Source organism: Cinclus cinclus, chromosome 4 (genome assembly GCF_963662255.1).
Source record: "Cinclus cinclus chromosome 4, bCinCin1.1, whole genome shotgun sequence".
Classification (NCBI taxonomy): Eukaryota; Metazoa; Chordata; class Aves; order Passeriformes; family Cinclidae; genus Cinclus; species Cinclus cinclus.
Window position 1 is genome coordinate 14,930,067 of NC_085049.1, and position 144,179 is coordinate 15,074,245.

Genomic DNA, 144,179 nt, shown 5'->3' on the forward strand with positions numbered 1-144,179 from the left:
GCTTTCTACACAAGGCAAAACAAAGGAGTGGCCAGCACAGCTTTCAGCTGTGTAGAGTTTCCCCACCACCTTTCCCTCCCTGCCTGGTTTGCTCTGTGCAGAGCAATAAAATAAAACAAAACATTCTCAGCAAATATGTGGTCATAGATTGAAAGGGGACCTGTGTTTATTATGGGTACACCGAGACAGCAAGTGAGACATCAGAGTTGGAAAAGGACCCTGGAAAGAGCTGCCTGTTCATCTATTTATGGTGCTTAAAATTTTCTGGGCAAGTGAATTAATTGCTTGGTAATATCCAGTGCTGGGACATATGTGTGCTGTAGCCTGAATTCTCTGTTTATTTATGATAATAAAAGCCCTGGTGCAAATGGTTGTCACCAGCTGCAGATGCTGAGATTTAGGATGCTGGGACTGGAGAGGGGAAAACAAAGCAACAACTGAGCAGCTCCTGGTCAGGGCAGTGCATCAGGGCAAACCTGCTGAGGCATTCGAGCTGATAGAGATGTAGAAAAAATGAAGGGGGGAAAAAAGCCTTAAACCCAAGCTGTGCCATCCTCCTCACTCATGTCAGCTCTGAACCAGACTGGCATGGACACACAGGGCTTGTGTGCAGTGTCTGTGCCACGTCCTGACAGCAACATTGCAATGATGCAGCAGTGAAATGAAACATTTGTACAGATGTAGCTTTTACCCTTCATCAGTTGTAATCAGTCACAAGGTTGCTTTTATTTTTTGTGGCAGAGAAATGAAAGAGAACCTCCTGGAACTGGCATTTATAATCCAACAGGCAAATTACTGAACAGAGATGCTCTGAGAAGTGCACAGCTCTGGGACTGGTGTTTCAAGAGTCAAATGGAGATCAATATTGAGACCTCTGAACCACAGTTTATCTAAACTCCACCGAAGAGAGAACATGAGCAAGGCTTATGTAATTTTCCAAGCAGATGAATAACAAATATTTTCCATGTAAAGTCTGAAAAGCTCAGACATAATTTTGTTATTGTTTTTTAATATTACTCAGAGGAATGTGTCTTTTATAAAAATAAAAAACCCACATATTTTCCTGACTTAAAAACAGAATAGTGCCATCAGAAAGGCAAGTTTGTGAAGAAAATACTCTTAAAAAAAACAAAAAAGGATTGCTTTTATAAATCATAAAATAATAGAATAAACTGACAGAATGGTTTGGATTGCAAGGGACCTTAAAGACTATCCAGCCCAACTCTCCTGCCATGGACAGGGACACCTCTCACCTAGATCAGGTTGCTCAAAATCCCATCCAACCTGGCCTTGAATACTTCCAATGATGAATATCTGAACAAAACTCAGTCAGGACCAGCAAGATGCCAAGAGGAACTGGGAGGAGAGAGAAAAGCTCTGGGAACCACTTTGATGGCCAACTGCTGTCTGCATGTGACTCTGCAGCACAGAACAGCCTTTCCCAGTCCAGACCTCTGTGAGGCTGGACATGGAAGCTGGCAGGAGTTGTGTTGGGTGGCAGTGAAGCTGCTTTGCATGGTGAGGCTGAGGCACTTCTCCCCTCCTTAGGTGTCCCTCCAGATAGGCGCTGGATCATATCTTCCTGTCCTGTGATTGCCCAGGCTTGTTACTGTAAAAAGGGGTTAACTCTGACCACAGGCAGCACCCATGTGTTGCTGAGGACCTTCCTGGTGAGTTTGTAGGTTCCAACAAGCTGCAAAGAGTGGAAGAAGGAGCAGCACACCTGGCAGGAGGAAGAGGTGAGGGCATTTGGCTGCCTGGGGAGTGAAAGAGTAGGGGGAGCTCTGCCGCAGATTCCTCATCTTAGCATCTGCTAACCTTGCTGCAAGAAGCCAGCTCCACCTTCACTCTCTGGGCTGGAGCAGGCTGTCACACTGCTCCTCCCCGTGCTCTTTGGTGACAGCTCCCTCCATAGCTCTGGGCCATTACCAAAATATCTGCAGCAGGGATGGATCTCTTCTAAGGGCTTTAGTGTGAGCCCTGTGCAATGCAAAGAGCAAGTTTTGTCAGCCTTCTCAGCACTGCTTTGCAACTGCAACCTCACCAGCCCCATCCATCACTTCTCCCAGCACAGACACCACGAGCAATGCTGGCACGAGCTGTGAGCTCCACAGGGACACAGCATCCAGGGAAAGGTCAGCTCCATAGACCAGCCAAAAACCACCCATCCCTCCTCCACAAACCTTGAAAGCAAAGCCAAAGTAGGAAACCAAGGGAAACGAAGGAAAAACAACATTCTGGCTCCTTGCTAAAGAAAACCCTCAGGGTGGCTCCTCTCTTCTTGCTGCTGTGGTGTGGTTACAGCTGCACCTCAAGCCAACTGGCCATGGTCCAAGCAAAGCAGAAAGCACATTTCTGAGCAGAAGTCAGGGGCTTTGCAGGTAACAGGCAAGTGGATGTAGCTGCAGTAATTTAATATATTATGGACTCTGACTGGATGTGCTGCTCATCTGCTTCTGCACCAGGGAGGATGATTAAATCTTCTAGTGATAAAGAATATGGAAATGCCAGCTCTGGATGGTGAGCTGCCCAGTGAGACAAGGGTGTTATGTTCATTCTTGCAGCCTTTCAGGTCAGCCTGTGCTGTTGGTGACACCGAAGCAAACATCTGCACTGTTGCAAAATGAGCTTTTTTTAAAATGCCTTTCTTAATCTAGGGCAGACTTCCTTCAATTCTGGTAGGATCAAGCCACAGGTATTTTTAACCAGTGCTGAAGCAACTGCATTTTTGCTCAGCTGCAAAACAGAGTTTTCCGGGTTCAGCAGGTCTCTCCTCTGCTCATGGCTCTCTGCTGCTCACAGGGCTTCTCCAGTGAGCCACAACTTCCTTCTATCAGAGAATGAAATACTTTGTGATCTGTTACTTTATCCTTTTCTAAGATATCAGCTACCGTGATAAAAGCCTCAACTGCACAAGATATTTCTATCCTTGGAAAAAAAAAATCTGCAAAAATAGAGCTGCAGGTTAAGAAATGGCAAATGAAGCAGGTCCTAAGAAAGTTATGTTGCTTAGAAGTAACCCACTAGGGCATAGTGGAGTTCAACCTCTGATTTGGGTCTTGCAAAGCAGCAAATACCTCATGATCCAGATTAACCTTCCTCAAGCACACTGCATTTTTTACTGTACGTGACTGCTGGTCAAGTCAGTCATGACCTTGCAGCAAGAGTGTGAGTGTGTGGGTAGAAAGATCTAGATTCTGTGTCCATCCCTGTTACACAGCACCTATTGCAGTGTTCATGTGTGCTTCCCTCTGCAATGCCACGTATAAACAGAAAGCTGAAAATCCCAGGCAGGACTGGCAATAAAAGAGAAGGAAGGGCCCAAGGCAGGTGGGTGTTTTATTACATGCAGCTCCCTCAACGTGGCTTACTCTCCATTGACAAAAATTCTTTTCTTGCTCAAAGGATCACCAGAATCACAGATGCTCTTTCAAATTATAGTCTGTTTGTTAACATTGAGACAAAAATAAGAACTTAAAAAAAAATCCCTTCCTGCAGCCCAGGATGCAAATATCCAGCACACACCTTGAATATAATTTAAAATAACAACCCATGGCACATGTGACTTGATCCAAAATACAAATACCATATAACATGTCAGAGAGCAGAGCCTTTCATGTTTGGTGAGCTAGCCCTGACCTGTCTTTCCTGAGAGCAGGAGCATTTGTCACAGCCCATCTGGAGGGGGACAGACAAAGGGAGGGTTCCTTGGCAGTTCCCCCAAAAGCCAAGGAGATTGGGGTGCCCCTCTGCAGGGTCCCTTCCCTGCCCTCAGTCACTGACATGGAGAGGTGCAGGGCCTGAAGCACCAGCCAGCTCAGGAACAAACTGCTTTGGGTATTGCTTTCCAAGAAGCAAATGGTTTGCAGTTTGCCTTTTGGTGTGGTTGATAGGCTAGCACATGTTGGGGATTTATCTGTGTTTCTTGATACGGCCACGTGGAATTGGCAATCTGGAGGGATTTGTGGTATTCCCTACTTTCAATCAGACTAAATATACTTAGGGACCTTTATCTTGATACCTTACCCCTACCTCTTCTAATCCTGAGGTGAAAATCAAAGCAAAGAGATTCCTGGAAATGTGAGGTTGAAGAAAAAAAAGATTCTGGTCCTCCTCTTTTTCCATCTCTGGAAAGGGAATGTTGTCATTAAGGGGTTTGGCAGGTCAACCTGGTTATTATTTTATTCCATATAAATCCAGAGTTCTTTCATTGTGCTCAGTGAAACTTTTCTCATCTTCTGCTTCTTTTTATACAAAATGTAAATCACTTATATTTAAACTACTTTTGGGCCACCATAGATCCCTAGCCATTAAAAACTTCTTACTGGAGGAATTAATGCTCTCAGTTAAAACATCAATATCCTTGAAACAGAGTCAGCAAAACTTCTGACCAATTAAAGCTTTTGCTTTTAATCATAAAAATTTGTTTCCCAAAGCAAATTACAGGAGAACAATCTGTTGTCAGCATTGTTTTAGGGAGCACTGAACCTCTGGCAGACCTGCTAGATAGAAATCCTCTTCTGGAAGCTTCTGCAAGGAGTTTTCCTCCAGCCTTTTGTATCCCATGGATTCTTTCCCTCCAGAATGAGGTCTTCCTCTGTGCTCAGTGAGAGATCAGCCACTTTGGCACAACAGACTTGGTCCAGGTTTTTATTTCTCACTTGGGATTCTTCATCAGGTCCAAGCTAACAGTTCTTAGAAAAAGACTTTGGAAAAGAAAACAAAAATTAAGTTTTTATATTAAAAATATTGCATGCCATGCCATATTTCAGGAAAGTCTGTGTGCAAGGATCCAGATGAGGGATCCAGATGAGCTGTCCTCCACATCTGCTTGTGTGAGGAGGGGCATTCCCTCTCCTGTCCTCCTGGAGAGTAAGACTTTGGGCATAATCTTTGTGTGCCCTGAAAGGCCTCTAGCAGACAGGCCTTTCAATGAAGAAATATTCCTAATATTTCCTAATATCCTAATATTAGGTTGTTAATATCCAACCTAAACCTCTTATTTCTTCTTCCTATAGCCTCCTTTCTTTAACTCAAGGCAATGAAGTACTATGTATGGAAGAGGTAAATGAAAGCTCACATTATGTTCAAATCCTTTAAATTCTTCAGTCTTGAGACCCTTTTAATGGGAGAGTTTGGGAGATACATAACTTGTAATGGGATAGTTAGGGCAGGAGAGATATAAAAAGACTAAATGTAAGGGTTTTTAAGCTATTAGCACTTCTAGAAGGAAAATATAATCTTCATAGCTGAAGGGATATGCTTATCTGCTCCTGAAGTCACTGGTTTCAGACTTATTTGGAGGTTAGATACTCATCTAGCTGGCCTTCAGGTCAGACCCAGTGTAGTGATCCTCATGTTGCTCCTATACATTTGCACACTCCCTGCAGCTAAACTCTTCCTGATGAGTCAGTTTTGTATCTAGGTTGGATCTGTCCCTAATTCTCTCCTCTTAAAATCTCAACCAACCTCTCAAACTGGGTGCAAAAGAAGCAGAAAACACCTTAGGGTGCTGCTAGAAATCAGATTTCAGTAGCAAGGAGCTGTTTGCACACACTTCAAGGATTTGGCAGCTCCTCTTATCCAAGTCAGTAGAAAAACCCCCAATTATCTTCCAATCTTTGAGTGCTGCTCTGTACATTTAGTGGCACTGTGTTTACTAGTTAGCACTGTTTTGTTTTGTTTATTTTTAAGGGGAGTTGCAAACAAAGGTCCAGCTCTCAAAGGTCTCTAGGAGCGGGGGAGGCTGGATTTCCTGTGGAGAGGAAGCTGGGCAGGTGGTGAAAACTTTGTGGAAAGATTTGTTTTGCCAGCTGTGGTGTGGTGGGATACATCCCAAGCACCCCATACCTGTGGGTCCTGCTGCTTGTCATGCAGCAAGAATAAAACCTCAAGTCTCTCGGGGTTTGCTCAGGCAGGAAAGTGCATCATTAGAGCCAAAAAGATCAGCAGAGTATTTCCTGCCTCCAGCCTGCAGAAAGTGGGATGCCAGTGAGCAGCAGCACATCTCCAAGGGCCAAGAGGAGACAGGGAAAGCCACTGAGGAGTTACACAAAGCCAAGTATTGCTGGAAACTACAAAGAGCTGGAGGCTGTGTAGCATCTGTGATGTAAGGGCTGACTAGAGCAGAGAGAGATTAATTTCTCTTCTCTCTGCTACAGACAGGACAAAAGCACCCACACTCCTCAGCACCAAGTCATGCCCTGAGCATAAGACCAGTTAATTACCCAAGAAGGACAGAAAGGTCCTGGTGCTCTGGGGTCAGAACAGGCAGCACACCACCAAGCAGGGCTCACAAGCAGGGCTCACAGATTGAACAGTGCTGCAAAAGATTCACATTCCTCCCCTCCCAGCCTTCTTTCCTATTTCAGTGTGGAGAGTGGAAGGGTACAGGACTGGTGACAAGAGGTACCTGAAGATCCTCCAACAGCACTGAGGGAGGAGTAAATAAAGAAGCAGATTAATTTAGGTGCTTGGTTTTCCAGATCATGCAATGAAAAATTCCTCAACTGGTTTCTGGAGAAAGGGTTCTCCCTCTTAATGGCTGGAACTGCATGAAGCATCTCAGTCCATTCCTGGAGCATGGTAATTGATGTGCTCTGTAAAATATGGCCAGGTTTCTGTATCAGATTTGCTAAATATGCTTCTGAGACAGCAGGGTCTTCTCCATGCTAGACTTTGCTGATGTGTTTAAAATAGCTCTCATGCTTCAGCAAATGCAGATTCCTGCTTTCTCTGAGGTTCCTCAGATCCGTCTGCTCAGGCTGGCAGAGCCCAACTGCAAGAAGCAACAAGCTGCAGGACCATCTGGCTTCAAAACACCAGTGCCAGGCAAAGCATGGCCCAGTGCACAGAAGCAAGGGCAGGGGCCACCCACCCAGGGTGGTCTGTGCCCACCACATCCCAACAGGGCCATGCAGTGTCCCAAAGCACACCTACACCTGCTTCCTATGGGAAAAGCAATTTTTGTGCCATGAGCTTGAGGCTGAGGAGGGACAAGTCACCTCCCCTGTGCATCTCTTCAATACTCAGCACTGGTGCAGGAGTAGATTTGGGCCCCATTGCCTGTAGAGAATATCAAGAGGAATTAAATAGGACATTTTTATTTTCAGCATGAAAAGTACTTGCTGTGGCATGTCAAATAGATCATGGCTTTGATTTCTTAGCCTGGTTACAAGGTGAACATTCCAGGTGACTGGAAGGGAAGAACCATGGATGTGAGTATGGTCCAAGGATTAGAAGAACATCCTGGGGACCTGGGTTCAGGTTTTGTTCTGCCACAATCCCTCTGTATGAACCAAGAGCAATCACCATCCCTAGAATGATTGAAAAGACATATGGATGTGGCACTTAGGGACATGGTTTAATGGTGGACCTGACAGTTCTGGCTTAATGGTTGGAGCTGATGATCTTAAGGGTCTTTTCCAACCTGAAAAACTATGATTCTGTGATCATTGTCCAATTTGTGTTTGACCCAGTGTTAATGAAAATCAATGCCATTTTCCATGCTAACAGTGATCTGGAGGAGGAAAGATGTGCACAACTGCAAAGGGCTGAGCTGTTGCAGGAGAGCATGGGGAGCTGCCAGTGCAAGGAAGCTGAGGATGTACAAAATACATCTGGCCCTGTGGCAATTTATTCTGTGCTTTCTTACATTTCCACTTGGCTTATTCTCCTGCCCCAACTCAGCTGCTCACCTTCTCACTGAATATCTGATTTCCCAACTGGTAATCCTCACCCCATCCTCATCCCTGCTGAATGTGGTCTAGACAGTCTAATTGTGCATAATCCTAGAGCTGTATCCACACCCCACACTAAACCCTGCAGTTCTGTGCATGCCAGGGATGCATTTGCACACGTATCTGCTGAACATTCAGAGCACGTCTCATTAAGGAGAATGCTGGGGATTAAAAGGTGAGGGTGAGGTGAAGACAAAGGCACATCCTTCCCAGTGTGGGATGGACAACACTGCCTCAGACTGATTTTTATTTTATGACATGACAAATGTTGAAGGGAGTCACAATGTCATCTCAGAGCACCTTGTGTTTTCCTTGCTCTGCTTCTGCTCCTTGCATTTCTCACTCTCCTCCTTGCACAGGCTCTCCTGTGACCCAGCCATGAGTACCTGTGCACATCTGAGAGGGGCAAAACTCTCTGCAGCCTCTGCCTGCCTCACAGAAGAATCCATTGTATTCTTCATGGGTACAGTTCAGTGCTGCCTTCTCGTTTCTGCTGCAGGGCCTAAAAATCTCTTAAAATTATTACTTCTTTTCCCCTTTGTCTCCCTTCCCTTGCTAATGAGGGAGTCAGCCTCAGTAGGGCGCCCCATAAGTGATGCTGGGAGACTCAAGCTGAAGAGCTGACCTCTGAAATGACATCCTGGCCTCTGCTGAACTACATAAGGTGCTGTGGGAAATTCCGGGAAAAGCTGTTGCACAGTGAAGACCTGGCTGGCGTTTTTGCTTAACACAGGCTATTCTCTATCAGTCTCAAAGGCTTGTCAGTGTGCAAGCTTCATGTTTTGGAAAGTGCAAAAATGAGCTGGATGAAATCAGGAAAGGAACTTATCTGGATTTTGAGTAGAGACTGGGGCCAGATGCCAAGAGGTTACTGGGATAAGAGATGACAAGTTTTTTATGAACAAGTGTTCATCTTCAATTGCTCACAAACATTCTTTGTCAGGAGAGGATGGGTGGGGAAGAACATCTTTTTCCATGCTTTGAAACCTTAGGAAGAGACACGTTCTTGCTATAGCAAACATCCCTGCAAGTTCCAACAGCCACATGCCCCAAGGAAGCACTGGAGCAAGTGGGAGAGTTGTTTGGCAGATCATGTGGTATCACACAGCTGCCAGTATCCTGAAGCTTGTAAAGGCTGAAGGGGAACTTCATGGGAGTCAGGGGAAGAGCAGAGAGGGACCAACCTTGCCTTGGGACTGTGGTCTTTGGGGTGTGACAGGGGAGGGCTTGGAGTCAGGTAATGGACTTTTAGGGACCTGCTCACAGCAGGGAAGACTCAAATATGGCTCCTCTCACACAGAGGACATCCTGAAGGAGATTTATGAAGCAGAGAGAAGTGGGAAATAAGGGGACTCTTGGTAGAACTGATCTTCAGGTCAGTGGGAAAGGACAGCCAGGGCATATCCGTGCAGAAGCCAGCTCCACACACTGACATGCACAGCTATTGAAACACCGCTGGTGAGACCAGGTTTCATTGTTTTTCCTTCCCTTCACTGACTTCTTTTCTGCCCTTTCCTTTTTTTCTTTGCTACACCCAAAGTAAACACGCTCTGCTCAGACTGCTGCCCTGATACAGCAAGTCAGGCTGGTTTTAATAGCAATCCATGTTTTCAAATCTCCACCAGATGAAGTGTGAAGGACTTCCAGCCCTACTCACAGGCTGGCTCCCAGAGGGGTCGGGGCTGGTGCACGGAGCAATGTGTTTCCTGCCCTGCAGCAGCAAATGAGAGGTGGATGGAGGAAACAGATGTGGAAAATACACCCCCCACCCCTGCAGCCCATCTCTCAGAAGCTGCAAAAAGCAGATTTGGGCTCTTTTTCAGTGTGGTGGTAATGACTGCTTAGTTTTGCTAATGGAAAAGAGCTGCTGATTCTGGCAGTGGGGTTATCGTGCTGCCGTGCAAACACACATGGCAGGAGGAAAACAGATTTTGTTTTTGTCTCTTGCTATTTTTCTTACCATTAGTTAGGGCACCTTGGTGGGTTTCTCAGATGCAGCCAATAACAACAGCCTTGAACCACTGACTGCAGTGGATGTGATGACTTTGGTCATCTCCCAACTCCTTGCAATGACAGCTGGAAGGCTACCAGTCAGGTTCGGCCATACCAGGTGAGCAGAGGCAAGTTTCATCTCCAGCAGAGGTGAGTGTTCATTAGAGTTTGCATTGTTAACAGCTCAGCTCCCTGAAAGGAAATAAATACACCACCCTCAGATGCAGCGAGTGCCAAAAGCCTGGGAGCATAAACCCTGAAACAATCACTGGGTTTCCTCTGAAAAGAGAATTTGACAGGACTAAACTTATTTGCATGGAAAATTGCTTAAAGATGGGGACTGGGATCTGTACTGTTCTATACAGAGGCTTGCTATTGCCCACTAAATATTATCTTGTACATTATAACTGATGCACATGCAAATTCTCTCATTCTAATTAGAATATCTAACTGAGAAAAGCCATTATGGAAATTCCTGCAATTATTAGCTATAGACTTGATTTAGTCTTGCATTGCATTCAATCAGGAAGAGAAGTCTGATAAGGGTTTGGAACAGGGTTTGAATAAATCAAAATATTCCATAGACAATAAACACGAGTGGTATGGTGAATCTCTTAGTTAAATAGATACAAGCAGTACTAAAATACCTATGCAGATCTTATTTTTGGTAAATTTCCCAGAGTAACCCCTATTAGTTGATGCCATCTCCCCCAAACACCTGGGAACCCAGAAGGCTCCCCAGAAGGCTCCCAGTGCATCACTGGTGCATCTGCCTTCCTCTTTTCTTTGGAAGAGAACGGACATGGCCATGGACAAGAGAAGTTTTATAAGCCAAACACAGAGCCAACAGAGCTGGGACTGCTGCCTGGGACTCTGCCATCAATCAAATAAATAATCACTAAATGAAGAAAGCACTGCTGTTGCTGTCAAAAGGAGAGGAATTTTTATCTTCAGTTTCATAAGAAACTGGATGGGCCCCTTAATCTTCCTCACTTAGGGAGGGGCAGGAGTGGGAAAATACAAATTTTCCTAAGGAAGAAAAAAATTATGCAGATAATGTGCAGTGTTTTTGTCAGGCTTTTAATTGCTGTTGCCAAGGAAATGTATACGCTTGGGTCAGGGATAGTGTAATGACAAAATGCAAACAGCTTGTTTCATGTTTGTAGAGAGACAGAGCCAAATTCATCCCTGGTGCAATTGGGCCAAAATGTAGAGATGGATTTGGCTTGTTATCTAGCTAGCAGTTCTGTGTTAACATGTTCTCCCAAGCTATTTTACAAACAATGCCTAATTTATTATAAGGGAAAGTTTAGGAAATGTTTTTTTCATGATTTACTGCTACTTGCCTTCCAGTTGTTTGAACAAGACTCCACCAGTCTGCTCCTCCTTGCATTTTTATTTGCTAAAAGAAATGCTCTGGCTTTGGGATTTCAAATCTGCCTCAGCAAGCTTTTAAATCAACAGCAGTAATCTCTTCACCCTTGATTATCACTTATTCCTATGCCTTTTTTACAAGACAACATTTCTAAAATAATCAGCTGTTATTAAATTCCCATTTGCAACATCACACTGACTGCACAATACTTTTACTAGCAATCTGCTGCATAAATAATCACCGTAGATCACAGTTACAACTTTAAAGCAAATGGTTGGAATTATAATACTTATAAAGGTCTCTAGTTCTTCCTCAGCACAATCTCACTCATATCCTCACCCTGCATAACAAAGATCAGTGGGAGCTTTGCCACACTGTGGGATCACGTACATCAATCCAGGCTGTGATCATGGAATAAGCTCCAGGTGCCTGGGTCTGCACAGGACCCTCTTTGACTTCAGCAGAGTCCTGAGCATGACTCAGTCCTTATTTGTGATTTCAGTGCCTCAGTGATGCACCTCTTCTGGGTGTCAGCACTCAATTTCTCTTCCTTTGCTCCACCAAGTGGGAAAATGGGAGCACCTTACTTGCAAAGGTTTGGGAATGCTCAGCTTTCAGATCAGGGCAGGTCCATGCCCAGCTATGTTAGAGAGAGCTCAGATCCCTGTGTACCTCCCTGGGTATACATGCAGCTCCTCCTCCTCTAGCAGAGTTTCCAATAGATTTTTTCCAGCAAAGCAAAGGTGACATTGGTTTCTCCTGAATTTCCAGCAGAATTTGAGAGAAAAGATGAGCTTCTCCAAAACCAAAATGTGTTTTCAGAGGAAATACATTCTCCAAGAGACTTCTGATGTAAATCTCATGAAGAAAATGAAAATGTTCCAAGGATTGCAATGCAAAACTGAAAATTTTATGATTCTAATCCAACACTTTATGATTTTGGGGGTTGACAAAAAGCCCCCAGAGATGCCTACAGTTAACTGTTACCAGACTGGGTTCTTGCAACTCACTGATGCTGAGTATTGATGTGGAAACTGTCAGGGTGGCTAAATCTTGTTCTAAAATACTGAAGAGGAAGCAAGCTGAGGAAGAAGAGAGGAAGGGGTACGAAGAGATCTTTGATAAGGAGAGCTTTTAGCTCTGGAATGAACTTGCAGTGCAGTTAGGGGACAGCTTGGATGCTATCTTTAGGAGCCAGGAAGCAGGAAAAATTAATCCTAATCTTCCAAAGGACCTTGCTATCCCAGCAGAAAATGACAGAGGCTTTTGGAAACTCTACATTCTTCACTCTAATTGTCACCAAAAATGCTCACAATGTTCTTATGAAAGTTGCAACTGGAAGCAAAACTAAAAAAACTCCATAAAATTAATCAATATAAAAAATTAACTGAAGATGCTAAGAAGTTCATCTGCACCATATTTTATGTGATAAATGCCTCTGCAGGACAGAACCTGATGAAAAATCCTGAAAGATGGCTGCAATTCCCCACCAGCACACTGCAGAATTGCAGCACAGTTGATGTTTTACAAAGTTTAAAGAACTGGAATGTCATAGTAACCTAAGAGTCACAGAACACCAGGCTGGAAAAGACCTCAAGGATCATCTCATCCAACTTCTCTTGGCAAAAGCATGGTCTAGATGGCCCAGGACCCTGTCCAGTTTAATCTTATAAGTGTCTAATGTTGAGGAATCCACTACTTCCCTCAGGAGATAATTTCAGTGGCTGATTGTTTTCATTATGAAAAGTTTTCCTCTTGTGTCCAGCTGGAATCTCCCCATGAATAACTTGTCTAACTCATCTTTTCTATGTGACTCCCTGTAAAAAGGGAGTCTCCATCTTCTTTGTAGTCTTTGAATTTTGGAACACGGTGATAAGGTCTTCCCTAGCCTTTTCCTCAAGGCTGAACAAACCCAGCTCTCTCAGCCTTTCCTCACACAGCAGCTTCCCAGTCCTTGGATCATCTCTGTAGCCCCTCTCTGCACCCTCTCTAGCCTGCCCACACCTCTTTTTGACGTAGGGACCAAAACAGAGCACAGAATTTCAGGTGTGGCCTGACAAGTGCTGGGTAGAGTTGGGATGATGGCTTTTTCCTCTCTGCCCTTGTTGATCCAGCTCAGCATCCTGTCCTTTCTTTGCAGCAGCAGCACAGAACTCACTCATCCTGAGCTTGCTGCTGACCAGGACCCCCAGGTCCCTTCCCACAGAGCTGCTCCCTGGCTGGGCTGGTCCCAGCCTTTGCTGCACTCCTGGATTGTGCTTTCCCAGGTTCAAGACCTTATATTTATCCTTGCTGAACTTCACAAGGCCCTTGTTAGCACATCCTTTCAGACTGTCCATGTCTTCCTGCAGAGTGGTTCACCCTTCCAAAGTGCCCAACTCCCCAGTCAGTTTGGTGTCATTGGCAAATTTTATCAGGGTACACTTGATCCCATCATCCAGGACAGGGATTTGTTGCTAATCTGTCCTTCACAAATATCTGCTGTTATTTTTTGCCTGTAAAACCCTAATGCTGTATATTTTTAACCTACTGTTTACTGTTATCTGTTGCAAAGGAATGCTGAAAAAGCTCAGGTTTAAATAATTTGGAATGCCCTGGAGATATCTTATTTTGTTGGCTTTGTTTTCAGTTTTAAGTAGCTGTTACATTTTGTAGACATGTAAAACCACATTAAAAAAAACAACAACAACAAAAAAACAAAAACCAAAAAAAAAAAAAAAAAACCTCCAAGATCAAATTAGGCTGGTTCTGGGCAAACTTAACAAAGTTTGTCTATTTCCTGTCAGACACACAGACTGTTCTGCTCAGGAATTTGTGCCTTTCAGTCCACATTTAATTCCATTTGCTGCCCGATTTCTATTTATAATGCACAAAGCAATATTATTTGCCAGTAACACTCTAAACAATGCCAGCAATACACTGCAATGTGAGCAGCAGGGGAAAGAGGAGAAGGCCTTCCTAAGTAAGTTACCTGACTAAATTTCTGTCTTGTTTGAATGTTCAGAGAACCACAGAAATGAACTATAGGTGTTCAAGGTTCAGTTAACCATGTTAACGTGGCTCTGCTAACCATGTGGTGGCCAGAGGGGGAGGCCCCTTCTGAAGGGACTTTATTCTGTGCACACATTCAACCCAATGTATTGCAAGCTAAGCACAGTACTAAATCCCAGGCAGAAACCAAATCACTGAACTTAATGCTTCTTTTTCCTCCCTCCATCCCACTGACATCTCCACCTGCATCACAGACATCTCCAACTCTGTGTATATGTCTTTGCCAGATCTTTTCAGAGCCACTCATTTTCCTCTCAGTTTTCCTTTCCTTTTTGCAGTATGTCAATCTACCTGCTTTCATGTTTCCCCTCACTGTTTGGGCATTCAAACCTTTGTTGAGTGTCTCACTGGCTTACACAGATAAAAGCAAAGTTCTGGAGCCCTTGACCTGATAAGTGGATGTCTGTGTCTTCAGGTGATCTCACCTCAAGCAGATCTTTCAAATACATTGGTGCCTTCCCCATGGGGAGCTCAACTTCAGGTGTGGTGGTCAGCAGTCCAAGATGAACAAAATGTGGAACAGTTGCATCTCTGATGCTGGTCTCAAGTATATAATTCTGTCAATTAAACTACTCTACACACCACAACACCTAAATACTGTGTAGGAGGTGTAGTATTGCCAAACAGCAGCTACAAATCAAAGGAAAGAGACAGAGAGAGAGTTCACTCTAGTGTTTTGTTGAGCTCAGCACACCCCACACCTTGTTGAGGACTGGGAAACCACTATAGTTTTATTCTGTTCCTACATACCTTCACTGCTGGGCTTTGTGGAAGACATAAAATAGAAAACAGCCATAATGAGGCCAGTCTCATCTTTTAATGACACTTAAATGACAGCTAAATGCAAACTTCATCAACAAAGACAATTCTTGCTCCACACCCTCAGAAATGTGAGGTTAAACCAGCAGGATCTTACACAGGACAAACATCCATCTCCAGTGCTACTGCTCCCTCAGGTTTACTGTTTAATAAAGTCACATTAATTCAGAGCAGAGACACAGTCCAAAGCAATGAGCTCCTAGCCAGGAAATCCCCCCAATGTCAAGAGCATAAATCTCCCAGCCCACGCAGAGCTTTGCATTCCTGCAGCACATGGGGTCCATTAACCCTCAAGAATGGCAGTGCTGGAGCAGCTGTGCTCCAGTGTCCTTCAGCTGCTACATCCACTCTGTTTGTCCTTGATTCCTTTGGGGATGTTGAGGATTTCTTTAGTATTCCAGAAAAAGCTTGAGTGGATCTTCTGCACTGACCCAGATCCACAGGAGGAGCTGGTAGCTCTCTTACTTGGCTGGCTTTGAGGACAGTCACGGTGCTGAATTCCTGAGCAGTGCCAGCAAACCCTGTAATTTTGCCTCATTATGTTCTAATGAAGCAGAATGAGCCAGAGCTTCAGTTTAGTGGTGTTCTTTTCTGTCAAGGTTGAGAAATGTCATCTGTCACTGAGCAATGAAGCTCAGAGGACTCAGCTAAATTAAGATTCTTCTTGTTCAGATCATTTCTTTAGAAGCAAGAGGCTCCTACCACACACACACCAAAAAACAACAACAACAACAAAAGGTCCTTCCAAGTTCCTCATGCCTTTTACCAAAGCTTTTCACTGCCATATTTACAAGTATGTCAGGATTAATTTGCAGCATCAGTGGGGGAAAGTGCTCTGATACCTGGTCCTGGATGTGGACTAGAACTTTTAAATCTAAGAGAGGCATTCATGATGAAGGACCTGCAACAACAGCTCTATGAAAGGCAGGTGTGACTGCCTGCCTTGGCCTCAGCCGTCTTGCAGCATGGAAAGGGAAGTGGGAGCCCAGCACAGAGCCACAGACACCTCTTCATGTGGCTTCACTACCAGGTTTCCTTCTACTACAGCTGGCCAGGGCTATCTGTTGGGGGATAGACCAGCTGGTTTCTTCTCATGTGATTACAGCCTTAAAGAGGGAAATGGGTTGTAAAATACATGCACTGTTTTCTCACATGGAGATAAATAATGCTTGTGTGTATACTCTTGTTGGAAAAAAAGGCCCACAGCATACTCATGTAGCACCTCAATCCATCTGAACTAACCCTGCCTGAATTTCAAAGTTATTTATAGTTATGAACAGACATTTGAAAAAGAAACAACACCAGCAAAGCTTTTTTTTTTTGGCTTTGCCTCAATAAGATGGGATGAACAGGGTGATGCATAATGTTTCTGGAACTTGGAAAGTTTTATACCACTTTCAGTCTAAAGGGAAGTCTGACTTTGCCCTGTTTAAATGAAAGCTCAGCTGTGAAACTCAGACTTACTAAGTCCTGTGAGTGCTGAGGCAGTCAGTCAAAATTCCTAAAGCTGAGTGAGAAAATTTAAAATTAAGACATCGGGAAGGAGGCATTGGTAGCCTTGCAAACTGGACATGCACTGGAGATGTGAGAACTCAGAGTCAATTAGGCACAGCAGGATTTGACCTTGGCTCCCTCATCTTAAGAAAATGCCCTAAATTCTGAATTCCTGCTATTCTGGGGTAGGGCAAGCTGATTATTGTGTTGTGTAGATTTTCCCAGGAATGCCATTGTTGCTGAAACTGGGAGACAAATTCCCACAGAAACCCTTTACCTCAGGTGTATCAGTTTTCCTTGTTTTCTAGTAAAAATCCATCTCACTGGAAAATTCCCAGTCTTGTCTTAGCATTATCCTTATAATTTGCACCTATGGGCATACAACTGCAGGTGCATTTTGTTTTCCAGAACTGGGCACAAAGGAACCAATGTCTGTAGTTTTGCTAAGCCCCATGGGAGGCACAAATTATCCTCCCCTATAACTGAGGACAGAAAACCACGCCCACAGTAAACTGTAGATACAAAAGAAAAAAAAATATTTTTTAAAATTAAGAAAAAAGTCAAGGCCCTGTCACAGAGCAGAGATCTGTGTCTGTCAGGTTCAAATGCATATTCAGAGTGTGAAAGGGCACAGAGGAGTGAAAGGAGAAGGCAAGGCTGAGAAAAAGAAGTACCTTCAAGCAATTTAAAGCTGCGTCAGGAAAGCAAGCTGAGGAGGTAAAAGATACTGTGGAGGGCTGTATGATATTTAATGAACTCCTTGCCCTTGACATCTGCTACTGACCAACCTGTACTGGGCACAGGAATGTCCTGTAGCTGAGCCTGCAGAAATTAAATCAGATTTACTGCTTTTGTGAGGTTCTTTCATTCTAATAATAAAAGTAGCAGAATTCTACTCATCTTACCACTTTTAATTCATGGCACTTTTGATGTTGGAAAGCCCAGCTCCTGTGTGAGTGCCAAAGAATCCATATAGTAGTCCAAGCCCATGAGCAGGGGTGTGAGATCTGACATGGATTTTTCAAACCAAAACCAAGGTGAGCCAATCTGTGATGGTGCCATAGAATCATAGAATGGCATGGGAGGTCTGGTTGCCTCCTTGGTGCTGTCATGTCCTCAGGCAGAGCACCCTTGGCAGCAGTGCTTCAGCTCATGGATCCCCCCCAAGAAGCAGCTCTTGTGTTGCTGTACTTGTTATAGTATCGAGGATAACTTTGTCCTTTAATCCATCACCTTTGTGAACACGCAGAGCTCAGTCATGTCCCTGCTCAGCTGCCTTTTCTCCAAACTGCAGTTGAGTTCCAGCCTTTTCTGCCTCTCTTGGTGAGGCAGCTGCTCCATCCCCTTGACTTCAGCTGTCTTCCTCTGCACCTTCTCTGGCTCCACCAGGTCCCCACTCTGATACATTAAAGCTAAGATCAGCTGTGCTGGGTTTGTCCTGCAGAACCTTCTGACTTGTGTGACAAAGGGACACTGTACAAATATTATGAGTCACACAACCCTGGATGATACAATTTGGAGACCAAGAATTATCTCTAACTCATAACACATTGTATATCAATTATTCTATAATTAATAAATGCTTCCTAATTTGTTTTAATTTCTGCAGTCTGTTCATGAATAGATTGTGAATATAAATAGTACAAAATCCAGGGAACAAATTGTGCATGGAATTTTCTGCTGAGCTCCCTTTGCCATGCGTTTCTTGCCCTTGTTTTAGTTAAACTGTCACTCTAACTTCTTGCACATTCCTTGTTTTTAATCAAAGACTTGTGAGAACCCTCTGGAAATACCTTGCTTGCCTGTTCCTAACAAAACAGACCAACTTGCAGCTGGATTTAAGTGCAGTTGATGAGAAAAGCATTTCATTGTTTCGTCCAACTACCCCCCTCTCCTCGTTTCCTTCCACTGTAAACTCTCTAGTTAGCAGATTATTTCCTACAGCAGGAAAAAAAAAAAAAGCCATCAGGCCTTTGGTAAGACTCCAGCTTTGCTAGGAAACCTGCTGTGCTGATGGACTGAATGCTTCCAGCTCCACCCTTTTCCCCTGTCCTTTCTTGCCATCACCTCAGCACATCCCCATGATCCCAGGCACCCAAGTGGATTTTCAGACCCAGGTACTGTATCCTGTAGTCAGATGTAGAGCTGTACCAGGGGATTACAGTATCAATTTAGAAATTGGCTGGAACTGCTGTTTCATATATGAAGCATGACAATCTCCTAACCCGTATGTACAGTTTATTAATGATGGTCGAGATGGGAGAAGATAGACTGATGATATAGGTATTCATGCTCTAGAGGCCTGAATGATCTAAAATGTCAGAAGCACTGAAATTTAGTCTAATTCCATAGATCTAAATAGCTCAGGATAGTTTTAATTGGGTTATGTGTTTAGTTTAAATGAGCATGAGACGGCTCTAAGTAGTCTCAGAATAATAAGATTAACAAAGGAGATAGATTGAAACCAGAACCAGAACCGTTTGTCTAACACTTCCCAGTCAGGGACTTTTGATTATATCCCTGTCATTCCCACTCTGGACTTTGCAAACAGAAATCTGGCATGTGCTGTCACATGCAAACAGGGCCTCAGGTTCAGTGCTTGGACTGGTGAAATCATGTTTGTTTGCAAATGTGGCAGGTCCTAGGAGGGCTAGTGACGCATGCTAAGCTTCAGCTTGCTCCTTCTGATCCCTTGATCGCAGCGGTCTCTGAAATGAAATGTGTGCCACATTGTGCCACTTTCGCCAGCCTTTTCCCATTCACTTAATTGTTAACAAAATGTGTGTCTCCACTCTGGATGCTGTGAGATCAGGACAATGACACCAGTGGACAAAAACAAGAGGCCATGAGTAAGTACCACTGAGCTTCCCTCTCCAAAATGCATTCTGTGAACACATACATAAATTAGAAAAAAAACATTGATTTTCCATTCTGTCTCTTTCTGGGAATGAACATATGGAAAAATACCACTCATCATAGGAGATTAATTAAATATCCCTCCACTGCCATTAAGTCCAGGGAATACAGACAATGAGAGACACACAAGGGAGGACTTGGTGTTACAGGCAATGGCAATGTCATTTATCCAGGTTTTAATGCATAGGAAGCTCCCATAAGGAAGAACAAACAGAATCACCCACATTACAGGATCTGCCCAGGATCACCCAAAATCTAATATCAGTTTTGCTAGGAGAATTGGCATTTCCCGAGGAAGATTTCTTTTCCCCCAGAAATAGGTTTTTAGGCTAAATGGAAATATTTGTTGAAAGTTTTAGGAAGGCACATGGATTTTGGTTAATACGTGAAAAAAATCCCTGAAAAAAAGAGTTTGATTTTAAACTGCAACAAAATTGTTTTCAAATTTTCATTCAAATATTTTGCAAGAAAGCCAGAAATTATGTCTGAACAGCTGTTTTTATCAGATCAGAGTCAGCCTGAGTATTGCATGTGTATCAATAAAGACAAATTTGCAACTCAGTATAACTCCTCTCAGAGGAGTTTATATAAACTCCTGCCAAAACCCACCCTGGAACTATGTCCATCCAAGTGGTGCACTTTCCTCTTATGATTTCCACAGTTCAAGGACATTTAGTCTAACAAAAGACTAAATGCTCTCTGCAGGGCCATGATGGTGAGAATACACTGAGAAAACTCCACTCTTCTCTACAGCCAAGTTGTTCATTCTCTCATTTCTAGGGCTGTATTTTTCTAAAGATTGATTTCTGATGTTTTCTAACCATCCTTTATTTCACCAGGACACTGAAGTGAATTATTTCACTTCTATGCTTCCAGGAAAAGCCAGCAGGAAGCCTTTTGTTTCCCTTTCTTCCTCCTTTGTGCTAAGGGGATTTATTTAATACAGCTGGGAGGTCAAGCCCCCAGAGGTCTATTTGTATGTAATTCTACAACTGCCTTGCATTATAAAAGAATGCAAATGCAATATGTATTGACTCTGTGGGTCACAGTGGCACAACTTGTTTGGAGAAATATTGAAGTTATCTGTAAATACATAAATAAGGGAGCGTACTGAAGTATGCTGTATTTACAGGGTGCGTCTGCCTTAGTTAATAACACAGAAGAAACAGCTGATCAAAACCAGAATACAAATGGCATAAATTTGAGGGAATTACAAGGAGATAATTCATCTTAAATTCCTCTGATAAAAGGGGGCACACTTTAAGCAAGATGAGTCCTGTAGCCATGAAAATGAGAGCAGAGCTTTTTACTGGACTTATTTGTTTTGGTAATTGTTTGTCATGAGGCAGCTCCACTTGCCATTCAGCCTTTCATCTCTCCTTCAAAAACACTCTGTAGCCTTTTTTTTTGAAGTGAAATTATTGTTTTGATGAATCCTGCTAGAAACTAAGGCAGGATTACAAAGCCAGAACTTCAATAAGGGATACTGGGTACTTACGGAGAGGTAAAACCTCACTTTGACTAAATTGTAATTAGGACTATATTTTCCAGGACTGTGGACCTAACTAAAATTAAGAATCTCTTGCTGATTTTGAGGGGGCTTGGGTTAAAAAATACTGCTGAGGTCTACCACCAGAGAAGCCTATAGAAGTTTGCCTCCATTGACCATAGGATAATGTTTCTTTTAAGAAGAATTATACTAAGCGATAGTGACGTAAAACCTTACTCATCAGTGCGGAAGGAGAAGATTATTGAGCTTTGAAATTCCTTGCCAAAAGATACTGCCAGAATCTCACATGAATTTACAGGTAGGCTGGACAGGTCCAAGGGAAAAAAGATTGATGGAGGTTTCTATCTAGAAATCTTCAACTATTTGTAGAAATTAGTAGAAATCTGCAGTCACTTAGGAGGCTGTGAGTATCTAGAGCCTGTGAGTGGAGTACCATGTATGTTTGCCCTTTCTTCTAGTACTCCTTGGGAATTTACTTTTGTTAATGGGTTGTGTCAGATTTTTGACCTGAACACTACAGCCACTCTTTATGGATTTTTATGTCTTGGTACTATGATTAATCAGGAGGAGGCACATGAAAGGTTCCCAAGAGGATCCTGCCCCAGGACAGGCAGTGTTTCCTTGGGCTGGCAGTGTAGGCTGAGGAAGGATGATCTGGGTGTAGTTCCAACCATGCCCTCGGATGAGACTGCCATCCCAATCTATCTTGGCACAAATTAATGATCTAGCAAACAGCTCACAAAGATGACAGCAGCAATGAGACAGATTGTTGATTTCCCACCAGAGATGTCAAAATTTACTCTGAATTTGGAGATGGGTGAACAATAGATTTCTCTTAGATGAAAGGAAATGCTGTGGAATAAACATAATCCAGGATGTTAATGCATAATTAAATTAAGTCATTAATGTTGAGTTAAACTGCCATGTAACCTTGTTGTGGGTTTACAGATTCCATGAATTCAATTCCTAAATGCACATTTTCCCCTGAATGATATAAATCCTGTTTCTTCCCATTTATCCTGGTGAAAATACAAAGCTGTAAACAAGTCACCCATCTAATAGTGATCGAACATTGTTTTTATATTTGCATAAAGTCAACATGCAATGTAAGGCTTTTTCCAGAGAAAGGGTTCTCACAAAAGGTGAGGTTCAAGACAGGCCAGAGCTCAGGGAGGACCTGCAAAGCTGGACTTGGGTGCTGTGGTGTGTGTGTAAGACCATGGAAAGTGACAGCAGTTGTCTCAGTTACTGGAACTTGGAGCAGGTACTGATCTAACAGGAGCACTAACAGGTTCCTTTACTCACACTTTATTCAGTATAATAGGATGCCTCCACAAATAAGGTACTTTTGTTCACGGACTTATAAGATGGACTAACTCATCTCCATCAGCACTGATGTGTTGAAACTCATCCAGCAGACCAGAATATAATTTATCTGCCTAACACAGAAAGATGCTAAGATAAGCTTGTCCCTTTTCTATTTGCTCTCTCACATCCATTGATCTCATAAATTAAATGTCTTTCCTGTATTTTGGCATGACCATGAAGCATCTCCCAAGGGTTTCTGTGTGGCAGGCTGAGGACTCTAAAGTGACTTACCCAATACCTTTCCAAAGGTTGTCACCTGAGTTGTCATACATGTTGTTCTTGCAGATAGAAATACTTACAAGTAGCTCTACTGACAGATAGAACTTTCAAACTGATTTTTAGAACTGACTGTGGTGAAATAAGTCAACATTAGCTGGAGTGGTGATACGTTTTTCTTTTGGAAAGCACATGAATATCAGAAGGAGAGTGGCCTGAAAATGCTTAGCTGCACTCCTAAGTAGTCATGCTTACCTTATGTAGGAATAGTTTATCTCATTTCATGTTCACTGGGGAAGCCACTTCTTGAATTGTACTCTCCAATAATTGAGGAGACGTGCAGGATTAGATCAGGATTTATAATGAGGGGAGAACAGCCCTTAGGCAGATGCTCTTAAGCAGAGCTATAATTTACTGGCAACCTTATCTAAGATATGGTCAGTCAATAAGAAAGCCTCAGAGGACATCAGGGTAGCTACAGTGCCAATCAACCTGCTGATTTCTTCATAAGGAATACCAGCTGGTTACTAAACCACAGGGGGCAGACAATAAAAATTAAGAGTTAGGGACAGAGTAATGATTTCAAGTGGGAAACCAGGAAAAAAATAGTTTGAAACCTATTTCAGTTAATTGCTTGCTTTGCTGTCATTGCTCCATTATTATTTGTAGCAGAATTGGTGACAAGAGACTCAGCTGAAGTTCTAAACTGATTAAGCTGAAATGGACCTATTGTGCTCACGCTGTGCCTTCACTACCCATTGCTGAAGGCTCTGATACAGCATTCCCCATATTTTTCTTTCTTGATTTACACAATACACTAATATACAACCCAGCTTCTCAGCCACGGCTGGAAATGCAGGCTATGGCTCTGCTTTCCCCTGGGATTCTATCCCATTTACTCTCTCTCTTCAGCTTCTTCCCACAGTTCTCACCATGTGTCTAGAGGACCAAGACAAGCACTCCCATGATGAATGACTCACTGAGAAAGAATCAGAGAGACTTTGAACTTATTTTAGCACAACTTCCCCAGGAAGAACGACCCAAGAAGTCCCAAGTGCAGGACTAGAGATAATCCAGGCAGAATTTTATGGTGTGACTGCCTAAGATGGGCCTGAACCAGTTGGAGATGCCATGTGGTGATCACAGACCCAGTTCTGGGATGGGCACACACTCCAGTGTGCAACCTGCCTGTTTCTGGGATAGTGAGAACCTGGAGCTCTGACTTCTGCTCTCAGAACTGCTGCTGGCCCAGTGTGTTGGCTTGCAAGTCTCTGTCACCCCTACCACTTCTCTAAATTATCTGCCATGCTGTATTTTTTTTTTTTTTTTGGTATTTATGAAAATTCTGGAAAACCAGAGCATCTTGGCTATATTAAGGATTTCTAGGTGCTCAGCAACTGTTGTGGTATGATAAATTGGGCTAACCTGCCCATGCAAGCGGATTTGCATACATTCAAAACTCTTTCAGCACGGAGCCACCAGTTCTGCAGAGCCTGCACAGAAGGTCTGAGATGCTGAGCTTGCTCAAGACTCTGCTTGGCACAGCATAACCCATGTTCATGGACTTCTGCAGAGGAAGTCCCACATAGAAATATAGGGAACTCAACACCTAGAGATTCATCTTCTTGCTTTAGATATCAAAGGCCAGCAGGTGTTTTTGTTTTTATTTTAATTTTATTTTTAGGCATGGTGATCTATAATTCTCCTATTAACTTCATCTAGGGTTGGAAGTTGAAAATCTAGTTTTTCATTTCTAAATTAGACATGCTTATGTATTTTGGTGATGGGCATGCTGCAAACACCATGGATATTGATATAATACGGTATCAGCTACTAGGAGGAAGATTAACTCTATCCCAGCCAAAACCAGGACAAGTTGTTAGGTTTAACCAGGACTTTGAGATCCTGTGATGGAAGATGCTGTAGAGTCTTGATCCATGTGCATAATCCTCTGCAAGTGTGTACATGGCCCATTGAAAGTACCCAGAGTGCAATCATTACTGCACAAAAGACAGCAATAATGCTACTTGTCCCTTGCAATTTGCATGTACTTTATGGCAAGCACAGAGAATATCTATCCATCTTTCCTTCCAAGGAGGAAAGAGCAGTTGGTTACTTCTTGCAGTGGGAAATGATATGAGATTGTTCCAATTGCTGTAGGGCCACCCCAAGTACAGTCTGCTTAACAGCCTGTCATCCTGGGTAAATAAACCAGCTTGGAAATGGAAAAATTTGCCCAGCCTGCACAACAGTCCAGATGTGTCCTGGCAGGAGGCAAGGACAGACCTCCTCAGAGGCTTTGTCTCATGTTTTTCTGGGTCTGCACCTATTACAGCTGTATTTCCACAGACTTTCTTGTGTCATCCTTGGGAAGACAGCTGGGCATATCTTTTAGGCCCAGTAAAAGCAAAATTCCTTGTGATATCCACAGGAGCAGGATCAATTTCCAAGCCTTCATCATGAAGCTTTGTTGCTTCATCTCATCTAAGAGGGAGGCAAAAATACAGGCTCAGTCTAAACTAACTTGAGGACTGTGGCAATTATAGCAATGACTTAATTAGCTGAATGAGACTTTCTGTGTCAGACATAACTCTGGAGTAGTCAAATGAAGAGGAACTCTGGTATCGTTACTTGCAGCACCTCAAGCTCTGTAGCACCTTTGGCCCTATGGAGAATGCCAGTGATGTGCTGTTGAGTCTGTTAAAATGTTCTGCATTACAACCCTGAGCCCACCTGTAAATATATGTTCAAGGATCTTTTTCCCAGAAAAGTGCCATAGCATGCTAGGCACTGAGTATCTGTATTTTTCATAGGATGTGCATCCTTTCCACAGATCCTGTGTCCTTCAGGATCAAACTGACACGCAGGCTCAGAGATCTTGGTGCCTGCTTACCTGTGCCAGTGCCAGGGGTACAGTTTGTAGTACTGGAATGATGTAAGATCACTATAACGACACGAAAAGGCAAGCAAAGGCACATGAAAATGGCAAGATTAGTGGAGAGAAAACCACAATCCAAGTATATCTATAGTTTTCTGACCTAATCTTATGAGACCTTGAGGTTCTAGAAGTCAATATCTAATTTTATCTGAAGATGAACCTCACTTAGTGTCTTCTATCTGCAAGTTCAAATGTCATCAAGTAAGGGAGGCAGAGTTATTTTTTCTGTTCTAGTAGACCAGAACCTGAGGCAAAATTACTTATTTCAGGTGACCCAGAGAGTCAGTAGTGCAGGCAATATGAGAAGCTGGGACTTAAGTTCTAGCAGAGGGAGTACAGAACAGCTTTTTAGAGCCCAGACTACAGCCAGGGATAAAATCAGCCTTGAAAAAGTGATCAAATGAAATTCTGATTTTGGAAGGTAAATTAAATCCCCCCCTCCCCTTTTTTTTTTTCCCCTGCAGCCTGGGGAATGAGCATGTTTTGGAACCAACTGTGTGACATTAATCACAGTATGGAATATTTGAGCCAAAGGTCATCCACAGGGGGCCGACTATTAACATATGGGATTTATCTGTCTACTTCTTCCATAAAGATGCAGTGTGCTGGATAATTAAACTTCTGAGTGCCAGCGTAGAGTGTAGTCTGTTTTTCTTCCACTGCTCTTTGTGATTCGATCCAGAACCATTTCCTTACACTGTATCCTCAAAAGGGGAGGAAGCAAAGGTGGCATCCTGATCTTCATTATTAATACACAGGAAAACTTGGAGGAAATCCCTTTTATGCCCCTGGCTTTGTGTAAGGAAAACCCTGCAAACTCTGAAGTCATATTGTTCAGCTCCTATATATATATGCTCATCTATGTGCATAGCAGATGTTTCTTCAAATACTTAACTGATGTTTCTGTGGAATTATGGTATGGAAAAACATTCATTGCATCCTGCATTCCTGTTGATTTACTTCTATTAAATTAAAAATCTAGAAAAAATTATATTTAAAGTGGCTACAGGGGAATAAAGAAAACCACAATCTCCTGTGATTCAAGTCAGTGCTACCCCACATTATATGGAATAAAAATCCTGGTGTACAGGGAGCACTCAACTCCTGTTTGCAAAGGGGAGCAGGCAACAGGGAGGCATTTTGCCACTCTGGGTGAAGGAATTGCACAAAACTAAAAAAATCCTGAGGGAGACAACCAGCAGAAGCACTTTCAAAGTAATTAGTCCAGTTCTAACACAGACATTTAGGACAGGAGGCACAAATCTCCCTCTGAGGGTACCTACCTCTTCCCAGCCTTCATGACCTGCTTAGACAAGACATCTGCTTTCAGACAGCTGAAACTAAGCAAGGGGAAACCCACAGCAGCTGACTCCACTTGTGTCTGTCCCTGTAAAATACTCCACTTTGCTACAGTAGAACTGTTATTACTATTATTTAAAGTTGTAATGTGGTAACACTCAAAGGCCAAGTATGGTGCAGGCACCACGTAAAATGCACTTCCCTGCCTTACAAAGAGGGATTTAATTTAAAGGATGATTTTGCTTTTAATTCTGCAGCTTGACAAAAAAAAAATACAAACAGCAACAGGCAATTAAAATACATAATACTTGGTTCATGAGATATAAAAATGCCAAAGTACATATTACAAATGTCCCATGATAATCATATGATAGAATGTCTATGCACTTTTGGCTATAATATTAACAAGAATGGAATTTTTTCATATTAAGTATTTCCAGTGAATCATTCTGTCTAAAGTGCAGCCGGTTTATTAATTTTTTTATTACAGTACACTGCTTTTCATTTAAAATAAAATGGTAATGTTTTACATTTATATATTGCTTTTCATCTAGAAATATCCCCAAGGTTGTTTTGAGCTCTTTCTAGAGTTTCAGTACTCACAGTGCTGGGGGCAAAAGGCTTGTCATGAGTAAAATGCAGTTGTGGCCAAATTTCTTCATCATGTGAACCATGGACTGTAATTTTCATGTGGTCAAAAGGCACCTATGACGTGCCTTAAAGAAGGAATAGGAATTCAAGGAATCTGAGTGGCTCACAGATGGGAGAAATGCTGACCACTGATGTGTTCTTCTCTTAGGGGCTGCAGGTGAGCTGGACCAACTCATTTTCCTGCCACGGGTCTGAGGCACCAGGCAGCTCTTGCATCAAAACCAGGCAATGTGATGACTCAAGTTGTCCCTTAAATTGCTCCTGAGATGTTTGACTCAGAGCTATCATTTGACCACTGTCTTTTATGAGGCACTGAGTGAGGAATTGAGGTAACAGGATCACAGGTTAGTCTCAGCTATCACTGATCTTCAGGTGTGTCCTTGTTGAGTCCTTTCAACTTTCTGCCCCTCACAAATCTTCCCCTTTCTTGTTTCTGTCCAGAAATATTTTTCAGCCGTGGTATCTTAGGGGCTGCACAGCATTACAGTAATTTCACAAAGCACAAGATAATTCCGTATATGTGCTAAATATGTACCCGCAAAACACCATTAAAAATGTCTGTGCTCCTTTGACAAGCCATGGCAAGAGACCCAGAGTTTTTTTGTAATTTTGCTTGAGAAAAGTGTTACATTCCACTTAAAGGCGTGGATGTGCAGGATCTGCTGAGAAGACCATATATATCAAAACAAAATAGCTGTCTGAGCCGAGGAAGGGTTGGAAAACACTGAATGTAACATGTCAGATTTCAGAGCAGGGACAACTGTCTGTGCAGTGTCTAAGGTTACAGAGATAAAAAACTTGATCAGGGCTACTACAAAGTGTCTTTGGAATACAAATTGTTAATGCTTGCATACAGAAATGATATGGAGAGGTCTTTAAGGTCAAGAATGCAAAAGATAGGGAGATCCAGCGTTCTGCTGGCCTTGTAGTTTATTTTGTTTCCTTGCTGTTCGCAATTTTCTGGCCATAAACTATTTCCCCCCATGCTTCAGATGGAGGGTTGCTCACAGACCAGGGAACTGATCAATATTTATACTGCCTCATTCATCCATGCACATCATTTTACCACATTTATTTAAAAAGAATCAATTTTTATGAGGTATTTCTCCCTACAGTGTCCATGAGCACCACATACAGAACAACTGCATCTCACAACACTCCTGTAAAGGAAAGTGCGGGGGAATGAGGCTGCCCATTGCCAGGGCTGACACTGTGAACATGGACAACACAAATGGTTGTCCAGACTGGCATGTCAAAAGGCATTTTTGGAGGAGCATTTAGTATCTTTTTAACATTTCATTTCTTCACAGGACAGCTCTGATTGTGTATGCAGGTGCTTGGCAGCAAGCTTGAATTGAACCAGAATGTGATAATGGCCACTGGTGCCCTGGATTTCCTATATTTCCTAGGTTTCAACCCGGCTGCCGTTTATTCCTAGTGGAAGAACAGCTACACACAAAGACCTGAACAATCTTTCAGTACATACCAGCAGGATGTACATACCTCAGGATTTCAGCCCTGCCTCACAGTAAGCGTGTTTCTCCAACCCACTCGCTGCCCTTCCCATCCTGGGGCAGAGCGTTATTTAGGATAAATTCGGTGAAAATAGCACCATCTACTGAGCACCCAACACTCTTCCTGCCGGGACCTCTGGGGCTGGGGGTTTTGCAGGGGAAGGGTCCGTCTCCACAGCCCAAGGGATGCTGAATGCCCAAATTACTGAGCTCCTCAGATCAGGCTGAAGCTTTCCATCGCTGAGATGACTCCAGTCGCTGTGCTGTGATTCAAGTCATCCGTTCTGAAGAAACGCAAAATAATCCCAGTGTTAAACATACAAAATAAATCTATTTAATACCAGTGTGTACCCCAGCGTGTAAACACACATTTCATCCCTAAATGTTTGGGTTAATTCCCAAATCTGTGCACGCTAAACCGCGTCTCAGGTTCTCTCATGTCCCCATGGCACATGAGATTTTGGGCACACGAGATTTTGGGCACACCGAACACGTGGTAGGCCGGCCAGCCGTAACCTCTTGGCATCTAAATTGGATGGGGACCTTAATTCCTACAGAATGAACGGCGAGAACATCCACAGGGACAGGGCTCCGGGATACGGGAAGGAACCCCAGGTAAAGTTACAGGCAGGCACAGCTGGGAAATTCTTTTCCATGGAGGGAGAGGTGCCTCCCGCAGGTGAGCGGGGCGGCTCAGCGCACCCACGGCCCCGGCAGGAGTTTGAGAACTACCCGTGGCTGCCGCACTCGCTTTATCCGTCCCGGGGCAAGGAGGCGCTCAGCTCCTGGAACCCGGCCCAGGCCGCCACACAGGCCCAGTTTTTTTCCCCGTTTCCCTCGGGATTTCCCCCCAGCCATCCCGGCCACCCCGGATTTCTCCACGCCTGACAACAAAGGAGGCGGCGGGGCGGCCGCGGCGGTGACTCAGCGCCGGGCCCGCCCCCGGCCCGCCCCGCCGCTCCCCTCAGGCGCGGCCGGGCCGGCTCCGCGCGTGTGGCGGGGCCGAGCGGACACTCCGGCGGCACCGGGCGGGTGAACGAGCGGGCAGCGGCCGCTCCTGTCCGTCCCTCCTCGGCTCCCCCTGCCCTCGTCCCCCGCTCTGCCGGGCGGGCAGAGCCGCCCCGCCGAGGTAGGTTCTGTGTTTGCTCCGCACACAAAGGCGTTGGCGCGGAGGGACGGGATATCCCAGCCCGGGGGGGGGGGGGTGGTGGGCTGAGGGACGGCGGCTCCCGGGGACGGCAGCCGGGAGCGGCGGGTCCCGGCTGGGGGGTGGCCGCACCTTCCTTCGTGAGGGGCTTCGTAGTGGCTCTGCATAAATTAAAGGGGGAACAAGCGGGAGGGTGGCCGGGGGTGTGCGGGGCTCCGGTGGTGCTGCAGTCCCGCCGCACCTCGTGGGTGTCCCCGGCGAGCCGGGGCCATGGAGCTGGAGGGTGTTCGGCGGGTTTCGTGGGCAGCTTTGGTCTTTGGGTAACTCTTGCAGCCGTGGGAGCACCCCTATAGTGCCGCGGGGTGCAGGCTGGCAGGACTGGGAGAATGGGTGGTGGTGGACAGGAAGAGTTGAGAAAGCAAATAAAAATGATAAATATTTTATTTTCTATACGTGGTGCTGTGTGAAATGAGCATTCAGAGCAGCTGGACTTCTGGTGTGGGCAGTGGATGTCTTCTTACAGGTCTTTAAAACAAGTAGAAGCTGGGAGCGGGACAAGCCCTGAGGAGCTGCTTCTCCTGTGTTCCCACTGCTCCCACCTGGGTCTGTCAAAGTTTCCCTCAAGGACCCTGGAAATTCAAATGTCCAGGTGTTCTGTGCACTGGGTTGAAAGGTTGCCAAGTTGGCCAAGGAAACTGCACCAAGAAACGCGTTGTGAGGTGCAAAAGGGCAACTGGTGCAGTACAGGAGTTCTGTGTGCCTAAACTGTTTGCTTCAGCCATTGAATTTTTCATAGCTTAATGAATTCTGGCATAAATCTATGCTATGCAAACGTGGTGTATGGCCATGGCTGGCATTGGAGCAGAGTCTGGCCCTGTAAGCCCAGGGCGTACTTGTGCCAAACTCAAGAAAATGGCAGAAACGTGTGAACTTGGTGGATTTCGTTGAGAATTCACATGGTCAAACAAAAATGTAACAAAAGGAGGAAAAGATGCTTCTGTGTGAGCATAGTGTGGTCGCAGTATGTAGTTTGTGGTGGAGTATTGTTGAATTACTCTGGCAGTGGAGCTGCTCAGCATTGTGGTTTGTCTGTGTGTGCACCGAGTCCTGTAGCACCAGTTAGGACATTAACTTTCATTGACTTGGCAGAGGAGTGTGGAAGGATGTTGCTGAAAATGAGAATGATTGCTTGTGGATCTGGTAGGCAATTTGGGAGGCATTTAAACTGACTTTCATTTCCTTGTGATATGAACAGGAATCTGTTGCTTTGTTGATGGATGTTTTCCTATGGACAGTGTGTGCTATGAATGTGATGGCTGCTTGTTTGTTGTCAGCGATATTTGCTTAGGGACAATAAACAATAGTTTGCTGAGCTTTGTTATAAAGAACCAGAAATGCCCCTTATCTCCCAAAACAAAGTCTTTTTTGTCTTAGTGCAACTGTGGGCCAATTTCATGCTTGGTGTATTTCCACTGATGATGGTGGAGTTTTGCCAGGGATGAATTTGGCAGGTGAAATGTCAGTTCTGTGTCCATAATATTCAAGAGCAGTGTCACTATATGGTCTTAAGCACTTGAGTATTGTTAATTAAAATGGCATGCTGATGCTTCCTAAAAGTTAGAAGTGGGAGAATCATCTCATCAGTGGGGAATCATCTCATCAGTGGGGAATCATCTCATCAGTGGGAGAATCATCATCACCTCCTGATACTTTTCTGCTTGCTTTCTCCTTTCTGCTTCAGATCTCTTATCCCTTAATTTATTCTCTTCCTTCTTTTTCTGTCTTAGCATCTTTTTTCTCTCTTCAGAATTAAGAAGTTTCTCTGAAGTCCAGTTCACCTTCAAGCATTTAAAGGTTTTGAGACTGTGTTGAGCTGTGCCCTACCCCTGCACGACTGGGTAAGTGAGGAGCTGTGTGGCAGCTGCAGTTGGGAGATCTTTCTTGCACGCTCTCCTTCACAATCTGATTTGTGTGGTGGCTCTGGTCAGTGTGTTTGCTGAAGTGGCAGATTGTTCCACTGTGTGACTCTGACAAACAGCCTGGTTTGAGAGTGTGATAGACTGGGCTGGGGGTGGGGGAGTCTCTCAATTTTTACACAATTGCCCATACTCAGGGCATTGAGAAACTGGTTTTGAGAACACTCCTTTGTGACTTCCGTAAGGACAGGGAAATTACCTAAAAATTGGGGCAGAAGGGAAAATGGGGAAAGACAGAAGGAAATAATCATGTTTGCTAGCTGTGGGAAGAAGAGTGGAACTGTTTAACCAGTAATTGGCTCTAACAGAACTTTGGCTCTATCAAAGTTTCAAAGAAAATATTTTATTGAATAAAGCTATGTTATCTTTGTATGCGGTTAAGAGTATTAAATACATGTGGCCAACTCTTAATCTGTTCTGGGACTGTGGTAGTTGTAAATGGAGCCAGTTTCAGTGTTCAGCTTCTGCTGAGCCGTTTTGTATCTGACATCTCTGCACTGTATAACTTTGGATCTATTTGCATCTCATAAGAACACAAAGAGAGCATGTCTGACACTGCTCAGGGCTGATACCGTTCTGACACGCTATCTAAGAGCAACATACATGTAGGGTCTCACTATGAAGGGGAAGAAAATGCTTAATGCTTATTCAACTCAAACTCTAAAATTTGTTCTGGTTTGGCCAGACCTGATGTGTTTTTGACTGGCAATGAAGTATGATTTGCAGGGCAACATAATGTTTCAAAGAGCCTGCAACTCTTCTGTGTTTACTTAAAAGGCTTGTAAGTCAGGGTTTTGATGTTTCGTTTTGGTGTAAGACCGTGGAAGGATTCAGATGGGGTAAGAGAATTGTTCACATGCTAATGTGAACATTAAGCTGAAAATTTGATAGGAAAAACATATATTTTGGAGACAGATAAATTATCTGTTTAGAACCACATTTATCAGTGATACTTCTACTTCCCATGTCTTGCATGCTCTTGCCAGGCTTATCTTTTTGAGTGCTTCATTTATATTAATCCTTCTAAAACCATGCTGAAGTGGAATACCATGTGTTCCCATTGTGGGGAAGACTCCTTCCCTTTGCAGATGGGGAATAAAAGCACAACACAGGAACTGTGAGTGGTGGAAGAACTGGAACTTGTGTGTCCTGAACTGTTGGCTAGTGTTGAAATGAAAGTACTGCCCCTGGCAGAAGGAGTGGGAGAAGAAGCACAGCCCAAAAGGCACAGTGTGAAAACTGGTTGGGTTACCTGGCTGTGATGTACTCAGTGGTCGGTCGACTGCTCTTCCATCACAAACGTGCTGGTCTTTGTTAGACTGTGGAAAACAGAAGGGTTTTGTAGTGATAAATACTTAAACAAAGAGACTCAGCATACACAGGAGAGAAGAGAAAAAAGAAAGGGACATTTTCCTTTTCCTGTCTATACCTACTTTCAGATAGTGAGTGCTGGTTTTACAGATGAGTCTCTGGCTGGGTCTTTGGGGAGGTCTTTTATTGGTCCCACTGTACAGTTGTGTGTGAGCAGGTGCCAGCAGAAGGGCAGAGGAGACTTTGCAGAGCCAGGTGGGTTATGGCAAGACCAGGACTGCCTTTCTTTGACCCAAGCAGCTGGGTGAGGTGGTTTGAGTGCAACCCTGAGAGACCAGGCTTGTGGATTTTTTTAAAAAAAAGTGTTTTCTAAAGGGGTGGCTGCTCTTTGCTGTGATATGACAGACACTCACGTAGCTGCTCTTCTCACCTGGCTGCTTTTCCGCTTTGGGTTGTTGATGTGAGGGGCTGTGGGTGTTGCATGACAGCAAGGAGTGGCTTGTGGCAGTTCTCCTGTGGCAGAAATCTTGCAGGCTGTACGAGCAGGGAGCACTGGTGTCTGTAAAAAAAAGGAAGGATGTGGTCTTTTCTTCCCTTTTCTGTGTAACTCAAAGCACTGGAGCTTACCTGCTACCTCTGTGCTCTTTCACTTTGGGAAAACTAAAGTAATGCTTTTCCTTACAGTGCTGTGTTTGGTGCTTGATGGTTATAAGTGTGAAGTCAGTCCTGTTTGTCACTTTAGTTTCTAAACAACTTTTTTGCTGACAGCCTACTTCTTGTGCTTAAGTTTTGTGCAATGAAGGGTGGGACTCTCACAGGTGGGAGAACAGTGTGTCCAAGCTGTGTCTATAAAAGGGTAAGTTGCAAAGATTTTGGAGCATTTGTGGGTAGTGCTGTCTGCTGGTCTGTGTCACATTTTAAAATAACTTTTGAAATCAGTATTTCCTCCACTGGTATAGCCTGGGCGTGTAGCTGAAAGGGCAGTTTTTGTGGTGACTTGTTGCAGTTTGCTTGTAGCATAGACCTAGTTTTCAATGGAGTTTACTGAGTCTTTAGCAGGTCTTCAGCTTGCTTAGCTGGGACAAGGATCCTGGTTTTATGATGTCAGTAGGGAGCACAAATACAATAACCTTTGCCTTGTTTAGCTTTATTTATCCCAGAACTCCTGGCTTTGCTTACATTTTTAAAATGTCTTCAACAACATGAAGGCAGAAGGTTGCCTTTTGTGCACATACATGATCCTCATCAGGAAAGAAATAGTGCAGTCATTTAGGAACAGTGGGACAAATCCCTTTCATTTAGATGAGCTCAATTTCTTTATTTTTTACAATTATACTGCAATTTTTGGCAGCATATGTGCTTTCAGGATGAACTGTAAAACCTCTATGCTGTCCTTTAGCAAATCTCAGCCATTTATGTTTACAGCCTCTCTGTGTGTGCTGCATTAGAGTCCTTGTGATGACAAAGCATGGAAAGCACTGCTGCTATAAGGGGTATTTTGATATCTTGGAGAACAACCTTGTTGCTTGCTGTGGTGGGATAGATCTTGTGTTTTACCTTGTACTGGGGAATTACTTGACTTTCTTGTAAGCTACAGAGCTGAAATGCAGGAATGCGTCTGAAGGAGAAACTGCCCTCATGTTTGGCTTCATTTGAAGCAGTCCCTGTGCTTTGTAGTATAGCATATTTTAGGCAGGAGAAACTCTGTCTTGAAGGTGTTATTCTGTAGAGAGGAACTCACTTTGAGCTTCTTTTCCTTACTTGATTGTTGAGAGTTCTCCTGTGCCTGTTGAAGGATGTCCAGTTTACCATGCTTGTGCCCACTGGTGCTTGCTACATCACCAAGTCAGCAGTGTCTGCCCTGAAGGGGGGGCCCATCAAAGGTATTTCAATAGTCGTGGTATTCAGTGGGTTGGTGAGAGGAGGATGATGATGGCAAATAATAGAGCAATTCCTTTCATTCCTTGCCTGTGCAGTGAGTGGGCATTTGTCCGACCTCATGTACATACACAGGCTTCTTTTTGTTCTGGTGCTAATAATAAATAAAGTTCACAGCTCTTAGTAGCCAGGATGATGTGACAAAAACTGGGTCAAGACCAGTCGTGTGTGCATAACTGCATTCCTAATCTAATTCCACAGGCCAGTGCCTGTGCTGGATACTTCTAAACAAGCTGAAAAGATTTCAGGGAAGCTGGAGTTTATGCTGTCAGCTGGGTGAAGTGCACCTTTAGCTGACTGGAGCACTTAAGGACAGGGCTCAGAGTGAATGGTGTGGAGTAGCTTTGAATGTTAGAGGGACCACAGAGGTACAGCTTTACTGTTCAGTACCTCTGAAGAGCCAGGAGCTTAAGTCAGAGTAAACTTTCTTCTTCCAGGCAGGATGACTTGCTGAGCAGCCCTTCGAACATGTGCACTGCTCTGAAATATGTCTCTGCTATTTCAGTTTCTTCTGAAGTGTCACTGGGGACAAAGATGACTTGCTGAATGTCGAATTGCATTGCTGCCATGTCCTTCAGACCTCTTGCTGTGGTTGAGCTCCTTGGTGCCCTTCAAGGAAGAGTGGGTGCCTGGCCTCACCCTGAGATGCAGTTTGGGGCTTGGTTGCTGGTAGAAGGAGAAAGCCAGTCTGAAGCCACTGGGATTTGTTGAGTTTGGTTTTGGAGAGAATAGGGAGGAGGAATTTGATTGGGTTATGATTTCTTTTATGGTTCTATGCTTAGGGTTTTTTTTTCATCCTAGAGCTTTTTGAGATTACTCATCCTTGAAGAAGATATATGACATATTGTGCAAGCTCTAATACACTTGTTTAGCTCTAATAATACCTGGCACATCACTGCTGCTCCCTGAAAACAGTCTGTCAGAAATTTATACACAAGTTTGGATGGGAATGGAGGAAGGGGTAGGGAAAGAGTCATGGTAGTTTTGCTATTTTCATTGTCTGGGAGGTGGTGCTTTGGTATCTAAAAGGAAACCAATCTTTTCTTCCAAGCCTCAAGTACATTTGAGGCCATTCTGTCTAGCATGCAGAAGCAAACAAGTGCTGAGGGCTGTGACCAGTGTGTTGAGGGTATGGGCAGTGGGCTTTGCCACACCCTGGGGGTCACCTTTGGAAGGTGAATGTGGCTTGCCTTGGCACTGTCCCACCATTCTCCTGTGTCCTTTGTCATAGTGAACAGTGCAGTGACATAGTACCTGATCAGAAGTGCTCAGGCACAGGGAGCCTTGGTGTGTTCTGGAAGGGAGCCCTGGCTGTGCAAGGGTTGTCCTGTGAGTGCTGTTTGTTGCCACAGATGGCAACTGTGGGAGCCAGTGACTCCCCAAAGGCAATGTTAGCCTGCCCATTACTCTCTATTTATCTGATTGTCTTTTCAAGTACAAGAAGGCTGAGCAAGTCATAAACTGCTTACACAAAGTATGAGCAAACATATTTTTCCTTTTTCAGAAAATACATTGAAAGCAAACTTTGGAATTCAAGAAAATGAATGTCTCTGAAGAGCAGAAAGCATTTATCTCTTGGTGTGAAATTAAAGCCTTCTGAAAAGATTTTCAAAATATTTTCTGAAGTGTAGCAACTAGAAAGCCAGCCTTGAAGCTTGTCGTGAAGACTGGAGTTTGTGAATGTCTGAGCCTGTCAGTCTTCAGTGGAGGATTTAGTTTAAAAGGTCAAAGCAGTGTTACAGATGCCATTGTATCAAAACTCTTTTGGGGAAGATCCAGTTTGAGTTCTTGGGCCTGTCTTGCTTTGTCTGCAGTAAATGACTGATTCATCTGGGCATAGAGGGAGAGGTTAGAGGCATCATCTGGCCATGTTATATGCTACATCCTGTTCCTAATTGGGTAAAAGTGCTGTACCTTCAGAGTTTTCTCTATACATCTAACTTACTGAGGGTGCAATGACTGGTTTGGTTTTGGTTTTTTGGTTGGGTTTTTTTTTCAGTGTAGTATGTAAGGAAAATAAAATAAATTTCCTTGCTCGAGGATTTGAGGACAAGTTAGCACATGAAGTTAGAAAATAAGCCTGCCAACTATTGTTTTGTTTTCCAGTGGCCTGAGGGTCCTTCCCACTTATCACTGTTGTAAAGAGACAGTCTCTGCCCTGAAGAACTTACAGTTTAACTAAGGAAGAGTGTGTGAGTGGATATTTGTGACACAAAAAGGTGAAGCATATTGGTATGAGGGTTGAAGTGGAAAATTTTTTCTTGCAGAGAATACAGCTGCATTGATGGAGAGATAGATTTTTACTTCCACTGTAGTATTATGTATCTGTATAAAGCTGCTTCATTGCTCATGTTTTATTGCACTACAGGAAGAAATTTTAGCACAGTGAGATGCCCCAGAGGGTTCTATATAATTTTCAGCTAGTTAGGGGCTACTCTTTTCTCTATGGAAACACTAAAAAACCATCTCCTCAACCTTGGTACCTATTTGCAGGTGACTAATAGGATTAACAGATCCAAGACAATGTGTTCCTTTAGCTAAATGTAATCCATTTGCCAGCAAAAAATATTGCAGGGAGGAGAAACACTGGTCTATATAGCAAATCTAATTTTCAAAAACAGCAGGGCTTAATACAAGTTAGACCAGTGCTTTTTTTTCTAGAAAATTTCTAAAGCTGTGTCACTTCAATTGAGTAATTTTAGAGCAAATGACTCTAAAACAGAGCCAGGTCAAAATGCAATTAGGGGTCATTCAGATCAGTGTTACTGGAATACTTTTTTAAAGGAACTGGAAGAAGAAATTCAGAATGGGGAAGTATTTAAGTCCTGGGAAACTTCTTGTATGCTGTGGCAGTGGGCCATATGGATACCTAAGTAGCTAAATTTTTTGCTCAAATTGTAATTCTGTAATTGAAATTCCTGTGTCTGTCTCGTCTCGTCCTAATCCACTGCCATGATTTCCTGTGGCTAAGTAGTTCTCCCTTTTCCCAAAGCTGTCCCAGTGTTGCTAGCATGGGATGGCTGCAGGCAGCAGCTGCCAGGGAGAGGCTCTTCCTTCTGTGGTGCTGAGGTTGAGGTGGGCTCAGTGTGTGATGTACAACAGCTTTGCCCCAGAAGGATGCCCAGGTTTATAGTGCTGTGCCAATTAAGGTCTCAGTGTCTTGTGTACAAAATTCTTAATTGCTGAAGCAGCCTCATACCAGTTTTCAGTAGTTTTCCAAAGCATTTTAGTTTTCATCCCCCACCACAGAATTATGAAAGAAAAAGGTGATTGGTTACTGAAGAACAAGTGATGTCACCTGTTCTACTCTCCTGTGGATTTTTTTTGTGTTGATGGCACGCTTTATTTTGATACTTAATTCTTTTGACTGACAACATCTGGTGGCATACAGGGGAGTGTGCTGTATGTGTAATGCCTGTTCTGTGCACTGAAAGACAAGAGTTTAGAATGAGCTTTGAAGATGGGGAGTGTGTTCTTTCAGAGACTTTATTCCTTCCAACACTGAAATTGAAGTAATGAATCAAATTGGGCATGGCATGCATTGATAAAGTGGTGCTTTGTTAAATGACTGCTCTAAGGGATTGTTTCAACCTTTTCCTCTCATTTTAGTATTGGATCTTAATCTCTTTATTGCAAGTAACATCACCACTAGTAGAATTAAGAATTAAAGTTTGAGCCAGTGGTGTTTATTCCCGTTTCATCTCTAATGATGAAGAAGCCTCAGCTGATTTCCTGCTAAGGTTTGATATGATTCCCAAGGCTTGAGGTTCATCTTTATTTTATCTCCAGAATCTCATTTCAGTTTAGGGTATTTTTCCCCCTAATAGGAAGCTGATTAACTGACTGCTGAAACAGGCACAGATGTAATTAATTTATTTTGTAAGTGCAGATGTTTTTGCATGTGAGGAAGTTGGGCAAAGATTGGATCTAGAAAGGCCCAGATTACAGACACCAGTCAACAAAACATTGAATATCACTAAAAACTTAATGCTGCAAAAGCAATGACATAAAGAGCTCTTACTCCTCTGTATATTCTTCCAGGAAGAGGTGTGGAAAAAAAATTCTGTACTATAATATACAGTCACTCAGATCTCTAAGATTAAATGTCTCTGTAATCAATGCACTCTTTATTTTAATTTTAAAAAATTTTTTTAGACTGTCATAATTAGGATGCCATGAACTCAGCTCAGGGTAGCATGGTTTGCTGCATTGGAGGTGTTTTGAATGTACTGTAGGAAACAGGCTCCTTGAGGAAGGGAAGGATAGGGAGTTCCACAAGCTATTTACAAAAATTACAATCATTCCAGTTAATGTGGGTAAACTGGGTAATTTTTGCACAGAATTTATAAAATGGTGTTTTTGGAAAACTAACTGTGTCAGGGTAAAAACACCTTTCCAATATCTGTTTAAAGTATGTAAATGTTTATTATTGTCCTTCTTTTACAGATCAAGAAACAAAGGCTGAATTAACTTGCCTAAAGCTATAATTAATTAATGCAAGGATAGAATATAAATTTGGGACTTTGAACCAAGAGAACAACAAATAAGATGAAACACTACAAATGGAAGTATAATGAAAGGATAATATAAACTTTATATTTCAAGCATAAATTCACTACCCCAATATAGAAATCATCTTCCTGTAAGTACCATTAGGCAAGTAAGCAGCCTAAAAAGCTGCTTCTTACTGAAAACAGAATCTGTTTAAACCACATCATTTCTTTACTTGCCAATTTTGTGCATCCAGCATTACTCCCATTAAGCTTGTTGCTTCTGAGAAAATTCCTAAAGGCAAACTGGAATTTTAATTAATTTTTCAAATAATTCAAGTTCAAATGAAAAGAACCAGGCAAATTTACACTTCATCATGAAAGGCTGCAGCAAAATCATGCTCGAAATTTAATTTACTTATCTCCCAGGTATGTGTGAGTCAGCCAGAGCACTTGTGCTAAATGTGGGAATAGAGCTGACTCAAAGACAAGTGACTGGCATCACTTTATGGGATGTCACCTACTGCAGCTTCAGTAAACTTCAGGTTTTTTCTCAATCTTGGTGAAATGTTAATTTTCATTGCTATTTTGACTGGACACAGCAGAATTCTTTTGTTTTTTTTTTTTTTTTTTTGTTTGTTTGTTTGTTCGTTTTTTCATTTTTTGTAAATTCCCTGGATCACAACGGCCACCCATGATAGTTATTTTTTTAATGGAAATGACAGTGGATCTCCAAACACAATTCTTATTTCTCTAAATTGAAGTGGTAGCACAGACATAGTCACTGCACCACTCCACTGTTTGTGCATTTTGGAAGAACACTGTAGTCCTGTAACAGGGTTTGGGATTTCTCTCATTTTCTGGACATTAATTTGGAGGGAATTTTGGAAAGAATTCATTGCAGTATCTATTCATTGCAGTGGTTTTGGTCAATGTCTTTGTGTCACTGGTGGAAATTGGGAGATAGGGAGTTTTTAGTGGCATTTCTGTATAACTTTAAGCAATTTCAGACTTTTGTAATGATTTTTTTTTTTCTAAACATGCGAAGTTAAAAGCAGGTCAAACATTTCCTAGTTTTCTGAGCTTCTGAATGTCTTCTGTACTGGCTGTTGTTTGAATTGCATTCCTTTGCCTGAACTGTCTTGTTTGTTCTGCTGTTTGTGATTCATTTGAATGTGCCCCAGCCAGCACTTGAATAATGGAAAACCTAAAGTAAATAAGTGATAGTGCCTGCTAGAGAATCAAAAGGTTCTACAATGAGTAGTGGTGCTCTTTAGAACAATTTAAATATCTTTCTGTAAACAAACTGTTGAATGAAGAGTGGTTGAATGGTTACTGAAAAGCTTGAATCATTTAAGTTTGGGATATTGAAAGTCTAGACTAAATTTAAATGTTATTACTTTGAAGTTCTTAAAAGGGACTGAGAAGGGCTTTCTTTGCCTTTGCCCAGGGTTTATAATTTAATCTAGGGTTTGGAAGATTTAGCTGGGTTTATTCTCATTGCACCTGAGTTAGTTTCCTCCCATATATGGCAGTTTTATAGAGGTTAGTAGGTTAGGGGTTTTTTTCCTTGAAGTGAAAGATGCTTTAGATTTTAGGTGCCAGTTCTGTAATTAACAACAGGAAGTTTATAAAATGTCTGGAAGTGGTTTTTGAAAGATTCTGAAATATTAATCACATTGATCACATTGATGATATATTCTTCCTAATAGAAGAGGTATTTGTATTTTAAACTGGAATAATTTTGGCTTCTGGGGCTTTTTTTTGTTTGTGGTGAGGGTTTTTATTTTGTTTTGGGTTGGGTTTTTTTAGGGTGGTTTTTTTGGGTTTTGTTTTGTGGGGTTTTTTTGCGTGTGTTTGGTTTTTGTTTTTTTGTTAAATGTGCACCAGAAGCCAGAACTGTCTTACAGGATTCCTACTTCTAGAAAGAATGAGGCAGGTAGTTAGATTTAAGTTGATCCTTTCATTGTGTAATTTTGAAAGAAAATGGGTCAGACAGTACTATTAGACTGTAAAGAAAAAGAAATAGGAGATAACAGAAAAAAAAAAGGTTTTGTATCTGTTTGTACCACATGTATTTCTGCTACATCCTGAAGCTGTACACTTTCTATCCAAGCTGCATGAGATAAGCTTGTGTCAAAGTTTCACTCCATCAAGCTTGGCCTCTTCTCTGTTGTTTAACTGTTGTCATACAGTTCACATGTGGTCAGTGTGGGGATCCTCCAGTTTTGCCTTCCATAAACCTTGGTTTTGTTTTTCTGACGACTCATTTCCTGTTGATTCAAATTCTCTGTTTGTTTGTTGTTGTTTTTTTAACATTGTGCCAAAGGCTGCTACTTGCAATTGTTGTCTGGCAGCACTGCACTGAAGCCTGTCAGAGCCTGGACTCCTGGTACCTTTCATTGCTCAGCCACCAGTTTGCATTAAGTTTAAGGAATTTCATAGAGGCTTCAGAAGTTATGGGACAAGTTGGGTGTGCACGCTCATGTTATCATGCAAGAAATCTAAGAAGGTTGTTTAATGTAAATTCCTGACCTGGCCCTTTATTTGCTTCTTGGTTATGGAACAGTTCCCTGAATGTATTTTTACAGCTTTGCTTTGTACCCAGGGAACTCCCTGTGGTGGCTCTGGTTTTGCTACAGCCATATTGATTTCATTAAGATGTGGGCATCAGAAGGGCACCCTAGAGTTGTCCTACGTCGTGTGTAAATGCTTTACTGCATGGTTGCTGTCCCTTAGAAAAGCTGTTGTGCAAGCAAACCACACTGATTTCCTTCAGCATTATTTAACTGGCAGTTCGTGGGTAGTGAGTAGGGGAACAGTAGATAGAGATTTTTTTTCTTGCTGACTTTGACTGGTGAACCACATGATATATTGTAAAGCTGGAGGCGGGGAAAAAACCCAGTGTGTTTCAGTCCCATTATTCGGTTTCAGCTGTAATGTTAGTTTCTCACTTCCTTCCTGGAGCTTTCTGTAACTGCACGAGCTATTCCTGCAATTCAGCGACATGTGCATCACAAAGACTTGAAAATTGGAACCGACTGGAAACTCCTGTTATTTCAACTTATATAGTTGTAAACTGGCTGCAGGCTTTTGGGTTGAAAGACTAAGCATTGATTTCAACATACTGCTGGGCTGTATCACAGAGATAAAAGTTGATTTTACATGAAGTGGAAACTTAGACATGCTAGTATGAAACTCGGTAAGCCCACGGTGAATATACATTGGCTGCTCACAGATCATATCATAAAGCAATTTATTTGTATCAGTGGCCTGTCACATCATGTAGGATCAATCTTTGCTTATATAGAGAATACTTATTAAGGAAAGCTACTGCAGACCTGAGCTTGCATTCTAGCTGTTATATCTCTCTGGGCCAATAACCACATGTTTTATCTGGTTTTCTTCCCAGTGTATGAACATGCCTAGTGGGTAACACATGGAAACCAAAAATAGCAAGGATTGATACATTTGGCCAACTTACAAAGTATAAGTATCTCATTATTTTTTCCTACTTCCTGCGTTTGTTTGTTTTATTTGAAATGTATCTATCTAATTTCTCTTTAGCAGCCTAGGCAAGGTTCTTTCCCATTTCATCTGTAAATTGGTCTTTCTATGGGTATGGCTATGTTGAATTATGAATTTGGTTGTTTTTTTTTTTTGTTGTTGTTGTTGTTGTTTTGTTGTTTTTTTTTTTGTGGCAGCTTTTTTCTTGGCTCCTGAAGGAAGTAGCATAGTTATTTTTTCTTATTTTCTTTGTACATCAGGGAAGGTGAGGGTCACATTCTATAGGGGAGGAAAAAAGAAGGATGTCAGAAATGCGCAACTTACCGCTATCAATAAAACTTTAATTAACTAAATGCTCTGTCTGGCTTCTTGCCCATGTAATATATAATAATCAGAGAGATTTTCCTAAGTCATTATTGTGGTTATCAGAAATACGTATGTTTCCATTTACGGTGAAGACTGAAGAAGAATTGGCTGACAAGTCTCAATATGCAAAGAAAACTTGATTATTCAGGTTATGCATTTTGCTACATTTGTATGTTTGCCCTGGTGTGCTGAACAGTTGCCTTTATCAGTCCAATCCATATTTAAAATTGCCTTCATATATGCAAAGTATGAATCTCATAGCAGGATTCCTGTTGTCATTCTTGTAATGTCTGCCCAGGGCTTGTAGCATCCCAGAACGGTTTGGGTTGGAAGGGACTTTAAAGATCATCTAGTTGCAACTCCCTGCCATGGTCAGGGACACCTCCCACTAGAGCAGGTTTGGTCGGTGCCCCATCTAGTCTGGCCTTGAACACTTCCAGCATCATCTGCATTTGCTGTAGTATGAAGGGTGCTACCTGCAGAGCTCCTGGGAGAGCAGAGCTACTGTTGAGCAAAGCCTGTGCCTTACCTCCTCCTGTACCATTAGCCTGCTTTCTCTTGATGCTATGTCTTGCTGCATGAGCTGTGCACCACTCGGTCAGGATTTAAACTGTCTGAGCAGGAATTGGGCAGCAGGACTGCCGCTGCAGATGGTGACTCATCTTGCCTCTCCTAGGAGGAATGAACCTCCCTGCTCCAAAATTCTGTGAGGTTTTTAATAATACCCAACTTTTTCTGCTGGAGACAAGTAACAGCCTGCTCACCTCTCCAGAAGGGATTGAACCAGTATCAGTTTTCCCTGCAAGTGGACATCTTTTGGCTGCATTTGCAGTCATGTGTAATGAGGAGGAAAACAACTGACTGCCATGCTTTACTTTTTATTCCTGAATCTTCTGGGTTTTGTCTTTAATCTTCAGGCTCAGACAGTAAATGGGGTTTAACTGTGGATCCCAACACTGAGCTGATTAGGTGCAGATCTGTGGATCAAACAGTAAGCTGTCAGAAGGGAAGACTTCCTGTGCTGCCCAAGATGAAGTGGTGTGTTGTTAGATCCCCATCAGACAAACCACATGTCACCGTGTATTTCCAGAGCCCAGTGGTCCCTGGGTGCCATCCTATGTGTACCACAGGAAGGGAGAATGCAGGGGTAGCATCCACACCATTGTAAGTTCATCAGGAGGGAGCTGCAGATTTGGTGTGACTCTCCCCCAGTCACCCTCTTGTGGTTGGTGCTGTAGGATTGTGGGCCCCTCTTTCCAAAGGGTCACCTGCATCACCTGCTGCAGGAACTGGTGGGACTGTGCCCAGGTTGCCCTTGTGCAGTGTAGGTGCTGGCAGACAGGGATGAACTCCAGGCAGCATTACCCACCACTGAGCCTCCCCACAATGGCTCCTTGATTGCCTATTTCCCATAAATTGTAGATGCTGTCAGAGAGCCTCCTGGCTCTTTTCTTGGCAGTGTTGTTGCAAGAAAGCATTTTTAGTAGCTGCTTTTCACCAGCAAAATGATTATTGTGCCATGAATCAGAGCTGACTTAAATGCAGGTGCAGGATGACTCCCTAAGCTGGGGTGTCTCTGCCAGACCCCAAAAGCAGTTGAGATTTCTGCCCATGAGCTGTCCTGAGCTGCCTCACATCATCTCCATGTCCCAGCGCGGGGTTTGCCACAGCTGATAGCAGGCTGTCCTAACAGCCTGCAAAGGGTGGGGGAAAGCAAACCCCATCCTGAAATCCCACTCCCTACAAATAGAGAGCCCTGGTGACCATTCTTTATCTCTTGAGAGCCAGGACTTCCCAGGGTTGCTCTTTGCGGCACAGGAAAACTTGTTGTTTCCTTCCAGCCCATTTTTTTTCATTCTCTGGTTCACCATTCACAAAAATTTCCTTTTAAGTGGTGTTTATATTTGCAGCTTTAAAAATGTGGGAAAGGCTCTGTCATGGCAGACTCTAATACAATGCAAGTAACTATTTCAGAGCTGGCACTGCATTGCCTCTTCCCTCTCATCTGTCACCAGCTCCCTCCTGTGTTTTGTGAAGTTTTTGCTTCACTGCTGAGAGTGGCGCAGCAAAAAGTGAGCTCATACAGAGCTCAAATTACTATTGAACCAGTTCAGGTCTGTTTAATGGAAACCTTCCTTCTCCAAACTCTTTTGCACTCCTTTTACTTGAGTCATAAAACGTCTTCTATTTGAACTTAGTGAAAAGAAACCCAAGACCCTTTCTGTTCTAGTTACAAAACACTTTGATTCCTTTCCCTGGTTTTGTTTTGCATTATTTACTGAACTCCTGCTGGAGTAGCATCTTGGGGTAAAAAGACACTGCTTCTTAGCTGAACTATTTAAATTTTTCATCAAGGGAGATGTATAACCAAACTCTTCGTGAAATGAGTTAGCCATCCATTCTACTCCAGCTCCAAGTAGGAAGTGTGGATCATTTCAAAACCCTGGAGAATTTGGACATGATAGCGTAGGTATGTATGCAAGAGTACTTCATCAGCTGTGGACATAAAGGAAAACTTCTTGCTGGTTCTGGCATAAGCTGCCATAAATGTATGACTTTGGGTGTATATCTATGCATCTGAGTTCGTGAGACAAGGGTGAATTTTTGCATGTTATGCTGAGTAGTGGTGTGTGAGCATCAGGCCGTATTTACAAAACTGTGGTACATGTCTTTTCCATTTTTATTTTTGATTTCCTGAGGCAGAGATGTGCTAGGATCTGTTGTTGATCTTGTTGAGTGAATTCCATCTCTCCGGTGTTCTAGTTTTGCTTTTTTGGGTTTCTGTACTATTGGCTAATCTGTTAGTGATGCTTAAGTTTAAAGGTATCTAAGTTGGATAGTCAGTCATGTGCAGAAAAAAAAATGTATTTATTTCTGAGTTTTTTTGTCTGAACTCCTTATATTGCTTTTGGTTTTTTTGAGATGGGTGATACTAAGTTAGTATGGAAAGGGTGTGGACAGCTTTTTAAAATTATCAGTCTTGCATTTATGCAGGAAAACATTGCTATCTTCGGCAGTCAGAATTTCAGGCAAACCCACTATCACTGCAGAATCATTTGGGTGTGGATTCTCTCTACTTCCTGTGTTTGACTTTCACAAGGATCTGTACATATCTAAACATTTAATGAGAGCTAGTAAGATATTTTAGCCCTGTGGACTTCTTTCTCTGTAAGCATTCAGCCAACATTATTAAGATCAATGGTTTCCTGTGTTTTATTAACACAGCAGTTTCAGCTGGTCCTATAATCTCACATTTCTTTTTATAACTATTTTATAAGGAGAACGATCCACTTAAACCAGTTCAGGTTTCTCTGTTGCAGTGCTCTAATGTTTGCTCTCATTGTAACAAGTTTGCCTTGAGTGTCCTTCTGCTGTGCTTCCCAGGCCTCTGCTGTTCTCCCTGGCACACCTGCGTTTGTACCAAAAGCTCTGCAGTCACTTTGGTAGCTGTATCTTTTTGACCATCTTTGCCTCCTTGTGTCCAGATGTGCACACAAAAGTGCACAATCCAATGTTTGCTTGGTATTTTTGAGCCAACACAGGCTGAGATTACAAGGTGGTTCCACCTCTCTGTGCTGGACTGCTCAAGGCACTGAAATTCCCAAACCGGAGCTGTGTCCCTCACATCCTGGGGACAGAGCAGGGCTGGTGCAGGGACATGGAAAAGGGAGTGCAGTGGGAGAGTGGGTGGCAGCTGCTGCAGGGTGATTAGGACAGCTTGTGCCATCTGATACAGGGAGCCAGGTGGTTTCTGTTGTTGGCAGTAAGGGTGGGGACAAAAGGTGGGCAGGAAAGAGGGGCCATCCTGTCCCTGCATCCATTGCCCCAGTGCAGGTAGCTCAGCTGTAGCAAGAAGACCACCTTGGCTCTTGGGGCCTCGTGCCTCAAATATTTGTTTTCTGCTGCTCCAGACCAGAAAAATACAGGTCTGAAGGCTTTCTTCAAGACCTAAGGCTGAGGTTACTCTGATCCTGCTCTGGGTACCTGGTGAGTGATAAAGCTGTGCCGCCGTGGTTTGCTCTGCTCTGCTGCTGAAACTCATGGTGCCAGGAGATGTATGGGAGCATCCACTACATTTGTGTCTTTGTCTCCTTGCAGGAATCCTGCCATTATTGTGGTACAGCAGTGAGGTCAGGGAAGAGTTCTTCAAATTCTCAGTTGGGGTAATAAGACTTAGGTGCTTGCTGTGAATTCAGGATTGGCAAAAACCTGTTGTAGGGTAGAATGGCTTAGTTTGTCTATGTTATAACTTGCAATTCTTTTGTTGGATGTATAAATGGGGGTAGGTCTTTAGGATTCTGCAGGTCAAAACATTAATTTTAACTGGACTGGAAATACATAAAAGTAATGGTGAAAAATATTATTTATAAAGTAGTCTTAAATAAATGTGTAGTTTAGCCATAGGGAAATAATTCAGTCTAACAGCCTTCCTTACCGGCCCGTTCTAAGCAGCTTCAGGCTTCCCCCTTTATTAGGTCCTGAAATTTACTAGTTAAGAGGTCAGAACCAGGGGTTTTTTTTTCAGAACCAAGCAAAAATATCTCCATAATCTTTCAAATTCAGAGGTATTTTCTTGATTTTTATTGCATTCAATGAATTCTGCAACTAGCTATTTTAAGAAAAGTCAGGAATGTTAGATAGAAAAGATAGGAAAAGACAGCTCTAGCAGTTTTAAAGTCTGGAATCAGGACCAAAAATAATCAATTTGTGAACTTGAGATAATAATTACTTTCATAAATTTTATCTATAAACAAGATGTCTGTTCCACTTTGTGCCCTGTCTGCTTCAGGGGGTTTTATCTAAGTAAATAAAATCAGTTTTGCTTTGATGCTTTTGTGGACATACTCTGCCTTCACTTACCTCTCTTTAATGCAATGCTGATAGAAATATCAGTTGAAAGTGTGTTCATTTAGAACATTAGAACTGAGTAATTTTCCACGGGTATTGAGGAATTGGACTAAGTGTGTGCTATATGTGACTAATTAGTAGTGCAGTTTATCTGCCTCTTTAGCAAACAAAAGACTCGTGTTACAGCAACCCTTCTGCAGAGAAGAGCAATCAAGATTTCTGCTTAAATGATTTTCATTTTTTAGCATCTGTTCACTTATAGAATACATATCAACACCAGTGCATTCTCCTCTGATATGTCTTGTTTGAATCCTTTTAATCTGAAGAGAAAAATGGAGGCATGGCATGATTTTGAGCCTGCATGAGCTTTGCTCTTGATGTAAAACAGTGAAACTCGGACTGCAAGCTTTCGATCCGCAGACATTGCCCCTGGCTGTGCAAGGAGATATTTAGATGGGCAGATCATGAAGAAAATTTATGGTCTTTTAAGGAAAGATTACACTGGGTAAAAATGAGTTTGAAAATTGAAGCTTGCTATGATTTCTTTCTTAAATCGAATAGATGCCTGGATAAAGGGAACTACTCATAAGAAGGAAGTCATAAAACTGGTTTGAATTAGATTTCAAAGGCAAGGGTTATGTTGCTCGTTTAAAGCCTTGGATTTTTCACCACCACCACAGTCAATAAATAGCAATCTAACACAAGATTCTGGCAAAGTATGGTCTCCTATGTAAAGGGTCTTTTGCAAGTTAACACCGAGTGAACTGGGATCACATTTAGCATCTGTGCCTTATGCTGGAGTAATACATGGGAGGCAATGGCTTCTTCTCACCAGCATGGGATTCTCGGAGATCGCATTGAAACGGAGCCATTATTTTATTTGTGCATGTTTTGGCTTGGCCTTCAACTCTGAGTTGGAGAATGTAGGTCAGCTGCACCAATGAGGCTTTGGGTTCTGAAAGAAGATTGCTGGTCCTGTCCCAGTGCCTCTTTCTAGTACCCTTTGGGCTTCATTAACAGTCTGCTTGCTGGCTCCCTTCAGCACAGAGACTATTAGCCATCTGACACTCGTTTGCCCAGGGGCAGCACGTTTGCTCAGTAATGGAGGAAATGGGTATCGAGTACATTACATCTTTCCATAGCTGTTACAATTTCCCTACCACCACAATCTGTAATGTTAATATGAATATTTGTTATCGACAATATCACAGTAGACTTAATAACATTTTGAACTCCAGCTGGATGTGATTGCTTCCAGGATGCTACCAGGCAGTATCTTAAGACATTTCTACCAGACTGATGGGAGAGGGAAGAAGAGGCTGCTAATTAGATTATGAAGTAAAATATTGGCAAGCAACATTCTGGGGAAGGAGGAGAACTATTTATGCAAAATAAATAGAGACCTTTTTTTTACATGTTAATTATGGATTAAAATTTGTAGTTTAAGCAGCGGGATTTAATTTCATAGCTGAATCAGATTTTATAGTTAAAGTCTGTGGAATAGAGTGCATTTGGGATAAATATGCAAAAGATAATTATTGCACGAATTTAAACGAGTCATGGGAAGGGAAAAGGAATGGGGACAAGTAAGAAGTAATCCTCTGTAATGCTCTGAGACTAGGACTTGTGTATTCAGTGGAGGGTTTTGTTTAGGTTTTGTTGTTTTTCTCAGTCAGTAACACACACCTCCTCTTCTGAGATATCAAGGATCTCTGACAGAGAATTTAACCAGGGTCACCAAATGAAAACATGTAATCTGTAGCACCCACCACTTATTAAATTGTTTTAACATCAAAGAACTTTCACAGAGGATAAGTTTTCTTATGTTTTGCGTGGTCCACAGTTTATTTTGATCCTTGAATTCTTCATAGGTCTGTCTGCTATGAAGCCATTTATTGCCTTGGTAAAGATTGAGGGGGTTTTTGCTTAGAAAACATTTGCACAATGGTGGTGCCTGTTAAACATAAAATGCTTCTTAGATATCCACTGGAAAGAATATCCATTAATAAAAAATAAACCACTTGAATCTATACTATTACTTCTCATTCTCTGCTTTCTTAATCTTGCCTATTGCTTTTATTCTCTGTATTAGCTTTTCATGACGGTGAAATTTTCTTTTGAAAAGAGGCAAATGTGGCCCTGTTATTCTCCATTGCTTTGTTCCATCTGCAGCTCACAGTAATCTGATAGGGACGTTGGGAGTTATAATTTCAGAACTGTGCATGCAGGCAGTTTGTCTTTAAAACATAACTTTTTTTCTCCCCCTTGCTACTACTTGGGGTTTTTTGCCATATCATCTCTTCTATTTTACTGCTTTTTATTATTTCATTTTATGGTATCTTACATAGTCTGTGAACACAAAGTAAATTGATGGTTTCTGAATCAGAGGCTATTACAGCATTTTCCTGATTAGATGAGGTTTCCTTGCTCTCACTCAGATAAATAATCCAGAGCACTTAAGTGGAAGTATAGTTTTAAAAAAACTTAACCCTGTGTTAAATTCCTGGAGATTTTTGTCTTTCTGTATTTCTATCAGCAGTCCTCATCATGGTTATTAATGTTGAGTTACTAACTTTCAGATGTTCACTAAGGCCAAGTTTCATTCACTTCTTTTCAGTTTTCTTTAAGTGTTTTAATAAAATGGCATCATTAGATCTTTGTCATTGGACTTGCCTCTTATGTGTGGAGGATAGAGGTGATTTACTGTCTTAATTTCAAAGTCTGAAATGTTATGCTAAGTGCACTGGCCAGTGTTCATTGTAGCTGATAGACCTTCCCAGAGGAAGGCTGGTTCAGTAATAACAGAAGATGAAGGTGATAACAAGAGTCACTGGGCTGGAGGAGCGGGCAGGTGTTAATGCTGGGCAAAGAATAGCAAAGTGAATTATGGCCAGAGAGAGACCCTTCAGCACTGACTTCTATTCAGACTAGTTTTGTTCTCTTGTTCTTTTTGTGATGACAAAACTTTATTCTAATTCAGTGCATTCTCTTCCCCTTCTTTGTTAGCATAGAGGTGGTCACAGCTGGTGGTGGCAATGAGCCCACGCACTTTACAGAGTCAGGGGAGGCTGCACTTCATTGCTGCTGTGCCCAGGCCCATTTAATAAAGTTTGAGAGTGTGCAGCAGCAGTGTGTGCGTTTTAAAGTGATGACAGAGCCTCTTAGGCTTTAAATGCATTTTATTTCCAGTACCCTGATAGAGTTTTCATGCAACTTGATGCTATGTCTCAGGTTTACCTCAGCATTTCCATTATAAGCCCCTGATTTCCAGATGTGGTGCTGTGCAGCAGCCTGGGTACAGTAGACTTACTGGGAAGGGATTTTGTCAAGAATAAGAAAGGGGAAATTTTCACCCCCTTCTAAAGTTAGATAGAGTGAAAATATTGAAAGGGAAGAAAGCCTCCATGTGTGTGATTAAAATGGTCTTAGATGGAGTTTGAGGTGTTTGGAATAAGGGACAAGTCTGTAGAAGAGCAGGAATGTGCAGTGGGTTAAAGGTAGAGCGGGACAGCATTTTTCCTTAGGTGAGGACAGTGAAGTTGTTGGCGCTGACCTGGAGTAGTAAACACAAATGTTAGCAAGGCTCCTGCAGTGAGCAGGGGCTGCAGTGACTGTGAACGCTGTTCTGCTGGAGTTCATCCCCATGTGCCAGGAGCTGTTCCAGCCGCAGGATCTGCCTGCAGAGCTGTTTCTCTGCATCGCCATTTCCGTTAGATGGGATTGCTGATCACCTCTGGCTCACTTTATTTGCTCTTCATGTTGGAATGAGGTCTTCTGTTTCTTGGGAATTGTCTCTAGTTTGGGAGGGAAACTCTTGGATCACTACTGGTGGCATATTTGTGACTTGTAGTAAACTTTTCTGTGACTGTGAACCATGTGCTTGACTAAAATGTAAGGGGAAATTAGTGGGACATCTGGCCTTTGTAAGGGTCAGACTTTCATTTTTAGTTTGTTGACTGGAGTTTCATGAATTCTAAGTTAATGTGAGCTGAGTGACCTTTTGACTAGGGTGAAGACCTGTCTTGCCTTTCTTTATCTTTTCCCGATTTTAAAAGTTTTCATGTCCTGGATTTGTGAAATTGTAATTCTGTGTGGTATGTAAGATGGTCATTCCTTGCTCATACACTCAGATCTAAAGGCACAGTAGTTGGAGGCAGTTTGTGGTATTAATTAGTGGAAAAGGAAGACTTGAGTTAATCAGCTCTTAGTGAATGAAATCTTAATGGTTGTATTGACAGACTTCCAGTGCTGGCCTTTTGGACTGTTGGAGGAATTCAGCAGTGTGCAGTAATACTCACTTCCAAAATGAAAGTCTGTTAACAAAGAAGTACTGTCTTTGCATGACTTCAATTCTAAATCTGTATTAATTTTTAATTTAATACTTTTAATGTAAATTAAATGAATAGTTGATGTAGAACTATTAAAGCAAATGATATGTCAGATTTTTAGAGTGAGAAGGGATTCTGGCACTAATACTAAACAGGCTTACATGTTACTTGGCCTCCAACTTTAGTCTGCCAATCAGACTTTGTTTTTCACATAGTTTCTTAATAGTTTGCACATTCAGGGAATGTTTTTTACAAGGAGTACTGTAAAAATACCAAATAGAGGTGATTCATCAAGATCTATTCTGATTATTTACAAAGGCTGTATGTGTGACTATGTATGTGCATATTTATCTGTGTTTATGTGTGTGTTTTAAACCAGCAGGCCTTACCCACACAGAATGTAATCACACTGGTTTTTTTGGCCACATTTGTGGCCAAGAAATGGACTGTTTATTCTCCTTTTAAGTCCATTTGTGGACTTAAAAGGAAAACAGACAGATGTAAGCAAGACTGACGCTTGGGATTATAAGGAATTCTAGTACTCTCTGCCAGAGTTAAGGTAGTTTTTTTCAAATGATGTAAAATTCAAAATTATGTAGCAGTTTAAGTAGGCAGGATTTGAAATTAGTGCACATCTGGATGTGTAAGAATTGGTTAAATGCAGAAGGGCTTATTTTACAGGGCTCACTTGGGACTTTCATGGTCCACCTTGTGTTCTTGTTCTACCTAATTCCTCAAGTAAGTTGATTTCTGATTTGCATGTTACAATTCTTTTTCAATGCTTTAATGCTCACCTTCTTACAAAATAAGGAAGCTTGATCTCAACTCTCCAGAGTGCCATGAAGGTAAATTGGAACATGTTAATGGATGAACACTATGTTTCTGCTCCTGACTTTAGCCCTGGGCTACTGTGATAACCAGTCAGGTGGGGAGAAACACTTACAGGAAGTGACACATTTTGGATATATATTTCCATATTGCTACCAGATATAATAAGAAAGTGTTACAAATTCAATTTATGAACCCATGTTGTGTGTGTATAGGCTTGCAAGGGGAGCCCTCCTGCAAGCTGACTAGCAGCACAGGTGCATGCTCCTACCTACACAGTGCAAAGCACTACAAAAAAGCTCTGGAAACTTGAAAAACCACTGCTGTCTAATAAGAAGTCTCGTGCAGATTTAAACCTATATTTAATTTGAATTTATTGAAATAACTGTGAGAACATGTGCTACCAAAGCCACTTTTCTCAAGACCTCATTGCTTTTAAGTCTTGAAGAACTCATCTTGTGCATGCATGTCTGCAATTCTAAACAGCTTTAAGATAAATGCAGATTAATGAAATGTCTTGAGAGTACTTGCCTATACATGCACTTAACCTAAATGGATGAATAACTGATTATATGAATGTTTCATTACAGAGAAACAGAGGAGAGTCTAAAGTTTTTAATTTAAATTAAGAAGGCTGGAACTGACTTTTGTACGTGTCCAAATTGTATTCACGTGTTTCCTTGCTAGGAGTCTGCCACTCATTTACAGTCTGATCTCATCCCTCTCCAGCAGGAGCAGATGGGGATTCTTGAACTTAGCCCAAATTCCTAGAAAGTCTCTGCACTGACATTTTGTAAAGGTGTGCGAGGAACTGGGAATTTGGATGGCAGAGGTTGCAGTAACAGGGAATGGTACAAGGATGAAGCAGCAACACTTCCCTGCACATCTGTGGCAATTACTGTGAATATAAAATATCTCAGTGTGGCAGAATAAATGCTCCTCTCTTGCCATCTAGGTGACATCTGACATGAATATTCTTTGCTTAATTGTTATATTCCCCATCACAGTCTCATTTCCCGCCCTTCCCCCCCCCCCCCCCCCTTTAATTAGCTCAAAATTGTTATTCTTAATGACATTTCCAAACTGGAACATCCTGTTACTTGAGTCTTTGCCTCCCCCCTCTCTTGTTCAGTTTTCTCTGGGAATTTTGACTAATTTGTGGGTATTTTGAGGGCCATGCTGAAGATGGCTCTGAAAGCCACATGCAGATTATTTCCTATTCCTCCCTTCCTGGCACATGCCTGCCTATTTCTTTGTGGTTGCTAGCACTGTTGGTCCTCTCTGGAGGAACCTGGGAAGGAGGGCTCAAATCCCAGGGGATTTTGAACAAGAACATGACTGGTTCTGCTACTCGTTGTTATCTAACGGAACAAGCAGAGATGAGTGAATTACTGGAAATAAAATAGAGGGGGAAAATTTGGATTGTTATATTTAGTTACATTAACTTTAACGTTTTCCACGTGGAAATATGATTGTGCCTTTTTTTAACAGGCAATTTTCCTTCTTAGTCAGACTGGTAATCCCGTTTGCCCACAGCTTTTGTGATTGTTTTCTTGTTTGCTTCTTCAGGGGTTGGGGATTTTGTGAGCAATCTTACAAGTTGATTATTCATAATTTAAGGCAAAGCGCTAAAGATAACAGTGAGTGCTTCTGGTGGAGTAACTTCTAAATACAAAATCCTCTTGCTTCTTTCAAAACATTAAATATTCACACAAGGAAAAGTCTGGAAGCTCTTCTTGAAAATGTGTGACCTCAGCTTCTGTGCCAGCAACATTTATGTTAGAATGAAAGTGCCATATTGTGTCTGACTACGGTTGACTCTGTATTTATTAGATGTCTGCTTGCATGGTAGGCTTTTCAAAGGAGAGCTGAGCACATCTTTTGTTCATTAGCAGCATTATTTTAATATGTGGTGAACCTGTGTCTCTGCATAAAATTGCACACTAAGCTGAATTACTGCTTTGCAAATCATTTTCAGTTCACGAACTTAAATTCATTGCCCTTTTTCTTAAAGTTTCAATTGATCAGTTATTCCTCTATTCCAATACAAAAGTCAGATATTGTAAATTCAAGTATTTTAAGTCTGTGGGTCTGGGTGGCAGCATGTAACAGACGATTGGAGCAGGAAAGGGAGTCACTACTGGTGAGTGATTAGATGGATGCTACTTTTCAGTACCTAGCAAGAAAACTGGCAGATGTGTAGGCTGCAAGCTTGGTATCTGTTTAATGCAGGCTGTTGGAGTTATCTGTCATACCCATTTCTGACAAGCATGGACCAGTACTGTGTGCATCTCTCAGTGTAGAAGTCCTTTGCTGTCTCTCACTACTTCTTTCCTTCTTTGTCATTCTCTGTGACAAAATAGCCAGCACTGAGAACAGATCCTGTCAACCACCCTGCTGATATGAACGTATCATATGATACGTTCATACCATATCAGCATATTGATATGCTGATATGAGCCATCATCCTCAGAAATTCCACAACAGTTTCCAGGCCCCTCTGGCATCAGTGCAGTGCTGTGGTCTCCCCTTCAGAGTGCCCTATAAACCATGAGCAGTTTGTACCCAGCCTGAAGCTGCTCTGGTCCCACAGGAAGCACGATGCCATTTGGCACTGCTGTGCAGCTGAAAGCCACACCAGAGAAAATGCAAGGAATGGTCCGCCTTTCAAGCTAAATGTTCAAGCAGCTGCTTTTGAGCAGCAAGCCTGCCAGTTCTCTGGATGCAGTGGATAATAATATCCCTTGCTGTTCAGTCTCCTTCTGTGCAAAGAACAGACCTCAGCTGACATTTCTCCTCAAGCTTTTTACCCCCATTTTCAGGCCTGCACATGTGTTTGTGGTTTTCTTTTAAACTGTATGTTACAATTCCTGTAGTGAATCTTAATTTACTTCTTGTCTGACAAAGGTTCTCTTGTCTGTTTTACAAGAAGCATATGTTGACATCCAGTCAATTATTTTCATCAAGTGTTTGGCAGCATAATTATATGCGAAGAGTTATTCAGACCATACACCTGCTGAAAGATCTGGCCTACAGTATATATTTTTCCCTGGGTTTTGATTTACTCAACACTTGGAAGATAATACAAATATGGTTGAGGCATACTGATGACTATCAATATTCAGAATCTGAAATTTTTTATTTCAGTCTTAACTATTGGTTTTATATTTAGTTTACTTTATGAAAGAAAAAAGAACTATAACCCACAGTTGATAAAGCACAGGTTGTGTAAAGAATTTAGAAAGGTATCAAAAATTCCAGGTGCTAAGTGAAACTTCACATTTTTGGTGACTGTGAGGTTAATTACTCACTACTCACTTTCTATCCCTCTTGGACAGACTGGGCCTTAAGGGATCTCTGGAATAAAGTGAACTCCTTGGATCTTTGTCTTGTTGCTTTCTTCAGTGGTAAATTGGGACCTAATAAGAAGAAATCACCTGGTATTTTCTTAACCTCTCATGGAGCATAGGTTTTAGTAGCAGCTGACTTGTTAGACTGTCCTAACTCAGCCCTGGAAATCTCAGGGAAGGCTGGCCATGGGCATTTTAACCAAGATTCAGGTAATGTGGCAGCTAACAGTTGTGCAGCTCTTGCACACCCATTCCTTCCTATGCTCTGTGGGATGCAGCTTAAATGGTTTTGTATGCAAGTCCGGGATTCCACATGGTGTCACTTGCTTTTTGTAAGCCAGTTCTGCAGTAGGCATCACTGTCTGTCTGTCTGTCTGGTTACCTGGAGAGGGAACATTTGTGCTGTGTTTCACAGTGAATACACCTGGAGAGTTTCTCTGATCAGTGTCCTGTTTTATTGTTGTCTGAGCTCTGCACATCTGCGAGACTTGGCTTTTTTCTCTCCCTATTAACACAGATACAGAACAGGTGGATGTTTTTATGAAAAGGTTGTGATGTGTAGGTATTTGAGAGCTGAGACAATCACAGAGTCTTCAGTGCTGTGTCCATCTTTGCTGTTGTCACAGTCTGTATGTCACAGCACATGGATGAGCAACAGGCAACAATGGGCATTGTAGTGGGACAGCCTTCTGACCTCTGAGGGGGTCAACATACTTTATATGTAATACAGCCACTTCTGGTAATACAGATACTGAGGAGATCTGTGTTACTCTGTCTTCTACATCCTTTTTTCCTTGCATTTGAACTTTTTAAGGAATAAGTAGCTGATGCACCAAATAAATGCAATAGATAGGGACGAGCTCTCAAATGAAATTAAAGGCAAGACGTCTGTAATCAATGTAAGGACACATTGCCATTTCCCCTTTCCATCAGCTGGGACAGAGCTGGCTGTTGCAGCAACTGGATGCTCCTTGTACACGGGGAGCAGTTGTTTTTATAGCAGCTGCTAAAGTGGAACTGGTTGGGTCGTTGGGAGGGTGTGAACTGGTGCAGGCCACATCCGGCTTAACTGGGACAACTGGGCTTGTTGCCTTTCCAAAAACAAGGGGAAGCATGTTGGGGGAGAGTGGGGGAGTCCTGTGCATGGGCAGCTGTGAGAATTTGAGCTCTGAGACAGCAAAGTGCCAGTGCAGCTCCTGACCACATATATATCTATATCCCCTCTGATCATATTATGGGTCGCAGGGAATACCCTGCCTTTCACTTGTACAGAAAGTGACAAAGCCACTACAGATGGTTCTTGTTCAGAGAACTTGGCCTTTTCTTGGTGAATATGCAGTTTACTGGAGATTTTTAATGCTAACATCCATATTGTTTAATTCAGTGATTCTCTGGTTTCTAAGAAAATGCTTTGCAGGTTTCCATCTCATTAATGCCTTTATTCAAAGTGGTGATCCAAGCAGGAGACTAACAATAGAATTTAACACTGTTGCTTTTGATTTGAGAACTGCATGAAGAATGGTGTCAAATTAAAATACTTGGTGTTTTGTGTGTTACTCTTTGTAGTCTGAACCCTTTTTGTGACAAGTGGCATGAATTTTCTACAATTCTGGGTGAAAGCAAATGGCTATCTATTTCTAACTGCTACTGGTTAGGAATGTGATATGTGTGTAATGCAAGAGAGATTGATTAGACTCATTAATGAGATGAAAATGAAAATGTCAGAGTATAAAAATCAGCAACATAGTCATTGTGTTTTTTATTACACTTTTGCCTTGGGTTTTGCATAATTTAAAAAGGATCATAGACACAAAAAGGAATCCTTCCCTGAAAAACAGAGCATATGAGAAGAAACAAACCCTCTCAGTTATTGCAATAAACTGAGTTCCAGGAAACTGGGGAGTATGATTTGTTTGAATAATTGCATGGAAAAAATATATGGGGGAAAAATAGAAGCAATATCTATATATTCTGGTTTAGAGTCACAATAAGAAAACTGGGTTTCATCTCAACATGAGCACAAGATTGTTTTCAGGACTGGCAGAGGCAGTGGAAGCACTTCCAAACAGATCCTAGTGATTCCATGCCTGGAAGATACGGAAGGAAATAAATGTTCTTATTAGTGTGTTATTTTCTTTAAATAAGCTGCAGTGCCTTGTTACAAGAACTGAGGCCTTGCTTTAATAATTTAAAACTTTTTAAAGACTAGGATCTGATGTCCCGACCCTTGTCCCTTTACCTTACCACTGAAGTGTCACCAGTAGCTGTTAGTCCTGAATCCCTCTGTGCTGCTGAGAGCCGTCCAAGAAGTATTTTTGTAAAATGGCTTATTGAATGGCTTTCCCTGCTAGCCTCTCCTTTTTTCCCCTCTGCAGACTCTTTTATCTACAAATTTGTGGCCCAGGAAGTTTAGAAGGCAGAAGAGCCACGAGCTCTCTGCTCCATGGGACTCTCTCCTGAACCTGTGACTTTCTGATGGCAAAACAGAGGGAAGGAGAGGCACATGCCCCTCTGCCATTGCAGGAGGATTTTATGAGAAACTTGTAAAGGCTGGGGAGGTCAAAAACCAGACTTGGTCAGTGCAAGGCAGGAGAGGAGATCTCTCTGGGAACAGAGTGGCCTTTTCTGTATGTCAGTGGGAATACCTTCTGCCTCTCAGTGCCAGTTGTGGAGATGATTGCCTTAATGAGAGCATTGCAGATTTTCTCACGAGCTCTGTGGTCTCTTCCAGATGTGCTAAAAATATCTCCTGAAATAGAGATTAAAAAAAAAACAACAATTGGTTTTTAAACTTTTGCTACGTTTGACTCCTGCTTTAAAGAAATTGTTATTCTACCTGTTTATATCTTCTGCTGTCCCCACCTCAGTGCAGGCTCAGCTCTGCTCACATCGGAACTACCCAGCCACTTTGATATTCTGTATGTTCAGTAGCATTAAATGTCAAGGCCTGGGGCTTAAAATTTGATGATCAACTGCGTTTAAATCACATCTTGTTTTGGATTAAGATCAGGAATGAAAAATTTTGGCTCAAAAACTTCTTTGGCAGGAGGAGACTTCAGGGGTGTGTAGGTGTGCTACAGTTCGCCCTGGGGGAGGGAAGGGGTGAGAGGCCTCTTGAAGTTCCTTCCAGCCCGATTTTCCATTGTTTCTACAAAAATGTGATTACAGTGGTTACTGACTGTGCAAATTGCTGTAGATAAATTTGCTTTCAGCAACTTGTGTGTGCTTTATGGCTGTCTTCATCACTGTAGTTGATGCAGTCTTCTGCAGGAGCAGCGTTACAGGTGCATCCATGCAGGTCTGCAGCATCGTGTGAGGCTTCCCGAGGCCATTGCTCTTGCCAGCACTTCTGCATGTGTGACTTTGTGGAGAGCTGCAGTATTAATATTACCCACATTCCCTGAGGAGTCAGATAAGCTGAGGAAGATAAATTGATTTTGGTAGACTTGCTCCAGCTCGTGCCAGCTGAGAGTCTAACCTGCTGCTGTTAGTAGCTGTATTTTGTCTGATTGTGTAATCTCAATGTAAAAATTTGAAATCTTGAATACATGGGTCTGATTTTCCATGTGCACTTAATTTCTGAGCTCCTTAATTCATGGTACACAACCTGAGCTGCATATAAAGGTGGCCTTTATTTAAGAGTACACATACTTGGGTATTAAAAAAATACCAAATTAAACCCCCAAACCAATCAAAAACCCCCACCATCCCTCCCCACCCCAAAAAAAACCCACACAGAAAGCAAACAAAAAAATTGAAACATCAGCCACAACAAAACTACCCCCCACAGAACCAGACAGTAAGGCTATCAGGTTGATCACCTGAAAACAGAGGATTCTGAAACACTGTCTTGACATTTTCCATCTATTTAATACTGGGAACTCTCTGTTCCAATTTATTTTTAAACAAGTGCTCTGGGAACACAAATGAAAATGTTTCAAGTATTTCCACACAGATTTATTTTAGTAGATTTTATTCTTAAACTCATTTTTTGTTGAAAAACAGTACTGGGCCAGATTTATCCCTGGAGTAATTGCCCTTGATTTTTAATAGCGTTGCAGGAAGGGTAAATTTGGCTTGTGTTTAATATATAACACAGGAAATATGTACAGCTACAGAACATCTTTATCCAGGGCATGGTACGCAAGGGGAAAACATGCATGGTTCTATCAGTACTTTGTTAATTTAATTGTAACAACAGATGCAGCATTTAATTTATTTGACTGTTGTTATTGAGTTGCTAATCCCAACTGTAACCCAACTCTGGGGCCCACAATGTGAGAAGAACAGGGACTTGTTGGAGTGAATCCAGAGGCCCAAAGATGCTCAGAGGGCTGAAGCATCTCTGCTGTGGAGACAGGTCAGAGAGCTGGGGTTCTTGAGCCTGGAGAAGGGAAGGCTCTGAGGACACCTTAGAGCCCCTTCCAGTATGTAAAGTGCCTACAGGAGCTGGAGAGGAACATTGGACAAGGTGGAATGGCTTTAGAATGAAGGAGGGCAGGTTTAGATTGGGTATTAGGAAGAAATTCTTTACTGTGAGGGTGGTGAATTGCTGGAATAGGTTGCCCAGAGAAATGGTGGCTGTTTCCATCCCTGGAAGTGTTCCAAGTCAGGCTAAAACAGAGTTTTGAGCAAACCTAATGTAGTGGAAGGTGTCCCTGCCTGTGGCAGGGATGTTGGAGCTGGATGATAACTCTTAAATTCCCTTCCAGTCCAAACCTCTGTATGATACTTAAAGTGTATGCCTGTTTTACCCAGCTATAACACTGAGTTGAAAGCCTCAGACCTCCTTGAAATGTTAAGCAGTTTTGCAACTTTCTCTCTCTCTCTCTGCCTCAATAATCTAATATTTTTTGCTGATAGCACTTGGTTTTGAAACTGTGAGATGTCTTCCTTTCTGCTTATACCAACACCTGTTTCTTCCTGTATTCAGAGGAAGAAAAATGCCACAGAGAAAGTTTCTTCCTTGTTTTTTTTTTTTATTCCCTCCTTTCCTCCCTTTTTAGGTTACAACATGCTCAGAGTTAATTTAAAAATTGAGCTCTCCAGGAGGTGCAGTTTAGGCACAATTATGTTCAGTGGCATTTGGTATGTGTTCAGGAAAGTGCTTCCATTAAAGGCATTTCTTAAATTGGAAACCAGAGTAGTAAACTAGAGAGTGCTACTTGTGTTTGGTGGCCTGGAAATAACATAAATATTTCTACTGGTATTTCCAGTGGTACAGTTTAGATTGCTTTCAAACAGAAATTTGTGCCTCCTGCTTAACCAGGACACACAGAAGTGAGATGTTTCTAGCTGTGTTATGGATAGTGGTAAGTGGCCACACCTGGCTGGGGAGAGCAGTAATTCTGCTCAAGGGCTTCCTTCACCTGTGTGGGTGTCCTGGCTCCAGGAGAGAAATGGCATCTCTCTCACTGTTGGACTACTTCTGTGCAGCAGTACAAGCACCCCCAAAATGTGTTCATCCCATCCTCATATAAATGTCATCAGTCAGAGAGTCATGGAAGGCTTTGAGTTGGAAGAGAACTTTAAAGTTTATCTAGTCCAACCCTCCCCTTGCAGTGGATAGGGACATCTTTCACTTGATTGTGTTTCTCAGAACTCCATCCAACCTGACTTTGAACACTTCCAGTGATGGGGCCTCTAGAGCTCCTGTGGACAACCTGTGCCAGTGTCTCACCACCTTCATCATAAAACTTTTTTTCCTTCCTGACCCTCCTTTCCATTCCTTTAAAGAGTTTGGCTTCTAGATGTGAAAACCCTTTTCTTTCTTTGATTTTCCCAGTCTTTGGGACTTTCCACAGTTGCTTAATGGTTTACTCACCTTCCTGTACAGGGAGGAAAGGGGCTTTTTTCACTCACGTGTACTGAGTAGGAGGGGCTGTTCTTCAGTTCAGCTCTCATGCTGTAGATCACAGGAGCACATTGCTCTCATTATTTAGATCACTACTTCAGACTGACAACATTAATGGCACTTTCAGTCATTTTGTTACTGGATAATTAATCCACAAGGTATTGAACACAATGTGGTGAATAATACAGGAAATTATTAAACTGAGTATTTTCCATGGGTTTACGTCATACTGTATGTGAATCTGGAAGTAACGGGCATGCTGGAGATAGTGTAAAAAGCAGTGGCAGGTTGGATTTGTTCAGTTTTCTCTAGTTTATGAAATTTGAGCTGTACTTTCTAACTCTTGATTTTTGAAGGGACCTTGCAGATCGCTTTAAAAAAGCCATTTGGGAGTCTAGATTCTCTGGAGTTCTCATAACCTCAGTGGAGGAAGGTGAGAGTGTCTGGAAGCTGCTTGAGACTGATGATATTTGACTTTAGTGCTGAACATAGCTGCTTTGATTTGCCCTCTGGATAACCATGCTAATGCTATAAGGAGCTTGCTTTCCCATTTTAGCTGCAGCAGTTAAAGGCCTAAAGGTAGGTGACATGAATGCTTCTATAAATACGTATGTTTTAATCAAGCCATTGTTTATAATTAGATAATAATATAATGGTGTAAATAGGGGTTAGAGTGGGATGTATGAAAGGTTTTAAGCAAGAGAGAGACAAGTGGTTGATATCTTTAGTTTTTAGCAGAGGTATTGGGTGAGATTAACAGATGGCAGTTGCAGCTGAACAACGCTGATTCATCTGATGTAAGGAAGGGTAGAATGAGGTGTAAGAAATTGGATGAAATTCTTGTTGCCATGGCCTTCTGTGTCTGCCTTACTAATTTAATGTACTGTCCCCTCCTGCTTGTCCAGTCACTTATTGAAGTAATGAACCCATGGGAGGTTTTTGGAAAGGGATATTTAAAAGACATGTTCAGAGGTTTTCTACTAAATGGATGCCAGTACTTTCTAGCAATAGAAAAAAAAACCCTGGAAGGCATAAAAAACTCTGAAATCTGCAGAGATCTCTTTTCCTGATAAAGTCTGTGTGGTAGCCTTTACTAACTTACCCATCTTGGCTCTATTATGAAATCAAAAATTTGTTACCTCCCTACTAGTGAGAGTAGTACTTCTGAGGGGTGGGCAGGCACATTTGCTGGCATGCACTTTAGTAAAGCTGCTGTTGCTGTGTGGGAAAGTTCATCCATTGATTTCAAACTTTTAATGTTCTTATTGTAATTTTTTTATCACTGTGACTTTAACTAAACACTGTTTTCCTGGAAGCACTGTGTTTTCAGTGGTAGTTTATGTTTATGTTGAACAGAAGCCATAGGAAAGCGCTGAGCACAGTAGGGTGCAGATGAAAATCAATTTGTAGACATACACTTCCTGAATCAAAACTTACACCCCTGCCCAGCCACAGACCTGCTGTTTATTTCACCAAGCCCTGAGGTGTATGTGTAATTAAGTGTGTTGGTAAGAGGAGAATGGCTCTTGAAAAGAGGGTGTTTCACCCAAAACTATGGGGTTGATGGCTTAGTAACATATGAGATGGTGCTATGCTGGTGGGCTCTCATGGGGCTCCTCAAAGGCACATAATGCAGTATCTCATGCAGCCCAATTTGCAGCAAACAGGTTAGTAGTGCTGGCAAGGTCGGGTTTGGGGATGAAGGTGGCAACCAACATCTTTTTTATCTGGGAAATCAACGAAACAGCTACTTAAAATATGAGCAGGATATTACCTTTGTGTGAAAGATGAGCTGACAGTGTCTCTGTTAAGGACACAATGCTGGCTGAGCACAGTCAGTAAAATCTGGGAAAGTTCTACTGTTTGTAAGTCCCAAAGGCCTTTGGTTTCTAGGAAGATAGAGTACATAAAATGGGGATAATGATTCAGTCATCTGTGTAGACATAGGGAGCATAGTGACTCCCTCAAGTATGTGTGCACAGTGAGGTTGCTCTAATTTTTGTTCTAATTGCTGTTTGTAAAATAAATGCATAAAATGGGGGTCTAATGAAACTCGAATAGGATTGATATTTTGTCATTTCAGAGTTACTGGGATTCTAATCTTTTCATAAAAGTTGTTCTGTAGGGTCCAAGGGATCTGAGTCTCTGCACTAGCCAATTGTGGTTTTGCTGGTACAGCTGTTCCCACTCTGGAGTAACTTTGCTTGATACAGATACAGACAGATCCCTGTGCTGATTTTCACTAGTACATTGCACAGAAGCTGCCATCCCAGCTGACTGTGCCAGTCCCTTCTGAGGGTTTTGATTCCTTGCAGGGGTGTTTGTTCATTTGGGTACAGCATGAGCTGCACTAGAGTTTCTCCAGCATGAGGAGCTGGGACTGGCTGGAGCAGAGTGTTGTCTGCCGGAAGGATCCTTAAGATGCGCATCTGACTGAGCAGACCCCGTATTCAGCCCATATTCACCATCTTCATTTGCCAGTTGCTGTGTGCTGCCATTGGTACCTGTGGTGTTGCTGCTCTCAGTAGTGCTGGAAAGGTGCAGGTGAGAAAACAATAAGTATTAATGACAAATCTGTGCAGGGGAAGGCTCCTGGACTACTTCTGGTAGCCTACCTTTCATAAACAAATGCCTTTCTAAACTTGAAGTGGATCCTGTTGCTGCCTTTGTTGTGTTTCTGTGCAGCTTTTCTGCACATTTTTGTGGGGATCAGTGAAACAACATTCTCTGTGCAGGCAGGCTGCTGGGTTCAGTGTATCAGGTCAGAATCCTGTGTTCAATATCACATACCTTGATGATACGAAAAAGTTACGGCTGGTTTGTTAACATTCACATTAAAGGATGACTACTAACATTCTTAGATGAAATGGGACTTAATTGTAGCAAACAAGCAAAAATTTGCTTCAATCTTGAAGGCTAATGTACGTGTTAAGCTCACACTGGGGAAGAGGCTGAAGGTGCAGTATTTACACCCCGCTGAGCACGGAGGCTGTTGAGGAATACATGCTGTTTTAAAGAGGACAGGTTTTGACAAATAAGTCTGTCTTATTATGAACATGCTCAAAAAGAACGTGCTGTATTCACCAGTGGGATAGGAAAGCCCTCAGGCTCCCAGCTCTCATTCTGGCTTTTCAATGTGGATTTTTGTCTTGGAGTCATTTTTGAGAGCATATTTACTAGTGCAGCTTAAAAAAGCATGTGTTTAATGTATCTCTTTTTGTCGTTGAGATGATAAATTCACAGACAAATAACAAAAAAAAATCACTGGGGACTTTGGTAATAACTTGGGAAGGAAGAAATTCATAAAAATAGGCTTGGGGTGAAGATAGCATCAGTCCTTTAGGCATGAGACTTCTTAATCCCTGGGGTTTGTTTTGCAGCACCAAGTAGTTCACAGCCTCTGTATTGTTAACTCCTAACATCCTTCTAAATTTTACTCTGTGTATCTCTTAATCCATAACTTTGTACCTTATTTTAAACATCAGTTTATTTCTCTAAACTTCTTTCAGCAAATTACCTGTTTAAATTTTGCCTCTTGATTCTAAAGCAAGCATTTGTTCAATCCCCAAAATAAGAGTGGTTAACATGAAATGGCTCCAAAATGTCTGACAAAATGCTGCCTATAACACAACAAAGCATAGTGTTGTAATTTATTATGTTTCTTATTGATTTGCTCATCCAGAAAAGCCTGTCTTGCTCTCTCTTCATTTGGTGTCCAACATGTTGTATTGCGCAGACAACCACAGCTTGTTCCAGAGTAATTTAAGGCTCGGCAGCTTGCTCAGCATCACAAATGCAGTTTTTGGTAGAGCTGAGAATAGAGCCTCTCTCTTCTGTCATGGCTCAGTTCCTCACTGTAATTGTGGGGCAGCTTTCCTACTGACTGAGTGAGCCTCTGATGTGACCAAGCCCGTTATAATGAACAGTGCTGCTTCAAATTTTTATGAATTCCCCAAGTTCAGTAATTTTTTCAGTTTTAAAATACAGTTCCCCAGTGAATTGTGACAAAATACGATTGTCTAATTAAAAAAAGAAGCAGATGTTAATATTCTGCTGTGCAGTCTGGTGTTCTCCACTGCTTGTTAAGCAAGCAGGTTGAGCAAGTGATTGTCTTGCGAGATGGTAGACAAGTATGGTGTACATAGGAACTTGAGCAACTTGCATTAAAGTGAACGTGTTGTGGCAGTTTGGTCTGTTTTACTCAGGTTTATGGGACTAGTAACAGGTCAAGATTTTACAATAAAGGGGCTTCCATTTCCTTTTATTTTTTAAGAAACGCTGCTCACATTTGCAGATCGCCTTTCCTGCAGTGAGGTGCAAACCCAGAAATCAGCGATGCATGAGATGCCTACATAAATACCAATTCACCTTTCACCCTCAGTCATGAAAAAGGTTCTTCTAGTAAATCCATAACATCTTTCTAAGTTAGGCAGTCACAGAGTAAACTAGTAATTAATTTAGTTATAGGAAGCAGAGAGGCAGTGCTTGTGCAATGTGACATGTCACAATATGTCCACTAGAGTGCTGACTATTCACCTGTGACCATTTGTTGTAGTGCTTCTGCTTGGAAAACAGGGGTGTGCTTTTTAAAAAGTCTTGGATGCCACATGGGCTCATTGGAATTTTAATTAGGATTTTTCTCTGTGTTTTTGTTTTGTTTTTTAATAGCCTGTTCAGTTATTGAAGGAGATCAGGAAAAAGATGACAGAAACACCTCTTGCCATTTTTTCCTTCCTTCTACAAATGTCTGAGACAGTGAGATGGTAACTTGCTGAGGACACTGCATGTTGACATTTTAAAGGAGTCTTTGACATGCAGTTTATTGCAAACACAGAAAGTTTGCTTGCCTGAAAGTTTCCCCTCTTTGGTTGCAGGCCCAGCAGGTGCTCAGAGTCCCCAGGCTGTGTTTTCAGCAGCAGAACAAGGAGCAGGGCTGGCTTCAGGCATGAAGAGGTGCAGCTGGCAGTGGAGGTTATTGCCTATCAATAGCTATTCATCCTATTAATTAAGCTGCTGCTGTAAAATCCAGCTAGAGCACAGCTTTTCAGCCTGCCTGTTGTAAAGTAAGCTGAGTCACCTGTGAAATGATGTTAATAAGAGGGCTCCAAGGCTTGTGAGGAGGCTTTTTTCAAGCCCTCTTCTCTTGGGGCTGGCAGCAGCCTCTTTTAGAGACCTGGCTGCCGGGCTGTCTGTCTGTGAATGACAAATGGCACTCACTTCTCTGGAAGCTTTGTGCGCTGTTTTTGTGAACCTTGACTAGCAGGAGCCAAGCTGTGACCTCACACAGCTTTTGTTCCTCAGCTGTAGGCATGTTATGATAAAGACTTTCAGCCCCTTTCTTGGCTCTGCTGAAGTCTTGTTTTTGCAGTCCTTTGGTTTTTGGCTTTTATAAGGTTTTTCTTTATTTTTTAGCATAAAGAGGCAAGAGTATGCACATTTTATTTTCCTTTATCAGGCCAGTGTAAAGCAGTGTATGACTTTTTGGAATGCAGGTGGTTTGCTTTAATGATTTCATGGAGATCCTCATAGTGGCTCTTAGGACTACTGAGAGGTTTATTTTTCTTGTTCAAATTATGTACTTCAGAGTTCTTGCATTTCAAGTTTAGGTCCAGTTCAGTTCCACTTCTGTAGGATGTAAGCAAGTGAGCTGCCTTCTCTAAAGCCCTGGAGAAGGATGTGAGGAGCAGAGTGGGGGGTCCAGCTCACCCTCTTCACAAGTGCTGCTGAGGAAGGACAGCCCAAGACTTTCCTCCAGGTGGTCTCTCAAGCAGGAAGGTAACAATTGTAGGAAATTCCTTTCCTGCCACCAGTTCACAAGCTCAACAAACAATCCCTTTGTGGAGGTATTGGGGTCATCCTTCTAGTTTCTTACTCTTCTTTGCCAGCTACTTATTTGTTCAACAGTTCATTTCTGGAGGAATTCGGGAGTGGTTGTCTGTTTCTCCCTTCCTGAACCTTTTCAAGTCTTTCTAAAAAGACAAAAAAAAAAAGAAAAAGTTGACAAAACATACTTGAAACTGTCCCATGTCACCATACACAACAAATTGTTCTGCCAAATCATATGCTAAAATCTCCCTTGTGTTTGTGCTAGGCTTGTGTGACTGCTTTTGTTTTAGGTATTGACATTATGGGCTCTTCATTCCAGGGAGGCTGAGAAGCCAAAGGCAACTCAGTTGTGTGAGTAACGCATCAGTCCTGTTCAGATTCAGTTTCTTTAGAGAACAACGCCCTTCCGCCTGAGCTGCGAGGCTGCTCTGCTGCTCTTTCATGTGCAGCCTTCTGGTTGATACTCAGCCCTGCCCTGGTGCCACGGCTTCCTGATTTATGAGCTTGCAGGAGAAGCTGCTGATTGTAGCTGCTCATCAAGAGCACCAGTGAAAAGTCAACAGCTTTGACAGATGTGACTGAGTGTCAACATTTTTCTCAATTTTTATTTTTTGTAAATTCCTTATTTTCAGACCTCTCATTCTTCCCAACCAGTATTGAGCAGATGATGTTCCTCTACATGCCCTGTGGCATGTTGTGTTCTTTCCAGGATGCCTGTTGATCACTGTTGCATTTTAATAGTCATGTGGCTCATGCTTGGCTATCCTAAGCCCACTTGTAGTTTCCAGTAGGCTTGTGGTGGCTGCCATCCATTCTTACACCCACTCAATCCTTTTAAACCATTAGAGCATCGTGCTTTTAGTTAAGGTCATGAGTAGGGTGTGGAGCAGCCTTTTAAAAAATTTCTTACTCTACCTAACTTTTGGAAGATTGGTCATCAGTTTTACTGGTGTCCTCATTTTTGCTTTTTCCTTCAGGTCTTGTTTTCCTTCCTTTGTAGTGGTTTATTTTTCCATGGAATTGCAGTGCAGAGCCTCATACAAAAATTTATCTGTGCCAGCTGAGAGTAGATAAAACAGGTCTGGGCAAGGAAGGGTGTCTCTTTGTGGACACAGTGCAGGCTGGAATGTGGATGTAATTGCCTGAGCCAAGACTAACTCCTTGAAGTGAAGGTTTTATTTCTTTCCTGTGATTAAGCTGGGAGTGTGTTAGTTTGGAGTTGCAATAGGTTTAAGGAAATTATTTCTTTTTGTTTTCTTTTGTCTGTTTCTAGGAAATATCCCGGTATTAAGAAATCAAAACAGAGGCTGGATTCTTGCTCTGAGCCATTTGTCACCAAAGAGAAGGAAAAAAAGCCATCTTTGCTGGTGCTGATTTTTTTTTCTTCCTAGGAAAAGGATTTCTTCCTAGAAAATGAAAAGAACTTGAGTTGTTGAGTTGGCAGGTAGTTGATACATCTCTGCCCGGTCTGAAGAAGTACTTAACTTTTACATAACTACCTATGAGTCTGTTTAGGAAGCTGCCAAGCTACAGTGGACTGTGTGGTTTTCATTATGTCAACATATTTAAACTTGTTGCAAATGGCCTCCTTTTATGGGTGGTTAGAATTCCTTTTAAGTTGCCATTCAGAAAGCCCCAGAGGGGAGGGGAGCTGTGACAGCTCAGCAGATCGTGCTGTGTCCTAACTCCGGGCAGGATGCTGCTGTGCCCTAAGGAACAGCACGTGGCATGGAGCAAAATTTGGTTGAGCACCCCTGCTGTGCTCCTTTGGCAAGACTTGGGGATTTACAGCACTGAAGTAACTGAGGCAGCATGAGAAATACTTTGCTTGCTTGGTCTTATTTTCGATGCTGTAGCTACTGAATGCATAACTACCTGATTAATGCAGAGATTTTAATCTTCGGACCCCCTTGCAAACACTTATTAATTGCACTCATAGATTTTAAATTTGTAGAACTAGAAGGGATAATTACAATCCTGTAATTTGGTCTCTCCATGCAGCGGAATGCAAATCTTTTACTGAATTAGTGGCTTTATTCCCCTCACTTTAAAAATGTGCTCCTTATTTAAGGAATTTGTTTTCTAGCCTCAATACCAAGTCATCAAAATTTCTCAAAGCATTGTCAGACTTCTTGCTTATACAATTATTAGGCTGGTATTAATCTTCACTTCTTAAAAATCAAACGAGCAGAGCTGTTAGAACAGCCTCAATATAGGGCAAGTTCTCCCATTTACAGATATTCCTCTTCCATTTGATTTTTAACTTACTAATTTCTTTTTAACAAAGAAAACTTTGTTTGCTGTGCATTTTGTTTGCTGTTGTTTGTCATGTTTAAAGGGTTGCTAAGTAACCTGCCTCTTCTCTTGCTCCAAATTTTTTCATATATATCCAACATAATTTTAACCTTTTTGGTTTGTATCTGATACAAATTTCTGCCTGGTTGGATATTTGTTAGGACCCTCAATCGTCATCATCCTCACTATCATCACAGCATCCAGAAGAGAGTTCCTGTTTCAGGAGAATGACCTGCACCCTTTGTTCTTGGACATTGTTTGGCTTCACTGGGACACACATTAGTCTCTAATCTTTCTCTCTAGGTCATGTGAAGAAAATACAGAACAAGTGGAAAAAACAACTGCTATCAACATGTTTCTCTCTTCCCTGGAGGAATCTTGCTAAAGTCTTGTGAACTAGATTTTACTAGTGTTCAGGATTCACCAGTCTCCTTTTAGGTACCTCTAGTCAGTTGTTTGAAACGTTATAAGGGGCTGCTGGCTGCTCTGGATTTTTCCCTCTCCCTCAGAAATACCTGTTTAATGTTAAACCTTTTGTGTTTGAAGAATCACTGTTCTGTAATGCTGATGTTTGCAGAAATAGAATGACTTAGAAGTAAAACTTCCTGCTAAAATTGTGGGGGATTTAATATGTTTGCTCTTTCATTTCATCATTTTTGTATATAAACATGAATTTGGGTCAGTCTTCCCCCTTCTCCCTCCCCAGTTTTTCTATCATGTTCCTATTTGCAGGAAGTCCTTTACCACTGGGTGCCACTGTTTGATAGTTCTTAACATTTGCTTCAGTGAAGTCCTCAGAAACTCTCCCCTCTCTCTTTGGACTTCGGATTTCAAATCAGGGCTCAGTTTTCATGTGAAGACACATGTTTCCATGTAGTAAAATTTGATTCAAACCAATTTGCCCTGATTTTTATTTAGTGGCCCACACTGATGGGTCTACAATACATTGATGGTACACTGTAGCTGTAGGGAGTATAAACTGATTTTACTGGCTTTTCTGCTCTTAAAATCTCTTTTAAAATGTGTAATTTCAGAATTGCATATGAATCACTGTTGACCCATGTATAAACAAATTGCTTGTTACCTTTGGGGATTAATCTAGTTGCAAACTGTGTTGCTGAGTGCCTTTCCTAAGAGGCATAATTTCAATTATCATCTCTTGAAAATCATGTTACTACACTGTTACAATTACCTGTGTAGTGTTTTGGTGAAAGTTATGTGTATATTCACGTGTGTGCCTTTGCCAGTCATGATTTATCCCTTTCAAAGGACTGACATAGATGAGAGGACAGAAGGGTGTGCATGACATGCTGTTGTTCTGCGGGGCAAAAGCACTATAGTCACTTAAGGCCTTTTGGATGAGAGGTGTTCAAAACACTGGGTCTTCTCCTTGCCATCGGAATGGCTTTCCACACCCCCAGCCCTGTCTTGTGATTTAGATAATCACAGGATCCTGAGCAAAATGAGTATGGGGAACATAAAGTCCTTAAGAAATATGTAGGGAATTTAGGTAAGACAAGTGATGTGAGATGCACAGTGTGCATTACCTGCTCTTAGTCCCAGACTGGAACTTGTGGTGTTACAGTGGGTGGATCACAGACCAGGATTTAAGGAAGGTGAGTGGTGATCAGTGTGCTGCTTGCTCTTCATCCTGTGTCATTATGTCTTTTCTATTGCCTGTACTAAAAATTAGCTGCTAAGTAGTTTGTTGCAGTGAAAGTCAACATCTGAGTTTTGCTGTGTCTGACAAAAATGGGACCTTTTGGAAGGTCTCCATCTTTTCCTCTCTCAGTATTCTTAACGCACCTTGTCTGCAGACGACTTCTTGCAGCAGGAGGGGAGAGGCACTTTCTGTCTTCTGCCTCTCGTTACACAGCTGCATTGACACCTCTTAGCATTTTAACTGAACAAGAGAAGAAATAAATGCAGATATTTAGAGCTGGTCCTTTCAGCTGGTTTGAAAGCCAATGGCAGAGAGCTTCCTTGTAGATCTTGCAGCCTGAGGAAAATTTCTTTAGGATTAATACAAATTCCTCTAACTGGGGCTCCTGGGGTTTTTAGTGGAAGGTGTGAGGCCATTCTTAAGGCTGTTTTTGTGTTCTTGCATCTCTTTTCCAAGTAAACCAAGAGGAAGGAGCCGTTCTGTCCTCACCAGCAGTGCTCTTCTGGCCTTTGCTTCCTGGGGGTCATGGCTGTTCTCTCCACACCCAAGACTTGACTAACTTCAAAGCCCTGGAGCAGAGACTGCCTGGTGCTGTTTAAATTGAGTGGGAGCCATGAGCAGCCCTTAGCATTTGAGAGAATTGTAACTGTGGAGCACTACCCCAGATCTTGCACTCTGCCTTCTCTTAGGTGTCAGTGCCAATGCAAACATCTTTAAAATTACCCTCTTTCTTCTGGTTTCTCATTTAGTGGATGTTTTATCTGTGCTTTGTTGATGTTACTCTCAGCAGTACTTAAGGGAAGAAAATGAGTGTTAACTGGATTTCCTTCAGATTTCGAGTGGGTTAGGTCATTTTAGTACCACAACAGGAACCGCTTCAGGACCCGGCAAGCTCTGCTTCTTTCCTTATCCTTGACATCACTGAGATTGCTTTAGGCTGCCCTAATCAAGTGAGCCCTTGTTCCTGAGAGAATTCCATCTGGTGTGTCAGACTTTTGGCAGCTGTGGAACTAAAGTAGCCATGATACCTGGTGTCAGGGGGACGCAGTGAGTTAAACAGTCCTGGCATAGGCTGGACAGAACTTTGTCAGCCTTGGGATGGGATTTGAGATCTTGAAGTGCACGACAGGAAGCATTGAGATTGGCCTTGCAGAAACATATGGTAGTTTCTAAGATGCTCTTTTATGTCTGGAGCTGTAAACAAAAACCAGATGCCTGCTAAAGAGTTTTAAAAGTCCATGATGTTAATTTTGAAGAACAGTAATGTAGTAAGTAACCTAGTAGCAAGACAGTACTCATTGGGCAATCCCAGGTACATGCTGCCCTGAACATGTTTTGATTTTGATACAGGTGAAGATCTGTTCGGCTCTAGAAGCAAAGCTGTTATCACGGGGAAGTGGCAGCCTATTTGAACAACAAACAAGGGGCTGGGAGGAATTGCAGCCACCAGGACCTCTCTAGTCCTCTCTTTTCCCTCCACAGGCAGTCTAGCTGTGTTTTGCCATGACCCAAACTCCATCCTCCCCTTTCAGCCACAAAAGACATTGTCAGAGTCAAATTCCTTTGTTGGTGTCTGGCTTGAGCATCTTGGCTGGGAAGAGTATTTTGTATTCTGTTTTCAGGAGCTCTTACTTTGAATTAAAGGGTGAACTGTGGGAAGTTATTAATGATATCTATAATCAAGAATTAATCAAGTAAATCTCTCTAGTCGAGTGCCTCTTACTGCACTGAGAGCATACAGATAAAGATGATAGCAGTGTGAGCTTTCAGTGCAAACAGTGCTGAGGTGGTGCCTGCAAAGCACACTCTGAATTTAAGTAGCTGTTTTGCTTCCTACCCAAACTGGCTGATGTGAGGTGGTGCTGGGTTCTGTAACATCTGAGCAGGGACATGCAGAAGAATTTTTATTTCAATTCCTCTTGAAATTGGAAGGGGGAGAGTAAAAGAATATTTTTTCCCCTGAAAAATGCCTTTGGGTTACTTGTAGCAAACTGCAAGTCTGCACGGTAGTTTAAAAAGCTAAAAATCTAAGTCTTAAAACAAAATGTTTGATGGTTTACAGTACAGCTCAGAGCAGATGTTGAAGCTTTTTCAAGAATAAAATCTTCAGGAGGCGTTCAGTGTTTGAGCTAGTGCTCCTTTGGAAGATACTAGTTCAAGAACTTATTAAGGTAAAAAAGGAAATCACATGAATTTTTAGTCTTAATGTAACTTTTGGATCTACTTTAGTTTATTATTTTCATGTCCATTGGTATTGTTAGGCATTTATTTATCTGCTTTTTCAGGGGCCTCAACTCTACCTCTGCTTTCACAGCTGGAAATAATTGTGGGAATCATTTGAAGGGTGAAAATGCCATATATATGTGTAATAATATAAATATATGGTGTCTCGCAGGAATTTTTATATTCAAATTCCATATGTAGAGGTGATTTCTGGTATGAAGAATATCAGATAGAAAATAAATGCAGTTCCCTGAATACCGTATAAACATGGGAGAGTTTGCTTGGGTTTTTTTCATTAATTTCTTTCTCCTATGAAAGCTGTGGGAGCCTTGTTGTAGCAAAAACTCTGGAAGCTGCTGAATCCTTATCTGGTGGTGTTAAGATATCTGTTAAAAACATTGTCTGTAGTTGTCTTTTTACACATGCTTCCAGTGTTGCTACCATTAAGGGACTTTTGCTGGAAAAAGCCCTCTGTAGACAGAAGATAAATAACATTGGAAGCAAAGGTATCTGCTGGACATGTGCCCCCAAATGTGACTCAACGCTTCTGGCATGCTCTGGTTTGGTTGTATCTCTTCAGCAGGACCAATTTTTGAAGGGTCTTTTTTGTTTTCCATGAATTTACCTGTGCTCCAAGGAAATTAAATGAGAGAGTTGCAAGTATTTGACCACTTGGTCTCGGCCCTTCAAGGCTGAGGTACTTCTTGATTACTCCAAGAGCATCTTTTTTGTCTGGAGACATGAAACTTCTGTCTGGGAGGATACTTGAAGTAATTGAGGCATTTTCTTTGTCTTAGTGGGATGGTGAAATTGCTTTGCAGCTGTTTGAAGAGTTAAAATTCTTCCATGCAGGATCCCCAGTTTATTCTTTCTCACTGTGGATCAAAATTCACATATACCAAAGAAGTTGTGGACAAAGACTGTGCAAGTTACTCAGGCATGACAAGGTGGATAAATGCTTTTGTGCTGCTTGTGCAGCACCAGCTAATTCAGCAAATGCACTGGGAAAGCACCTGCCAAATTAGTGGGTGTATTAAACTTGAGCCAAGTTCAGCTAAAACATCCCCTGAATTCAAATCTCCTTTATTTGGAGCAAGGTAGTGAGGAAACACAACAATCGATTGTGCATTCTCAGTCTGTCATGTAACAGCAGATGGTTAAACGGAGCCTCTCGGATGCTCTTCAGGCAGCACATTCCTGCTAAGTGATTATTTGGATTATTAATGTCCCACTGTAGCACCTAGTGATGATCTGAAAGCAGCTTTATGGGCTGTGACTTCTTGTGGTGATGAGCACTAGAGACTCATGGAATTAATAATGTTTTAATTGTTATCGCTTGAACATTGATTAAACTTGTTTAAGTACTTTTAAGGGATTCTGTCATCAAGCTTGACTGGTTTAATGGTGTGAGCCTGCACCTCAGAATGAAACTCCGGGGATAAAGTGCTGTGGTCCTGTCTGCCCTTGGTGTGGTGAATCCTTTGTGCCTCAATTTCCTTTTAATGTGACACTTCCCTGTGCTTTTGTAAATGTTAGCTTTGACAGGGTGTGGGTAGAGATCATATCTTAATCTTATCTTAATTGTATTGTTTGCAGTGACTTACATTTCACAGTGACTGTGCAGGACTTTTTTGGTGGCCACCAGCCCGGCTGAGGTTTGCAGAGGGTGAGAGAGAATTCACTGAGTGGGAATTGGGTGCCCTGTGTTGCTGGCTCTGTTTGGAAATCCTAGTTGAAGTCATTTGCAGCTTAATCACTTATGAAAGGACTCTTCCCAGGGGAGTTTTTATTCATTCATGTTTGCTGCTAGTAGAGTCATGATACAGTAGGAAACCACAATTCCTGACCTCTGAGTTGAATGCATGTTTTAAAAATAATGATGGGACAGAAGAAAGAAGTAAAAATAGACTTCACTTTAAGGGCTTCCTCAAACCAAATCGATGTGCTGCAAAATACTGCACCACACTTTGAGAAATGATTGAATCAAATTGTTTTTCAGGGGCTTGTGTCAAGAAAATTGTACATTGTCGATGGCAGTTGTAGAGTAAATCTGCCTTTTTCATCTCCACCTAAGCAAACAGGAATTATCTTGAAGAAGCAGCAGGTTATTTTTGGATTTACTTTAACAGAGAGCCATTGATAAATGGCTTCTAGAAGACTCACAGACACATCAGGGCAACAGAATTGATAGAGGAGTAAAGCAAAACAAATATTTACAGAGAAGGTTTATTTTGGGTGGAGGTTGGATATGTAATATTTGAGTTATTTTAGTTGTAATAAGCCTGATGTGAACACTGAGGAAGAATGAAATGTTGTCTTTGTGTAAGAAAAAGCTTGTTTATTTACTATCTGTGCTAAAGAGAATAGACCTCTACAAATGTTAATTAACAGCATGGTGCTGTGTGGTGCGTGATGAGGGGTTTTGGGGGACTGTTTTGGTTTTTGTTTGGCATGCTATGGAACAGTGAGATGTGAGTTTAGCCAAAGACCCCCAAGATGGGCTGTGGTGGAGGCTGAGGGACCTGGACTGGCTCAGCTCAGAGCAGAGGTTTGGCGGGACCAAACAGCAGCCCCCTGTGCCTGGAAGGTGCTTTCCAAGGAGATTGACCCAGACTCTTCACCTGAGTGTGTAGCTGGAGCATGAGAGGCAGCAGGCTGGAGTTGGAACAAGAGGTTCATGTAGGTATAGGTAAGAAGAACCACAGTGAAGAAAGGCTAAAGTGGTCATCCACAGAGGCTGTGCAGCCTTGGGGAAGTTTCAGGGTCTTACTGGGAAATGTCCTGAGCAACCTGCTCTGATCTCATGGCTTTTCCTGCTCTCAGGAGGAGGTTGAATTAGAAGTCTTCCAAGCTTCTTCTGACCTGTTTTCTAGTAAGCCCATATATTTGGCATGTGTAGTGATAGCTGGTTGCTTGATTGAAGCAAGGAGGACTCTGAAGTGGTGACAGGAGAAGTTTTCTTATTCCACTGTCAGTGTCAGTAAGAGGTTTCTGCCATGAAAAGCAATACATTTCCATATTTTCCATATTTTTGTGGGCAGATTTTTATAGTATTTTCAGAGGTCCCTGTGAGACCTGACACCCCGCACAGAATTCAGAAATTCTTCATATGAACTTTCCTTGAAGAACTCATGAAGGAGCCACCCTGAGAGCAGCTCACGCTGGTGAGCTGATTCGCATTGAAGTTTCTCCACAAATTTCTCCAGAAATTTGGTGTGTGAGATGCAGCACCACTAAAACACAGTTTACATCATCCATTCTGAAAACGAAGCTGAAAAACCTTTGCCAGGTCTACTGGACACACTCAAATCCAGATTATCCTTCTTGCATCTGCTGAAAACTTCCATGTTGTTTTACTTCCTCACCTGTGAGCAGCTGCAGCTGGGTGATGGTGGTACTGTTCAGTTTTAATCTACTGAAGTATTAAGTGAAAATCTTTCTGCTGTATCAAGTGGATTTGATCAGAGCTGAGCAACAGTATGAGAGTCCTGCTGAAAGAAAATAGTTCAGGGATTAAACTGTGGCTGAACATAGGTTTTGTAGCTCATGGGGTGAGAAAGGGAGGGAAGGGCTGGTAACAGTGGGATCTGAATTAAAGCACATATTCAGCTTTTACTGGAAACAGCACAGCAGATCCCAGATTCTCTGATTTATCTCGGAGCCCCATGAGTAGAGTGTGCAGCATTCAGCTGTTCTGCCAGTCAGGAGAATGGAAGCCTCTCGCCTTTTCCTTCATGTCCCGTTGATTCATGTCTGTAAACCCACATGCTGAGATTTTTTTCTGAGTCTATGTGAGGGGCCAATATTTCATCAGACTGACAACTACAGATTTTGCGTGCAGGTTTTCACAAAAGTGAAGAGAGACAGAATTTCCCTGAATGTGCTTTGATTTGGATGCTGGTCATCTTGTGAGTGTTGCTTTTTAATGGAAAGGAATATGAATGGTCACATATGAATTATTTGAAAAACATTGTTTACTAGTCAGCTATTGATTCAAAATGTTGTGATTTGATATGAAAATAAGTTTTCTGTAGCAGGATAGGAAAGTGCTACGTTTCTAAATTAAATAAATCATAAATTCATTGCCTTCAGGCCAATGGATTTCTGTGGATTTTCACTGGGTGGAATACAGCCTTTAAGGAACAACCTCACCTAACTTTTTTTCTCCTCTACTTTTCCACTCAGAAATCAGTCCCCTATCACAATTGCATATCTGGCAATTTCCACATGGAAGCTTTTGCTCGATACAGTTCAAGGCTTGCTTATCCATAGAAGTGTTTTCCCCACAGCTGACATGCCACTGTGACAGCACAAAATGAGACTCTGTGTGCTTTTGATACATAATCACAGTATTTAAAATGTCTTTAGGGTCTCAGTACTACTGATCCAAAAATGTTTCATCTGAATAGGCTTATTAAAATCAGTAAGGGTCTTCACACACTTAAACTAAATTATTTGTCAAGTTCTTCTCAAAATGGGGGAAACTCGTGACTCCAAGGCACTGGATGAAGGCTGTTGGAGATGCCATTGTTGAAAAATTGTTGGTATTTCAAAAAATGCTACTGATGTTTGCTCTGAGAGCTTTTACTTTCTACAGACAAAACTAATCCAGCAAAAGCATGACTGTTGCCAGCATAATATGCTGCCTTTGTGGTTTAGGACATCTTTAAAAGGCCTTTCAGTGTAGATTCACTACAGTTTTTCCTGTTTTACAGATACTGTGAACAAGGACTCTGAACCCAAAGATCCATTTCCCATTCCAAGAAAGATTATGGCTGAACCAGACTACATAGATGATGACAATCCTGAATTAATTAGACCTCAAAAATTAATTAATCCTGTGAAGTCATCCCGGAATCATCAAGACCTCCATAGAGAGCTGCTTATGAATCAGAAAAGGTAAGAGTCTAACAATCACTGGTGGCACCCTCCCAACCCCCCTCCCTCCCACCCCAAACACACAACCTGAGTTTTAGTTTCATGAGAATGACATTGTCCCCAAAACCCAGCTGGCATTGTTTGTTGATTCTGATCTTGTAAGTTGAAAGACTCTAATTCTTAACTTTGGCATTTATTTCTGTTTGAATTTCAGTGCAAAAGCTTGCCTTATAAGGCTTCTTGTTTTGTGTTTGTAAATATTCAGAGGGTCAGTTTTGAGGGGAAGCAGTTTAGTTCTCCATTATATTTCATGTGAGTTACCTGGGCACTGTAATTTGTCTTGTACATTATCAAGTATTTGATATTTTGATATATCAAAATTTTGCTATTAACAGCAGGATGATAAAGTCTGTGGGCTTTCACCATCCCCAGTGCACTGAATTTATGAGGCCACTTTTAAATCAGAGAAATCATGTAGTTTATTTCACATGAAACTGTTCTCTACTTATTTGATCTGTCTCACAATGTACTATGATAGTCTGGTGCCTGCTGTGCTGCTGCACAAGTGTTTCTTTGTATGTGTTGCAAAGGCTGCCTGCTCCTCTCTAGGATGGGATGCACAGCTGTTGCTCTGTATATTGCTTTTGGAGATGTAAACAGCCATGTCTTCATTTCATCAACTTCAGAGACACAAGCACCTGGCCCAGAAATAGCTGAAGTTCTGTTAATAAAACTCTTCAGCAACAGAGAAGTCATTTAGAAAACACATTAAGAAAGTAGCCACCAGACCACCTGGTGAAGGAAGAGGCACTATGCCTGTTGATGCTCCTTTGTTTAAAGCAACAGAAACCAGCTGTGATACCAGTTGATGCTTTGGTGCATTGAAGAAACCCAAAATGGACTTTTCAAAGGCAGGATATGGGGATCTTAAAACGGAAGTGGAAGAACGGTATTTCAGAGTGCATTTGAGCAGAAAGCTGATGGTAGCAGCCATTCTGACTTTTTGAGACCCAGAACCTTGATGAAGAAGAGTAAAAAGCCATAAATTTGGCTACTCCAGCACAACTAGATTTGTCTGTTTGGCAGGAAGAGTCACATTATGGCAGATTTTCTCTCTCTCTCTCTCTCTCCCCCCCCCAACCCCCCTCCTTCTCCCTTTTTTTTTTATAGAGAGAAGCTACAATACTTTAGCACTGTAGTATTTTGAAGGCAGAAGGGGTCTTTCTGTGTGTAATAGCAAAATCCTCATAAATGCTGGGCTTAGAGACTTAATTCTAAATGGATTGCATACACAATATAGCATTTCTTCAGTGATGGAGAGATATTTTACAGAATGCCAACTGAATTGGAAAAAACTGGCCTAAATAGGTGTTTGTCCTATTTTTTGTTAATGGGATTAAACATCAAAGTCAGTTCCTGGCAGCAAAAAGTTTATAGTCATTGAAAGGAAAATAGTTGAAGTTTCCTGGTGATCTTAATCTGGAGGATGTGGAGGCTGCAATAAATTAAGACTGTTTTTTTTTTTTTTTAAGTTTTGTGAAAGCATACAGCACTTCTAAATAGTATGGAGTTCTATTCTTCTAGGAAAATATCCTATTACACAGAGAAGTTGTGCAGACCTTAATACCCTCTCTTCTCTTATTTTAATTTTGATTAGCTGCAGCTGGTAATTTTAGATTCTTATTTATTGGTGCAGAAATAAATACTTTGAGGATTTTCACCAGCAGAAAAATTGGTATCTTTTCGAGGAGGGTTAGTCTTCTGTGCTTTTGTCACTGTACTAGCTCTGATAGGAGGCTTTTCAGTAATGTAGATATTAGGCTCTGTTCTGCTTTGGTACAGCAAACTGTCAAATGTGTGGAGGACTTTACAGAAGTCTGCTTAACATGGTGCTTATTTTGTTGCAAAGACTCAGTGTAGGCATCAGCAGCTTCACTTTTTGGACCCATCAGCTCTGGACAGCCAGAAGTGGATGTTGGAAGATAGTAGCTAGTACTGGTCCAGTCATCCTCCATGCCCTCTGTGAGCAGTGTCTGTCAGGCCTAGAACTGGTATAGTTATTTACTTGCAGAAATGGTAGCTGTTTTGGGGAGAGATAAAAAAAAGCCAAAAAAAGCCAAAAAACAAAAAGCCACAGAAAAATGGGTTCAAGTGATGAGACCTCAAGGCACTGGTCACTTATATTGTTTTTACTAATTAATATTCAGCTCTGCAGAATATTGGTGCTGTCCCTTCCAGAGGTTTTAAACCAATCAGCTCTCACTTGTGTTGTAACACACTTTGCTTCCTCTATATCAAAGCCTTATGATTCGTAATTTAACCAGAACAGTCACCAGATGATACAAGACCCCAGTTAATCCAGTATCCACCAGTTTGTTGCTTTTCCTTTTCACAAAAGCTTTGTAGTTCTGTTACAGATCTGCCACCCCCACCTGATTGGACTGAGGGGTTGTATTTAATTGTAGCTTCTGCAGGTTCCCTTTGTTCCAGCACATCTGAACCAGTCTCTGCCTCTGCATTGTTACGGTGCAACCTCAGTGAGAAAGCAGCAACAGTGATGTTACTCGGCAGCTGCTTCCTGGTTTGTGGCAGTTTTGACTGCTGATTGCCAGTGTGGAAGCTTCCACTGACTCTGCTCTCACCAATCCAGTTGTAGTAGTAGCAGTAGTAGTAGTAGTAGTAGTAGTAAAAAAAAATGACTACAGCTTTTCCTGCCTGACTTCAGTTCTATGTGCTAAAATGTAATTAAAATAGCATAAAACATAAAATATGAACAGGGTCTTGTAGCTTCTGTTGCACTCGGGCCATGAGATCTATTATGAGAAATAGGGAGCAGCATTTGGTGTTGCTAAATATTTGATTTTGCTGTCAGGGTATTTACAGGGATAGAGTGTTGCATAATATATGGAGTCATTCCTAGATGCTACCATAAAATGGCATTTTAATGTTTTATTGGACATGCTGTCAGATATGCATATTAATGAATAATTAGGCAACCACAGATGTATAGCAAGTAGGAAGGGTAAAAATATGCTTTCTGAAAGCTTATTCAGATTACTGAATTTCTTAAAGTTGAAATAAAAAATGGGTGATGTTAAACTTAACGCTGGATGCTTTCATATAATCATCTTCACAGGAAAGACAGCAATAACAAAGACAAATTTCAGATCTCTCTGCTCTGCCTTAAGTGTTGCTAATGCCTGAATAACAGGGAGAGCTCTGAATCTTATAACAAATTTTGAAACCATCATAGCATTACGTAGATATAAGAAGTAGCTGAAGTCACAAAAATAAGTAGGAGTGAGTATCCATGTGTGTGCCCATATAAATAACATCATGCATCTTCCCGAGGAGTGAGCTTTCTCATTCCAGAGAAGCTGGCTTGGAAAGCAATTTGTGCTGAACAGGCTCAAAACATTCAGTTCATGCAGCACCTAAAGGCTTGTCAGAGGGAGAATCCTCCCAGCTTTGTCTGGTCTCCAGGGTGATGGCAACTTTTTTATTCTGATTTTTGTTGTCTTAGGCTCTTTGTAATGCTTACTGTAGCCTGGGAGCTCTCACTGGAAATAGCTTCACAGCCAGGCATGGGTAAAGCTATCACATTTTCAAGGAAAGGAGAGAATCCATGATTTCCAGGAGCAGTGTGACAGACCACTTTTTTGTTTTGTCCGTGCAGACTTCTTTGGGCAGAAGAGCCTGCACAGGACTGTCTGAACACAGACCTGAGTTATCAGGCACCAAGCAAATTCTTCTTGCCCAAAATTTGTTTCTAGTTCTGATAATGTCTTGATCTGTGATGGCTTTTTCAGTCTATTTTTTTGGAATCAAGAGAATAGAGTGAAGACTAAACAAAGTTAATCAAGTATACACAAGAAATACTAGCATGCACATTAAAGGAAAATTTCTTCGGTGATTATACATCTTAAATCTAGCTTAGGGTACTGGTTAGCAATCAGGATGATGTCTGCATGTTTTTTTTCCTTTTAATTTATATCCCAATGTATTTAAACAGGCAACTACTTGATTTTAGTAAAGCTGCCTGCAATTCTGTGTGAATTCCTGCTAATTAAAACTGATCTCCTTTTTTTCTCCCCGCCCCCCCATGTAATTTGAAGGGGTCTTGCACCTCAGAACAAACCAGAGCTACAGAAGGTGATGGAGAAAAGGAAACGAGATCAAGTTATTAAACAACAAAAAGAAGAGGAAGCACAAAAGAAGAAGTCAGACCTGGAAATAGAGCTACTGAAACGGCAGCAGAAACTGGAGCAGGTAAGATGAGGAATAGCAGACATTTGCACATCTGCATCTGAGCTACTTACCTGAGGCTCCCTTTGGAGACAGAAGAGAAGCAGCAGCCAATTTTTGGCATATTTCCCCTTGTTAAATTCAGATATCTCTTAGGATAAGTCAAATCACACTCTTTAATTGCCTGTTGTCACTTAGTGGTTAGGAACTGCATATGGGGGTCTGCCTTTGGTCAAATGAATCCTGTACCAGCCAACAGGAATGTGTATGGAGCACTAATGCTATTTAACCATTGAAACTGTGGTCAATTTTTTGTACTCCTAACTGTAATCCACTAAGAATGCCTGTTAGGCTGTAGTACATCGAAATTACATTTAATAAGTTAAAATCAATTTCGTGGTTTATGTAAGAAACCAGATAATACTTAGAAGATCTTTTGTAGTCTTAAAAATGTGTGAGCCCATTGGTGTTTTCAAGTGAAAGAAAAAGTCCTCAGACCCTGTGCATGGAGAGGATGTGGAGTTGGAGTTCCTCGTGGTGAAGCTTTTTGCCAGGCACAGGGCCAGCCAAATGTCTCAGTGCCTCTGGAAGCACTTCATGTGCCTGAGAGGCAATATCTCTGCAATGAAACAGCTTATCAGAGAAGTCACTGTGCAATATTTAAAATAAATGAATGCTATTAATAAATGCTTTAAAACAGTATCTACTGTGTTTCTCAAAGGAAATCAATTAAGCCAAATAATTACTGTTAAAAATTAAATGTAATCCAATCATTACAGGTTTTAGGGTTTTATTATAGGTTGGGTGTTTTTTCTATTTTAATTATGTTTAGAAATATTTTTGGAGAAGGCTATTGTATTTTTAAGTGTATTGTCCTGTCATTTTTCTTATCTCTCTTAAGGGCCCAGCTTTGAATGGTTCAGCTTGTGGAAAGATTTGATTTGAAACTGAGCCATCCAACATAGATTAGAAAATTCTCTTAGAAGAGGAAAAGCCTGCCCATTGCAAACAGTTCTGTGACTTTGTAAACATCATAGGAATGGCATTAATTGACAGCATGGCTTATGGAGGGACATTGTTGTGATTTATAGTAACAAGGCATGTCCCTTGTCAGTGAACCAGAGACAAAGGAGAGATTATTTAGGTGAGCTGTACATGGTCCTCGTTAATCAGGCAGACCTTGTTCTATTTAAAAAAAAAGCCCCTTTCAGGCACTTTTGTTAGTTTTCTAAAGGTTTTTTTTCTTCCTTTCTGCCAATTCATCTGCCTTCCCTAAGGATCACTAGCAATCCATATTTTGTGCCATATGTGAGCCTGTGCTGGATGGGCACTGCTTACATTGTCTTGCCACACAGAGCCTTTCCATTCCTCACATGGAAATTTCAGGTGTCTGCATGGGCAGAAACTCCAGCTTGGTTAAAAAAGTCAGTGAACTGGCTCTCAAAAGTGAATGGCTAAGGGCCAACAAAGATTTTTGGGTTTTTTATTGCTTTATGTGATAGGCAAACCAGATACTCTTAAAGAGGCTCAAGTTAGATACAGAACTTCATATGTAAACATTCAGAAATCAGTTCTGCAAGTGTGCTCAGTAGTAGCTGTTCACGTGTTCTCCCACGAGGCACATTCTTCCTTGTTCTGTTGTAAAAGCCAGAGAAGGGAATTACTGTTGCTTCTTTAATGAAGATGTCCAAGAATTTCTTAAAAAATGCTTCATCTTGTTCTTGTCCTGGGCTTGCAAAGTTTTTGTCTGTCTGGTGAAGGTGGACATCTGGAACAAGCTAGAGCCAAGGATTTGAAAAGATTTATTGTTTATGAGAACAGATACTCCCAAAGAAAGGCAATTTTATCTTTTCCATGAGACAAAGAAAGGAAGCAATTTAAAGAGTTTGGCATGGTCAGTTATTGAAACCTTTAGTTTTTTGTCTTGTGTTTCAGTGATGTGTTTTCTATACTTTTTTTTTAACATGTGATTGATTCCTTTTTAAGCTGGAACTGGAGAAGCAGAAGATACAGGAAGAGCAGGAAAATGCACCTGAATTTGTCAAAGTCAAGGGCAACTTGAGGAGGACGGTCCAGGAAGCAACAGAAGCACCTGACTCCTAGAGCCAGCGCCTGCTTAGACTTCCAGCTTTCCTGCAGAGAGAGGCTTTTGCAAGTTGTCTCACATTTGCCCCTCAAGAGGGAAAATAACAGCTGACACTTACTGAAGAGGAGAGTTTTTTTATTCCTGGCACATGTGGATTAAAAAGACAGTATCGTAAACAGATCGACTTGCCAAATACAGTCCTGAGATCAGTGGATAAGGAGTGTCTTTGTCAGTTCAGTGTCATGGACCAGGCTGACATGCTTTCTCAGAGATTTTAACCAGGGATACTAGAGAAACTTCTTCAGTGTTGCACTGCTTTAACTCTTGTGATCCTCGTGTAGTGGAGATACACAGATTATATTTTGCTTTAAAACAGAACACAAATCCTCCTGTGATATCAATCTTTGCTGTGTAGGTAGATTTCCTCCATCTAGACCTACAGCTTGTGTATATCCCACAATAATACATGTTTAGTTGGAATTTTTATTATATCTAGGAGGATATGAGGTGTGCTGATTACTGCTGCCCATCCCCACTAAGATGGGTAGGTGTGGGCAAGATGAGAATGCTTAAAATTCACCAGCAGTGAAAAGTTAAGCAGCCTTAAAGCCCATTTCTTGCTGTTTGGCATGTAGAATTTGGGCTATGAAAGAGTGAAAATCTGATGGTCCTTTCACAGGGAGACTCCAGAGGCTGATTTATCGCTGTCTGTAAACTTGACACTCTTGTGTACAGGCCTATGAAGTGCTACCTGTGAATTTACCTCTCAAAGCAAAATGATCTCTCTTCTGCTTTTCATATTTTGAAATCCTGCTTACTTTGGTGTTGTGGCCTTTCTCCCCCAAGGACATGCTGAACAGAGTACAGTGTTAACACATCACTTGGTAGTGTTTGAACTCATTTGCTGGAACTGATCTGCCCCGAGTTCCTACTCTTTGCTTGCAGACACTTGTTGCAGTTTCTGCAGTAGAGAGAGGTGTTTAAACCAGACCAAACCAGTTACTGGAATCTACTGAAATGGATTTTTTTTCCCAAAAATGAGGCATAAAATGAAATTAATTTTGTCTCATCCTTCATTCAGCCTCAAGAAAGAAGGGAAGTGTGTTACCACAGAGACTTTGGGTCCAATTCTGTCATCTTCTGCCTTTCCACAAGCTGCCCCTGTGACTTGCCATTACATAAAACATTGCTCAGCTTGCACGAGGGTGACAGAATCTAATCCTTCATGCTTATGACTACTAGTTATCCAGGAAAGCCTGGGATGAGGAGTGGGGAACAGATTGCTCATGTAGGATTATTGAATTGGATTCTTACCTGGTGACATTGGGTGCAGATATATCTTCACAATCTGGGCAGAAATCTACATTTTCCTTGTTCAGAACAGTCCTAGCTCTCACTGAAACTGTGTTCATACATACCACTGAGGATCTAATCCCTAACCTTTGCCTTAGGATGCCTAACACAGTAATTTCTACTTTGTAATTACGTTGGACATAACTGTTTGAGAACACTTTTTATTAATATCAGCAGTAGCATGTTTGTATTGTGAAGGTGTGGTGGAGGGCTGTTGGTTTGGTTTTTATTGTTCCTTTTGCCTTTCCTGTAAGTATTGGACATTTTAAATACGATTTCAGATTAGCATTTGGGACAAAATGCTCACAATTAGAAATGTTTCCTAGATACAGACTTGAATTTGTTAAGGCATTTTTGTGAGGACATAATCAGATTGAGGGTAAATTGAATTGTGATAAGCGTATTGCCATTGATTTAGACTTGCAGTGTGACTCATGTCTAGAAGATTAAATGTGAAGATGGTCTAACAGACTGTTCAGATTATGGACGTACAGAGGACAAAGGCCAAATGTAAGACTCTTCCATGTATTATCTCAACAAAGGAACACCCTGAATGCTGCAGGTTCTTCCCTCTCTCCTTCCCTTCTCGTGGTAGGAGAGGATCTTCTCTGGCAACACATGATTCCAACACTTGCACTGATTTTATTTCATGCTGTTGAGGGAGTGGTATGTCCGAGCCTTCCATGCCCTGCTCATGCTTCATCTTAGCTGTTCCCAGTCTATCAAACATCCTCCCTCTTGGTTTCAGCTCCACATTAACCTTCTGCTCAGTGTGGAAAAGTCTAGAAGTGAGTGAGGAAACCTTCCTCTGGCTCAAGCAGACCATTTTTGTGTTAACCCCTTTGGTATCCTACCACACATGCACAGTGAAATGAAATTGGTGGCACTGGGAGTGGTGGGGGACAAAGACTCCCTTTTTGGCTTTAGAGGATGTGTTGGATTGGACCCTCAAGGCTAAAGGCAGTCTGCTTTCTCCCCAGGTTAGCTTGTGATTCAGGGTAGAGTTTCTCTTTCTGAAACACAGGAGGCCAGAAAACTCCTTTGTACATACATCATGAAGTTACTTTTTGGTTTTCATTGGAATTAACTCTGTGTGAACCAAACATCAACGTGTGTGTTAGAGCATCTTTGAATCCTGCTAATCCTTTAGTCTAGGAACCCCAGCAACCTTCATATCAATTTTGACAGGCAAAAACTTGTATTTCAAGTCAGGATTGGGCAACCCTTCAATGGGTGGCCAGTCACACCACAAGTGTCCTGTGCAGCTACTCAAGTAAGAAACTGCTTGGCAGTGAGCGTAAGCAATTATCTGCCCTACAGCTATATGGGTTTTGAAGCAATCCAGCAAATACTTCAGTGATCTGAAAATTGCTCACCACTTTGTACTTTTTTAAAAACTCTTGCTTTTGATAGTATAGTAGTAAATTTTTTAGCATTTTTGTGGCTTTAACATTCTGTTAATATCTGCACTTGTTTGAGTGTACATATATAAATATATATAAATATAAAAAGGGAGCCTTAATGGATTTGTTTTCATAATTTAATATTTTTTGTATTTGCTCTTGTACAATTGTTTTTAACTGAAGGTATTACAAGAATGAGGGTGGAATACTTAGAACCAAAGTTATGCTTAATAAAATCTACTACATGCTTGGTGTATGTTGTGGTGTCTGTCACATCCTGCCAAAAACAAAACCTTGGGGGCTGCACTGAGACATCCAGATTGTTTAAAATTCTGCAGTGTGGGGGAAGTATCAAGATCATCATGACTCTTGGTTCCTTAAAACCCTGTATCCATGTTTCTATGTGCAAAAGTTGACAGAGTTTGCTGTGTCTCTAAGCAGTATTCTTTGAATATATTTGATTTAGAAAGGCTTTAACAAGACTGTGCAGCTGTTCAGGTAATCCAAGGTGAGGCAGAGCTTGGGGGGAAACTTCCCATGGGAGTCAGGTAATTGTGGAAATCATTCCGTATCAATCCTTAGAATTACCAGCATTGTAATAGCTCCATTTCAAATGAGAGTGAGAAGAGAGTAACAAGCCTGGTCCTGGGATCAAGTCCTACAATGCTCCTTTTAATTTGGCCAGTGCTCCAATATGTGATTCTAGTAGGAAAGACTTAGGCATGAGAAAAAAGGTGCAGGCACAAATTATTTACTGGGTTAGGGTCAGACAGCTCAGTGCCAAGGAGCAAATCCTGTGTCAACAGCAGATAGGGAAGGTAGCAGGAGATGGGCAGGGCATCAGCTCTCCACAAAGATCCTCCCTCAGTTTGCACTGCTGAGCCCTGATCAGCTTGTCAGGTGACACTGGAGGGGGAACTGGAGAAGAGCATGGGGTGAAATGAAGTGGGGAAGGAGGAGAGCAGTGTATTCAGAACAGATGTCAGGAAATGCTTTTTTCCTTCAGAAAACTGCTCAGCATGTGGAACGGGTCCTGGCACTGCTGCTGCAATGACGCTGGATCCACTCCAGGAGCTTTCAGAGGGAGGGAGGTAAAAAAGAACAGAGAGTTAATAAGGGGTGAGTTTCTATGGCCTGTTGGAGACAACTGCCTTGTTCTCTCCTACCTCAAGTGTAGCCAAATGTGTGTTGAATTATCATTTGATATTCACTCCAGCTCCAGAAAGAAAGTGGTGATCTGCTTTTGTAGCATGTCCAGGAGAAAAGATGATCCTCCTTTTGTCTGCTTTTTTGGATTGCCTTGAGCTAATAGGTTTTGCCATGTGGCTTTCAAGCACCACTGGGAGCTTTGCCTGTGCTCCTGTGGCCATAGGCAGATGGGTTGTGTCATGCCATAGTTGTATGGAAAGGAAGTACCTTGAGGTCCCTTAGCTGCTCTTACAGGGTCTGTGGATAGTGTCCATAACCTAAAGTACCTGGTGGCACTTGTGACCTGTGGCACTTAAGAAAACAGCTGGTGACCAAAGAGCTGCTGCTGTGCAGTTCCATAGTATCAGAACTGATGTTTATAGGGGGAAGAATGGGAGGGCAAGTTGGGTTCTCAAGGCTTTGCAATAGAAAGAGCACAAACACTTGATGAGATACAGAGGATGGAAATACAAGATACTTTTCCCCTCCCCCTGTAACCTGTTTGTGCTGTTTGGAATCTTTCAGCTGTCAGAGTAAAGGTTTGTGGTGCTGTTGCCAGTGTTAAGGATGGCTCTCCTCAATAGAAGTGGCAGAAACCATTGCCAGAGGAAGTGTTTGGTGGTGGTGATAGAGCACAGATGTCTTGACTGTCACTCCAATGCTCTTCCACAGCTTTTTTTTGCATTGTTTCAGACCTAGGTGAGGGCTGCACTGAGTTGTTCCTATGGCCTGTGGTGCCTCTCTGAGGTTAGCAGGGACTGCTTCTGTTCTCTGGGTTGATTTTGCTGGACCTCAAGTGCATGCATTTGAGCTAATCATCCACTTTTTGTTGATAACAGAGCAGAGCAATCAGCCCTGTGGAATGTAGTGCCTTCCTTTGTCTGTGAAGGAGCCACAGCGCTGGACTTGGAGGGAACCTTGTCCACCTTGCAAGGACTCTGAAGCTGGGCAGTTCAAATGCCACCTCCAAACCACCTGCTTTTATTCATGGAATTTTGCACTCCAGGATAGATGAGGCACCTGGATGCCTTTAGTAAATTTAGTCTTTCATGTCTGTGTGGTTCCTAATGTGATGAAGAGCCTTTCTTTGCACTGTTCTCAGTGGCTCTGGTGCTTGGTGCCATGACATCAGCCCAGGTGCTTGGAGGGGACACGTGGCCTCTGCAGGGGGCTGCAGAGAGGGGACCTGCCCCAGGCACTGACCAGCAGGAGGGGAGGTGGCATCTCCACAGTGGTGTGGGAAGGAGCAGGATGTGAAGCACCTGAGAGGGAGCTCCAACAGCCAGAATTACCCACTGCTATAGCCATAGTACTTAATTATCTGAGTAATCATTTTCGGAATTAATTTCCATTATGCACCCAAGTCTAATCTCTCAGGTGGATAGCATGAGCAATTTAACACAGATTGAGGCTGACACATGGAAACTTCAGCTTGATTAGATGGGAAGCAGAAACATGTTTCTTTCCCCCTCTTCAGCTATTCGGAAACAAATCTTTAATAATGCAATCAAAATGCCAAGTCTACTTTATTGTGCTCAAAAATTCAAGAGCACCCAGAAAGCCTAAGCCCCTTAGTGGGGTTCATTTAAGGTATGCATTGCTTGATGTAGAAAGACAAAGGGAGCTGTCTGTGGAGTCAGGACATGGCAACCCAGCCCATCTGAAATGGTCTCCCTGAAAGAGGGGTTGTGTCCATCTGGTTATCTGTCCTTTAACTCTCCCTTTGGTAAGTGAAGCCTAAAAGATTCTGTGATGAAAAGCTGATCAGGGTTTTGTTTTCATCAGTAGCAGCAGAGAGAGACCCCTTACATTTACATTGTTAAACCTGGAATGTCCCTCATCACTGTGGTTGTAGGTCATAAGGGGTGATTTTCTCTAATGTGCAGTTCAAGCTCTTGTTTTCATCCAGCTTTGTGTTGGTGCTAATCCTTTCAGTGAATTCTGCTCCATACAATTTCAGGAACCACCTTCATGAGCTGAGCTCAGCAACAAAGTAAACTTGGGGCATTTGCTGAGCCAAGTGGGCTCCATACATCACAACCTCTGGTTTGTTGGGGAAATTTTACTCTCATTTCTAGTACAGATAGAATTAACTTCGTAAATACCAAGGAGTAAATTCTCTTCAAACAGAGATCTTACATTTTTTATAATTTTCTTGTTGCAAGGGAGTTGCTTCTACTTTATACCAAGAACTCTATTCCCTGTGTATTAGGAAATTGCTGTGATAACCAGATAAGAGGTGAGCTGCAAACTACCTACAGGCCCCTCTGCAGTTAGACCCACTCAGTCCTGATGCTGGAAAGCAGGGATTGCTGTCTGGGAAAGAAGAAGGAGGAACAGACAGTGGGAAGGCAAGTGCCTGACTGATGAAGGTTTCTCTGCCTTGTACCCAAGGTTAAACAGCATCTCTGAGGATGATGCTCACAGGCTGCTTCTGTGTTCACATCTAATGTACCATGTGCCTTTTTATTTCCCCTGAAGCCTCACAGTGGTTTTGATTCCTTTCCTATTGTTTCCTTTCACCCCAAGCTCTTCCTGCCTATTCAGGCCTCCCTGCCTTTGGATTATATCCCAGGGCTGGTTTGTAATGAAAGGCATTTAATTGGCAAAGAATCCTTGGGATGGATCCTGAAATGGGTGTTTGAGGCTAACTACTGCAGTGTGGAGAGAAACCCAGCCTGAGCCCTTGGTTTGTGATGAGTGGAGATGGGAAATACTGGGTGTTCAGGGGCCAGGAGCTGGTGGGAATAAAAATTCTGAGTGGCTGGCTGACAGAGCATAAATGAGTAACCAATATAGGCGTCTCAGAGCTTTTATCTCAGAGCCCTCCTTAAAAAGGACTGTGATGAGAAAAACCCTGTGGGGATGAAAAGGAGAGTGGCAAAAATTTGTTCCTTGATTCCTTCTCTGCTGCCCCTGACCTTGTGAGACCCCACCTGGAATGCTGCATCCAGCTCTGGGGTCTCCAGCACAAGTAGGACATGGATTTGCAGTGGGTGCCAAGAAGACAACAAAGATGATCCAAGGGCAGGAACATTCTTTCTTAGGAAGAGAAGCTGAGAGAGCAGGGTTTGTTCAGCCTGCGGAGGAGAAGGTTCTGAGGAAACCCCATTGTGGCCTTCCAGTACCTAAAGGGGTCTTACAAAATTGAGGGGGAGCAACTTTTTATGTGGGCAGATAGTCACAGGACAAGGGGGAATGGTTTGAAACTAAAAGAGGAGAGATATAGGTTATATGTTAGGAAGGAGTTCTTTACTCAGAGAGTGGTGAGTCACTAGAACAGGTTTCCCAGAGAAGCTGTGGATGCCCCATCCCCGAAAGCGTTCGAGGCAAGGTTGGATGGAGCCCTGAGCAGCCTGGTCTAGTGGGTGACATCCCACTAGATGTCACTAGGTGTCATCCCACTTAGATCCCCCGTGGCAGGGGGCTGGAACCAGGTGATCATTAAACACCCTTCCAACCCAAGCCGTTCTATGATTAGCAAGAAGCCTAAAATATATAGAAGCAATTTGCGGGCAAACTCGACTTGCCCTCCTTAAAGCCATAAAAGCCTCTTTGAAAGATGTGCTGTTTCCTTACCCGGGTCCTTACCCGGCGCAGCGGCCGGGGCCGGGATGCCGCAGGGATGCTCCCGCAGCGCCGCTCATCTCCCACCGCCTGCTGCCCTCTCCTGGGCAAAGCGGAGCGGAGCGGGATCCAGCACTTGTCTTTCCTTCCCCCTCCAAAGCTTCCCGCTGAAAACACCGCGGCGCTGAGCTGTCGAGACTGAATGACTGGTGTTTTCTTGGGGAAACGCGTTATTATTTCGTGATTTTTCCGCTAAGACATCGCTGATTCACCGAGTTTAAAAGCCTTGATTAAGTGTGTTTCAAGACCTCGGTAACTCAGGAGCTGGACTCACAAAGGGGTGTTTGGTGTCCTGTGTTAAAGTGCGATGGTTCGGCATGGAGAGAGCTGTGATGGCTATTGTGGAGTCTCCGCGGCTATCCACAGGCAGATCCCTGCAGAGATCCAAGGCGTTCTCAAGGCAGGTTGGAGATGTGATGAGCCCGACTGGGCCAGGGTTGTGTTTGGAACAGCCTTCTCCAGCAGCTTTTGCCTTACGTGGTGACAGCCACCACTGTTGCAGTCTGGGGTCGTTGCAGAGCATTTACCTCCTGCTGCAATTCCATCAGCAAGCACGTCCCTGTGCTCTCCCCCCTCTGCCCCCTTCCACCACCAACACCAATAGCAGTGGTGTTCATCCCGTTGTCGCCCCAGAGGGTGCTGAGGTGCCCTCTGTGGCCTGGCAGCCCTTCCCAGCAGGAAAGATGCCCCAGCCAGACCCTCCCTGTGCCCCAGGGAAGGGGTGCAATGGGACCATCGGAATGCAGGTGGGGAGAATCCTCCATTCCCACATATCCCACTCATCCGCCTACGTTTGCCATCCTGGTTTCCATACCTACAACTCCTCTCTCTCTCTCTACTCATTCAAACTCTCTCCTTTGCTTTCTAAAAATGTCCCTTATCCTCTCGCTGGCAGCAGACTCCTCCCGTTGCTATAACAACGAGCAGCAGCCCAGCCAAATAGGCCAGATCCTGCCACACTTCCTTGCCTGCATCCAAATCACCTCCCTAGGTGTGAACACACTCTCTTCTTCCTCAAATCTTTGCCATCTGCCTTCAAGGGGGAGATTGCTCCCTTTGGGGGGCTGCTGGCCCTCTGCACCCCCTATGTGCTTCCTTTCCCCTCTGTGCATACTTTGCAGCCCTCCAGCTGGGTCCACACACATGACCTGGGCCACATTGACAGTCCCAAATACCCTCTGAGATAAAACTCCCCTCTTTCGGCCCACAAAACCCATGCAGATTAAATTATGAATGGAAATTGGAAGAATTGCTTGAAATACAGTGGAAAAGATGTGTTCAGGGTTGTATCCTGGTCTGAAAGCTGGAAGCTGTGTCTAGCACAAAGGTGCAGGGGAAAGAATTTTATTCTAAAGTAGAGTCTCAGGGTGTCCTTGCCCTGTGGTCTAAGCAACATATCCAGCCCAGAGAGTACCCACTAGTGCTGTGTGAAGCCTCTCTGTTACTGCAGGGGTGCTGTGGGCAGAGCTTGCTGATCCTGCTGAGAGCAGGGGAACAAGCCCTGTCACCCATGAGGTCTTTGAAGGCCCTAGTAGCAGACATTCATGGTGACTTTTCCACCCTGGATCACGAGCTCCACTTAAAACTGCTTTCTCCAAGCCTTTCTGTGCTGGCAGCAGCAGATTGGAAGATGCAGGTGGAAATGGTGAGTTTCTGTCTGGCAGAGAGAGTGTGGCACAAGGCTCCTCATCCTGAGCTGCATCTCTGCTGCCCTTTCCTCAGGTAAACCACTTTTCCAGGGCTCACCACAAGGATTTCTAAGATTTCTGCTGAATAAAACCTAGGACAACCTCCCAGGATAGTGCCAAACTGGAGGGACCTCAAGAACCACACCTCAAGTGCCGTGTCCAGTTCTGGCCCCTCAGTTCAGGAAGGGCATTGAGGTGCTGGAGTGTGTCCAGAGAAGGGCAGTGGAGTTGGGGAAGGGGCTGGAGCACAGGTCTGAAGAGAAGCAGCTGAGGGGGTGGAGGATGAAGAAAAGGAGGCTCAGGGAGGGATCCTATCACTACAACTCTCTGGAAGGAGGTTATAGCCAGGTGGGAGTCAAGCTCTTCATCCACGTATAGAACAAGAGGAAATGGCCTTAAGTTGCACCAGGGGAGGCTTAGATCAGATATTGGGAAATTTTTTTCACTAGAAGGTTTCTCACACTGGAACAAGATGCTCAGGGAAGTATTAGAGTAACCATCCCTGGAGACATTGAAGGGATGTGACACTTGGGGACATGGTTTACTGGAGGACTTGTCAGTGCTCGGTTAACATTTGGATTCAATGATGTTAAAGGTCCTTTCCAACCTGAATGATCCTATATCCTCTGCCACCTTCTCACCTCAGGACAGCTCAAGCTTTTGCTTTACCTGTAACATTTTCCATTTTCCATTCCTAGGCTGGAGGCCAGGGGAAACCTGGGGGTTTCACATAATGTCTTAAATAGTGCAGCCTCCTCTTGTGAGTGGGCTGGCAAGGTTCTCCTCCAACATTCTTATTTGACTAGCAAGGTACATGGCCAAAGAGACCTGCTGAGAGTTTGTTCCCTAAAAGTACCTTTGTGTGCATCTTTAAATTCTCCAGCCCCTTGGCATTTATATCTCACCCTCACTAATTGGAGCGAAATCACTTCAAACCCAGACAATTGGAAGATCTTTAGAATACTTATGGCAGTTTCTGCCCCTTTTAGCAGTGAACTGTTTTTGAACTCTTGTCTGCAGCTGGAACTACACATCTGCTACTGTTAATTTTGGAAGGTTTTGTGGCCTCAAGTGCAATATAAATTTACTTCTTTATGTATGGAGCTTTGGATTAAAAACATGTCCTTTCAGTTCATCTTGGATTTCTCGGTTCAACAGCTCCCTTACTCCAAAGTACTGATCTCTTTTTTGTTAAAATTACTTTTAGGTGCAAAATGTTTTTGGCTGGGTGTCCAGATGGACTTTTCACATAACCTGGTTTTGATAATTGGGAAAAAGCTTCAGACAAATCTGAGCTGCTACTGCCACTCTTCCATCAGGAGGAAACATATGTTCTTCCTGTGACCCCAGGGGAGAGTGCCCCTTTGTGCTGAGCTTTCCATCCTCCGAGGAAGCCGTGAGGATATCTTCAATGAAGCTGGTAAATGTTCTGGGTTCTCTTACCAAAGAGAGGTTTGCTCCCATAAGCAGAGACTCACAGCTGCCCTTTTTTTTGAAACCTCCATGTCAGGTCCGGGCTGTGCAATCCCAACAGCAGCAAACAGGCCCAGATGTTCTTGTTCTCACCTTGGTTGAGGAGCCTGCTGCTTCCCAGCCTAATATCCACCTCCAGTGGTGCTGGCCTGCCTTCCTCAGTGTGGGGATGCTCCAAAGACAGGGACAAGAGCAGCTGGCCCAGCAGTGACATGGCATGCCCACAGAGGGTAGCCCTTGACCCTAGTTGACTTACTCAGTGAAATGGAAGAAATTCCAGTAGCAGATCGCCTCGGTACCAGAGATGCTGCATCCCCTATTTCCTCCAGGGAAAGCATCATTCTTTCATTGATCCCAATCAAATAGGAATGTGTGAGGGATCCTGGCTTTCTACTTGCCATTTCAAGGGCATTTCAACCCTGCCAGGCTACATTAAATTGTGTTTTTCTCAGTCCATGTATTTTTTCTATTCCCAGTTTTTCAGTCATCCTGGTACATAGGGTTGTGCATAGAGGAGCATGAGGGGGAATTAAGGTTTAGTATCTTGAATGTCTTTTTCATCCTCTTGCTGCAAGATTTCAAACCTTGAGCAATGCTTCTGAAAAGCTGTTTTTATAGGTCCTTGTTTTATAGGCTCTTTTATAAACAAAGTTTATGCCAAAGAAGTTCTCCAAAATTTGTTTGTTCTCACCTTCAGTTGGATTTGTGCAATCAAGCATTCAGGAAAAGATAATGACTTTTTTATCAGTGGTTATTCTAATTCCTAAAGATTTTAGTACTATCTGCTGCATTTCATTCTGGATTCTAGGCTGAGTTTGTAATTGGATTTTTTTTTTTTTTACCAGTGAGTTAATATGCAGCAACGATGACATCCTTAAACTTAATCTAAAGTTGAAAATATTTGGAATACCTAAGCTTCCAAATAAGAGGAAATCATCTTAGAAAATGCCTGCACAGTTTATTGATGCTACTGATGCTATTGAAGCATTTTTTTACGTGCAACTCCCTCAAAGGATCTGTCTTCATAAAGGCCAGTATTCAGCCAAGGAAGTTTCAAAAATCATTCATTGTCTTCCAAATGCCATGATCACCTCAAACATGGGAAGGAGGGGACTAGCAGACATGCTTGATCCTTCTTCCAGCCATGACTGACTGATAATTGTTTCACCTCATTTGAGGTGGGGGTTATCTTATGGTAAGAGCACCAAAGGCAGTTCAGAAATATCTTAGCTGATATTTAAGTTCAGAGATGTTTGCATTACAGGCATGTGAATGTCAGAGTTTTCCAGGAGGTGCTGGGAGTGGTGCTGGAGATGTTTTCAGATGGTGCTGTGCACATGAGGAGTTCCAGGACTCTGCATGTTGTTTAAATGTGGCTGGAACCTGCAGCAGTACCAGTAGAGCTTGTACAGTGTGAGGTTTTGTGTCTGTGCCAGGGGGAAAGTGCCTCAGGATAACTCATCAAGCAAAACAAAGTAGAGGCAGTTGTTTGGATCATCTCATATGTGTAGTTTGTTCTTTTTCTTTGTGCTAAAAAAAAAAAAGCTTTAGTGAGTGGCTTTGTGTCATGAAGGGCCACTTTAAGAGATTCTTCTGTAAAAAATTAAATGTTCCTTTTTATGTGTTTTAACATTCCTTTTTTGTAGGGAGGGTTGAGGAAACGTGGTGTTGAGCCTCATTCAAAGTCGTTACTACTGTTGAAAAATCTACAAATGTCACATTCCCTGAAGTTCATTGTTTTCATCACATATCACTGTAGCAGATAATACTGTGACCTGTGGGTTTAATTATTTTTAATCTTCGCTTTCAAGGCTGTTAATTGTGCAGCTTTGTTTTCCCTCAGTTAGGTATGTTCAGATCTCTTACATCCCTCTCCTCAAATATTTTGTGTTGGTGAGCTGGAGCATCAGTCACTGTGAATGCAGAGATGCACAGGCCATCCCCAAACCATGCGTGTGGGCTCCTTATCACTCTTACATGAAATCAATAGACAAAGAAAGCCTGATCCTGTGTCTTGAATGGGGAACAAAGAGCCAGGAAGATCTCCTGGGTTTTATTCTTGGAGCATTTTCTAGCTCATGGTGTGGTCCTGGCCTCCTCCTCAAGGCTCCAATTCAGCCAAGCACGGAAGTTCTTTGCTCCTGGTGAGAGCCCGAACATCCCACTGAGCTCAGTAGGAAGTCAACAGAATAAATGTTTTTGTGTGTGGGTCTTAACTTTCTGGCACCAAGTGTTCTGGTGTCAATGTGCTGTGCATGTCACATACCCAGAATGGAAAGAAATGAAGGTGCATGGAAAATGAGAGTGAGTATCTGGGTTTCTCACTGCTCTTTGTAAGCTTAGAAGTGAAAATTAATGAGGTGTAATTTAAACAAAAATGCAGTATGTGATCACAAGTCCAGAGCATCAATTAACCTGACATCTCATCTGTGGAGTGAGAAGATATGGATTAAGATGCCATTTTGGCTGATGTATTGTTCATATAGGTGTAGACCTGTGGAGTTAGCATCTGTTCTTTCACCCTGTGTTTAAAAACGGAGACTCTGATACTCTGTGGAGTGGGTACTCCAGGGAGCGGGCAGCAAAAAGAAGATTACACAGAGCTCCTGTGAGACACAGGTCTCAGGGATGGAGATCCTGCTCCTGGGATCCTTCCTGGGCATGTGCAAAGAATGTGGGTTCCTCAAGCAAAAAATCCACATCCTTGTTCTGGCACCCAGAGTTTTCCCTCTGCCTTGCTCTTTGCCTGGACAGAATAATGAGCTGCCTTCAGGTATGATTTAAAGCTGGTCATGGTGATTTAAGGATGGAAATACCCTTACTTTTTAACATGATTTGTCTGCCTCTAAGTGCCACTTTGAGAATCTATCCCCTGCTGGTTAAAATTAATGAGGGAGTCTAGAAGAAGGAAAGTAGTGTTCAATATTCTCTGCTTTCTGAATTTTGGAAGGTTGCCTGGGAATTTTTCTAAATTTTGGAAGCTTTCTGACAAAAATCTGTAAAACTGAAAAGCACGAGGAAAGTTCAGCTGACACAGGTTATTTTTGTGCCTAGCTAATGAAAATCAAGTAAATGCACTTGTTCTCAAGCTGTGTTTCCTCTCCGGAAAATCAAGCCATAGCATGACACTGGTTGAGATGCAAATCCCTCTCCCTCTGTCTTTTGGAGGGTCAAGAGCAAGACCTTTTGTTGGCAACCCCAATCTTATTTGTCTGACCTGTGAGACTCATCTTATCCCATCTGTTAGCCTGGATTGGTAGCATAATTCATGTTGGAAAGGGCATTTGGATGTCTCTGATGCACCCTGAAATAGGGGCTAGCTTAGAGGAGGTCACTCACAGCCTCCTCCAGCTGAGTTTTTATTATGGCAGTGTTCTCAGTGATCACTCTGGGTCCATTCTGTTGCAGGATATTCTGTGATTCCACGATCTGCAAGGAGACTTCACTGCCTCTCAGATCAGCCTATTCCAGTGCCTCACCACATTCCTCACCCTTCAGCTGGATAGCTCTCTTGTTTTTCTGGGTTCTTCTTTTGGGCTTACTTAGGCCCGGGCATCAGCAGATTTTAGTTGCCTGAACACTGATGTGTGGTCCCATTTTAAGTGCCAGTGGGGAATGTCACCTCAGGTAAAGCCCTTCCCAGGGTTGTCTGGGGAGTAGAAATGGGGTCAGCTGAAATTACATGGCAGCCCAAGCCAAGAAAATATTCCTGGTGGAGACCTCCATGCTGTCTGCATGAAGCCAAGATCCAGTAAGGATCAAAACCCTTTCCCCTGCCTGATGAGCTGTGCTGCCCAAGGCTACAGGTAAAGCTGAGCTGGGGCTCAGTCCCTGAAGAGCTGGACAAGGGATGAAGGGGAGGAAGGTGCTGCCAGTCCATCATGGTGGGAATTGGCAGAGCTGCTGTAGTGGTGTTGCGTTGATTTTGGGTTTTGAACCAGTTGAAACTCCGGTTCATTATGAGAGGAATATTGTATAATTACTGGAGCTACAGCCTGAGGAGGACATGACAGTCAAAATCTCTTTGTACTGAGTTCTAAAGATTTAATACATGCAAAACTTCTTATGTCAGTATTATAATAACACAGATATTTAATGTATAATGTTAAATTTATGACATGACCAAAGGGTTTATCCTCTGATAGGTGACATCCTCAGCTGTATGAAGAGCTGATGGTGTGGAGCATGATGAATAGTCAAATGAGCTGCAGGGGACAACCACAGTCAGGCAAGCCATAAATTTCAGCTCTTCGTTCTCTTCTGAGACCAACCTACAGCGTTTATATAAAAATATGACATAGGTGAATATTCTACCTGGAAAGGAGGGTTGACAACACTAAGTTTTCCCTGCACAGAGCCTCTGTTTTTCCTGCCAGAGGTACATTGCAATAGACACAAACATTAGCATTTTCTGCTTCACAAAGCAGCTGCTGGATGGGGAATTTTTCATCCAATAGTGTGGAAATAAAAAATGTTTGACGGAGGCAGAGCTGAATGGCATGTATGAATAATCAAAGGCACCAGCCTGCATCTGGGGTTTACAAAATGCTGTAGCACACTGAAGTTTTTTTCTAAACAACCTCCTTGAAGTTTGAATTCTTGAGCTTCCAGACTTCTCAAGGCCCAAAGGCACAAAAGGAAAAAAAAGGATGTACAAACAGAATTTTAAATAAAGCTCTCTCCAGAGAGGAAACTAAAAAAGAATGAGACTTTTCTCCAGTAAAAGAGAAAAAGACCTGAACACACAGGTCCTTTGTTGCATTAGACCCTTGAACTTCTCTACATGGTGCTATCATTTCCAGTGGCTTTCTGTCAGGTTTGCTAACACCAAGAAAAAACAATGCAGGATTTTATCAGTCAGCTTCATTTTGAGGGAGACTTCCAGGAACTAGAAAACCCACCTGAACTGTAACTGTTTTTTTTTTGGTGAAGCAGCAAAACAGAGTCTGGAGGAAGGAGTTCCTGTGGAGTTAGTCAGTGGAGCAGATCCCTGTGCTCTGGCACAGCCAGTGGGAGACCAGTCCAAAGAGATGGTGGTCTGTCTGAGCTCATAAATTCTTGGAGACTTTGAAACACTCTGTATGTTGGTCACCAAAGCTCTTGCTTCTTGCCCAATTATGTAAATCCCAGTCCTGATGTGAATGGCCAAACTGCAATTTATCAGTGACCTGGACCTTGGCTTTTAATTCCTACCAAAATCCCTGGAACATGAGCATGTATTCATCATCACCACCCAGGATATTTAACCTTGGGAAAGACTGCCTGTGTCTCTCTTCAGAGAGATACAATTGAATGAGGGTCCTCAGTTGGGTTTGATCCCTGGAAATCTTTGAGGGATTTGGGTACTTCATGAGGATTTTTTAATTAGGGGCAAATATGTAGTCCCTTGTTTCATACATCTGGCACCGGCTGCTCATTATGGGCTGGAGACTTAAAGGACAAGCTTGTGGTCAAAGGACTTCAGCAGAAGTGCTGCAGACATCTGAGGGTAATCCTGCCCCACTGACCTGCATGGGATGGAGCTCACTGCAAGAGAAACTTCTGACTACATGCAAACTTTGAGTAAGGAAAATTAAAGTCCAGGGAATCTATAAAGGAAAAAAAAACTTGTTCACAATAAGTTATTACAGGTAAAGCACTGGTGTCTAGGTAGATTTTGAAGAGAAACTGGCTGGTTGCAGCACATTAAGGCATTGAACAGCCATTTAAAAGGTTTTTTGTGGTTGTTTGTTTGGTTGGTTTTTGTTTGTTTTTTTCCTGAGCTTCTGGCTCAGCAGATGAATGGGCAAAAAGAATGAGAGAAAATGAAGCAAAGAGAAAGCTGCTGCCACCTCAAAGTACTCTGGGTTTAAATATCTCCTGATGCATCGCCACATAAGTAGTTTGATCCCTGACAAATAAAATAGCACATACCCTTGAGAAAGAATGTAAGGAATTGTTTTACAGGAAAACCCTTTTAGGGATGATTTGCATGCTGGAGAGAGAAAGTAATCTCAGTTGTGCAATTCCTAAGGTATTGCAAAAATGTCATGAGATCTACCTGTGCACTAATGACTCCCAGCACTACAAAGCAGAGTGAAAGGAACAAGGAATAAGCCTAAGAATGTTCCTCTGGGAAATTCGTTGCCCTGTGATGAGCAAGAGGCTTTAACCCATTGAAAATGCCTCTAACATATTGGAGATATGAAAAATGTACTCTGCACAGCAGTTCTCGTGTGACAGCTAGCAAAAAAATGGGTCATATTGCACCCACATTGTTACAGAACACTGCTTTAATTGTTCCTGAATAGAATTTCTTTCTGGCCTGAAACTAGAAATTACTTAAATACGAGAATCCCTGGGGATCCCCCATTGTTGATACTGTTTTATACCTCTCTTCCTGCCTCCCATGTCCAAGGGAGAAGGAAAGAATGGGCTGCTGCCCTTCAGCTGTCCTGACATGGGATTTGGTCCTGCCAAGCTGTTGCAGGGTGTCTTAGGGTACAGCAGGCACCAGCAAACAGCCCTTCTTAATCTAATTCTCCTGCCAGAAGCAGCAAAAGCAAAATTACTCTTTCCAAACACTCAAAATGAAATCAAATGGTAATTAAAAAATTGATGAAACAAGCCTTAAAAAAGTGTTTGAAAAACACTCAGTGGGATAGTTTCATTTTCTGCCTACAATTTGTCTACAGCTTCAGGGGCCAGACACTTTGAAAATGATGGATAAGCTGTCTATGCAGTCATGTATGGTCAGGAGCCAGAACTATTAACAAGTATGCCAAATCTTTCTGAATACCAAAGGATTTACCTGTTATTTGCATACAGCCCTCAGTTTTGTAAAGCTGTTGGTGAAAAACAGGGAGAAGTGTCTCTGGAGAGCCTTTCTCCATGGTGCTGTGTTCCTAGGGAAGTCCTGATAATTCATCCTTTTCTTCTCCATGGTGGTATCTGAACAGCTTCTTGTTGAGCCTAAAGCACATGAGTAATATCTGTCAACACTGATTACAGCTTTACTGCTGCTGAGACACTGTAATGTCAATTCTTCTTACATTTAGCTTCTCAATAGCCCCACTCTGAATTCAGATGTTTGCTGTAATTTAATAAAATACTCTAACAAATATATTTGTGTCAAACAGAAGTGTCCTCAGTGGTAAGTAATAAAACACTTAATCCAGCTGAAGAAGCATGAAGTGTAATACTTCCTGTAATAATTTCCTTTTCTCTCTAGCAAGATGACCTTAAAATCTCCCAGAATGTGTTGAGCTTCAGTGTTGAAGCACTTCTGATTTGCTCTTCACCATCTAATATGTATTTTTTTCCTTCTCTGGTCTCCAATCTGAAAGGAGAAGATATAAAAGAGTAAGTACTGTGCCTATCACAGCACCATGTGATCTCAGCCACACATTGTTCAGTTTGTTTTAAGCAATTTAACACTTTCTTTGTTTTTCTTTTGATTTTTTTAAATGCCCACAAATTTGGAAAGACCACGTTTAAAAAATCGCTTTCATTTGAAGATAATATATTCTGCTTTGATTTTTAGTTCAGTTAGGAAACAAATATAATCTTAGTAAGAGCACCTTTGCCCCCCTCTTTCACTGCTTTTTTTCCTGCTCCACTTTCTCTTATGACAAATTACTGCAAAGTATCAATTAACTGCCTGGATTCCAGATCCTGGAGGAACGCTTTCTGTTTCACCCTACAGCTCACAGGAAGGACTGGAAGGATTTTGGGTGGGCTCCTCCCGAAACTGGGATTGGTAGCAAGTTGGAGAATTTTTCCTTTTTTTGGATATTTCCTCCCTGGGGTTTTAAAGCAAGAGAAAATTTTCAATTATGAGCTACAAATAGCAAGCACACGAGGGTGCAGAGAAGGGCACCACAGAAAGGTGTGAACATCCAGTGCTCCAGCCTGGTATTATTAAGGACTGCTACCAAGGGAAGGGGCTGTACCATGTCCTCTCATGTTTTCTTTCTTTGGCAGGTGCATAGAAGCTTCTTTCCTTTCTGTGCTGTGGCAGATCCTCTCCCAAATCCTCATTTAAAATACATATATTTAAAAAGCAAAAAATGAGCATAAGGAAAGAAAAGAAAGCAAAAATCCCCCGGAGGGACACATTGAAGCTAAACTTCAAAGCCATTCCTTCCCTGCTCTCTCCTGTGACTCCACATTTCTCACTTATGGAACACCAGTGCTCCATTTGACTTGCTGCCACCAGCACGGCATGACCTCCCCGCGTTTATTCGGGATGAAAGTGGAATCTGCCTCTCAAGGGAGCCCAAGGGAGAGCAGGTGGAGGTGGAGGGGCCCCAGCCTGGCCATGGGGCTGTGACACAGGCTGCTGGCCCAGGCCAGGCTCAGCACTTGGCTGAGCTCAGACACCTGGTGCCCTTCCCGAGCACAGCTCCCCATCCACCCACGGCAGACGGGGACCTGGGAGGGCAGGTCCTTGGACACAGGGAGGGATCAGCTGCTCCTCAGTGGGCTCCTTCTCCTGCCTCCAACATGCGGGGGCTGTCAAGGTGTAGTCAAGCAGATCAGAGGGTTTCAGACAAGCTGGATTGAAGATTTTTTAAAAAACATCTAGGGTGGGAAATCAACCCCTCTGCTTTTTTAATGGCTATCAGCACATTGAGTGTTATTCTGCAAGAGCTGGTGGAGGTTGAAGGAGATGGCAAAGCCCTTAATTTCTACAAAAGCTGTATATTCTGTGGTTTTGATCTCCTTCATTTTGCCAAAGGTGGTTCCTAGGGGTCAGAATTTGTTTAGTGTCCAGACTCAGCTGTTGGAGACTTGCTGAAAGAGAACAGGATGTGACCTGGGCATTTGGGGATGCTTCTTAGGAAAGCATCACAGCCCTGGGAAGCAGGAATCTAATTCTGAAGCTGATGTTCATATTTCTGGGGTAACAGTGACTCTTCTGGATAACAGGTCTACTTGCCAAAGCAGAATCTGAGGTGTCTGAAAATTTGGGCTGAAAATTCTGAGGCTGTTGTGCCCAGTCAAGCTTAAGATGTGCCACTGTGCATCCTGTAGGCAACCAATCTACAGGATAAAGGACAGGGTCAGATTTCTTCCCCTGACTTTGCCTATTGCCAGTTTTACAGCACCAAATAATTTCAGCATCTAATTCCAATTCCCAGTGATCATGTCCTGGGTAAAGATTTAGTAAGAGGCACAGACAGGTTTTTGAGTTATAGAGAGGACTAACAGCCAGCAATTAGATCATTCTCTCGAGTGTGAAAGTGCCAGGTGCTGGTCCCTCCTCTGCTTCTCCTGAAATTTGCATTGAACTCAGGCTCCTGCCCCCCATGGGACCCGCCTTCCTCCTGGGCATTCTGAGATGTCCTAAGCTGTGTCTGCCTTCACTGGCATTTATCCACTCTCTGTGGTAATTGAGATGATGGAAGAAGAGGAAATAAATGAGAAAGCTTGTGAGAGCTACCAAATGTAAAGCATTATACAAATACTGTATTTGTTTTGAAAGGTGCAAGCAATTTAAAGGCCCAAAACTTAAAATTATGCCCTCATTTATTATTAAAGAGAATTCAGGGCTAAATTTTAAAATTGCATAGCCTGTTTTGCTGCCAATTCTCCGAAAGCAATTATGCAGATCATCACTTTGTGACGAATGGGTTGGCAGCATGAGACAGCTAGAGCTTTAAGGCTGAGCTTATTATTCAGGCCACTGTCCTTTGACAGATATAGAGGTCCAGGTTAAAAGCTGATTTTATGGCTTGCTCTTTGGGTTTCTGGTGGCTAGGAAGAGTGGCCAGCAAGAACAGCAGCTGATATAGCTTTATATAGCTGATATATTTACCTCGATATAGCTTTTAAAGATTTTATCTTAACTATGTATCGTGTGTCATCGGAAGACTTCAGGTGTGTTATTCAGTTTTCTTCTCTCATTTTCACCTGCTCTTGTGAGATTTGGAGAGGTGTCAGTCCCCTGCAGGTAGGGCACTTTGTCTTAAATTAGAGTCATTCCTCAATATTCAACAGAGTCTGATGTAATTTCGGTGACGGCACCTCGGTGGAATTTGATCCATGCAGACTCTGTGGATCTGTTCATTGCTCTGCCTTGATTAAGCAGACACATCAGCACATCTCTCTGCTCAGTCACAGACTCCTTGGAGTTCACTCTTCAGGAGCATTAATTAAACCAGTGCTTAATTCTGGGAAGCCCCTTTCCCTTGCCCTCCCAATGGTGCTTCCTCTTCACAGGGCCCATGAATGGAAACCATCACATCCCTGCATGTGAGCTCAGTGCAGAGGGCTGGGAGGGACCTGTGTTCCTCTGCTGCATCTCCCTGACTGCTTCTGCCAGGGAGCAGATCCAGGGAATCAAGTGCACAGACAGGGAGACAGCCAGCACCAATCCCCTCAGACACCTGCAGTGTCACCTCATATGAAAATGAAATACACATTTAATTGGTCTTGAGGCTTGTGAAATAATTTCTTTTCTCTCAATCTGACCACATTTTATTTGTTTGAAACATCAAGGCTGATGTACAGCTACCCCCAGATGTCTGCTGCTGACAGCTCCTCAGATAAACCTATTTGGTTGGGCAAAGATGAGTACTGTATGAAATGCCACAGTACTTGGTCTCTGCAGTATTTTCTTCAGGTGAAGAACTGGTGAAGGATTCAGAGCATGTGGCTCATGCGCCTGTGTGCACAGATGTGCACGGCCATCTACCCCTTGGATTTCTTTTGGGACAGCCTTGAGGAAAATTCATGCAGATTATATATATATATATAAAGCAATCTTTAAGTCTGATTTGCAACTCCACTGTGTAAGGTTAAGAGAGGAGAGCTTTAGCTTCAGTGTCTTTAATCTGTAGTAATATAGAGTCTCTGGAAAATTATTATCCTTCCAATTGGAAGGCTGCAGAGGGTTTGGACACAGCTGGATCCTTATCTGCAAACAAGTATGAAATGCAGAGTCCAGGATGGTCCTGGAGAAGCTGCTCTCTGGCTGCTCACATCTATCCTGAATCACAAAATATCGGGAACTTTGAACAGAATTCTGAACACTGGATCAAAAAGTACAAGGAGAGAGCAAGAGGAAGGAAGGGTTTTATCAGCTTTTTGCAGCTGTATTTATAATTGGGGTTTTTGCACAGATTGATGTTCAAGTAACCCTTTTTCAATCTTGTTTTGCAGTTGCCAAGAAAAACTAAAAAGAATAATTTTTTTTTCACTTTACCTTTACAATAAAAATGGAGGTGGGGGAGGAGGGAAAGGTCATCTTAAGCAATGTGAAATTCAAAGTATTTTCAAAGTTAATAGCTTTTTCCTATTTTTCTTTTATGGGACAAAATTATCTTCAAATCCACTTCTTGGAAAAAATTCTCGATGCTTTCCAGCTCGTGCAGACTGGTGACTGTGCTGGTGACCACAGGGGTGACTGATGACACGGAGTCACTGCCCCCAGCCTGACAGCTGAAGTTCCCAGCCCTGCAGAACCCTTTGAAATGAGCTGCTGTTTGTCTTGGAAATAAAAGCCATGAGGTTTTGTCCTGCTCAACAACAAGATGAGCTGTTCATTATCTGGCAGAATTTTAAACTTAGCCCTCTCCTTTTTCACCAACTCCTGAGGTGCTGAGTTTGACATTTTCCCACTAGGAGACAGGTTGTCCAGGCTGGATTATAGCAGACTTCCCTGGCTCTGGTGTGCTGTCTGCAGCCTCGAGGCCCCAGGTGTCAATAGCTGGGGCCAGGGCTGGAGACAAGGTGCAAGGTCAAATTGAAGGGAGGTAAGGAGTCATCCCCTGCAGGCACTGCTCTCCCAGAACAGATGCTGCCTACTTCAATTCAGGCTCTGACCATTGGTACAAGAGCAGTGGGCTTTGCTGTAGCTAAGATCAATCCTTTGTAAATGCCCCACTGGAAACAAACTTCACAGCTGGAAGTGGAAGCAGGAATAAAACCATTGCCTTGTCTTTGTACCCAGGCTGTTCTGGAGATAAGAGGATGGAAGACTTGCACTTCCTTGAGCTCAGGGATGTTGTGTCTCTCTGGCAGGAATAGCTGTCCCTCTTGTGTCAAAGTAACTGTAGGGTTTTCCAGTGGGATCCTGTGATGCTGTACAAACCTTCCTCTGTGCATCACCCTGGTGCCAGTTACCCCAGGGCCACCCCTGTGATCAGCCATTCAGACACTCACACTGGGAAAGGAGACTCACTGGGGCAGGAGGAAGAGGAAGAAGGCCCTAATTGACAGGAGTAGAAAAACCCAATTACAGAGATGAAAGAAGCAGCCCAGGCATATATTTCTCAGCTTTGGATCATCAGACTTGGCAGTTCTCATTATTTTCTAGCAAGGCTCACTCTCTCCAAGAAGGGGCTCTGGCAGTGTAGTGCACCCTTTGTGCCTGCCTGACTCACCTGAGCCCGGGTGAGCAAAGCACCTGGTGGCAAAAGCAGCATCATTCCTGTGGGGGGGAACAATGGATTGGAGGTAGATCAAAGAAAGGAGGAGGAAACAGGGAGACAAAGGAGGGGAGAAGAAAAAGCGTATCCCTGGAGAGCAAACTAATCAAAACCCTGGCATTAAATAAAACAAAGCATCTCCCATTAATAATTGAGGAAGCACGCCCGCGCGCTGCGTGCGCTGTGGGTATCTCATCTGTCTGAAGGATGGAGGGAGCAAAAGGGAGCGAAGCAGGTATGAAAGGCATCATTTCCCTGTGTCTCTAATGAGCACTGCTGCTTGCTTTTTCCCCCTTCACACCTCTTCCCCTCATTATGCTCCCTTTTTCCCTCACCTATTTGTCATCTGCAAATGTCATGCTCTTAAGAGGACACTGGTGTGGTGTCAGGTCTGAAGGAGGCAGTAAAGCTGCTTTGTCCTTGTGTGACTGCCAGGACTGGTCCCCTGATTAGGGCATTTCTCCAAAGGAGAGGGAGGGGTCAGTGTGCAGCATCTTGTGATCCCAGACAGTACCCAAGTATCTGATAGACACAGACTTTCTTGAGGTGGAGAGACACAAGAGACACAGTGTGTGAGTATCTGGCTCCCATACACTGTGTATCAAATAAAGATTTGGAATAATAATTTGGAAGAAATTGGGCACTTTAAATTAGGAGAGGACACATTTGGTGGTATAGCCCAATCTGATCTTTTTCACATGTACAGATCTAATTTTTTCTATGTGATTGTCTGTCATTTCCATGCAGAGCAGCTCATGGTACTTGCTTGGTTGCAGCCACGGTTGATTACAAAAGTAGCAAAAGGGCTTTAATCCAGTGGCTAAAAGGGCCAAATACAGCCCTTCAGAGCTGTATCCCATGTGTCCCTAATGTGAAGGGTTTAATGATAGATGGTGGGACACATGTCCCTCTTTCCAGGACACCCCCTGAGGAAACTGCAGCTCTGTTTAGTCTGTCTATAAACATCCCCATCTGTAGGGACAAAAAAGATCACAAAAAAAAGCCTGCTTCCATTGGTGTTCCTGTTTGGGCTTCCAGAGTCTGCAAGCAGCTCTGCTGCCCCAAGCCTCCTGCCTTGTCAAAAGAGAGGAATAGGAAACTCCTGACATCTGCCACCCATGAGCACTCATCCTGGCCCGTGGGCTGAGCCCACATCTCCCTCCACAGCACAGGGAGCCCAGGACCACCCAGATGGCCACAGCTGCAGGAACACAAGCCCTGGAGAAGAACAAAGCTGAGAAGGGAACTGGGGTTTCTGACTCCTCCCAGTGCTGCTGACCAGGCTCTGCTGCTGGGCAGGGAGACAGGGCTGTGCCTTGGTGTCTCTCCAGCTTCCTTTCCAAAGCCATTTCTCCAGGCAGTGCCATTGCCTTCCCAAGCCAGCAAAGGAGTGGCCACACAGCAGGACCAGCTTCCAGACAGGGAGGACATGGGAGACACAGACACCCTGTGGTCTCACGCTGCTCTGGCCAATAAAGGACATATTGTGCAGTGGCTTGTTGAAAGGTGGGAGTTTTGGGAATGTTTCTACAAGCAGTTTAAGAAACCCCCTAAACCTCCAGCCACATGGATGGGGATCCAGTAGCCTTTCTGGGGATCTGGAAATTGAGTTATTCCTATTTTAGTTTACATAAACAGAATCAAAGCTGGAGCTGTGCATTGCTTCCAAAGGACACGGGGATTTTCAAGACTGTAAAGTGGACCAAAGTAGCATGGAGAGACCCCAGCAAGGATCAGAGCTTTGCTTTGGTAACTTGGAACTCTTCTTCCAAAAACATGTAATCTAAAGCTTCAACTTCATTAGCCATTTGCTTCCAAGCCTTGGTGAGATTTGGAACTGAATCCCCCAGCAGCAGCCCCCATGCAGGATTTGCATTGGTTTTCATACTGGGTTTGGTGTGCATAGGTTGGGTTCCTTTTGGAGGAGACACGAGCTCTGCCACCACCACTGATTCTGTCTAGAACCAGAAAGGACCCTGCAATTTGCACAAACTCACCCTTAGTGAGCCCCAGATTCCTGGTTTACAGTCCTTCTGAAGGGTATGTGGATGGAAGAGAGCCAAAGGAAGTTTTCGGTACAAAGCAATTCCAATAGCAATTTGCTAAACTACCTGCAGCAGTGTGTAACCTATCACTGGTTACAGCAGTGATATCAGCAGAGAAATTCTATTAAAAATCAGTTCTACTTTAAAAAGGACTCGAGGGAGTCCAGAGAACTATTGTTTGGACTGAAGTAGCTATCTGCTATACCAGTGCAAATATGTTTGTTTGCTAGTTTATCTGATGAGTGTATCTGACTTCCACAACAGGAAAATAATTTAAAGCTATAGTATAAAATAATCAGTGGTCACAAATGTAGATATATCAAGTCATAGGCATGACATTAATAGAGAGAAGTCATTCTCTACAGCTGTGTCAGAGCTCTTTAAGTGTGTTTAGGGTAAAGAATAACTAAGTGTTCTTACCTGGAAGAGAGGTGTCTGTGGGGCCAGAGGGGTGAGCAAAGCTGTAGTGTCCCAGTGGAAAGAGGAAGGTGCCTGAGGCACAGCTGTTTTCTCTTTGGATGGCAGGTATTGCACCAAAAGAGACCTGTAGGTTCCAGGCTTCTGAAAGCAGGCTGAAGGACACATGAAAAACCACTGCAGTAAGAGTGAGCAGCAGCAAAATGCATTGGAGGGACTAAGCTGCTTTTTTCACACATCATAGATTTAAATTATCAGACTTGTTGCCACTGGAAGATTTTGACAATTTCCAAGGGTTCAAACAGATATTAGACAAGTTGATTCCTTAAAATTCCTTTAAAACTGTATAATACAAGAACATAGTCAGGAAACATTTAAGTTTCATATTTCTGGGTCTGGGGAACTTAGTCAGGGGTGGCTTATAATCCTGTCAATGTCCTACCCTTGTCCTCTTCCACGGAAAATGCATGGACTCTCCTTTGGCCTTGACTTCTGCCTCCACCTTATGCTTTTATTGCACAGTGCTCAGGGGTCACCTTCAAAGTGAACAAGAAGAAGGTATTAAATGAGCAATAGAAAGAAATACTCTCAAAACACCACCAAAACTGTGGCAGTTGCACAAGTTATTAGGGAATCCAAGACTAAACTGAGTTTGAAAACAAGATGGACAGATCAATGGCAAATACATCCATCCTGGACTGTTACACATGATGCTCCAGAGGCATTGAGAGGCTTGGAAGTGACTGTGCTGCTAGTGGTTTGGGGCCCTGTGGAGGTAAGGAACACTCAGTCTCCTGTCTCTTCTCTTAATATCCAGCATTATCTGTTGTAAAAATAAGCCACCTCCACTTCAGCAGACCACATTAAAGAATGTTATCTTAGCCCTCATTGCTGCAGGGGCCCATGGAGACTTTTATCAGCTCCAAGGTTTTATCACTCAGAGAGGGGCTACAGCCCAAAGATGCAGTGGGGAAATGATGCAGTGGCACAGGTAAATCTGTCTGGGGGTTATTGACTCCTTGAAAGTGGTACGCCTGGTGTTAGTGGAAACCTGAGCCTTCAGTTTAAGCTGAACTGCTAAGCTAAGTCATCTCTCCAGGTGATACAGGTCCAGCCTCCTCCATCCAACTTGCCTTTGAAACACTCAGTGCACAGCCTTCTCCAAGGAGGAAAGATCCCATCACAAAGGAAATTTTGTCCAAACTGAGGCTGAAATACTGACCACATATTTTTTCTCTGTGCAAGCCAAAGACATTTCTTCAAGATGCACAAAAATCTGGAATCACCAGACAGCAAGATCTAAACCAGATAATGTAGCAAAGGAAGCCTATCTTAAAAATAACTTGGATTTATGAGGACGTTACTTCATTATAAAGCCAGGATTTCTATAAAGAGATTTTACTCAGGCAATCACATTTAACTGCAGCTTCCATCCCTGCAGTTCCCTCATCTGTGAGGGCATGTTGATAACATACAGATTTTCCAGTAGGAAATTCACTAAGTTCTAAGAAAAACTCATTTTATTTCCATGAAAAGCACAGAGCAAATTTGCTTTAAGACCTTTTATTTCCCCATAAAAACTGATAGAGGAAAATTCCGTGGTCTTCCTGGGGTTCAGCTCTTTAGAAAGTGGTGATAGGGAAATAGAACTGAATGGAAACAAGATTTTATTGTGTTCATATTTGCAGCACTGCACACCTCATTACTATAGCAAAATAATACAGTTTTCTAATCAAAAGAAGCATTACATGAGCTACTGGTACTGAGAGGAAATTAATTACATGTTTAAGTGCTATATTTGATATTTAAAAGGCTTGGTAGGGAAGGTAGAGGGTTTTCTTTACTTATGAGTGACATTTCTCAAAAGGATGCTGGGATTCCTATGTGAGTAAAATACCTTCAGTTTATATGGCAAGTGTCAGAAGTGTATGTCTCACTCCTGATATATTTTTGATTCTACAATTTATTCATAATACGTCAGACATGCTAAGAAGTTGCTGAAAAAATGTGTTGGTGGAAGAAATATGAGTTGAATTCCTGTAGAGCCCTTCCAGAATATCAATGATATAACTGATGGACTGATCCATCAGAAATATGCACAAAGACCTGATGCATTAAAAAACCCCTGCTGCTGCAAGTTGTATGATTACCATGGCTGTCAGATGCTTGTTGTTCTCTCTCTCCCCCTTTCTAAAATCATAGTTTAAAACATAGATTTTCACGGTCATCTGCCCTCAAAAGTCAAAGCAATGATTTTATACACTCCAGAAGTAGTTTCACTCGGAGGAGCTCAAAGCACTTTACAACACCCAGGTCCTGCATGAAACTGATGGGCTGGCTGTGAAATGGGTGAGGACATCTTGGCACTGAATCCAGAGACACCCAGCAGTTCCATGCCAGGCTGGGCTCCTGTTTTCTCCTCCCATCCCTGGGAACAGGGAGCAGTGAGAAAACACTGACATCAGCAAAGAGGAGCAGATGTGACGCAGTTGCCACCTCTGGCTCAGAGGTGACATTCTGCAGTACCTGCAGGTGATTCATAAAGGAAGAAAGTCACCAGGATTTACTCCCCTCAGTTCACTTCTCTGCATGCATATAAAGAAATCTTGAAGTATTTTTGTCCTGCTTGTCATAAAAAATAGCCTTTTTTTTTTTTTTTCATCTTCATGCATTAAGAAAGTACTTTGATTTTGGAGAGTGACTCAGCGATCTGTGATGCATATTATAAACATTTTTTTCAATGAAAACAGGGATATAATGTCATTCCATCAAAGGCTTTTTCTGAGTAATTTCCCCCTGAGGTGTATAAAAGATAATTAATGGAATCACACATTAAAGCAAGGCAGAAATCGTGAGCCTGGTGGCAATAGCTGTGTTCAGTATATTGGTAGTATAAGAAAAAACCCTAAAAATCTTCTCTCCTCTTAGGCATTTAATTTACTCATTCTTTTATGCCATTTTTCCAGTATTTGAAAGACTTTTTAATAAAAAGGCTACTATAAAGAGTATAATTTCTAAAAAAGACAAGACTTATTCTAAACTCTTTAACTATGATTGGAAAAGGACTCCTTATCTAACTCTTTTTAGTTAATTTTCCCGGGACTGTCTATGGACTTCCCCAGTTTCAGCACTGATCAAGAACCTCCAGTGGGCCATTGTTTCTGTGCAGTCTCCAGCTCAACACAAGTCATGGCAAATCCCAGTTTGTCTAAAGTTCTTTTGATTTCCAGACCAAGAATTTGAACTCTCATGCTGTAACATCTATACCCTTACAGAAACATTTGAGGCCCAAGAATTCTGAGGATTGAAAAAAATCATAAATAAGAAGACAAGTTTAACTGTATCTCCTTGATTTGGCTTCTGTGCATAAACTCACTGCACTGAGCTTCCTCCTTTGATTTGGAAAACTGTGGAAACTCATTTTTCTTTAAGTGATCAAAAGTTCTCACTCAGGGTAAAGTGTTATTAACCTCACTGGAAAAATAATGCAAATTTCTGTAACTCCAAAATTTTAATTCAAAGCAAACTGTTGGTACAAAAAGCAGAGATTCTTACCGGTGGGTCTGCTCAATATTATCTCACATCTCATTTGTGGAGCAAACAGATTCTTGTCCAGGTGAACCTTTGATGTCAGTATTGATGCCAGCCCTTATGGGCTGTGCCTGGGTGGATGCTCAGGGTCGGTCCAAATTTAAGATGACAATTCTGTCAGGGGGAAGTCTCCCCCTGGAGAGCTGGCAGTGAGGAGCTTCCCAAAGAACTCTGCTTTAAGATAAGGTCTGAACTGTGCTGGTACAGGTTTTGTTCACAGACAATGGAAAGACATCCCATCCATCCATGGAATGATGAATAAAAGAGAGAAATGAGGGATTAAAACAGAATGCAGCAGACAACAGGAGATGTTCTCATGCTCTATATGTTTGACAACTTCTGTCTCACCTGTTATGAGGTCATTAACTCTTCAGTTTGGGATTGTATCTGTTGGCAGCAGAACAAATAGGTTCCATTTTTTTTACAGTGAAGCCTTAAGCTGCTGCAACCTCTGGAGATGTTGCAATATAGCCAAGAGTATTAAAAGAAAAATTAATGTGAGGGAATTTGAACAGTAATGGAGGTAAGAAAACACCATGCAGAGTTTCAAAGGTGAAGTCTGAAAGGAGTTAAGGAAATGAATCATTCTTACTGTTGTTATTATTCATTTATATTGAGCCATAAGTGCACGTGTCAAATCTGTGAAGTGGAAGTCAGAAGAATCAATGTTTTCTTATTGCATTTATGTGTTTTTGTCAAAGCTTCATAAATTACTGCCATTTTTGGAATCAGGTTTTGAACTTCATGCCAAATCCAGCTGTTGTTCTATTTCTAATAGAAAGCACTGCTGCCATTTATTGTTAGGCATAAAATTGAGAAATTAACCATAAAAAGATGCTCAGTACTGTAACTCTGAGAAATCCATCTCAATGAAGGCTGTTATCTAGGGATATATAAATATTGAATGGGAGATGCTTGTTTCCTTTCAGCACATTCTCCTGGAGAATCCATTTGGCATCACAATATCAAAAGCTTTATTTTATATATTAAAGAGATTTGTTCCTCTGGTCCCTCCTCATTCTGCCTGTGGTTCTCTTTCCCATTAAACTGAATTTCAACAACAGGTGCCGGGGTAGGAGAGAGGGCTATTAAAGTACACCGGGCTGAGCAGGTCTCTCCCAACCTGACACTTCTTTTTAAGAGCTGGCACTGTTTAAAGCTGATTTTCTAATTACTGCTGGGCTCTTGGTACAAGGAGACAGGACAATTCACCATGGAGGGGCAGCAGTAACTACAGCGAGTGGAACCTGTGTAAAAGGAGAATGAATGTCAGGAGATGTAGGAAAATTATTAACTCACACACTTGGAACACCAGCAGACCATACACATCCCAGCAGCCATCTGCATTTGAACACTCCCCTGTATGGAAAAGCATGGATTTAGATAAAATATGTCAGACTTCCTCAGGGGATGAAGAGATTATGTGAAGAGGGGATGGGGGGGACTACTGTGCTATAAATAGCAGCTCCTTGAATATGTCAAGGGACAACTGACTGGTTTATCACCCAGACAGGCACAGGAGAGAGCTGCACAGTCCTGCTATTGATACACAGTGATCCTGTGTGAGGCTCTGGCTTCTGCACTCTTCTTTCCTTCACCTAAGCTGGTTGCCAAATACAGAGCTAATAAAGGAAGAGAGAGAAAAAACTGAGGCCTTTGAATGAGATTATGGGGTACCATTGCCAATCAGAGCAAACTCTGTCTTTGGTTTGTGAGTCAAGGGGTCCCTCTGCCCTATGCTCCCACAACATCCACTTGATGGCTTTTGGTGCTGGTACTTTCCTGCTAAATTCTAAAATCCCTTTCAGCCTCACAGTCTGCTTTGCCAATAAGAAAGTATAATTTTGAAGGTCAGCAATATTGCCTTTATTTCTGTGTTTTCCCCATTAATTTCAAAATACAGAAGTTTAGGGTAGCTTTATGGTGTTAAGCATTGGTCCTTGCACAAACACAGTACTATGAAGGAATCCAGAGCAAAAACATACATGAGGGAGAGAATGAAAATGAATTAAATCAGAAATTGGCTGCTTTGTGTTTCTTAATTCTTGCAAAAGCTGAAGACTTCAGAGGCCTTCTGTGAGTGTCATTCCAGATGACCCCATTAACCCTTTTAGGTGGGCAAAAGGAAAAGGGGAGGTCTACAGAAGAGTGATCTGTGAGTCTTATTTCTGGGTCTTCAGCTGACAATTTCTGTGAACAACATATTCCATTTCCCTCTCTGTGTCTTTTCCTGCAATTTGTGTAGCCCAGTTTGCAAACTATTTTGGCTGAGCTCTTTGAGATAGCTTAGTTTTCTCCTGCAGGGAAGTGCAGCACAAAGAAAGCAGCACCCCTGACTGTGGAGCCTTTGGAAATTATTATACCTTTGGGATATTAGCAATTAACTGCATAGGCTGTAAGTTTTAAGGAGATGCCATTTTGCAAATGTTTAAACAGATGCACCAAGAATATTTTTATATTTTTACTGTCTGACCATCTGTAAAGCCAGGGGTCCAAATTACATGCCTTAAGAAGATTAAAAAAGACACTTATATAGCTAATACAGCCAGAAGCTGATGAAATGACTTGAACTACCTCTCAAGCACACAATTGTAGGGCAGCTCTGGTGTGACATCTGGGCTGGGTATAGGAACTTTGTGTTTCTACACCAAGGAAAGCATTTAATACTAAACTAGAGAGGGCCAAATAGAGGGACACTATGATGGTTAGGATATAGAGAGGCAAAGGGAACTTGTCTTGGTTAACTTGGAAGAGAAAAGCAAGGGGTGTAACAGCAGCTTTCTGACACTTGGAGGGGCTGGTATGGGAGCTGAGGCCAGACCCTCCTCAGAGGTGCAGTGATCACATGGAAGGGAGAAAGTTCTTGGAGACTTTCAAAACTCACTCCATGTGGTGCTCATTTCTCATATACAGATGGTTCTGCCAGAATAACTAAGTACCTTAAAATGCCTATTATGCCTCGCAGCTCCTGGCGGGATGTGGCAGAGTTATTATTTCATTAGAAAAATGAGGGACTTGTGTCAACCTTTTCTCATAAAAGGGAAATTAATTTCAACCCCCTTTAGCCTTTAGATAGGAGTCTGATTGATTTGCAGCTGCAGCAGTGGCTCCATGCAAGCCTTCCCTGCACAAAATCACTCCTTCTACCAGAACTGAGAGTAGAAGGTCCTTTGGGGCAGAGAAAAGTACCTGAGCTATTTTTCATCCCTTTGATGTTGGACAAAAAATTTTATAGTGGGAAATGATGGACTTACTAATGGACTTGCCTCATTAATTGCTACCAATTATCAGAAGGCAGCTGTGGCTACTGGTTCTGTCCTGTGGTACTGGGGGGTGAATTCCAATTTATTTTATTGAGGTATTTTTGAAATTATCTTTCAAATTTATGCCAAATTCTGCATATTTCCCCAATCTTTGTAGAATTATTGTGGTATTAATACATTAGTATTAATATTATGTTATTATAGTATTATAGTTATGGGGGCATTATCCATCCTCCAGAGCTCCTATGTGCTGAACCTGGTGACCTGGTACACCTAATTTATCAGTGGGGCGTTAGGACAGCTGGGTTTGGTGGGGTTTTTTCTGCCTGCCAGAAGCATTAAGATATTGTTTCTTCCAGGCATATATTTTGAGAACTGTGTATTTAAATTTGGCGGACCTGAGTCACTGCAGCCCTAGAGCTACCACAGTGTAATCAACTCTAGTTTTGCTCTGTTTGTCTCTCTTCATGATGGGAACCAGCCATTTCCCTGAGATAGTACCAAGAAAATTGTAATTGTGTAAGTCTGAGGAAGTGGATACTCATCCTATATGGGTGTCTTAGTAAGAATTTTATCCCATGTCATGTGAAAACCATTTATGAATTTTCCTTTTTTTTCCCCTGATGACATTAAGAAAATCCCCATTAGAATCTCTCACTAGTAGGAAATGTAGACAGCACTGATGTGGGTCACTCCTTGTATGTATTTCTAAGTCATATAGAGATGAGTTTCTAAGGCATTTATTTATATTTATATGAATCAGGCTGTTCTCAAGAAGTTCTGAGATGAAAAGAGCAAGGGTAGAGAGTGACTCAGATGAATGTAAACCCCAAATATCGTCCTTCCACAGCAAGATCCCAGTACCTTGCTGTTCCATCTGTCCAGCCAGGGCCCAGAAAACCTGCTACAGGATTCTCTGTGATTTGTGACCTGTTTGTGTTCAAGGCCAGGCTGGACAGGGCTTTGAGCCACCTGGTCTAGTGGAAGACCTGATCATGGCAGGGGGGTTGGAAATACATGATTTTTAAGGTCTCTTCCAACCCAAACCATTCTGTGATTCTCTTTATGCTATATCATTGCGAGGACAGTACTTGGTAACCTTGTGTGAGAGCTCACCTCAGTCTCATGCACACATTACATGCATTTTCCTTTCATTCTTATACTTTCAGCCTACAGTTGCTGATAATAATGTGAATAGTAATTCCACCAGGGAAATTTACTGAACTGAGAGAAACACAACTAAATTAGGATGTGATTTTAGAGGATATCTAATAAAGAAAATAATGTAGAAAGAAAAGGACTGATAGAAAAAAAACAATATAATTTATTTTAGTGCCATTAAAATCCTAGAAAGCCTAATTTCCATCTCTCTTTGCATACCTTCAGTATGCCAACGTGTATTTCTGTGATAATTATGTCCATGGGATGACCCAGGGATAATAGATTCAAGTAACATCAGAGCAAAACAGCTGGGCTTTTTGAAGTTGTAGGAAGATTTTGCTATGGGCAGGCCATCTATTTGGCCAAAAAATGAAGCTGCTGCGTGGTCCTAGACCTCTGCCCAGAAGAAGGTGGTTCATGAGCTCTCACAGGGCTTAGGGTTTGGGGAGTGGCCAGCAGTAAAATTCAGTCACCCGTTGCAGTGGTGGTGTTTGTGTTCAGCTGATGTTGCTCTCAAGAACTGTCCCTTCATTTGGAAAACCTAGAAAATTTAGGTTCTGTTGTCCAGCAATTCAGACTAAGCTGGAGTGAATCCATCACCTAGGGCTATATTCCTTTTCTTCTGTGCCCTTGCCACTCTCCTCCAAGCCGTGGGTGGATTGAGCAGCTGCAGAGGAAGGAAGGACAGCCAGCTGCTCAGTCACACATCAGCCCTTCTCACCAGTTATCAGGTGAAATCCAGCTGCAAGGTTTTGCTACAGGAGGCAGCCTGGCTTTTGCTGGAGTAATTTAATGGGAGATTCCTGACTTCCTACGCATTATGTTGTAGGGAGGTAATATTAGGGAGGTAAGTCTTTGCCATGAACATTGAGGCAATTCCCCAGGGTATGGGAAAAGAACCACTTTGGCCTCCATCCCCATTGGAGATTTACAAGTTCCCTGGTGGTTCAGAGAGCTCAGCGTGGCGAGATTTGCATTACTCTCAGGCAAAATCCAGCTCTTAATTAACAATTGTGCTGTGGAATTGGAGGAGACATACAGGATAAATGCCTGGGGTAGGAATTTGGCCAAGTGACTTAATGACCCCATTTAAACTAGCCTATTCTTTTTCCTGAACAGTGGAACTGTTTGACAGGGAGCCTTTGAGTCACAGAGCAAGCCTGACTGTCAGCAGAGAGCCCTTTAGCTGGGGTGGCTTTTGTACATCACAACCCATTTTGTGGTGATGCCTGCACAGCACCCTCAGAAGCTGCATCCCTGCAGCCCCTTCCAGCTCCAGGATGCTTTACTGTCACACACAAGCAGAAGGACAAGCACAGAGTCATCCTGTTCTCAGGCTCACCCAAGCCTCCCAAGAGTACAAAACATAACAAGATAAAATCAAATCCCAAACCAGATTCTCAAGGGTTCATCTCCAAATGCAGACTTGTGGAGGTGCTGTCAGCTTTGACATTAAACTTAAATGGCATTTAACTTAAACATTAAACTCTCCCAATCTGCTGATCTTCCCCAAAATGGTGCTGTGAAATAAAGCCTGAATTGACATCTGCACAACGATCCATGGATGCTCTGAGAAAAGGAAGTGCAGTTCTGCTCTGCAGATATAGGGCATGACTCATCCACTAATTAGAAAGGACACCGAGAGTGTGTGAAATTTTATTGTGCTGCAGAGTTCCATTTGTGGGTCAGGCATGATCAGCAGACCATGAGACTGAACAGCTTGGGAACATGTAACAATTAATAATGAAATACAGCTGCATTCATTTGTAATTTGTAATCTGCTATTGTCTAGCAGGGGTAGAGGTTTGTAAATACATGATAAGAATTTCTTACAAAAGGCATTTTCAGCAATATGAACTTTCAACTGCTGGCGGTATTTTGGTTATGAATGTTTTTAAGGGCTGAACTCTTTCTGCAGGGAAGCTTCATCCTGGAGATGTGAATCCTATTCTTAATCCTAAAGGCTTTGTTCTCTAGCAGGTGATTCATATGAAATGAACATGAAACATCTTGGTGGAATAAGAATGTTTCCATGGTTCTGCAGGAAGGCTACCAAGTGAAAGGCAAGTGAAGATCAGGGGTGCCAGGCTCTGTTTGAGCGAAAGGCGCTACAAATAGAATTCAGTTTTTAAATTCCATGACTGAAAGTTTGAATTATTTGAATACCAAAATTCCTTCCCCTTCTCTTTCTTCTTATCTTGCCCTTGTCCTTTCCTCTTTATCTTCTTCCTTATCCCCTTCCTGCATTTGTTTCACTGAATCCAATTCATATTGGTAGAAGTTGGATGCAAGTAAAGAGAAAAATAAACGGTGTTTCTTATTAACATTCCTGGCAAAGCTCTTCCACTTCCCAGAGCAGGCAAGCTTAACCCCGAGCCCAGGAGTTAATAAAAGGCAAAATGAGGATAACTTGGTTAATCCAAACTCTGCCCCTTTTCACATGTGCACTCTCGCTATCTTTTTAAAAAGTTTGCTCTCAGTGTGCAGCGTAGCAGTTTTGAATTTCTTCACATCCTCTTAATTAATATATGAAATTAATTGTATTTATGCCTCAATTAAAAATTAAATCCACAATTCCCTTGCACTGGAAAGAGGGAACTTTTCCTTATTACCTTTGTGGAACTTCTTAGAATGATGCTTGAATATCTCACAAATAGTGCTTCTTCTACTCAAAAACGATCCTGTGAGTTTGACAAATATAATTTCTACTATACTAGCAGGGACTTGGATGCAGAAGGGATAAAAAAGACTTGCTGAAAATCAAAAGTTTTGGATAGATGAGAATCAAACCTGCTTTGCCTTCCTCTTGAATCTGGCTTTAGTCATCAGACATTGCACAACAGAGCTCAGATCATTCATCCCCCAGCCTGATCCTGCTGCCCTAAGAGAAAACCTGTGTGGGCTAGGAATCCTAGGAAAGTGGAGAGACAGAGATCAAAGAGGCAAACATTCTTCTTGTATAATTCCAGAGGTTTTGGTTTCCCTTCATCAACAGTATATGGACACTTAAATTAGAATAACAGCCTAACTGGTACCTAAAATCCAGGTGCAATGTAGATGCCTGCATTAGATAACATGGATTCCACCCTTTGCTCACAAGAGAAAGACTGACAACTTCTGTTCTGGGTCATTATTTTTGCCCCATATTCCATGTTTGACTTTCAGTAAAGTGGATCAGAATAATTGCACTTGATTAATGACATCTACTAAATGCCATTGAGATCTGCTCCCTGCTGAGACAGTTCCAGGAGGAAATTAACCTTCCATGAGGCCTGGATTGCCCTCTGGATGAATTTCTCTTTCTGGCAACTACAAAGTGAGCAAAGTGGCTGATGCAGTGGGGCACTCACCTCAGCTGAGAAGAAAAGCTCTGAAAACTACCAGCATGCAAATAATATACACAATGTTTACACACCTGGCTTCAAACACCTTGCCTGCTTCCACTCTGGCCAGAATGCTTTTGCTCCATGAAATCACCTGTCAGACAGAAAGATTGCTTATGAACTCTTTGTAAAAAGGGTCTGTCCACTATCACACAGGTTATGTGTGGGAATCACCTTTCCTTACCCAGTGTGTGGTGTTACTCACTGCACAGAGCAGCCTGCTGAGGAAATCAGGTTTGGTCACACCTTTACACACTGCCAAGGAAATCGTGTCTCTCCTTGGCCAACACATCCATGCCTGTGTTGTGTAGTTGGCATCAACTGTTTAACTCTTCCTTGCTCCCATTTTAGCTTCTGTGACTTTGGTGGTTGTGGTGTAACAGTCTAAAACTGGGACAAGGTGAAGGGAAACAAAGGGCTGTGATTTCAAAGGGTGTCCACGAGCCAATTAATTCATCATATAAGAAAAGTTGTGCTAAGAAAATAGGTCAGTTCCTTCCCTCATTTATACCTTTGTAGGCTCTTGACTCCAATGGACCAGAATTGATTTTTCAGCAGCAAAGTCTCAAGACTGCTGTCTATCTGACATGCTGCTCCCACTATCGATGTGAAGTCTGCCTTTGCAATGGTTTACCTCCCTTGAAATAATTTGAAAAAGGAAGTGTGAAGTCAATAAAGAGCAGTCCATTTTTTCACTGCACATTTCCTGTTTTAGTACCAAAAGGGAGAAAAAAAAACTCTGCAGACAATAGGAAACTCTAGGGCCATTGGAAAGATAAAGTCTTCCCTTAAAGCAGGTATTATTGTATTTTCAGCGTAATGAGACCTCTCTGTGAGCACTAATAAAAGCTGCAATATGGGAACCTAATTGTCCTTGTACCTGTAACAAAAACTGTGTATATCTTAAAAGGTTATGTGGACATAAAAAAAAAATCTAGTATAGAAGCCACAGGATAACCTCCTGAGAAACGTAACATGAAGTAGCAAACAGAGGGCAACATTTCATGCTAGAATATATAGATCACACGGAGCACATAATGAAACACATAGATTTTATGGTGAAATTGCATTCTTTACTGATACATGTGTTATGTGGATGGGGTATTAAAGAAAATAGATGCACTTTTCCAGCAATCGAACACAACACTCCACAGCACACAGAGAAGAAAAACATGACATCAGTGAATTAAAACTACAGGGTTGTGGAACTGGCAGCAAAAGCAATTTCAGCTCATCAGGGTGGATGCAGGGTAACTGCAGCTTCCCCAAGCCAACTACCCTGCCACTACCACAGGGTAGAAACCTATCACATTTTTGCTGAAAAAGACAGAGCTGGGAAACCTGGGGGAAAATTACAGGTGGAAGTCGAGAGAATGGCTTGAGCTGGGATAATCAGAGGCGTAGGCAAGGCCTGGTAATTACAGCTCGTCTCTGGATTCGCTTTCTGAGAGATGATCCCCGCTGCTGGGTTAACATATGTGCATTAACATTGTTTAACATTAATGTAGGAGCCCTTGGTGAACTCAGGCCAGGATGTGGGCTGGATGTAGGACCTCTCTTCCAGCAGAAGGTGTGAGGCCAGGGCTCTCTTTTCAGGGTAATTTAGCCTGTCACATGATGCTGAAAAACTGGGTCAATTAGTGCCTCTGACAAGTGTGCTGCCAATGGAACAGCGACAAACACCCACAGCCTTTCCATTTACTTATGTTTGCAGTGTTCCTACCTTTTTCCTTTTCTCGAGTCAAAATGCAAAGTAGTTCCAGCTTTTGCTTGAGGGGTAAGTAACATCCTCTGAAGTAAAAAGAGCAATCAAAGATTCAATTTGGGGACCAAGCTGGGTTTTGCTGTGCCTACCCATTTGTGGCTGGAGTGGAAGCTTCAGACAAAGTTTGTTAGAGAAGCCCTCCTGTTGAGTCATGAGGTGTGGAAAGGTCCCCCCTTGCTTTCTAAATGCCCCATGGAACTCTCTGGTTGTGCCTGGATCCAATCTGAGCCCTAGACTTTGCCAACATTTTAAATCTAACAGATTAAAGAGGTGTGATCAAAGTTTTTGTACAGCTTTGTCCCTCAAGATTAGGGATGGCAAACCAGATAGATTTATAGAAAAATGAATGATTTATTACGATAAATGATCAGATAAAAATATCTTAAGTAGGATTATTTGCTGCACAGTATAGAAGTTAAAAACTACTAGTGTAGTATAGTGTATGTATCAAAACAATTGTATTAAAGCAAGCAAAAAAACCCAATTATTAAGTAGAGATTGATATTACCCATACCAACAACTGTGGGCAAATCTCTTTTACTCAGCTTTGAGCAGTAACCTTGAGGGGTGTCCCCACCAAGGGAGAATCTCCACACACTCCACGATGGGTATGTTAGAAGAACCCGCTGTTTGAAGGTGGGACTGGACAGTTTAGAATGTTTTACTGTCTCCAGGCCAGCTGTGTTAGCTCAGCTTTTTTAGATAAGGAAATTTTACCATATCTACCAGGATGTCAGGATGTTTAACTTTGGGGTTGATGAGTCACACTGGTTTTAGCATAATTGAACACCAAGAGCAGCATGATTCCCCCTCAGTTCACCACTGACAGCCTTGCAAAATAGGGCATTTTTCAATTTTTTTTAACCCATTCCAGGCAGAGGATCCTGTCTTATCTATATCTTTGCCAATAGAAACTAGAACTCATGTCCTCAACTTGCCAACACCTTCCTTGAAGCATCTGTGGAAAAATGGGATAAAACATCTCTTGTAGATAGTTGGAGAGTTAGCAAGAAATTCTGAGGCAATGGGATGTCTTCACTGGTCCAGTATTAGCCACAGTCCTAAGTCATCCTACAACAGATATCCTCTCTTGGAGCCCTGAATTGAGGTTTTGGCAGCTGGACCCTGAAAATATTTTTGTTCCCTAATGCCAGAAAAATGTTGGTGTCTCAAACAAAACAAAACAAAACAAAACAAAACAAAACAAAACAAAACAAAACAAAACAAAACAAAACACAACAACAAAAAAACCACAAACAAACAAGCAAACAGAAAAAAAAAAAACAAAAAAAACCAAACCCAAACCTACAGAAAATATCCACAGACACAACAGTAGCTAGATATGATGTCAGGGAGAGATTTCCAGATACTGGTGACCTGCAGGGAATATGGAGCAAATTTTCAAGGGAGACTTGCTCAAGAGCCCTGTCCACTCTCTCTCTGTGGAATCACTGTGTAGAGCAGCCACACAGAGTGCTTTTAAAAAACAGCTTTATCCTTTCATTGTGCCTCCTGTCATCGCATGTCTGCTCTTAAAGAGAAGCTGGACACCACATTGCTGATGTGCAGGCTTTCATATGGTTCTGGAGTGGTACTGAAGAAAATAATATAAATACTGCTTGGATCTGGTCACAGAAAGATTTTAATTCTCCTCCCGTCCATCTCCACTAATATCTTTGAAGGTCAAAGTCCTCTGCTCAGTTAAAGTGTGGAAGGGAACTTGGTTCTTCATCTGAAGTCCTTCCTAAGGCCAGCATAATAATCCCTCTTGACAGATGGACATGGGCAGGGGGAAGGATGGAGCAGCCCTCCACTTTCTGGAGGGCAGTGATGAGAAGTGGAATTAGGTCTGTCCATAAGTCAGGCCATAAACTCCCATTACTGAAATGATGACAACCTATTAGGGCTATTCAGATGTGTCCCTTTGGAGCCATAGAGAGCTGTTTAGAAAAGATTAAAGCTTGCTACAAAGGCTGTAAATGAGAATTATCAGCACATGATGACTCCAGCCCAACTCCCCTGTCTGCAGCACTTCATGAAGCCACAGGCAGCACTGGGAAACAGGTTCCCTGCTCCAAGAATGGCAGACCCTGATGGCTTGTATTTCCTATCTCTGACAAGTGCCTGGTCACCCAAGGGCAGGACAGGCTGTGGGACAAGTACACACCTGCAGAGAGCCACTGCAGGCATGAGATTTGTCAGGGCTGTGAAAGCAGATAAAAGGGATCACAATTCCTGCCTTGTGGCAGCAGGGAGATTGCAAAGAGCAGTAACTGTGTCCTTTATCACTGCTGGCTTTACTAATCCCATCTCCACTGCTGTAAGCATCAGCAAGAGAAACATGTGATGGTTTTGGTTTGGGCCAGGTGTGTATATGCTGATTCTGTACAGACTGTGTGATACCAGCCAGAAACTGCAAGCTAATAGGCCAAAAGATTGGAAGAAGATTTTTTTTGGCATAAATTACCTTCTGAAGAAGTCCAAAATTCTATGCAAAGTTGAGAGTTTTCTGCTTAGTGGTTTTTCCGAAGAGTCTTCCTTCATTTGATGCAGCAACCCTGTTAGCAATTTCTGAGAGCTGGAGCCAGCAGAGTAGCAGCACTACATCCTCAGCAAGGCATTTGATTGTTTTTTTCTGCTTTCATCCAACCATGCAACTCCATTTCTCACTGTGACTCAAATATCATTCTGTCGGTCTGCTAGGGCTGGAAAATTCATAATGCACTGGAGTTCAGGGAGAATTTCTTCCTTTGAAAAACAAACTACTTCCACCTGATTAAATTTTGTGGGTTTTTCCTTGACATACCTAGAGATAGATTACTGGAGGAATCTACCAAAATGTGAAAACAGCAAAGAACTTTATTATAATATCTGTAATATTTTTAATAAAAGAACCCTGACCAAAGTAAAATAAAAGATGCACAAACTTTTTGATGTCTATAAATCTGCTTGTGAATAAAACCAGTGATCTGTGTGAGACTTGGTAGGAGTGGGATGCTGCTATGATTTATAATTATGACCAGAATGAATATGAATTGATGAACTTAGGGTGCTCTGTAGATATTTTGAAGCAGAGCTCAGATGGACAGCTGGAGATGGAGCCTTTCTAACTGTTCTTATTCCAGCTCCAATTAATATGCCATGTTGAACAAAAAGGATCCTGTAAGTGACTTTTCAGCTGCCTCTCTCAACATTTTGATTATGACTCTGAAATTTCATAAAGGTCATCACTAATTTTTATTTATTGAGATTTTGGATAACTGCCTCCCATCCAACTCAGACAAGCACAAACAGCTTGAGGCTGTCGGGTGATGATGTTCAGACATACCTATCATATTGCAAAAGCAAACCATGTCTGCATTAATTTCCTTTTCCAGCATGATCAATAGCTATGAGGTTTATTGACTTCACACAACACCCAGCCTGACAATAAAGTATATATCACCCTACAGACCCGTCATCACATCTGTCCTTATCTTCATCATCAGACAGCCCTTGTCTGAATCACCCAAGCAACAGGGCTGGAAATAAAAGGACAGGGTTTTAAGGTAAGAAACAATAACATTCTTTTTTTTAATTTCAGCTGAAAACAAGCCTTTATTTAACCCTTCTTTTTTTCTAGGTACAAAGTGTTGTGTAAGGGACTCATTTCCCTTCACCTGCATTTGAACTCCTGAAATTTTATCTTCTGGCTAGGTACAGGAAATCATACTCAATATCACCTCGACTGCAGCCTTGCTGCAGTTCATCAGCTGTGATTGGAAAGAAAGTAATCCAATGTCTCTATTTGCTTGGGTATAGAAAAAGCAAAGGATCAAAGAGTGTTAGCAAAAAACCTCAGCTTGGCAATTAGCACATCTGTCTGAAAAAGGAAATTTCTGGGGCGATAGTCAGTGCTCAACACCTTCTATATATTTCACATAAAACAAACCCCAGGTATACCCCTGGCTTGTTCTTCTGCTGAGTGGTGCTTGCTCCTGCTTGGCCTCAAGTGCTGCTCTCTGCCCCAGAGACTGCCTGACATCCTTCACTGACTGCAGGAGGCTGGAGCTCACATTGCTCTGACCCTGTCTTTGGGGTCATCTCATGAAAGACATGGGTTTTCTCTGGCACACACATTTACTGGAAGCCTCCTACAGCCCAGGCTGGCCATGGAGTGGAAGACAGGAGGATGGACATCACATGATGTGTTTCAAAAAGAAAAAATGTGGGGATGTGCTCAGTTCTTGTGAGAAATAGAGACCTGTTAGGCTCCAGAAACTGTGCTAGTCTGGATTCAAAGATGGAGAGTTCTGCTGGTAAACCTGGTAGAATTTCTGTGCTCACTATTTTTATTGTCCACCCATAGGGAGCTTTTTGCTCCAGTCGCCTCCTTTTTTTGAACCAGAATCCCAGCCCACCAAGCACATTGCAAAGAGAACTGCAGTGCCCCATAACTGCATCTGCAATGCAGCCTCTGCAATGTCTGACAACTGAATTAGAAGCTGAAATAACTCCAAATTAATACTCTCTTAATAAACACATTACTTATATCCATTTGTTGTATGAATTTCTAGAGGATCCATGATCACAACAGCAAAGGGTCATTTCTAAACCAGCATAAATGAGAGGTAGTTTGCGTTCGGTTTCTAGAGGCTCACTGTGAGATAAAGCCAAGACAACCATGCTGAAGGACATCCAGAACCCAGTGAAGCTTTGGTTAGATCTCAGTTTTGTGCAGCATTTAGACATCTGGCCTCTGTCCAGCAGAGCACTTCAATGCATGTTTAATATTAAGCTTGTAAGTAATGCTGTTGACTGCAACGGGCATTTGTAAAAAGTAGTCTCCTTTATAGAGGTCCCTTTATTGTCTCCCTTCAGGTGTTTCCAGACTGCATTTCCATGGGTTTGCAAAATACTTAGTAGTTTTTATGAAGGATATGGACAAAAGTGACCCCTGAATATTCTGCCTAAAATGCACCCAATTCCTTTGTCACACTCAAGGGACTAAGATACTGCCACATATAATACAGCTTTTTCCTCTAATCACAGTCCTTAAAATATTCTTGTTTTGCTACTAATTCCAAGGCCAAGGTCTAAGTTCAGTGACTGTGCACAGAACATTATGAAATTCACGGGCGGCCCCTTTTCCATGAGATTTTTCATTGCACTTCATCAAATAACTTCTCTCTGTACAGGAGAAACTAAATAAGGAAACTGAATTTTAGCATGGGTAATTTCAGAAAGACTTCTCTTTTCTCATTAGCAAAATGCATGAGAGAGACCCATCTTCTGGTGCAGAATATAGTGGAGTTTAATCAGTTTCAGCTGAAATGTATCAATGTATATTCCAGCACCAGTAACTCCAGACTTCATTTAGTAGCTGCATATGTAAATGCATGATTATAAAGATCATGTTTCTTGAGGGGCTCTTGTGCCCATTTATTCATGTCTCCTTTATATCACAGGAGCAGAGCTATGTGTTATACTGATATAATGAGGACAATAAAAAATCACCACTGACTTCTAAATATTGTGTTGGTATTTTTTATTTTACCTGTAAAAAAAATTTTGTAATGTTTAATGGATCTTCCTCATCTACACATTTCTCCCAGAACTGATAAGAAGTCTTATAAAATTTTATTAAGTATTTCCATGTGAAGGTTAAACTTGGCAGTGTAGCTATGGAACGACACTTCATCATAGTGTATGAGTAAGGTTGTCCCTCTGTCTTGTTATATTCCAATATAAATTTGCCACACAATGTTAAAATGTAAGCTTTAAAAAAGGTTTTATTTGATTAGTGCTGCAAAATTTTGAATCCACGGAAGCTATGATTCCCTAAGTGTGTGCATACCTGAACAAGCCATGTCATTCCTGAACTTCTAGTATGCCTCATTCAAAACCTCTCCATTCAGTGTTAGTTATTTTGGGAAAGCAACCAAACAGAAGAATATGAATGTGAATGGGTAATTCCTCCCATTTATTTCTGCAAATAATTACTGATTCAAATTACCATGGAGAAGTGTATTTTCAGTTCTTCACCTCCTGCTTAGAAGAGAGGAAACCTAGCTGTATTCAATTATTGTATAGCAGTTCTACATGTGACAAAGACTTGACTCTATTTTTGAGGCAGGAATAATTACATTAGCAATATTGTTACCATGGTGTCACCACTGCTTTGGAAATTTATTATTCTGTAGTAAATAAAATTCAGGCTCCACAATACCTTCTACATACAAGTTTAATAAAAATTCCACCTCATTATGAATATATGTATAAAACATCTGTAACTCTTATGGCTTAGAGGAAAGTGTCATGTGGTGTTAGTATAGCAGGAAGAGAAAAAGGTATGAGTGAAAAAAGAGTAGGGAAAAAGCAGTGATTTTCCATGGTCCAAATCTCCTATTCCTTTTGGGACTAAGACATGTTTATTCTTTCCCACTCATCTCCCTTCATCTGTTATGGATGTCTCTTCCTCAGCATCAGGAGACTTTCTTCATATCATTTTGCCACCCTTAACTGTAAGTGTCAGCCCTTGTCTCAAATCCTCAGCCCATCCAGGAGCTCAGGCTGCATGAGGTGAGGGATTATAATGAAGGAGAGGTGACCTCGTTGATGAGGAAGGCTTGAGCCTTTTCCTGCAGAAAAGATTTCTGCAGTGGTTTCTTTGTGATGGAAAGTTGCACAATGGTTAATATTTTAGCATTTTATTCCCCGTTAGAGCAGTTGTTTCATATCAGTAAAATACCACCTGTTACAAATTGCTTCATGCTTTTGAAATAATTTATCTGTTTTTTCTGCCCTTCAGTAAGCAAGGAAACTGTTGTGATAGAAAGGTTTTCTTTCTTACAAATATGCAAGCATAAATCAATGCCAAGGTGCAGCCACTGCAGGATTATTGCTGAAATGGGACCCTGCAGGCCACCTAGGTAATGGTATTGTGTTAAGCAACAAAGAAGAGCAATGAATTAAAAAAAAAAAAAAAAAAAAAAAACACAACAGGCAATGAAACTTCATGAAAAGGATAGTTTTAAACATCAATTTTTTTACAGCAGATCTGAAAGAAGAGCCACTGCCCTGACTGCAGTGCTGTTAACTGCCAGGTGTGTTGGTCACAAATGAGTGGTTGCTCAAAGAATCACCACCAAAGATATTGGAATTTTTTTTTTGTATAAATTTATCAAAGTGTGACTTCACAAAGTTTGATGGCAAGGTTCACAGTATTAGTTAATATACAGATAGAACAGGAAGTACAGATATTGCACAAGACAGAATAAAGAAAGGAAAATTGAGTTGGAATCAGTTTAGAGTGATTCATATAGAGACCAGAGGTACAAAAGCATGAGTTAGACCTTCCTGTTGAGCCATGAGGTTCACAGTGGCCCCCCCTTCTTTCCAAAACTCCTGATGGAGTTTAGGTTGAATCTCAGTCTCAGAGATGGACAGTGGTTTATATCTAAATGAATTAACTACATAGATTTTATTAGCACGGATTTGGCATGCTAGCAGCAGCTTTCTGAGAGTGTGTTGTGAATAAAAGGTCTCTTCACCTTGGGAAAGGAATGATCTCTGCTGTTCATGTGTCAAATGCATGGTCAGTACTCACTGGGTCACTGCCCCTTTGGGGGTGTCCTGGAGGAGTTTTTGACTCGAATATTACTCATAGAATCATAGAGTCTTAGAACTTGCTGAGCTGAAAAGCTCAGCATCATTAGCATCATCAAATCCTACTCCTGGCCCTGTGCCTGACACCCCAAAAATCACAACATATGTCTGGAAAGGCTGAGGCCTTTACCTCCTGTGCAGACTGTCAAACTTCTGCTACTTTGGTTGCAGGGGTTCAGTGCATCCATCACAGTGTTAACACTGTGAACAGATTTCTAAAGAAATGGGAATAGTTCTATTTATATAAATTATTTTGGTAGTGGAAGTGATTAACTTAGATGCAAAGTTAATTAGCATCCCTGGTAGAAAGATTTCTTGAGAAAGAGTCAAGCGGGAAGAATTTCCCCTGTGTTTTTCTCATTTGATGCCTTAAGAGAAGCTTTGAAATGGAGGTCAGGGTTTTTGTGTACAGCATTTCTGTTACTATTTTTGCATCTTTGTGGCTGTATTTTCAACTACGTGTCTTATAAGCCTGTACTCTTGTAACTGGGAAAAATTTCAGAGGAAGTTAGGTCAGAATAAGTTAATACTTCTAATAAATAAGCAAACTTAAACAAAACAAGACCAAACTCCTCAATTCCCAAATGCCGAAGATATTTAATTAATGTGAGCCTTGCTTGTGTGCTGATAACTCCTAATGAATATGAATGTCTCTGAGAAATCCAGGAAAGGATTTCTGAGAATTTTGTTTGCACCTGAGGCATTGTTGGAGGGAGCCCGGCGCGGCATCAGTGAGCTGAGATACAATACACAGGGGCTGCTGAGAAGAGATTGGTTTGGATTATTTTGACTTCTCCCCTTCAGCCACCCTTCAGAAGGTGAGGGTCCCTCTCAGGGAGTTCTTGCACAGCCATGTCCCACCAGATCCTGAAGATGCCAGTGGGTCCCTCTGGCTCAACCCATGGGACAGAGCTGTGGCAGTCTGGAGGACCAGACTCCAGGGATGCTCTGCCAGGAGTGGGTACCAGTTTAGCAAAAATAAAGTGATGATACAGCTGTGAGAGGGGCAGTGTAGTGTCTAGTGTCCCCCTCGATTTCTAGAGTGAGAGGACTCAATTTTCTGAGCACTTTGGCAAAATGAGTGGAACTACTCACTGCTTTGTCTTGAACATTCACTACCCTGGAATTAGGACTTGGGGAATGAGATGAAAACAAGCCTCAAGCAGGGTTTGCTTAGTTTGGCCTTTAAGCATGAACCTTGCTTTTGTTGCTTTTCCTCTTTCCATCTTCTGTCATGTTTTGTTTTTTGCAGGAAGTCTCAGGAGGACACTTCCAAACCCTGACTCTGGACCCTGATTACAATTTTTTTTCAAAAACCCTATCCTTCAATAGCTACCAATAAATGTCTTTATTTCTTCTAGGAATGGGTATCTTCATACACCTAATATTATGTGCGGGGTCTGACCCAAACAATGCTCATATATGTCTCTCTCCTACTTCCAGTAGGGCATTTGTCAAAGGAAACGTCCCAATATCTCCCTGCAACCTCAGTGTAATGGGGGCTTTAATTAGGATTGCTTTCATTAAGATAATTCCTCTTATATTCCTCACTGAGCTGAAAGATGGTCCAGTCAATAACAATTTTATTCTACAAATCTCCGCCACTTAATAGAGAACATATTTTCCATAAAAATTTTCAATATCCTCTCCCAGAGGGTAGATTTTCAATAGAATTTGTATAATCAGTTTGCAGCCTTTCAGCAATTGTGACTGTTTCGCATAGGGCATGCAAGATTTGAAGCTATTATCAGAAGGTTTTAAACCAGCAGCAATTGCAAGAATGACTTGTTGGGGTTTGTTTTCTTCTCCTCCTGGAACAGATGGGCACAGCACAGAGCCAACCTTTAGCTGGGGCTGTTTGGATCCACTCTCACACACCTGTCTGCAGGGGTTTGCTCTGCCCTTAGTGCCCAGGCAGTTCAGCACATCTATATCCTGCCATGGAAGGTATATAAATACCTCTGTCAGCTGTCACAGCTGCCAACCTCCCTATGCAAGCTGGGCTTTGCATGCTCCCAACTCCAGCCTGTGGCGCTCAGCTTTTGGCAAACTTGAGCCTTCAACACATCGCATCTCCTTCTACCTCCCACTTTTCAGCTCATATTAATGGCCCTGAGCACTTCACATGTTCTTCACCCAACATTTCCCTTCTGAGGTGTCTTCTCACTTAAAATAATGACTTATGTGGGGGATTCCTGTGGCCTAAGTTGAGATGTCTGAAAAAGTGATGACTAATCCTGAGCCAGCTGGCTCAGCTGTCAGCACTTTTTTCTATTGCAGTCTTCCTTCCTAGCACTGTTTGGCAATCTGGATAAATCTGGAGTGAGCCAGCTTGTAAGACATACTTATTGGCTGGCTAATTAATTTTATTCAGAAAGACTGGGTGAATTCTTCCTTTTGAATTATAACTCCCCATTGACTGTCAAGGGGACCAACTCATATTCTTTTCGTTGAGAGGTCCAAACCCCACCCCAAAGGCTTAACAGTGGATTAGGTACCTGCTCTAGCACCAGGAGACAATAGAGGTGTATATGTGTTCTGTGTATGAAATTGCACAGGGAGCACTGATGCAAGAGAAAGAGACACCCCACACAGTGGAAGAAGGTGGAACAACTCAAGACGATCAAACCCAAATCTTGTAAAGAAATTTCTTTCTCTCTGGAAGGAATCATTCCACTTACAAGGAAAAATGGCCATTAATAATGTTATTCTTTCTCCTGTGCTATCCTACCATGTAAGTGTGTCTTTTCAGGTCAGTGTTTTGCCTTGTTTGTCAGATGGTAGCAGTGGGGAAGGAGAGTTTTGCCAACAGACAATGGGCTTAAGGCAGGAATGATGGGGCTGAGATTGAGCAGGGACAGCCTTGTCTAGAGCTTGCCCACCATCAGGAGCCCCTGGCAGGCTTTTTTTTAGCTCAAACACTGTTACAATGGAAAATAAACAGTTGTGTTTGTCCAGGCTGATAGCAGGCATTCGCCCACAGCAAATGTATCTGTATGCAAAAGACCTTCTTGGTGGATGTGCTCAGAGAAAGTCTGGATAATGAGATGCTTATTGCTTCACTGTCAATTCTTCACCAGGCAGCAGTTTAAATCTTTGCCCCCCATTTGTGTGCTGTATTTGGTCCATAATGTACTTATTTTCAAGTGTCATTTTTAATTTAATGCATGAGAGAACTTATTACCCCTGGCAGAGTTAAATAGTTAAACCAGGTTCTGTCAATTCCTCCCGATCTGTTGACAAGTGGAATAATATTGCACTGTGATTAGTTTATATGAAGACTTGTGGACAAGCTGGAGCCCTGGCAGTCAGGCAGGGATTTCAGCCCTGCATGCAGCAGGCAAAAGAGGCATCTGGGTGTTTTTCTTTTAACCTCCTATGGCAGAAAGTGGTAACTTGAACTTAGATTTGGGCCCCTGAGCATCCCAAAGTTTGAGTTTGTTTAATTACCGAGTTTGCAATGTTTGGAAGATGTTACCAGATGCAAATCTTAACACCATCCTTAATGATAGTATTCAGCATCCCTGAAGGTGCAGGTACAGATCTAGGTGTGAGCTGTGGACAATGCCAGGAAAAGACACTTCCATGGGGAGTGCTACAACTTTTAGTTTCCTCATCTGCATCTTTCATGACCTGAATGAGGCACTGTGAAACAATTTTTTGTGTCACTCTCCTTCTTCTATTTTTTTTTTTTTTGTCTTGCATGAGGGGTGGGCTGCCCTTCTTTTGCCAGAAGGCAGCCAGTGAGTTGGAGGCAGCTGCCAGTTTTACTCAGCTACCTAGAGCTGTGACACACAATGTCCTGCTTGGTGGAGACTCCTTGCTGACTTGTATTTTGCTCCTCCTACTAGGAAATGAAATGTCCCTCTGACTGAAGTAGCTGGTAGATCATTACTGCATATGGGGAAACATGACACCTAATGCTGCTGTGAAGAATCCTGAAACAGGAAATTATTAAGTAGGAAAACCACCTCCCTCAAAAAGACTCTGACGCTTTGGGTCACCCTGAAGAAAAACTGTCGTGAAAGGTTTTTGTACAGACCTGCACTTGTGGAACAAGACGATATTTTATTTATTGCTAAGGATATTTGGGAAAAGCATCACAGCTTGTGTTTGGATGGGGAAAAGTAATGAGTACCAGTTCTTATGTCAGATTTTTCACCAGTAAATCTTACAAGAAATCCATAGGAATGGCTTAATTTCACAGGAGGAGAAACTGAGGCACAGAGAAGGAAAACAGCCTGATCCTCTCTCACTTAGAGACCAGTGGCCCTGCCAGAAATGGAGCTCAGGCCTTCTGAAACCTAATAATGAGCTCAGCCTGACAGCTGAGAATCCTAATCTCCATATATACCCCAATTACTCCAATTTAATGTTTTCTTCTTTCTTTTTCATTGTTTTGGTGGTTTTGTTTGGTTTTTTGTTTTTGTTTGTTTGTTTGTTTGTTTGTTTGTTTGTTTTGGGGTTTTTTTTGTTTGTTTTCTTGTTTTGCTTCTCTAAAGTGAGGCAATGTTTATTTCCCACATAGCAGTTGTGATGGGAGATAATCCTACCATGCTGCCATCTGAGAGCATTGCATCCTCTCAGGGTGATTTTTCTATTTTCTGGTTTGTCTCATTCTTGGCACATTTACTGGCCTTGCCATCTCAGTTATTTGCAGTGGTTGTTCCTGGAATTGAGATGTGGAGAAGGGAGAAATGGCCAAGTCTCTCAGACATGGCCTGGGCAAATCAGCATTTCAGTTGTTTCTTACCTCAATGCAATGCTCATGGCAAAGGTTTTGTTCTCCTTCTTGGGAAGTTGACCCTCCCTGGAGGGTATTTCTGCATGGTGGGGAGATGAACACTGCCAGCGCTTCCCTCTGGAATGCAGGATGGAGCTGCAGCACTGTGTTCTCACTGATATCCTGCCTGGCAGCCTGTTCATATTGAGTCATCTCACAAAATCTGCCCTTGTGATGAGCAGCATCAGGACCTGCTGTGGAGGGACCCAGGGAGCAGGGGAATAATTCTCCACAGACACTACCAGGCTTGGGTATTTCTGCAGGCAATGAAGTTGCTCTGGTGGCCTCACTCTGCTCAGCAGTGAACCCAGAGCTATAAAGAACAAATGATGTGGATAATGGCCTTGCATTCCCAAGAAGAGCTGCTCAGGCAGCCTGCCAGCTTTGTGAAGAAGAATTCCCACATCAAGTGAGTCTCTTGTTGGGTTCCTATTATTGAGGTGCAATATTTTTAGTAGGAGACTGATTTGAAAAGGGGAATTACTTTGAACTTTCCTGGTTTAGTTCTACCAATTTTAAATACAGTAGATTTCAAAGGTCTCTGCAATAAAAAATGTAGCACAGCAAGAGTCACTGCATAGTGAAAGCAGTAATTGATGATGGTTGAAGCTGTCAGATTTGCTGGAAGCACTGATCAGCCAGTCAAGGAAAGCAAAATAAATTTCCCTGAGACCATCATATTTCATTGGATGTGACTGGAGTGAGCAAGTCTGCAGCAGCACAGCCACCTTGGGCTGACACAGGAGGCCCTGAGTTGCATTCCAGTGATGCAGTAGCTGATGGATGTTCTTGCACCCACATCTGTAAAATTGCAGGCTGAGGCTGTGGGGATGCAGAGCACAGAGCAGTATTTCAGCCTGGCTCCTCAGGAGCATTTCCTGCCTGCTGTTTATGCTCTTCTTGCAACTTCAGGTGATCATCTTCCTCCAGGGATGAGGTCACAGCCCATGTCCTTCTGGAGCAATGTCTCATGTTGGAAGGACAGCTTCTGTTGAACCCCACGGCACTTTTCTTGCCTTCCCAGGCTGAGTCAGAACACCCTCCTCACTTCCACTTCCCAAGTTTTGATGCAGGCCTTATTGACCACTCCCACAACCCTAAAAGAATATTTGTAGTCAGGCACCTTTGTCACTGCATTTAAATGTTGATGCTATGTTTTTTATTCTGCAGATTAATACAAAAATAAGGTTCAGAACATGCATACACTTCATACAGAGGGGAGGGAGGGAAATTTATTCCTCCCAGAGTCCAGGACTGTCAAGGATGCGACATCTGCCCTAGCAAGGCTGCGCTGGCATCTCCAAAAAAAGTGTAGCAATTCTTGTTGTTATTAAAGACACATCAGTCTTTTCCTCTGGAGACATTAGAAATAAATATCTTTCAACAGGAAGGAGTAAATCTGGACAGATGCTCCTGAGGGTTCTAAAAAGGAAATTGTCTATAAAATCTAGTGTCATCTACCAGGAACAGGTTCTCTGAAGAATGAAGCTCAGACTGGAGCCCTGACAAAGGGTGCGTCAGGATGGTTTGTGAAGTTGGGATGCTGTGGGAGAGAGAGACAGACAGACCAGGCAGAATTAACCTCCCTATGACCAGACTGTTCAAGTGTGTTCTTTCATTTCTTTAATCTATGTCTTTAATGAGAATTAATAATTATAATTGGGTTTGTTAGTTTGTTTTTATTTCTAAGGTGCATAAATAACTATATTTCCTTTCACTTTACCTGAATAAAAGTTAAAGGAGATTTCTGGTCACATGTGAAGTGGCAAGACATCCCTTGTACACAGCCCCTCTGTGGTCAGGAAGAGGAAGAATTTCTTCTGATAACCAGAGTTGTCCAGAAGAGCTTTTGAGCTGGGGAAGGAGACGGAACCCAGAGTGTCCCCATGATGTCTCTTACAGCAGGCTTCCCAAAATCATGTGCAGGTTTGTATTTTTACAGTCCTGTTGGTACCAGGACTTTGCAGGACTTCTAAGATGTTACTCAAAGGCATTCCTTCTGAGGATCCTGTTGGAAGTGTGTCTTGCTAAAGGTGTGACTCAAGTCCCATCCTAGTTCAGACTGAAGAGGACCAGCACCAGGCACACACCTGGCTGCAAGATGTGTCACAGCCCTGGGCTGCAGTTCACCAAAATATGGGTCTGTGTCAGCTTTGCTGAATCCTCTACATCCAGAGAGATGGGGAAATAAATAGCAATAATCAGCTGTCCCTGGTACCTTCCTGCTTTCCTCAGACCTCTGCGGGAGGTGCAGTTTTTGGGTGCCCTGAGTAGCAATCAGGCAATAGAGTCTTTGTTGCCCATCTGCAGGTGTTTTAAGCTTTGCAGGAGGGAAGGAAGACACTCCCTCTATGTCCTCTTCAGGAACTGCTTTGTTTTCCTTCTGTACTGCATTTGCACATAACTGATGCTGCTGAGTGTCCCTGTGGAGCAAATAAGAGATTCAGCCCATAGATACTACATACTTGATGTACAAGAATGATTTATGGGATCAGAAATTAATTAGATTGCAATGATAGGGTGTAAGTGCTGTGTCACTCTTAATAATTGGGGGATTAACGTCAGTTAAAAATAAAGCCAGTGTGATAAAACACAGTGGAGCTGAAGATGGTTGTTTCCCACAGCTATTAGGGACAGAGAACCTGATTTTGCAGAAGAAAATGTTTAGTCACAAAACAGAAGGCTGTGGAGATGACCCAGGAAAGGGACAAGTCCTGGACAGCATGCCCATCCCAGCTGAATATGTGGGACTCTTGCACATCACCAGCATGGATGCAAATGGAGACTGGGCCTATTAGCTGCTCTTCTGCAGGAGGTTGGTACAAGATGTATTTACTGACAGAGGCCTTTGCACCAACCTGAACAGAGCATTTCTCATGGTTCAGGGGTTGCAAGGTTGGTATATACAGCCAGACATTACGATAGAGATCTTGTACCTGCACTGGACACCTATGCCAAGTATATCTATGTGCTTTTCACCCTTCATGTGTCCTAAAGCAGTAAACTCTGAACACTAAGAGTGTCTTTACCAAAATACATATTCTGTATGGCTGTTTTGGTTGTGGGGTGAAGCCACTGAACATTATTGGTCCTTTTTCATACCACATCCATAAGCACATGTGAGCTATATATAAACTCAGATCTATTCTTTACATATTTTCATTTCTATTTGCTGGATGAGGAGCCCTGCCCTGAGTGTAAAGGCACATTTGGCCATGTGCTGTTGTGTAAATGTCAGCCTGGCAGAGAGGAGCCAGAATGGCGTCAGGGACACGTAAGAAACAAGTGAAACTGGAGAAATGTGAACCTGTTGTTTTTGAAGCCTGGTGAGTAGGAGTCTGATCCTCCAACTCCAATATTAGTTAATGGGATCTGAATGCTTGACTCCCACACACAGCTCTGAAAATTTACTCCATCTGCTCCATTGCTTGTTATCTTGCCTTTCTTCTTCTCTTTTTTCTCTATAGCAGAAAAGACAGAGCCCTCTCTTTGCCTGAGATAAGATTTGAGAACTATAACAGTTTGAGTACAAATGATAATCTTACCAAAACTAGTTTTAATACCAATTGTGAATTTGGTTTCTTCTCTAGAGGCACTATATCTACCTTTAAAAATAGATCATTGTGGTAAATTAATGCTGAAGTTCAAAGACGTAAGATAGCAGTAATGGCCAGATTAAAACCTTATACTGTGCTGATTTTATCACCCAACTAAAAAATGGATAGTGATCATCTGCAGGGTCAAAGGGTTACATTTTATTGATCTCCTAGAGTTCATTTGATTTTTCTTTGTGTTGCTCTTATTACTTTACTGGCACACACGAACACCCAGGTTGTTATAACTCCTTCAAGCCATGCTCGAGCTCAGAATGACTTACTGGTGCAACTGATTTCAAAGGGAGCTTCTTGAAAAAACAACAGTCAAAATCCATGTTGTTTTTTTTTTTGCTAAAATCTCTTTTCACTCTTTGTTCTTTCAACGGCTTTTTTCACTCTTTTGAAAAAATGTCAGTTTTTCTTTTATGTATTTCTATCTGATTTTTCTTTGTCTTCTCTTTTCTGATTTCTTTGCTTTCTTTTGTTCATGGAAGGTTTTTTATTGGTCTTATTAAATGGCTCTAATAGCAATAGCAATGACATGACCCTCCCCCCCCCCCCCCCTTTGACTTCTAGCGTTTTACAGTCTCTGGTAAAACAAAACAGAAAATTTTACCCAAGCTATTGATTTCTACAGAGTATCCTTGAAAAGCTGTAGAAATTATATTCCTCTCCTTACAACTCAATAAGGGAAACTCAGGCATTCTTGTGCTAAAGAAAAACATGATGTCTTAAGCTAAACTAAAGCCCTAAATTAAACTTGGTATTAATTAGCAAAGCAATAAAGACATTCTGGCTCATTATTTGTGAAAAGGCACACAGCACTTACCCTGATGCAGCAATCACTCAGCCATTGGTAATATTGAGGCTACAAATTGCTTCCCAAATGTATTCCCAGAACATGAAACAAATACATCACATTATTGTTTAACAAACATCACTGCCTAATCTGAGCCATACAGGCTTTTATTTATGCCATTTACAGTAAATATAGCATTAAATATGATGTCTGGATAAAAACTTTCCTAAGAACACTTGAGTCATAAAGAAAGCTGGGAGCCCTAAATTGATTGTAAATTAACCTGACATTTTAAAGGAAATTGTCATTATCTAATTCACCAGGAGCTGTCCTGAATGACTGTAAAAAGAACTGTTTTCATTTTGCTTAGATCCAGCACTGTAAATGGTCATATACTTCTAAGCTGACCTCCCCAAATTACTCAAAACACTTAGGAAGATTTGCATTAGCAGAATTGGTATACTAAACTGCATTTTAATGAAGACAGTCAGTGTTCTTTGTCTCTGAAGAGAGGAAGGTAAGGCAAACTGTGATGCTGAAGTTCAATCACCCATTTCTGCGTGCGTCCCTCACAAGGCTTAACATACAATTGACTTTTTGATTTCCTGATTGATTAAATTTAGAAGTAGAAAAAGCATTTTAGGTCAACATAAGACAAAAGTAATATTTTAATATTAAATATTTTTTTTCAAATAAAATTAAACAATTTTTTTTCCCCATACACATACATCTTTATTTATCCCATCAGGGTAGAGTGGGACTTCACTTGTACTTAGCTTGAAACAATGTCCCTTTTTGGTCCAATTTCTTTGCTGATGCAAAGCAGGAAAGTTCCTGACTCTCTTCATTTACCTGTTTCTTGTTAAGCTCTGGTGCATCAGTGATGCTTGGACAGAGCTGCACCTGTGCTTGTTAAGGTGTGTCCCAGATGAGACTGATCCACAGGAAGATCCTTTGAAGATTTGAAATGAAGAAATAAGGAGGCTGGAGAGAGCTAATTGAAGTGGTTTCTGGGAAAGAAGGAAGAGTTGTTATGAGAGATATCAGAGGACTGTCCATCATTTTATTGGCCTTGTAAAACAGTCTTGTTTTGGTGTACATTCCCAATATTATTTTTGTATGGAAAATCTGAAGGAAATTAGCTTAGTGGGTTACAGAATATTAACATTTGCCTGCCCAGGAGAGAGGAGATACAGACTTTCTGAATGAATTTCAGCTGCTTGATTTCCAGATGCTGGGCTTGGCTCTTCCTTCCCAAGGACATCCAGTTTTCGTGGGCACTTAAACCCACTGGCCAAGGAAAGTGTAGTTGAGCCAACTGAACTTGGTGTGGGGGTTTTGGCTGTTTATTTTTTGGGGTTTGAAAATATGTCTGTTACACTAAGATGGGACTCCCATGACATCCTGTCTCTTTGGTGGCTCCTGCATGGAGCCATAAGGAGTTAAAGAGGGGAAGACCAAATGTAGCCATCCATGACTTGTGCACTGTCTGCTCAGATTAACAAGCAATGCTGGCCAAAAGTGACTCTGTCACCAAACCCAGGCAGGGTAATCAGGATGCATCTGCCTTTAGGGGTTGGAGATGTGCTCTGGTCAGGGAGGCTTTGATGGATTGGGATGTTCACCATGGCTCTGGATTTAGCCTGCTGGTCTCGTGCAACATGTGGACCAGGAGGAGAGTGAGGCCCTCAGGGATGTGCTGAACACAAAAGCAGTGGTATCAATCTCCACTTGTGCAGAAGGTGAGCATGAGCATTTCTGATCATGGAGTCCAGCTGGGAATCCTGAGCCACAGCAGAGATCCTTGGATCCACTATTCCTTAGGATCTCAAGGAAATGTTATGGTAAGTACTCCTGTTCTCTTCTAAATACCTCATGTATTAGTCATACAAATGGAGCGTCATTCCCTGGTGACACAGACCCAAGCTAACACAATTTTTTTTTAAGCTTTGACTTTGTGTTTTGTTAAGGACCACTCTAAAGGCACTGCTCTTCCACACTCCTACCTGTGCCACTCCACGTTCTGCTGAGGACACTGGGGATGTGAGAGCTGTCAAGATGTGATAATGGTGTAAAATTCATGGTCTGAACATTCCATCTCAGCATGGCCTTTGCATATCTGAGCACTTGGATGATGCAGCACTGGGACTGTGCAATGTCACACAGACAGCATCGCCCTCAGCTCAAGCCTGTACTTCACTGAGTGGCAACGTCTTGTGGAAATTAACAGGCATTTGCTTTATCCAAGGGAAGGCACTCAAAGCAAAATGCACTTCTCTGAGCTACCAGCTATCTGTGTGTACCTAGAAGAACTGGAATTTATTTTCTCAGTGGGAATCTGATCTAAATCCTCAGCAGGCAAATGTATTGAGCTCAGTGGACTCTAATTTAGGCACCCAGTGTAGCTGAAAATGCAGAGTAAAATATTATTTCACATGCATTTGCTTTGGAAGGAGTGAAGTGTGTTTTTTCAGCTGCCTGTATAAGTGAAATGGCATGTTTAAACTGCTGGTGCAAGGCAGCCAGGATTTAAACACCTGTGT

General features: G+C 42.3%; 1 protein-coding gene across 4 annotated transcripts; it reads left to right on the forward strand.

Moving 5' to 3' along the window:
* The first annotated feature begins 29,870 nt into the window (after nucleotides 1–29,870).
* FAM107B (family with sequence similarity 107 member B) lies at nucleotides 29,871–89,053 on the forward strand. 4 transcript variants are annotated; one of them, XM_062491674.1, is made up of 5 exons: nucleotides 29,871–30,011; nucleotides 31,837–31,927; nucleotides 79,548–79,731; nucleotides 83,826–83,979; nucleotides 85,942–89,053. In XM_062491674.1, the coding sequence occupies exons 3-5, from the start codon at nucleotides 79,604–79,606 to the stop codon at nucleotides 86,056–86,058; spliced, it is 399 nt and encodes a 132-aa protein (XP_062347658.1). In that variant the 5' UTR covers nucleotides 29,871–30,011; nucleotides 31,837–31,927; nucleotides 79,548–79,603; the 3' UTR covers nucleotides 86,059–89,053. The 4 variants fall into 4 exon arrangements, with proteins under 4 accessions (XP_062347658.1, XP_062347659.1, XP_062347656.1 ...); XM_062491672.1 differs by having other exon boundaries at nucleotides 29,985–30,011; nucleotides 31,817–31,927; XM_062491675.1 differs by lacking the exon at nucleotides 31,837–31,927 and having other exon boundaries at nucleotides 29,885–30,011.
* Nucleotides 89,054–144,179: the final 55,126 nt, after the last annotated feature.

Excerpts from the sequence above, each read along its gene's own strand:
- FAM107B (XM_062491674.1), top strand. The coding sequence starts at position 79,604 with ATGGCTGAACCAGACTACATAGATGATGACAATCCTGAATTAATTAGA. Across the intron at positions 79,732-83,825 it reads CTGCTTATGAATCAGAAAAG|GGGTCTTGCACCTCAGAACA; the intron begins GTAAGAGTCTAA and ends TGTAATTTGAAG. Across the intron at positions 83,980-85,941 it reads GGCAGCAGAAACTGGAGCAG|CTGGAACTGGAGAAGCAGAA; the intron begins GTAAGATGAGGA and ends TTCCTTTTTAAG.